This window comes from Phodopus roborovskii, unplaced genomic scaffold (assembly GCF_943737965.1).
Source record: "Phodopus roborovskii unplaced genomic scaffold, PHOROB, whole genome shotgun sequence".
In the NCBI taxonomy this organism is placed as follows: domain Eukaryota; kingdom Metazoa; phylum Chordata; class Mammalia; order Rodentia; family Cricetidae; genus Phodopus; species Phodopus roborovskii.
In genome coordinates, this window is record NW_026126575.1 from 4,249,565 (window position 1) to 4,392,199 (window position 142,635).

The following is a 142,635-nucleotide window of genomic DNA, read 5'->3' on the forward strand; positions in this document are numbered from 1 at the left end:
CAGGGGGTTATTCCAAAATGTTTGTGCCTATTGAGGTTTGCTATATTACAAGTATGTGGTCAGTTTTAGAGAAGGTTCCATGTGGTGCTGGGTGTTTGAGTGGAATGTTCTATAAATGTCTGTTAAACCCAACTGGGTCAAAACTTCTGTTAGTTCCTTTGTTTCTTTGTTAAGTTTCTTTCTGATAGACCTGTCTAGTGTTTAGAGTGGGGTGTTGAGGTCTCTCACTATAAGTGTGTGAGGTTTTATGTGCGATTTGAGTTTTAGTAATGTTTCTTTTACAAATGTGGGTGCCTTTGTATTTGGGACATAGATGTTCAGAATTGAGACTTCATCTTGATGGATTTCTCCTGTGATGAATAACAAATGACCTTCTTCATGTCTTTTGATTGATTTTAGTTTAAAGTTTAATTTGTTAGATATTAGGATTGCTATACCAGCTTGTTTTTGGGTCCATTTGATTAGAAAACCTTTTCCCAACTGTTAACTCTGAGGTGAAATCTGTCTTTGAAGTTGAAGTGTGTTTCTTGTATTCAGCAGAAGGATGGATTCTATCTTCATATCCATTCTGTTAGCCTTTGTCTTTTTATAGGCAAGTTAAGACTATTAATATTGAGGGATATTAATGACCATTGATTATTAATTCTTGTTTGGTTTGGATTTAGTAGTAGTGGTGGTGGTGGTATTATGTGTGGATTTCCCTCCATTTTTCTTTTGGCTGTTGGTAAAGTGGAATTATCTATTGCCTATGTTTTTGTGGGTGTAGTTACTTACTTGGGTTGGATTTTTCCTTCCAGAACTTTCTGTAGGGTTGGATTAGTTGATAAGTATTGTTTAAATCTGGTTTTGTCATGGAATATCTTGGTTTCTCCATCTATAGTGATTGAAAGTTTTGCTGGGTATAGTAGTCTGGGCTGGCATCCATGGTCTCTTAGTATTTGTAGAATATCTACCCAGGACCTTCTGGCCTTCAGAGTTTCCATAAAGAAGTCAGATGTAATTCTGATAGGTTTGTCTTTATATGTTACTTGGTTTTTTTCCTTTGCTGCTCTTAATATTCTTTCTTTATTCTGTATGTTTAGTGTTTTGATTATTATGTGGCAAGGGGATTTTTTGTGGTCCACTCTATTTTGTGTTCTGTAAGCTTCTTGTACTTTGATTGGCATGTCTTTCTTTAGGTTGGGAAAGTTTTCTTTTATGATTTTGTTGAATATATTTTTTGCACCTTTGAGTTGAGTTTCTTCATATTCTTCTATACCTATTAGGTTTGACCTTTTCATGGTGTCCCATGTTTCCTGGATATTTTGTGTTAGGGATTTGTTGGACTTAATATTTTCTTTGGTTAATGAATCTATTTATCCTGGTGTATCTTCAACACCTGAAATTCTCTCTTCCATTTCTTGTATTCTGTTGGTTATGCTTGCATCTATAGTTCTTGATCATTTACCTAGGATTTCTATTCCAGCATTCCCTCAGACTGTGTGGTTTATTTTTTTTAATTGTCTCTATTTCAGTTTTCAAACCTTGTATTGTTTGAATTGTTTCTTGCAATTTTTGGTTCGTCTTTTCTTCTATTTCATTAAAGGGTTTTCTCATTTTCTCTTTTAGGGTCTCTACCATCTTCCTGAAGTTGTTTTTAGGGTCATTCTCCTCTGCTTCATCTATGTTGTGATGTTCAGGTCTTGCTGGTCCCTAGACTCTGGGGGCATCATATTGATTTTTCTGTTGTTGATTGTGTTCTTACACTGTCATCTACCATCCCTTCTTCCAGTACTTATCAGTGGGGTCTCTCCCTCGCCTGGTGGATATGGGACCAAGGTTCTCTTCCAGTGGGTACAAGCAGGTCCAATACTTCAATGGCTCTCCTCTTCTAGTAGGTGTAGGAGGAACCAGGGTGCTGGCAGACTCTGGATAGGCCAGTCCTCAGAGACAGGCTCCCCTGCATGCAGTTCCCAGTCCTCAGGAGGTTCTGCAATTCTAGAGTTTATATACTATCTTTCTGTGGCCTTTGATGGAGTTGAAAACAGTTATGGTTATAGTTTTCATTAGTTATGATAAAAGATAGGTTATGTATAAGACTTCAGACTCTAAAAGATAGGATAGATGATAGAATACTTTCTTTGACTCTTGCTAAATGTTAATGAACTAAATTTTGTAGCTATAGTTCTTACTTGATAACTGTTTTGTTATGTATAATTTGACTATGTTAAAGTTAAAGCCTTTCTTTTTATTTAGACAGAAAAGAAGAGATGATGGGGAATGTATATGTTCTCTTATTGGTTAATGAATAAAACACTGATTGTCTGGTTGGCCAGACAAGAAGTGATGTAGCTGGGCAGAATCAGGATATATGCAAGGACAAACAGAAAATCACTCTCTTCTCTGTGGAGACACTGAGCACTCATCGTGTAGCAGGCAAAGGAGTTGCTGATCTGGCATTCCTCAGTAAGATAAGACCATGTGGAAATACATGGATTAATAGAAATGGGTTAAATATTAAGACAGAGCTAGCCAGTAAGAAACCTTTGCCAATGGCCAATAGCTTTATAACTAATATAGCATCCCTGTGTTTCTTTGGGACTGAGAAGGGAGATGAGATCTGCTGCACCAGAAACATTCATGTAACAGGGAGCTGATGGGGAAAAACATGCTCCCCTCATGAAATCCAGAAAGCAACAGAGGGACATGAAGGAGCTGAGGTCTTTCCTATTCTCTTCTCCAAGGCCTTGTCCCTGGTGACTTAATATCCTCCTCTGGGTCTTACCACTTGAAGGTCTAGTTACCTCCCAGCAGCACCACAAGCTGGGGGGCAAGTCTTCACATGGGCCTTTGGTGACAGCTAAGGTCCAAAGTAGCACCTTCTATTGTGGAATATTGCTTTAACTAAGCAAAGATGTATTACATTTGTTTCTCCTGCATCTGTTTAACTATGTAAAGATGTGTTTCTGTTTCACCTTGCCTGCCTAAGGCATCTGATTGATCTAATAAAGAGCTGAAGGGTCAGTAGATAAGCAGAAGGGGATAGGCAAGGCTGTCATTCAAAGAGAATAAAATAGGAGGAGAAATCTAGAATGAGAGAGAAGAAAGGAGGAGAGAATGAGGAGAAAAAGAGGATGTTCCCAGGGCCAGAAGCCAGGCAGATGCCAGAGAGAGAGAGAGAGAGAGAGAGAGAGAGAGAGAGAGAGAGAGAGAGAGCAGGAAAGTAAAATGTACAGAAAGAAAGAAATCTAAAGAGCCCTGAGGCAAAATGTAAATGAAGAGAAATGGGTTAACTTAAGTTAAAGAACAAAAGCTAGCTAGAAAAGAGCATAAGCTAAGGCCAAGCATTCATAACTAGTAAGTCTCCTTGTCATGATTTGGGAGCTGGTTGGTACCCCCCACCCCAAAAAAAAAAAAAGTCTGCTACAACCTTCTATCTGGTTAAGGGAAAAACAGCTCCCACCTCTGCTCTGTGAAACCATGGCAGTGCTATTGGGTAGAGAAGCCTGCTGCAGTCTAGGGTGAACTGCAGAAGGGACAGAAGTGGCTTGGGCACAGTTTCTTCCCATGCAGATGGTGCCAGAGAATGAGAGAAAGGAGAGGAGGCACTCAGTGCCCTCTTGGTCCTGATCTCTCCAACTCAGAAACAAGGCCTGACACACTAATGGTGAGTCTGCTTCTCCCCCAGAGTACTGTGTTTTTAGAATAGAAATGCTCAAGTCCCCAAGAGTGACACTTTAAAGTGTAGTGGGATATTCTCTTTGTCTCCTTCTGTGGCGCGTCACCCGTTGGGGGCAGAAGTGACCTGTGGAACTAGGTCTGAGGAGGAGCACTCTCTTGCTTGCCACACTGGGACAGGAGAACTTCGGGAGGCATCCTTAGGACCAGGAACCTACTGGTGTTCATCTGTCCAGCCACACCTCAGATTCAGGTCTGTTGTTATTTAGACTAAGATGGCTGAAACATCCTTCTGTAGCCACATCTTTGATCTTTAAGTCTTGTGACTTGCTGACAGCTTTGAACTCTGTCCTTGTGCCAAAATGGAGTGCAGCCATCTTTATGGGAACCGACACTCCACCCCTTTCCAGGATGATCCCTAAGCCTTAGGAGGAAGGGTGTGATATAGATGTCCCTTTAGGGCTAAGCAGTCACAAGACTCTTATTCTCTGTACCTTTACCAGTTGTATGTCTCTGTGTTAATCTCTGTTTACTTCAAAAAGATAGAGTTGAGAGATGCCCTAATCTAGGAGTATAGTGAGATGTCCTTAAGCATCTGTTTAATACTATGCCCCTCTATAAGAGTGATTGTAGTAGGTTCTCCCCTAAAGACTAGGACCTAAAGCCACAGGTCCTGATAAGGGTGCCAGGTATAGTTTTCAACTTGTGGAGAGGGTCTTAAATCCAAGCAGAAAGTGGCTGGCTACTCCCATGACATGCCACTACTGCACCTGTGGGCGTGTCTTGCCAGGCCTGTCATTGTTGTAGTCCACAGGGTTCACAGCTGAGTAAAAGTATCCTCCAAAATGTGCATAACCCTTTCCAACACTTTGAAAGCTAGCCAACAGGAGTGAAGTTTCCTGAGAGTGCTTGTTTCTCTACATTCTGTGACTCAAGTATATGGTCTCCTTAGCAATACGGTCTTAGCACTAAGTTTAGTGGGGGTAACCAAGAGCACTAGCAACAGCCTGTAATATTTGAGGGCCTGTAGGGTTCCACTGGCCAAGAACTTCAAAAGAGACCATCCATTCTTGGTCCAGAGTTTTTTATTGTTATACTGTATTATCTGGCAAGGATTCTGTTGCCATGTTACAGTAAAACTCCATTTAAATTGTGTGTGTGTGTGTGTGTGTGTGTGTGTGTGTGTGTGTGTGTGTGTGTGTGTGGTGTTAGGAAGCTTCTACAATAGTAGGTTTCCACATGTCATTTTCAAAATGTCTTTAATGTTAGCTCTCCCTCCACATCTCCCATCTCCCTCTCTACCCTCTCATCTTCCACATAATTTAGCCTTCCTGTTCCGCTATCCCCTTTAACCTTTTATACTACTGAATTTTTTCTACTGTTCCTCAAGATCCTCTCATGTCTCCCTACTAACATTCCAACATCGATGGGTATTCCAAGTGGAACACATATATCTGAAGATTCAAAGCAAACATCAAGATATGAGAGTAAACACACAATGTTTGTCTTTCTGGGTCTGGGTCACCTCATTCAGAATGGTTGTTCCCAGTTTCATCCATTACCTGCAAGCTTCAAAATTTTATTTTTCTTAACAGATTAATAATATTCCATTGTGCAAATGTGCCATGTTTTCATTATTCATCCCTCAGTGGTGGACATCTAGGATATTTACATTTCCTGCCTAGTATGATGAGAGGCAGTAGATGAATGAGGATGCGCAAATAACTTTACAGTATGAAATAGAATTTTGTATGTATATTCCAAGAGTAATGTATCCACGTCATATAGTATATCTATTTCTAGCCCTTTTTTTGAGACAGAGTTCCTAGATGGACTGAAACTTACTGTGTAAATCAGACTAGTCTCAAACTCACAGAGATCCACTAGCCTCTGAATCCACAGTGCATGACTCCATGCCCAGCTCTTTCTAGCTTGTTGAGAAGCCACCACACTGATTTTCATAGTAGTTGCCCCAGTTTGTACTCCCACCAGTAGTGAAGATGTGTTACCTTTGACCACATCCACAACTCACCTCACCATCAATGATAGAAATCACCTTGAGCTATAAGGATGTAAGAAGGTATTCTAAGTAAATGGAAGTAACAAACCAACAGGTGTATATGTTCTAATACCTAACAAAATAGACTTCAAGCCAACACTAGTCAGAAAAGATGGGGAAAGATCATTTCATAGCATTTAAAAAAATCACCAACAAGGTATTGCAATATACACACCAAACATCCTATACACACCAAAAGCAAGGGCAACCAATTTCACAAAGAACTAGTATATCTGTAACTACAGACTGCTCCCAACACAATGTTAGTGATGATGTCAATACCACACTTTCATAAATAGACAGCCCATTCAGAAAATAACAGAACAGAGAAGCTACAGAGTTAACAACACCATAAACCCAAAGACCTAACAGATATTCCACCCAAACACTAAAGAATACACTGTTTTTTTCAGCATGGAATTTTCTTCAAAACTGACCGCATAGGACACAAAGCAAATCCTGCAAATATAGACAAATGGAAATCACATTCTGCATTCTACCTAACCACAATGGAATAAAGTTGGAAATCAACATAAATAGAAGCTACAGAAAGTATGCAAACACACAAAAACTGAATAACACACTACTGAATAACAATTGGGTCATAGAAGAAATCAAGAAGGAAATTTAAAAATTCCTAAAATTGAATGAAAATGAAAACACAGCATACCAAAATCTACCAGGAAAAAAAATGAAGGGAGTGGAAGGAAATTAATAATTTACTGTGAACCTGAAGACCTTGGAAAAACAAAAACAAACACACCTCCCCACCCCCCCCAAAAAAAAAGTAGGAAGGGATAACCAAAATCAGGGTTGAAATTAATAAAATAGAAGCAACAACAAAAATAATACAAGGAGTCAATGAAACAAAGGGTTGATTCTTTGAAAAGATGAACAGGGCTAGCAAAATTGACTTTAAAAAGGGAGCTAGAGAGATAGCTCAACAGTTAAGAGCACTGGCTGCTCTTTTAGGTAGACCAGGGTTCAATTCCCAGCACCTGCATGGTGGCTCACAACTGTCTGTAACTCCAATTCCAAATAATCAAACACCCTTTTCTGGCTTTGTGGGTAACAGAAATGCACACTCTTCACTGACACACATGCAGGAAAAATAGTAATATACATTAAATAATATTTTAATTAAAATAAAGATGTAAACCACTATATGCCACCAAACTGGAAAATCTTGAGGAAAAAAAAGGATGAATTTCTAAATCTATATGGTTTACCAAAGCGAACGCAAGATGAAATATGTACTTTAAATAGACCCATGCCATCTGGTGAGATGGAAGCAGTATCTAAAAGTCTATTGGCTAAACAAAACTTAGGGCCAAGTGGATTCAGTGCAGAATTCTAGGTCTTCAAAGAACTCGCACCAGCACACCTCAGAATATCCCATAATAGTACACAGAGTGACATTTCCAACTAGTACCCTGATGCCAACCCCCCCAATTATATCTCAGTAAGATCCTTGTAAAACAAAATCAAGAACATATTAGAAAGTTTGTCCACCATGACCATGTCAGCTTCATACCAGAGGTACTGGGCTGGTTCAACATATGTAAATCAATAAATGTATCCAGAATGTAATTTGACTCAATGATAGAAACCACATAATCATCTCATTAATGCAGAGAAGTCCTTTGACAAAAGCCATCATCCCTTCATGATAAATGTCCTGAAGAACGTGGGGATACAGGGATACATTTCACAGTTTACATCTTGCTGAATGGAGAAAAACTCAAAGCATTTCCACTCAAGTCAGGAACAAGACAAGAATGTCTGCTCTGCCCCCTCCCATTCAGTACAGGACTGGCAGTTTACTAAAGCAATGAGGTAAGAGAAAGAAATCAGGGGATACAAATATGAAAGGAGTCAAAATATCCTCACATGAAGATGACATGATCCTATATATAACTTGAATTCTTTATAATTTCTCCTGGCATATTTATAAAACAATTCAACAAAATTTCCAGAAATTCTGTAATATCCACTTAGTAGGATGGGGACACTGAGTTGCTGGACCAGATAAGCACCTGACCTAGCACGACTTGCACAGTTCTGAGACAGCCCGGGGTCCTTTTCTGGTGATGCACAGGCTGTTCCTTCTATCTTAGAATGCCCTTCCCTCCTCAAGTTACCAAATCTCTGCTCCTTGTAGACCTAGCTCAATGTGACCCATTTCCTGACCCTTACACCAGCCAATCAGACCCTCTCTGGAACAGTGACAGATGGCAGAAGGCTTAGTGTGCACTCAACAGGAGGCAGTGTCCAGGGCCACTGACTGACTGTCCAGGGGGCTGGCACCCAGTCCACATGGTGCATCCCAGCGTCTGCTATTGAGCTTGGTCCTGGACCCTCCCCTATCCTGGGATCTCGAGTCAGTTTCCAGTACCCACCTGCTGCCCTGACTCCTAGTATTGAATTTGTGCTTCAAGAGAAATGTAGTTACTCAGGATCATTTGACTAGGTCATTCCCTTGAGAGCCAATCTTGGAGAAGATGGGTCATGGCCACATACATACCTATGCAGCCTACTTCTAAGGTGTAAGGGGTAGGAGGGAAGGCTAGCCCATATAGTTTTTGCTTGCTACAGAGTTTGCCCATCCTGTAGAGAAATGGGGAAGGATAAGGGGCTAAGGGACAAGTATAAGGCCATATGGCCAACAAAGACAGAGGCCTGGGCTTATTCTACATAGGCTTCTTCTATTGCTCAGTAGGACTTCCTTCAGGTGAGAGACCTTGCTGTGGTTCTCCCTGATTGGTATACTCAGGGCTCTCAGCGGCTGCTCACAGACTGCTAATCTGGTTCTGTCAGCAGCTGCACTTTGCAGATGGGACAGACTGGTCAGAGCCAAGAAGACAGCCCCACATTTTGGTGTGGGAGCCCAGCATTCCCCAGTACCCAGTTCTCTAAGCCATGACACCCATACTGTTTCTGGAAGGTCACAGGGAAGCTGGTGTGTGAACAGGTAAGGTGCACAGGGAAGCTGTTAGGTGACTGAAGAGATGGCAGCAGTCCTGGCTGAGCTTAGCTGTGCTCAGTGTGAACCTAACCGGGCCCATCAACACTGTGCGGAGGATGCCAATAACACATTCCAAATGATAACCCACATGGTGAGCTAGTGGACTGGGAGCTGAGTGGAAGAGGTGAGACAGTCCAGTCAGGCGATATAGACTTGAAGGGGTGGACAGGGCCTGAGGGCAGTTTAAGGCGACGGGTTAAGGGATGGGTGGGGCTGGTGTGGTTGAAGTGATGGGAGGTACAGGAAGAAGAAATAGGTGTAGGGAAAGGAGCCAGGGAAAGAAGAACACCCTGACCCTGACTTGACCCCAAGACCAGGGGCAAGGACTTGAAATCCCACCAATTCTTGATCTTTCCCCAAGATCAGACTGCCACACCCATGTGGCCAGAGTTCCCAGCTGGCAGAGGGTGTCAGGATTGAAACACTTAATAGACCACCACGAGAAGTGAAGAGGAAGCTGCTGCCTTTTATTACAGAGAGTAATGGGCTTATATACCCAAGCCAGAGGATGGGCTAAGCTTAGGAGGAAGTCGTGCACCACCCACACCTGGGGTCAAGGCACAGGCACTGCACACCGGAAAGTTATGAAGAACAACCTTGTTGTTTTACAGCTGGGTGGGGAGGAAGAGAGCTGTAAGGGACAAGTACTTAACTTTCCCAACAGTTCCTCCATTTTTATTTTTTAAATGGAGCGATACCTGACTTAGGTCCCCTGGGAAACAAATACCTCATGCGTCATGAGGAAATGCTCTCAGCACTCCCTGTCTTAGGCAGCATTGATCCTGCTAGGAGTTGCCCGTCATTGGCTATCGCTTCTACAGCATCTGTAGCCATACTTAGGCTGATTCAGGTTACACTGCCAACCAAGGCCGTGAGTGCCTGTTGGGTGACACTTGCCTGTCTATTGTACTGGTTGTGGAATCCAGATGCAGGCACCGATACCCAGGACCCCAAGTAGGGATAACGCAGTAGACCCGACCAGTGCTCCCCCATATGGGACATGAAATTTCACCAATCACTAGCTTTTACAGGATCCACACGAGTGGCATTAATCACCTTAATAGCGTGACTCAACTGGGTAGTGAAATTGACAAAAGTACATTCCATCAGAAGCATTAACAACATTTCCAGGAGCCACACAAACAGAATGACAGTAAGACAATTGTTGACCAATCCATAAATAATCAATTGTTGATTTAAAATCAATATTCCTAATTGAACATGAGTATTTAAACTATTTTGGAGGTCTAAAGCTTGGCTAACTTTCTCTGAGTGTTCATTTACAACAGCTGTGGTCTGGACATTTTGAGAAATGGCAGTGTTGACAGAAATGGCAATGGTGACCACAATTGCAGCAGTAATTCCAAAGCTCCCTTTTTGTTGATATAAAGTCATTGTAGTCCTTCCATCATCTAGAACAGACTATGGAGCCCCCAGGAACGCGTACCACCATGGTGTTATCTTCATGAGTCCAGCAATTTGTCAGGGAGCAGTTTCTGGAAGAACAATTAAGTGTCACCCCCCCCCCAGACCTGTTCCAAACAACAAAGAAAAAAGGGGGTAGGGAACAGGGAGAGGAGTTGATAGAGAAGTTTTTCCCAGCAGTATGGTTAATCTTAATAGATGCCTCAAACATGTCTGCCACAAATATACATTCCTGAAAAAAGGGGGACAACCCCAAACTGATTGGGATTCCTATAATAGCATTTCTCAGAGTACCTAGTGCTATTCTTAACCGGAGACCGATGTCAGGGCCACCAAACGTCTCTACGTCCTTTTAATAGCCATGGCGACTGAACCATGCAATCTCCCCCAAATTGGGGGAAGTCTACTAAGTATGTCCCATCATCTCCTTGAGGCAGGACCAAGGCACCTCTCCACTCCTGTGTCTAGGCTGAACAAGGTAATCTCTCTATATAGAATGGATTACACTAAGTCAGTTTGTGCATTAGAGTTAGATCTTGGACCCACTGCCAGTGGCCTCATATATTGTCCCAGTCACACCATTGTCACCTATATTAAGGGAGTCTATTTCAGTCTTACACAAATTCCCCATTTGTCAGACCAGAGTCAGTGATCTCTCTCTAGCTCGGGTCAGCTGATTGTGTGGGTTTCCCCATCATGGTCTTGACTCCTTTGTTCATACTATTGCTCCTCCCTCACTTTGATTGTACTCCAGGAGCTTGGCCCAATGGCTAGTTGTGTATTTCTGCATTTGCTTCCATCTGCTTCTGGAAGAGGATTCTAGCTTCTCTAGGGTTCTGAATTGTAAATTGTGTATATTTTGCTTTATGTCTGGTATCCACTTATGAGTGAACAAATACTATATTTGTCTTTCTGGGTCTGGGTTACCTCACTCAGTATGTTTTTTTCTAGTTCTGTCCATTTGCCTGCAAATTTTAGGATGCCATTGTTTCTTACTGCTGAGCAGTACTCCATTGTGTAGATGTACCACATTTTCTTTATCAGTTTTTCAGTTGAGGAGCATCTAGGTTGTTTCCAAGGTCTGGATATTATGAATAATGGTGCTATAAACATAGTTGAGCAAATGTCTTTGTGGTGTGACTGTGCCTCTTTTGGGTATATGCAGGGTCTTGGTGTAGGTTGATCAACAGAACAATCTCAAACAGTGGAAAGACACTTAAGGAAATGCTCAACACCATTAGTCATTAGGGAAATGCAAATCAAAACAACTCTGAGATTCCATCTTATACCGATCAGAATGGCTAAGTTCAAAACACCGATGGCAGCTTATGCTGGAGAGGATGTGGAGAAAGGGGTATGTTCCACCATTGCTGGTGGAAGTGCAAACTTGTACAGATGTGTGCTTTTAAGGCTTTGGCTAATGTTCCCTTGCATTTTGGCTTGCTGGTCACTGGTTTGGTTACAGGATTTTTTTAGAAAGCCCCTGACATGGGAAACTCTCCTCCACTGCTGGTGGGAGTGCAAACTTGTACAGCCATTTTGGAAATCAGTATGGGTGGTTTCTAAGAAAACTGGGAATCAATCTACCTCAAGACCCAGTGCTATCACTCTTGGGTATTTACCCAAAGGACACTCAACCATACTACAAGGACACTTGCTCAACAATGTTCATAACAGCATTATTCATAATAGCCAAAACCTGGAAACAACATGGATATCCCTCAACCAAAGAGTGGATAAGGAAAATGTAGTACATTTACACAATAGAGTACTGCTCAGCTGTAAAAATGATGACTTCATGAAATTTGCAGGCAAATGGATGGAACTAGAAAAATAAACATCCTGAGTGAGGTAACCCAGACTGAGAGAGACAAATAGTATGTATTCATTCATAAGTGCATATTAGATGTAAAGCAAAGGATAACCAGACTACAATCCACAGCTCCAGAGAAGCTAGGTAACAAGGAGGACCCTAAGAGTGACCTAAATCACCCTGGGAAGGGAAATTAGATGATATCTATAGGGTGAGCTGAGGGTAGGAGTGATAAAGGGGAGGGGAGGGGAGATGAGAACAGGAGGGGATGAGATAGCCAAGACGGGAGGGATGCAGTGGAAGAGCAATGAAAGAGATACCTTAATAGAGAGAGCCACTATGGGCTTAGGGAGAAACCTGATGCTAGGGTAACTTCCAAGAATCCACAAGGAAGACCCCAGAGAAGACTCCTAGCAATAGTGAAGAAAATGCCCCAACTGGCCTACCCCTCCAATCAGATTGATGACTACCCCAACTATCATCATAGAACCTTCATCCAATAATTGATGGAACAAAACACAGAGATCCAGAACCAAGAACTAGGCTGGGAATCCAGTTGAAGACAGGAAGGAGGGAATATGTGAGCAAGGGAGGTCAAGAGGGTGATGAAGAAATTTACAGAATCGGCTGAACCAAGCTCACGAAACTCATGAACTCTGAACCAACATCTATGAGACTCCAGGGGACCAAATTAGGCCCTCCATATGTGGGAGATAGTTTCGAAGCTTGAACTAACTGAGGGGTCCCTGGAAGTAGGATCATGATACAAACCTGGTCTATGAGCTAGCTTGTTGGAGCCCATTCCCTCAATTCATGGGAGAGGGGCCGGGCCCTGCCCCAACGTATTGTGCCAGACTATGTTGACTCTTCATGGGAGCCCTTACCCGTGAGGAGGAGTGGACTGGAGATGGCTGTGGGGGAGGTAAGGAGGGATGGGAGGAGACAAGGGCTCAGGAGGAGATGTGGGAAGGAGAAGTGTGGTTGGAATGTAAAATTAAATTAAAAATTTTTTAAATGGCAAAAAATAAAGCTCCTGACATTAATTTTATAAGCAGCCTACACTTATAGTGCAGCTGTCAATCAACACTGTATGGAATTAATTTTCCAGGTATGACAACTGAGGAATCATCAAGGAATTAAGTCCCCAGCATGTTTTAGTGCCCCAGAGACAACCACAGTTTCACTCAGAAGCCAGGTGAAGGTCTGAATTCACTTCTGACTTTTCTGTGGCTATTATTGCTGAGATGCTTGGGGAGCTCTCCTCGGGTGCAAGGTGTTAACTGTTCTTTCTATGGCTCTGGTTTTTATAATCCTTGAAACAGAATTCAGTCATTATTTCTCCACCAAAACTCCATTATATTCTACCCAAGGTACTATTAGGTAAAAATCAGATACTCTGTACTTGTTTCTCAGCAAACTTACTTATAGGTCATATTGTAAGGTTACATTTTCTCTCCATTCTTCATTATATTTTTCCTAGGTGTGTGTGTGTGTGTGTGTGTGTGTGTGTGTGTGTGTGTGTGTGTGTGTGTGTGTAATCTCCATGCTTCACAAGCTAGAAAAGAATGCCCATCATTGCCAGCTTGGAAGGCATGGTGGCTAAAGCACCAGGCTAGCCTAGCACATTGCATCAGATGTCTGGGAGCAGAGAGAGTGATTGTACACGTGCTTGCTCTCAGCTGCCCTCTCCTCTGTTCTGCAGATCAGAGTCCCTTCACACAGAGGGGGGGCTCTCTTAGCTCAATTAATGAATCAAGGTAAACTCCCACAGACAGGCCCACAGGCCATCCTGATCTAGACAGTTCCTCACTGAGACCCAATCCTACATGATTCTAGAGTGTGTCAAGTTGACAAAATAACCTCCTGCACTCTTTGTCAACATGACATAAAAACATGCCACCTACAGATATCAACCATCAGGCCCTTTCATCCAAAGTCTCATATTTATTTCATAATGTAAATTATAGTTCAACTTTAAAACTCACCACTGTCTTTAAACACTGGCATGCAGGACTGTGAGGGTGTAACCCTGGCATGCAGGACTGTGAGGGTGTGACCCTGGCATGCAGGACTGTGAGGGTGTAACACTAGCATGCAGGACTGTGAGGGTGTAACACTAGCATGCAGGACTGTGAGGGTGTAACACTAGCATGCAGGACTGTGAGGGTGTAACCCTGGCATGCAGGACTGTGAGGGTGTAACCCTGGCATGCAGGACTGTGAGGGTGTAACCCTGGCATGCAGGACTGTGAGGGTATAACCCTGGCATGCAGGACTGTGAGGGTGTGACCCTGGCATGCAGGACTGTGAGGGTGTGACCCTGGCATGCAGGACTGTGAGGGTGTGACCCTGGCATGCAGGACTGTGAGGGTGTGACCCTGGCATGCAGGACTGTGAGGGTGTGACCCTGGCATGCAGGACTGTGAGGGTGTGACCCTGGCATGCAGGACTGTGAGGGTGTGACCCTGGCATGCAGGACTGTGAGGGTGTGACCCTGGCATGCAGGACTGTGAGGGTGTGACCCTGGCATGCAGGACTGTGAGGGTGTGACCCTGGCATGCAGGACTGTGAGGGTGTGACCCTGGCATGCAGGACTGTGAGGGTGTGACCCTGGCATGCAGGACTGTGAGGGTGTGACCCTGGCATGCAGGACTGTGAGGGTGTGACCCTGGCATGCAGGACTGTGAGGGTGTGACCCTGGCATGCAGGACTGTGAGGGTGTGACCCTGGCATGCAGGACTGTGAGGGTGTGACCCTGGCATGCAGGACTGTGAGGGTGTGACCCTGGCATGCAGGACTGTGAGGGTGTGACCCTGGCATGCAGGACTGTGAGGGTGTGACCCTGGCATGCAGGACTGTGAGGGTGTGACCCTGGCATGCAGGACTGTGAGGGTGTGACCCTGGCATGCAGGACTGTGAGGGTGTGACCCTGGCATGCAGGACTGTGAGGGTGTGACCCTGGCATGCAGGACTGTGAGGGTGTGACCCTGGCATGCAGGACTGTGAGGGTGTGACCCTGGCATGCAGGACTGTGAGGGTGTAACCCTGGCATGCAGGACTGTGAGGGTGTAACCCTGGCATGCAGGACTGTGAGGGTGTGACCCTGGCATGCAGGACTGTGAGGGTGTAACACTAGCATGCAGGACTGTGAGGGTGTAACCCTGGCATGCAGGACTGTGAGGGTGTAACCCTGGCATGCAGGACTGTGAGGGTGTAACCCTGGCATGCAGGACTGTGAGGGTGTGACACTGGCATGCAGGACTGTGAGAGTGTGACACTGGCATGCAGGACTGTGAGGGTGTGACCCTGGCATGCAGGACTGTGAGGGTGTAACCCTAGCATGCAGGACTGTGAGGGTGTAACCCTGGCATGCAGGACTGTGAGGGTGCATGTTTTCATATGATTTATGTGGAACTGGGAGGGTGGTTGCTAGTTCATATGGTGAGTGTGTGATGGAGCAAGATATACACAGTTTTCTCAACATCTTCTGAGTTTGTCCTTCCCTCTGAGTCAGTAACTGATGCTGTTCTGATGACTGACAAGTATCTCATTGTGGCTTTAATATTATTCACCTAGTTCAACTAAATCTTCTCATGTGCCAATTTACTAATGTATGTCTTGGTTTTGAAGGGCCTGTCCATATCTTCCTTCTTTCTGAAACACGGTAGTGAATGTTGGAACAGAACTGACTATACAGCCATGATGGCCTTAAATTTGTGAGCCTTGTACTTCCCTGAATGCTAGGACAATAGACATGCACCCACATGTCTCGCCATCTTCTTGTCTTTTCTACCTGTATTAGTTGATCATTTCCTCCCATGTTATTGACCTCTTAATAGTTGTAAATATTCTGTCATGTCAACCAAATATGTAAAATTTTGTTAATATTTGGCTCAAAATGTAGAGAGTCAACATAACTTCATATTTTTCCAAATTGTCTATTTCCATCGCCCAGTATTTCTTGTTTTGTTTTTGCTTGTTTTTTTTGAGGCAGGGTCTCACTCTGTTTACTGACTGTTCTGGAACTCACTATATAGACCAGATTGGACTCGAACTCAAAGAAATCCATCTGCCTCTGCCTCTCAAGTGTTGGGATTAAAGGAGTGTACCACTGTAGCCAGCTCATAACCCCTTTTTAAAGTTATTTCTTTAAATAAAAATCCTAAAATCAGAATTATGAAATCAAACTATGTGTGTGGCTGTCACATAGTTAAGTGGTATTTAGTTTGTCACATATCCTTGAGTTGATCTTCTGAAATATTGAATGACACATAATTCTATCATGTGTATAAGATATAACTGAAGCAACATTTTGATGTTTTGTTTGGTTTTGTAATTAAACATGCATGATATGTCTGTTGTTTCCATGGCACTGACTGCTGTCATGCTGGGTGACTTTGCATGTCCTATTTATACTGAATTTCAGCACTGGAGCTAAGGGGAGGCTGAGAGCCTTTCCAGTTAAATTTTGTTGTTTCTGAAACAGATTATTATACCTCACTGTAGTCAAAACTGGAAGGGCTGAAGATCTCTTAAAGGCCAAGCAGCAAGCAATGGTGCCTCTGGAAACTCTAGGACAAACTTCTCTGCTTGCTCTGAGAAATGAGGCTAAGACTCAGATTGTTAGAAGATGATCATTGTTTGGGGGAAATCTTCCATGCTTTAAAACTTGTAAAATTACATTTTGTCACTTCAAGAGTCTTTTCACCTTTTTATTTCGGAAAGAATATACTTTGCATCTGGGCTGAGTTAACTGAACACATTTTTATTATGATAAAGCACATAGAATATAAGCATTTCCCATCTTAATCACATTGCTTGGTGTTATTTACATTTTTACCCATCATCTGTACCATTTATTTCTCCTCCACCCAGCCAGTTGCCCATGGCTGTCCCTCCCAAGCAGAGAATGACATTCTGCTTCTTTGTCCCCACCTGTGAAAGTTTCGCCTACCCTCCTGAGCAGAGAACGACACCCTACTTTGTCTCTGCCTGTGTAGGTCTCCTAGCTCTTCCTGCTCCTAGACTCCACCCAGAATCTGTTCTGCATGACCCTTTACTCAGGCAGTATGGTGGCTTCATGCTCATCTGTGTGGTACCATGTGCAGACTCCCCTTTTTCTTTTAAAGCTGAATAGAGTGTAGAGGCTGAAATTTGTTTATTCATCCTTAGGACTGCTTTTTATACGTAGATTCTCTCTTTCCTATAGTTTCAGTTATATGATGATTATAATAATAAGTGTTTACATACATCATTTGGCAAAACAGAGATAGCTGTGGAAGTTGAATGGCTGAAACCTATCACACCTGTCAGATATTTTTAAGTAGTGTGGGTAATCCAGGCCATGACACGTAAGATGCACTTTCTATGTCTCCCTTGAAGACACCCTGAAGGGTATAAAACACTTATGTTTTTGGCATATGGCTTTTCTTTTATGTCCGCCATCCACATATATCATAATAAATAGGTTTAGCAACAATAAAAAAGAATGACTCTGGGGGCTGGCGGGATGGCTCAGCAGTTAAGAGCATGGGCAGCTCTTCCATCAACTACATGGTGGCTCACAGCTATCTCTAAAGGGATCTGATGCCCTTTTCTGGCATGCAGGAATTCATTTAGATAGAGTACAATATACATAAAATAAATAAATATTGTAAAATTATGAAAATAGATAGAAGTAAAAGAAGAATAACTGTATCTTCATTTTAAATGAAGCCCCATATGAGCTACACCATGATGCATCGCTCTGATGCTCATCTTAAGGGAACTTTACCCATCCTTGAGCAATAACATGTTTACTACCCTCCCATACATAGATTTTAAAATGTTAATTATATTTTTTTCAGCACTGAGAATCAAAAAAGGACTGACTGTGGCATAACTGTGACCTATGAGAATTGACATACAATACACAATGGGATTATTATTTATTCTTAAGTAGGAAATGATGCTGTCCAAGGTGTACATCACAACAAAGAAACTCATGAGATACAGAATGGTCCGTGCGGCTCTTTGTTCTGGGGATGGTTTAAGGGAAAGGCTGGTACCGTGGAGAAGCTGAGACTGCCTCTTATGTCTACACAGGAAAGTCACCATGTACCCACTGGAGAGAGCCAAAAGACCTACAAGGATGATGTCTCTGACAGATAATAATATATAAAATGTATGCCAGACAGTGTAACTCATGACTACAAGAGAGCAAGATTCAGTTAGGTATACAAGACTAGATGAGGTCAAATTAGGGGTCGCAGTCACGTATGACATGAGGGGACTGCTAACGGATACATAGAGGACACTGAGGAAAAGGAGACAGCCTAGCATGTGGTATGCAGACTTACACTTGAACTTTGCTAGACAGGAGGTTCTGGGACTGAGGGTGATGGCCTGGAGGATGCTGAGCAGGCTAGAGGCACAGAGAGAGAGGCTCCTAAAATACCTGTACAAGAACATAATAAGTTTGCATGTGGAGTCACCCCACTTCCCCCACGGCATAAAAATGTCTGTAGCCACTAAACTCATGACTATCAGCATCAGTATGTGGATTAGGGCCAAGAGCCCAAAGGGCAGGTCGGTGAGTCTGAGCCTCTGCCCATGAATGAGCCTGAGGATATGGAAGAGAAGGAGGAAGCTGTTGCCAGAAATTCCAATTCCAGCTTCAAAATAAATGGTGTTTCTTACCTTAGTGTTATGGGACAGTTTATTGATTTGATTCATTTTATGGCTAAAAGAAGCAGGTAGAAACTATATGGGGAAAACAATAAGAAGATTCCATATCATAAATCTACCCTTGCTCATCAGCTTCAGTCAATGACAGCATCACTACCTCAAGAAGACTTGTTAGTGCTTCCCAGTTCAGCCTTATTCCATTTAATGTCGCCTCCACTCCAACTGTCCAGAAGCAATCTCTCTGTTGTTCCAACACTTATGCCGCTTCAGAGTATAAACTTTCTTCCATATTAAAAATCGTCATGTGTCACAGAAACATGTTTTCCTACCACATATAAGGTTTCCTGAGGCAAAAGCAGCTTGCCTTGAATCTGCTTCGTCTTGATGACCAGATGCATGACAGCTCTACAGTTTTTGATGAACTTCAGTGAGGATTGCAGGAAAGTAGGAGGCCCTGGGATGAAATAGTGTCTGTGGGTGGCCAGGGTTGTCTCTCTTGGTTCTGCACATTTACTGCAGACATAATGCTCTTTGTGTGGTTCTGCAGGGACCAGTAATAAGTGGAAACTCTGAATCTAGACTGTTTCACATTCTACCCACAATCTGAGGGTGTGAGATAGACCTCTGAGGGTGACCCCAAGCGCTCTGAGGATGAGCTGCAGTCATCTGCTAGAACATATGGACAGTCATGTGCCTGTGTTGGGAAACCCCCGGTGTGAAAGGAGATGGAGTCTACATACCAAGCATGGTGGTGTTTACTGCACAGGGTGAGCCGTGGAACTATCTGCTGCTGACTTTGTTCCCACGAGGTTCCTTGTTTGTGACTTGGGAGAGTTCATGCAATTTTCAAAATAAATGATCAGCTATGCCCTGCCTGAAACAGAGAAGATTAAATATGAAAGTCATTGAATGTCTGAGCACCCCCTTGCCAGAGCATCCTGATAGCATTTTAGGCCTTTTCTGTGAACCCCACTTTGTAACTGCATCTGAGATATATGTTCAAGTCACTGCAGAAAAAAAAGCCTGTACAAAAACCGTCCACTTTTCAGATACTGGCAGGAACATGGTCTGGGGTTTTTCTCCTCCACCATATGAAGCTAAATAAATAGAACAGAATTATAATTACAATAGATCTAGAGCCATTCCTATTGTTGGGTTTTAATGAGAGAAAAATTATCTAACCCATCCTGAAAGATGGGCTGCACAGGCATCTAGGATTCCATACCTCCTTGAGGAAGAAGGGATACTTCTCAGACTTAGGAGGCCCAAGCCTCAGATGTTCACCAGAAGATTTGATGAAGGGTCTTCTGGAAGATTCTTTTTCATGCAGTGCAAGCATTTAATTCAAATATCATACTCCTGAATTGTGAAATAATATAAAAATTTTCTAGTCATATAGTAAAAAATAATTATCATCAGAAACTCAAGGGGGTATTTTGATTTTTTTCTTGTTTAGACCATGGAACATATAAGATATGAAGGGAAAGCAGAGGTATCCAAGTTCCTGAACATGTAGCACCAGCTATGTGCTCAGAGCAGAAGGCCTGCAGGTAAGCCCAGTATGCAGATGGGATGACTGTCAATCATGGTGACATGAATTTGATTCCTGAGATTTATACCCTGGAAGGGAAGAATCAACTCCAAGGGCCCCATGGGGCATGAATAGCTTCTCCTCTCCCACAAAATGAATGAAATGAAAGAAATCAGAACTAAAGTAGATAGTCCATTTAAATAATTAGAAATAGTATCTAGAGAGGTGACTCCATGTTTCAGAGCATCTACTGCTCTTGTAGAGGACCCAGGTTCAGTTCCCAGTACCTACATGGCTGCACCAAACCACCTGTAACACCAGCTTCAAGGGATCCAAAAAACAATTCTGAAGTCCACAGGCATCAGGCATGTATGTAGTGAAAAATACATATATGCATGGGAAATACTTGTGCCCATAAGAGAAAATAAACTGTTTAAAAATGGATATTTCCTAAATAAAATTATATAGCCTCCTTAGGAAAAGTTAAACTTTTGTAAGATTAATAGTGATAATAATGTAAGAATGATAGTAATAATAGTACTAATAGAGTTTTAAATAAGTTTTACTCAATTATTCCCCTTGAATTATTATTTTCTTTATATAACATATGGACTGAATGGCCTAGTCTCAGTAAGCAGAGGTCAGAAACAAAACGAAGCAAAATGTAGGAGAGGGAGAGACAGACAGTCAAACAGACTGCAGCTGTAAATCCTGATTTAGGGAAATGGGAACAATCTAAAACCATGACTTCAGTGGATGAGGCCTTGGACCCACCGGGAAACCCAGAAGACAGACCAAGAAGGTGGCATGCCGTCTCGTCATGGGCGCCTCCTAACCAGGAGAGACAGACAGACATTTCTGCAGTCATCCTGCTGTCTCCCAATGCTGCACCACACTTTTATGAACCAGTCTTTAAATTATGTGTGATGTAAAGAAATGTATACAGCAACTTCTACACTAAGTGTGGGGAGCCATTATGGTGAAGATGAACCCCTCAGCAAACCATAGAAAAGGAATCCTCAAGACTGTCCCCTTCCAGGTAAACCTTACCAGCTCACACCAGCCTAGCAAAGCATGGCCTCTGAAGTCAGGGGACAGGACAGAAATGCTCCACCCTCAGCAGTATCATTAAAGACAAATTCCTCAATCAGACAAGTTAAGGGTAACTGTCCTGTGACTATTCTAGAATAACCTGTTGTATTGCGAACCCAAATTGCCTTTTGCATAATGAAAACACTGATTGATTCAGAGACACTTGACATCCTGTATATAAGGATGTCACAGGGAAAGTTACATGGGTTGGGGAAATTGTCCCACATGAAGAAAAGAAAAGGCTTAGTGAATAGGCCAGGAAAACAGAATACCCAAGATGGGAGAAGCAACCAAAAGAAACTTGATGCTCCCTCTGTTAGAGCCAGCTGTATGGATGTCCCCTGAAAGATGAGAGTTAGCTGCCCTGCACTGCGGAGTCAAAAACTCATGACTGCAGACACTGCCATCAGGGAGAGCCCTGTAGTACGTGACATCACCAAATGGGCCTCAGGACAAGCACTCAGGACAGTAACCTGAACTTGTGATCTGGTTGGAAGTGGAGAGTGGAATGAACGGGCGGAAGAAACCTCTCGGCAGATGCCACTGCAGGATGGCGTGCTTACACCCCCGGTAGAGGCACTCATCTAGGGAGAAGCATGTAGGAAGGACACATTTCCTCCTCAAATGGAGTCACCCCGCCCATCTCCTGGTATTGAGAAGATGGGTGAAGAGCATGGTTATGTCAGGACTGAATGGTACCTGTCCACTCTTATATTCATTGCATTTTTCATCCTCAGACTGCTCACCTTTACCATGTTGTCATCACTCTCATCCCCTCTGTGAGTTAATGTAAAATGGACAGAGAGATTTGCAAGGGGGAACTGGCTCTTCCATCTAAGAGTGGGGTTGGGATGAAGTGGAACTGAGCAGTGTGCTCTGTTTGTTGCACAATTCTAACTGGAAATCTAGGAAGACTAGGATGATGGCTGGTTCATCAAGGAAGCATCAGTGTTCTGTTTTGTGGGTCTATTGAAAAGGGGTCACTCTAGACTGTAATTTCAGGCTTAGCAAAAGCAGCAGGGGTGGGGGAAGGGAGGACCCAGCCTAAATGGACTGACTGCTCATGGCTTTGCAAAAGCCTCTAGCAAGTCCATTTCCAGTTGACTCTTATCTGGAGTTGTTTAAAGGAATCATTTGCCTAAGCAATTCTCAGCCATGAGACCTTCTATTTTGCCAGGTCCTCTCAGGACTAAGTTTTGCAAAGGCTCTAAAATTCCTTCAAGAATCACAGACTTTACTCCCTTAACCTAGAGACAGGAGAAAAGTCCTAGTCCCTACTCCAAATGACTTGACAGATTTAGATGACCCCTCCTGGAGGGCATCACGCTACATGTGGAGTGAGGGGGGGGATGGGATGGGAGGGTGGTGAGGAGCATGTGAGTGTGGGAGAGGGAAAAGAGGGAGGGAGGGAGGGAGGGAGAGGGGACTGGGATCAATATGTAAAATAAAAATAAGAATCACGGACTTTGGACTTTAAATAAAAGGTAGCTCGAAGCCGAGGAACAAAAGCCAGGCTCATTGGCTCTGGGGAGTCTCTCTTTACAGGGAAGGAAAGCCATCACCAAGCAGATGTTAGTTAGCTCTGTATCCAGAAAGGCCGTGAGTATAGGAACTACAGGAATGTCATGCAAATGCCTGGAGAATATCTGGGCTAAGGAAATGATGGCTACTTCTGAAAGGTAGCTTAAGAATTAATTCCTAAAATGAAAAGATGTGGATTCCTTCCAGACTAATGTGGTTTGATCACACCAGACCGCCTGAAACAGAGTACAAGCTGATCCTACATTCCAAACAGCTGGACAAAACAGCCCTACAGACTACAGCTAGGATATCTGAATCTTCTTCGAATCCCCCAAGACAGCGCCCCTTACCAGCAGGAAGTAGTTTGGAAAGAACGACGCCCAAATTCCCAAATATTGTGTATAAATGTTTGTTTTCATTTAATTGGACTTTGTTATATAAAATTAAATAAAAAATACTCTATATGCATAAAAAAAAAAAAAAAAAAGAAAGAAAAACACAGGTAGCCACTAGCTGAAACAAGTGTACTTCAGTAGGGGTGGGGCAGACATTTTTGGGTTTTGGTGTTTTTTTTTTTTTTAATAAAATAAAATTAATTATATGGAAAAAAAAAAAAGAATTAATTCCTGTCATCTTTTTAACTGAACCCAGTGTGAGTACTTCTCGGGTAGGATGTTGCCCACTATGTTTACTACACCCGGAAACAGCAGGAGAGGAAAGTGCTCTTTTGAAATACAGAAGCAGGAGGCTGCAGAGAAACCTCATCTCAGACCCCTCGACCTGACTCCTGCAGACTCCTGGACTTCACCCCAGGCGGAAATAATGGCACAGCTGTCTCTCCATTCCCCTCTGCGTCTCTGTGTGTTAGCAGTAAGAAAGACAGATGTTTATCTATTCCTGACATCCTGCATTCTTTTGTAAGCCGGAGACCCCAGTACCTCCACTGCCCCAGAGTTTGAAAGGGTACTTTCTCAGTGACTTCCTAGTCAGGGGACAGATTAATGGATACAAATGGTATTTCTCTCTTGGAATTTAGATTCTGGCTCTTTAGACACCAAAAGGGGAAATTACCACCGTGTTCACTGTGTACTTAATATCGAGTGTCCCAACCACCACGGTCTCTCCGAGGACATGTCTTCCTGTGCAGTGCACAGACAATGAGTCAAGAGCATTGGTGTGTGATTTTTGAAACTGAATCAGGATAAAATGACTTCAAGAGAAATGACTGGTGGGGACCTCTAAGTAATGTGGCACCCTCAACTAGATGATGTTGACACAGGAAGGACATTTCCTCCCAGACATCCTGAAGTCATTTAAATTTCTCAAAATATAGGTGACTTACATGATAAAAAGTTCTGTTTTAGTTAAGAATTAACAAAAGTAAAAGTATGGATTTTAATGAAGATATGAAGTAAAAAACATCAAATTTTTAATAATAGGCACACAAATAATTTAAAATCACTAAAGCATACTACATAAAAGGGAGAATTGATACAGTTCTTCATTGTGAGTCATTTAATTCAGACAAAAATGTAAATATAAAACACTGATGCTTCCAATGAAAACTTAATTTTAGGAATTTCAGGAAATATCCTAAGAAGAAAACACCCTTGTTACCAAGCAGCACACAGCCCCTGTGCCGAGGGGCTGTCAGAGCTCAGCGTCCCCTCTGCAGATGCTGAACACCTCCCTGAGCCACACTGCTCCTCCTCCCACAGCCTGCCTGGCCCTGACCACCTTCTGATTCTGCACTTGGGTGCAGAGCACTTACCCAGATGGACGTGGCAGGGGAGGACTCCGCCTGAGGAGACCTGCACAGGCTTAGGCGAGGGGGTTTTGATGCATCTCTGCAGTTTGTAATTTTAGTGTTCTGAGAAGGTGACAAGTTCCGGCTGGGGACATGGAAATGTGGCATCCCAGTGGAACTCCATACCTGCCTGTCACAGTACTTTGTCCTGGATAACAGCCACCTGGGGAGAGCTGAGCACAAACTATCTGAGCTCCCCTGCTGCAGGAAGGATCAAAAAGTTTGTCCCATAGACAACCCTAACTTTTCTCACTTTGCTCCTTAGACTTAATTCAAACCAATTTTATTCACTATGATGTCTCTATTCTGGGATGAAGATTCCTGGGTCTCCCATGACTCCCCATAGTTCCAAGGATTCTTTCCCTACACTGTGTGATGGGCAACCCTCTTCTTGGGTTGCTTATAATTCTCCCCCATGGGACATGTATTCATATCAGGGAGGATTAAGTTAAAGCTTTTTAATATGAAGTGAGAATAAGTTGTTGAACAAGTCTTTGAACACATATGATCAGATAGGGCTTATCTAGGAAGGAGGACACCCAGAGCTTGTTGTTACTAGGGCCACCACAGTCCAGCCTCATCCTGAACCCTGCACTTCTCTTCATTTTCGTGTGTGTGTGTGTGTCTGTGTATGTGTGTGCGCGCGTGCGTGCGCGCGCACGCGCGTGTGTGCATGCATGCACGCACACACCCATGCATGCACATGTGCGTGTGAAAGAGAGATGTAGGCATGTGTATGCTCATGTGCCTGGGAACTCTCCCTTGTGTGAATGTCAGAAGTCATCTTCAGACGTCATCTATTTTTCTCCACCTCATTTGTTGAGACCAGGTCTCTCACTGAACCTGAGAGTAATTGATTCAACTAGACTGGTGGGGCAGTCTTACAAGCATGTGCATACATGTCCTACCTTTACTTGTATGTTGGGGTTCTGACCTCTGAACCTCATGCATATATAATAATCATTTTATCCAGTGAGCCAACTCTCCCCCTGATGTTAATACTTGAAAACCATTCCATCTCCACTAACACCAGGGATTAAGTAAGATGGGTGGTATAGTATACTGATGCCCCTAGACCCTACCACCTCTGGACTAAATAAGATGCTTCATAGAATGTTTCTAAGAGGTCCTAGAGTGTAGCCATTAGTACTTGTTAATGGCCAGAGCTCTAGAGTCAGTCAGCATGGATATAAAGTCTCTGGTACATAATGATGGAGCCAGGAACAGATGTGCAACCTGTCAGAACCCCCATTATTCATATGTCCAATGAGGAAGCAATTCTCACTTCCAGGGTGTTGTGGGGTTAAGGGAGTAATAGATAGTAGGTGCTTCGCGTCTGGCAGGTGCTCTCTAAGTAATACTGGAGAGGTCTGACTTTGTGTATACTCATCAGGGGACACTGCAGGAAGCTGTGTTTGGTCCATGGCAGATGCTGTAAAAAATGTCTGAGAGAGTGTGTGTGGCTGTTACCACTGCAGACTAAGCTGTGGTGACAAAAATCCATTACTAAAATAATATAGATGCTCTCTAGCTTTAGACTGAGCATAAAACTACATTTCCCAATACCCTTTGCAGATCAGAAGAGGCATGAGATTCTGGCCAGTGCTAGCTAGGCTGAGGTCACTGGGTCTTGGATTCTCTTTATTCCCCAGCCCCCAGCATCACTCTTGACATTTTAGTACTTGTAGCTGTTAAACCCCAATTTCATTTTGTTGACATGTGATGTGTTGTCAGGCAACATGACTCATTAAACATAAAAAGCTTTAGGTTATTAAACATATTGTAGGTCTTTGAAGTGTTTGAAGACCATCTATCTATCTAAATGGATCTGTTTAACCTTGAAAACATACCTAATACAACTACAAGTTTGATTACCATAATTGACTAGCTACCAACCTTCATTTTTTAATTACACATTACATTTTTAAATGAGATGCATAAGCATAACACCCAAATAAGAGCAGAAACATAAATATAGTATAGGAAAAATAACTTACAGTTTGTATCAATAAACCAAAATCCATACCATTGTAAAATACTTTGAGATTAATAGTTGTTTTATAGATTAAAGTATATTTCATAATCCAATCTTTTTTCCTATCATTCCTATATCATAGCCACCTTTCTTCCTATAGAAACAGATCTTTGAATTTAACTCTTTTGTTTAGCTTTTTTCTTTCTGACTATGACCAATAACAACTTGTAACCACCACCCTACCACCCCTTAAATGACAAGAAATATCCACAATCCATCTTTTGGGAATGTGGGTATTGTTTTTTCTAGACTTATTTTTAATTTTATGGGGTGCTAGAATCTTTGTGGAAACCTTGAGAAAATCACGATAATGGTTAAGTTCTGGCTAGAGTAGTCTATGTGGCTGGACCATCTCAGCCAGCAGCCTTGAAGCTGTTCTGGATGCAGAACTCAGAGAAGACTGCAGCACAGGGTCTCTGAGATGTTGATTCATCTGGACCACCCATTTTTATTGGTGTCTGGTCCCCTTGCTTTGAAAAATAATAAAGTTTTAAAGGTAACATACATATTTGTATTAATACAAATAGAGACTGTGTGTTGGGCACAAGTTAGGCAAAGATGCTTGAACATGTATTTTCCTAGATTCATTTCTTTATGTCTGTAGCCAGAATTTTAAGGGGGGGTCTTCTCCAATCAAATCTGATCCATATCAACCTGGAATGAATCCACAGCCTCTCATTTCCTGTGGAAATTAAAGCAGAGCCTCTCACCTAAAGCAACACATCTTTTAACTTTATCTTGAAGTCAAGATATTTTTAAAATATATATGTTGGTTTAATCTAGCAGCTTTCATAAACCAATGTCTATTAGCAGACAAAAATTCAAAGACAACACAATAACATACAGGATTCAGACTCTCTGTGTATTTCTATCTTTATGTGGCTTATATATATATATATATATATTTTTTTTTTTTTTTTTTTTTTTTTTTGTCTGTATGAGCAAAACTGAAACCACTGTGCAACTTAACTCATGGCTTCTCCCAATTTGGTTCTGAGAGCTTAGCCTCGTGGTAGAGGAGACATGTTTACTACCCCATCTTTGGGAAGTTTTTGAGTACAAGCTGCCACCAAATAGCATGCCACATGCTGTTCATAAAAGCCCATATAAGTGTTCTGTAGCAGGGCTCTTAAAAGACTTGAGTCTCTGTTTGTTGCTACCTCCTAGCCTACCTGAGAGAAGGTGGTTACCAGGAAGCAGTGTTTGGTTCTGTTTTTGTGTTTTTAGAACCCTTTTTTTTTTAAAAGCTTTCTACATTGCCCCACATTGAAATGACATTTGTAGGCAGAGTTTTGCATGCAGACCACGAGTTCCCCAATAACCTCACAGAGATTTATAATTACTTATAAATGCTAGAATGATAGCTTAGGCTTGTTTTCAGCTAGCTCTTATAACTCAAATTAACCCATTTCTATTAATCAACATGCTGCTCCAAGGCTCGTTTACCTCACCTGTGTACTTCCCATGTTGTTTCTTCTGAATCTGGCTGGTGACTCCTGAGACCCTGCCCTTCTTCCCAGTGTTCTCTCTGCCCCAAAAATCCTACCTAGCCATCAGACAGCCAGCTTTTTGTTAACCCATGAAAGTAATACATATTTACAGTGTACAAAAAAGATTATTCCACAGCACCACTGGTCTTATCCAGGTCACTTTCTGGGCTCAATGTTTTGTCCCACTGACTCCCTGTCCTCTCTCCAATGTGCGGTGCCAGTAGTTACTGTCTATTACAGTGAGACTGGAGCCCAGGATGACTCAGCCTGAACCCCTCCTCTGAACTGAGATTGACTGCAGCAGAGCTTTTGCATTTCCCATGTGAACTTCGGAATGACCAAGTTGGAGAAGTGATATCACATGCATGTGAACTTCCCATCAGTATGTTGCACATGTCTTCAGACTGCACTGTGCAGGTATTTCTCGGAGCTGGACCTAAGTGTGTCTTTGTGATAATACAGGTGGTTTTTCAGTTTGCATCTCCAGTTCCAGTGTTCAGCTGAAGTGTAGAGAAGCACCTGGCTTTTCTTTGTTAGCCCTGATTCCACAGTCTTGTTTTAATTGTCTGTAACTGGGAGGAAGTTTATTAATCATCAGGGGTTCTCTTCATAAAAAAGTCACTTACAAATAGTAAGTTTTGTCTCTTTTCCCACCTGCAATCCTTTCATTTCCATTCAGTGTTTCTCCTAGTTAATGATATTACAGGGACAATGAGATGGCCATCAGGTAAAGCCTGACAAGTTGGGTTTGGTCCCAAGAAATGGTAGAACTGATTCTTACAAGTTGTCTTCTGATCTCCATGACAATGAAAGAAATGAAGGAAAGAAAACAGAAAATTAGTTATTGCACTAGACAAGAACCTAGCTTGTCGCTGAATGATGTAAGGAAGGACAGCTTACTATATTCATGACCTTCAGAGAAGGTTTGATAAAATTCATCAGAGAAATCATCTGGAGATTTTTTTTTTACATTATTCATTCATTCACTTTTTTTTCAGTGATGTGATTCTATTATAGTCTCTATTTCTCCTCTGGGATGTTTTGTCTCTGAAGGAATTAATTAGTTTCATCTAAGCTTTTAACACTCTGAGATGCTTCTCTGTGCTCCTTTTCATATTCCTAAAGCATTCATATTATCAACAGTGGTAGTCACTGTTTCATTTCTGGCTAAGAAAAGAATATTTGATTTTAATTCTTTTAGAAAACCAGAATTGATACTCATTTTCTTCCCTCTATGGATAACTATTTTCAGCTTTTAAATGATTTTCCTCTGTTTCTTTAAACAAATTCACACTTTGTTTTATAATTTACTCAAGTGAAGTTTAAATTACTATCACCAGCTTTTTCTTCTTTCCAGGATACACACCATGTTATATAGCTCCTACACTGTGGATCTTGGTTTACCACAGACCACAAAGTTAACAAATTGGTTCCATTTCATCCTCCTCATCTTTCTTCATTGTCCCTCTTATTTTTAGAAATAGAATCCAGAGCCTCACTATACACTTGCTAGACAAATACTCCATCATTGAGCTACATGCCTAGCCCCTTATTTCTATTTCAATTTTCCTGGTATTAAAGGTGTATCCCACCACATCTAGCTAATTTGACTTCTTTTAAACTCACATTTAGCTCTGACTTGCAACTCTAACACCAAGAAACTAAATGCTGCATGTGAAAATATATTAAGGAGGGCTCCTGTCACACACAGGGAGAGAACACTTGAGCTTTGTTATGCCCAAGTCACGAAGACTTGGCCACCGAGGCCACCAAAGGCCACCTAGGAGACAGACTCACCGAACTGCAAAAGCAAGATTTATTGCTCTATCTAACCACTGTAGGGAACTTGTTTAGCACACTGATGCAGCAGCCACCAGAGGAGGTGACTTTCTAGTCTCCTGCTGGGGTATTTAAAGGCAAAACCTGCAGGTTTACATCAGCGGGTGAGGAGAGGTATGGGTAGATTCCTGATTGGTTGACACTTAGGGAAGTTTTTCAAAGTCTTATTTTGGCATGAAATACTTGTTTACCAGTTATTCTTATTGATTGATCATTGCTGGGAGGGAAAATTCTGTGGTTTCTGTGGTTTTGTCTTTTTCTTGAAGGTGACCTGTTGCAGTTTCCAGTAATTAAGTATCCTGGAGACTAAAGTGGGAGGGTTTGGTCTGTCCTGGAGTTACTTTGTGTCCAGTTTTGGCCCTTCATGTAACTCCATCCTCTCTAGTTTACCTTGCTCTTAAAAGACTATGTTAATCTCATCAATCAAAAATAAAACGACTATCACAGTTTAAAACCAAATTTGAAGTAAGCTTTAATTATATACTGGCCAGGTGGATGGGTTCTGGCCAAGTTCATACCCAGGTTCCCAGGGAAACGTCCCTGAATCAGTTTGTATCTGCTTAAGAAGAAAAACACGGGCTGTGTGGTAGCAGCACACACCTTTAATCCTCTCGAGACAGAGGCAGGAAGATTACTGTGAGTTCAAGGCCAGCCTGGTCTACAAAGCTACACAGAGAAACCCTGTCTCAAAAAAAAAAAGGAGGAGGAAGAGGAAAAAGAATGAGGAGGAGAAGAGAGAAGAAGAAGAAGAAGAAGAAGAAGAAGAAGAAGGAAGAAGAAGAAGAAGCAGCCATAATTCATTGCATTTCCCATCAAGTCCAGGTTCAATCAGGGGCAAGCATATATTCTGGCATACCTCCAGCCTATGAACCTCCTGCCCACATGTGATCAAGGACATCTAGTGCAGATGGGTCAGACAAACTTGTTTAGGGGAGTGAAAAAAATTCATGGCTTATTATCTCCCATAAACAATAGCCTCCGACACTTCAAGAACTATCTGTCCTTGGACAACGGGCTTGCAGATCAGAGGCATTTTTGTTTCATTGGTCTGTTAGGCATAGTAATTAAAACTTAAAAGGTAACTTTGGCTCTCATGCCTACTGGGAACTCACAGGAAGTACCAGGAGTCCCACAGGACAGGAGAGGCTTTACTCACCATAAAATAGATTTCAGTTGATTATACCTTGGGACCAGTCATAGAGAATAGGTGTGTGCCACAGGGAGTCAGGGTCTGCGTGTATATGTCATGTTTTGTTTTTCCACTCATTCACTGATGGACAACCACACCGAGACCAGAACTTGACAAGTGCTATGGATGTTTGTGCAGGCATTTCTGTTCCTTCAGGAGTGGCAGTCCTTGGTGGGGCTATAAACGGAGACAGATCTGCAGGTGAGGTTTTCAGGAGAAGCTGCCAGCCCTACCAGCTATGCCCCCACCCCATGCATTTCCTCCACCCAGAGGATGGTTTCTGTGTAGCCCTATGAGGGAACTTTTTTCTTGGGGTACTTTTTCTTTTAATTCTGAGATCTATATAATTAGTTCATTTGTGTCATGAGAAATACTAGTTTCAGCTTGCTGTTTGTTTTTTAATAAAACAACTTAACTAGCTAGAGCAAACAGTACTCATTATCCTTGTTATTACTGATTTGAAATACTATGTGTTATAGTGTACATATTATCAGGGGAATTATGTCTTAATTCACAATAATATATTGCTTTCCTCTTTTTACTTTAGAGATAAAATAGGACAGTTGTTTATGTAAGTATCTTAAAGATCTTGAGGGAATTTAAAGAATGCTAAATGCTTGAGAATGGAGTGAAGTTCATGATGAATAGCTACTCTCATGGTGGATACTCAACCATTAACAATATGCCATGCCAGTTTTTAGCCAGGACAAATTCTTTTTTTTTTTTTTTTTTTTTTTTTTTTGGATTTTCGAGACAGGGTTTCTCTGTATTGTTTTGGAGCCTATCCTGGCACTCACTCTGTAGACCAGGATGGCCTCCAACTCACAGAGACCCGCCTGCCTCTGCCTCCCGAGTGCTGGAACTAAAGGCATGCGCCACCAACGTCCTGCCCCAGGACACATTCTTATCCAAAGTTTACTATCAAAATTACAAGGGAACAGCATTAGCTCTTGAACATACTAAAAGATGTAGCATAAATGTAAAACCAATCAATCTGGTTTTGAGTTCACATTTGCTTGGCTGATACAGTAAATGAATATTTTTCAGTATATGTATACAGTGTACACACACACACACACACACACACACACACACACACTGAAATCATTTGTCTATGAGTCCATCTAGTCCATTGATAGTCAACGCGGGAGACGGCTAGAATTCTTCCCTAGTAGGTAATCCTTCCATTTGAACTCACTAACAATTGTACAAGTTTTACAATGCATTTGACACAAGAGGAAGTAGTAGTTGGCAGTGTAAGGATTCGGGCATTACGCTGGCCTGCCCCTGTCACCTGGCAGAATGCACTCAGGCAGTCCCCTGGTCAGCCCAGGGTTCCATGAATACTAGTCTGTGGACAGGTGTAAAGGACCCCTTTAAAAGACAGACCCTCTTCGCCCACTTACTCTTCTCTCTTTGCTCTCCCCCCCCCCCCCCTACTCTTTTCTGTTCCTGGTGTCTCCATGTCTCTTTATCTTCCCTGTCACTCCCCCTTCTAAATAAACTTCTCATTCAAGCTCTGTCTGCCTGGCGTGTTATTCCCTCTGCACCCTCGTCTGCTATGGGACCTGCTATGCTCTCCCACGTGGTCCCTTACCTTGGTACCCCTACTCAGGACACCACCTCTTTCCAGCTTTTTCCTATAACTGTAACAAAAGAACAACAGGCAGTACTTTCTGTAACATGTGGTCATCTTTAATGCACATAAAAACTTAGTCCAGCAATGGATACACACCCCAGCCATAGCTGGGAAATCGTGGGGGCAGATGATCCAAGTGGTAAAAATCTCTTCCATTGTTTCTCAGGCATTTACTATGTTATGTGGTTCTTTGCTTCAAACATGAGAAAAACCAATAGAATGTGTTACTGCTAACTTAAGCCCCAGTCCTCTTCCACATCCTCCGGTTCTTTCTCTAGAAAGATGCTTATTCAGACTGGGCTGAGACAAATTCTCAACTTGGTTTCCATCTCTGTAATAGTTACTGATCAATCATTTTTATGTTTATTGGGCATTTGGAACCCATCTCTTGAAAACTATTCTCATATCCGTAGCCCATCATTTTATGAGTTCCTTTATATTCTACACATTAATCCTATCATGTTCAGCTATCAAGGTTCTGTAGTGTCTTGTTCCACCACGCTCCAAAAGCGCCCACCCCAGCTCCCAGCCTGTAACGACTTCCAGCGCTCAGTCTCCTCCCACAGACTATGCAAGAGATCGGCAGATCACTAACTCCCGGAACCAGAACCACCTGACTGGCTACAAACCTCCAACTAGACCTCCTAGGCAGAGGTACCGCCCCTTCCGGCAAGTGTGGCGCGTGCGCAGTGGAAAGAGGCGCGGATCTGGTTGGGTAAAGCTTCGAGGGCTATAGCAGCGACGGCGCAGGACATAAGCGTCATCAGCAGGCGCGGGTCAGTGTCGTCCTCAGAGTGCGTCCCTGCCTGGCCTTGGTCCCTTAGCAACGTCTTCGGGCCCTCCCCCTCCTTTTCAGACCCTTTCCGCGGCCTTGCCTACAGGGATGCTTCACCGAAATCTGCCTGAGATCCGGAGAAGGGAAACGGCCTAAAAATGAGTATGTGTGAAAAGTAACTTCCAAGCACCTCACATCCTGGTAATAGGTATCAAACGGAAAGGGGAAGCTCGGGGGGCGTGTTTCTGCCGTGACAGAAGCAGCCCTCACAGGCTCTGACACAGGCTCCCGGTGTTCATCTTCCTTCCGGTGCAGGAGGCTCGGTTTTCTTATTAGCATCACATATACACTGACAAGTCTCGTCCTTGCTGCTTATCACTAATCCTAAGGCTATCCGCAGACTCGTAGTTGGCTCTTCCTTTTTCTCACAGTGCTCAGAGCACGTTTACTAAAGGTGCTCTGAGACTTGTGGGAGGACTGTGGGAGTGTGCTAAGATGGAAATTATGTCAGTCACTGTGTGCGTGCAGAGAAAAGCTCCCTGATCTCCACAACTGTGCCCTGCAACAGCCTTTTCTCTTGTCAGGCAGGAGAGGAGGAGCAACCCCATTGGATACCAGACCAACTTGAATTCACCCTGGGTGGGCAGTCCTTCCACACCTTTCTGTGCTCTGTCTTCTGTATTCCATGAAGTGTGCTTTGTCTATCACATTCCGTTCATCTCAGGAAGGTCCTAGAACACGAAGCCACTCTTATGAGATTCTGCATCATTGCTTGTCCACACTCGTGGCCTGGAGAATGGTGTGGCTTCCAGTCTATCTCAAGCTGTGGTCCATTGCAAAGAGTGACATGTGCCTATGGCCTGATGGGCTCCAGCCACCCCTTCATTTACTGGTATAGAGATGTTGCTTTGGGTCCAAGGACAGCTCACAATCTCAGACTTGGGAGCCCTATCTCTGCTTGATCCCTCTCATTACAAAGGGAGCATCTGGGTGTCCATCCATCCCTAATCTTGCAAAGTCCCCAGAGTCACACCTGGGTTCATACTTCAGGCTCCCTTGTGACTGGGCCTGGGATGAGGCAGAACATGGTGGTGTGGTAAGTCAAGTGCCCCATCTTAAGGTGGCCAGGAAGCAGAGACCAGGAACAGGAAGGGACCCAGATCAAAACACACCCTACCTTTAATAGATCTGCCACTTACCAATAACCATTTGAAACATCATCCTTAACAGATGTGTCCAGCCTGTGACCCAGGGCCCACAGGCATCCCAGGAACTATGGCTGTAATCCAACACATGTGCATGAAGTCTATCACAATGTCAAAATGTGGATACCCTGGAAAATACAGATTATACCAGACACAGGTGTGCGAGTTTCTAAAGTTCCTGGCGTCTCTCAGTCCTCAAGCCCCTGGCAATGATACAGACCATCAGGAGGTCCTGGGAGCAGGAAGACAGAAAGGTCATGAGTTCAAGTGCAGCTTGGGCTAGAGTGAAACACCGTTTCAGGAAGGAAAAAGAAAAGAAAAGACCCCTCAACAGCTGAGGATGCAGCCCGGTGGAAGAGTTATGCCTCCCATAGTTTCTATGCCTCAGCCTGAGTGGGCTCCCTTCACATTGCTGGGGAGATGGTGTTCACAAGCTCATTTTCCCAGTCTGTGTTCATCATGAATTCAGTCCCTGCTCAGCACTATGCCCTGGAACGTAAAACATGAACCCTGAAGATCCAGCTCATCAGAGATCACCACGTGCACGAAGCCTTCCTCATGCCCCAGCCCTCTCCAGCCTTGACCTGGCAGTGTTGTAATATATCCATGACCTCTACACCTACACCTGGGAAGACACTGGGCCCAAAGCAGGAAACGGAAAGTGGGGGGGGGGACTGAATGTCAGAGCAGATCACCTCTGTGTTAAGTCATCAATGTTGTATATTATTCCCCAACTGACACCCTGTCTCCAGAGCCTACATTCCTCTGGACTTTCCCCAGGAGCCTGAGAACAGGTAACACCACAGCCTCACTGAGGCTCTGCTTGATTTTTATTCCAACTTTACCTTTTCATAACCCTAGCAGATATTCTACTAGAGCTGTTGGTATGGCAGTCACATTAAGGGCAGGAATCTACCTGTGACCTCTGAGCAATGACAGGGACACAGGATGGGAAGAGAGAACACCACTCAGGACTGGAGGAAGCAGGCTGTGGGACACAGATGGAGGCAGAGAGGCCTGAGGGGGCTCAGGGAGGAACTGGAGGAGGCTGGGAGTCTCCACACCAGGATGAGCCCATCCATCTCTCCTCTTCTTCCTGCTGCATGTTGCAAGTAGATCAAGAACAGAGAAGGTCAGGGGCAGCATCAGGAGAGGGAACACAGCACTCCAATGCCCAGATGAGGCTTTCCCAAGTTTTGTATGACATTGGTTTCCAGGATTGACACATGTGTACCCCACTTGGTCTTTGTGGACAGGACAGAGGGGGGCTGCTTTAGAGATAACCCACAGGGCTGTAACTGGGGGCTTGCATTCTCAGTTTTGTGAACTCAACCTTGCTATGAGTGGGCTAGCCTGACCTGTAATTATCTGGATGTGACATTCATCTCATCCTTTACTGAAGGCCACCTCCTCAACATAGACACTTCTGGGCTGGGCAGGGAATGGCAGGGGGCAGGGCAGGGCAGGGGGCAAGTCAGGCAGGGGGCAGGGGCAGGGAAGGCAAGGCAGGGGGCAGGGGCAGGGAAGGCAAGGCAGGACAATTCCTTGGGTCTTGACTTTTGTCTCCTTTCATCACCACTTCTCCCCCTGCTCCAGCCCTGGTTTCTTCCCTCTGATGTCCAAGGTCTACATGAATATATCCCGAGGACTTGTTCTCTTGAGATGACAGACAAGTTAAATCACACATCCCATGCGGGCACACAATTGTTAGCTGAAAAACACAGTGTAGATGAGGTCAATGCACAAATACATCTCAGTGCCTCCTCCTCACCTCCTGGCTTCGGGTGTCTTGCCATTCTTCCCTTTGATTGGAACTACTTTGTTCCTGGAGACCTGACCTTTCCTCTGGACTGGCATGCAGCAGCACAGTTTTACTGCACAGTTCACCACTCTCCTCATCACTCTCTTCCAGCCTGGGCAGTGTCTGTGAGTACAAGCTATCATCACACTGTCAGTCTGGTCATTGGACAAGGACACGGGTTCTGATGATAGATCCCCAGATGATGAGCCACTTTCTGTTGTATGAGCACCCTTGGTGGTCAGGGTCCAGAGTTCTTCCCTGGGAAGTGAGCTTTTTTCTGGAGGTGTGTCCTGAGAGCCCACATGACTCTCAGGCTCAGCACCACAGCTACTCCTGGAGTGGGTGCAGAGGGCAGTAGCATCATCATAATGGCAGGCTTCCCTGAAATAAGAGATGGTCCTCTTCAGCAGACAGCGCTGGGGATCAGTATACATGATGGCCCTCTTGATTCCCTTCATTCTTAAATGCGTCTCACCATTGGGAAGTTGACATTTATCGGGAAGGGTGTGAAGGGCAGGCTTGCTGGCTCTCCGGTTCAGGGGAAGAGGGGAGGTGGAAAGATTGGTAGGGGTCACACAAGGTGTATCACCTGGCTGCACAGGCGTCACTTGGTTCTCTTGGCTACTCTCCCAGCTGCTCTTGTGTTGTAACATCAGATACGTAGCCATTGTTTCATTGAAAGTTTGCACTTTTAAAGATTCCAGAACCTCATTAGGGTCATACCCCAAATTAGCCATGCTGATTAAGATAATGGGGTTTGGGAGACTGGGGAACTGCTCCAAGGAAAACTCAAGAGAAGGAATCTCACCTTGTGTGAGCCATGGGTGGTGCATGATGCAGTCTATAGTGGCCCTCTTGCTGGGGTCAAGGGTGAGTAACTGCCTGATTACATTTAGCACATTTGCAGAAAGATAAGATGGGCAGTAGTATTTCAAACACAGGATCTTCTGCTTTATCCCGGGATTGGTAGGTGCTTGAAAAGGGAGGCACCCTGTGGTCATAAAGTAGAGCAGGACTCCCAGGCTCCACATGTCGGCCGCAGGCCCATCATAGTCTTTCCCCTGCAGGAGCTCTGGGGCACAAAATGGGAGGCTGCAAAAGAAAGAGTGCAGCTTCTGCCCAGGGCTCACCTGAACACCCACCCCAAAGTCACTGAGTTTGATGTTGCCCTCGCCATCCACCAGGATATTTTCTGGCCTCAGGTCCCCATGCACCACACCTTTTGAATGACAGTAATGCACAGCACTCCCAATCTGCTGGAATAATCGGCGGGCCTCCTCTTCCTGCAGATGTCCATCCTCCTGGATCCTGTCCAGCAGCCCTCCCCCACTCGCATATTCCATCACGAGGTAGGTGTTGACAGTGGTGTTGATTATCTGATAAAGCTGGATGACATTGGGATGACTGAGGGATTTCATGATGTCAATTTCAGATGTGACAAAGGAGGAATTTCTTGGCAGGACTTTCATTGCCACCTGGGTCTTGGTTAGGAGGTGGCAGGCGAGCTTCACTTCACCAAAGCTGCCTTGGCAGATAGTGTTCAAGATCTTGTAACTATTTCTGAGGGGTGCCTCATCGAAGACTGTGACCTTGAGGTCCAGCACCACCATTATCACGCCAATTAACAGTGCTAGGTTAAAAATTAAAATAACCGAAATCAGTTCTCAGAGGGAAACATGACTCTAATTCCCACATTAGAAAGGCAGAGTGGGCAGTGCTCTTGCTACTTCCTGCCCAGCTTGCTGCACCTGCTGTGTGCCTGGGAAACGAGTTGCCCGAAACACATCTCAAATAGACAATTTAATGATGCTCCTCAAGGCCACAGAAAACCAAATCAAACCAAGCAGTAGACTTCAAAAGCAGAAAAAGCAGAGCAGGAGTGAAGGAGATGGAATGTAAAGGAATATGAAAGCTTGTAGAGATGGAGCATTAACTGAAAGCAGTGCTGCTGAAAGCCTGAACCCAGGTCACAGAGAACGTGAATAAAATAAGAGATAAAAAGGCTACATTATTATAGCCGATGCCACTGACATCCAGAGCACAGGTGGGGTATTTTGAAAACCTACATTCCATTGAACTGGAAACATCTGGAATAACAGCTATTTCTAGACTCACATAGCCCACCAACATCAAACCAAGAAGCGGAAAACACCAACAGGCAACAAGATCAAAATAGTGATTAAATAGTCCCCAGAAAAGAACCCCCAGGGCCAGATGGATTCACTGAGGACCTGAAGACCCTTTACAGAAGGACCACACCATACCAACATTCAGTTCCCTAAAGCAGAAAAGGAAAGAGCCCACCCTACAAAGCTGGAAGGATTCTGACATCAAAGCTAGAGAGAGGCACAAACAAAGGGAAAATTATAGGCAAATTTCCAGGACAGGTGTAGATGTGAAAATTCTTTATAAGAATACTTAATACTCTACACCAAATTAAATAACACATTAAGAAGGCCTTACTTCATGACTAAGATGAGATTGTTCACACAGAGAGAGACAGAGAAAAGAGAGAAGGAGGCAATGGAATCAAGGACGAGGAAAACACACTTAGCCATAAAGAATGACTGTCATTTTCAGGAAAATGGGTAGAACTAGAGATCATGTATTAAAAACTCTATAGAGCTGGCTAGGTGACTCAGGCAATAAAGGTGGAACCCACAGTGAAAGGAGAGAACTAACTTCTAAAAATTGTCCTCCTACCTCCACACGTGCTATAGAATATGCACAGATACAAAAATAAATTAAAAAACAAAAAACTCCCAATACCTATCTATAGTCTGAGCCCTAAATTCCTAAAGCCAAACCAAGAAGCCAGGAAACAAGTTCACTATGTCAAAGCCCAGCAGGTCAAATTCAACAAATCACCAATGTCCAAGTCCACAACCCACCAGCCAAGAGCTGTCCAAACTGTAAAACCCAGCTACAGCCTGTGCTTCTTATGGACAGGGACCTTGTATTGCTCATAATGGCTCCATGTGATGTCAAAGGAAGAAACAGATCAACCCCAGTTGGGCACACTCCACAGCAAGCACACCCCTACAGAGTGTTTCAGTTTTCCTTCACTGAGACTATACTAGGTTTCTCATCATTGTGAGCAAAACCCTAAAAAGAAGCAACTTAGAGGAGGAAGGGATTTCTTCGACTCTTACTTTGTGGGAGCAGTGGAGACATTGGGGTGGGAACCACTAGTTCTTGACACAGAAGCTATATGGCTGCTTGAGGTGGCTAGTCATACTGTGTTCCATCCCCCACCCCAGTGCCCGTCCGTCCACTTCTCTGAGCTAGAAGCCACCTCTCCAGGGTTCTATAATGTCCCCAGGCACCACCTTCTGGGATCAATTGTTCAAACACAGAAGACATCTCCAATCCAACCCATCGTGTCTGCTAGAATGCCAGCGGCTCCAGAGAGGAGGGTAAGTCTGATATATGGGGAGAGTTGGGTGAGTGAGAAAACCCACAAGCACTGGCAGGGGAGGGTTGCACTCACTGCTGGGTTGGGACATATTAACCAATTAACTGATTTGTTAGAAATCTAAGTTCTTTTAATAGCAGATTTAGAAGCCTTTGGTTAAAGTGTGCTCATTTCTCATCTGGGCTCACCAAATGGTCCTGCTAGAGCTTCTATAAAGGGACTGGTCCTGCAGAAAGATACCAGCAAGATCTCCAAGACACAGGATAGATATCCCAGAAAAGCTATGGTGAACATCAAGTGATGATAGTGTACCTACAACCAGAGGCCTTGAACCAGACCAATGACTCATTGCAGTGGACAGTTGCCAGTCAAGCTGATGGAACAAAAGTGTATACCATATGATACACTGAAGCCTCCAATGACATCAGGATGGATGGAGAAGCAGAAGAGGAGAGGCACAAATTTTGTTTTGAATATGGTATGTTCTTGTTATTGTTTTGTTTTCATGGTTTTTTTTTCTTTTTGTGTTCTTGCTTTTGTTCACTTGCTTGTTTACTTTGTTTTGTTTTCTTTCATGGGGGAATGCAACAGGGGTGAAGGAGAAATATGGTGGGCCAAAAAGAGACAAGAATCGGGGTGTGTGAAGTGAAACCCCCAAAAATTCAATTAAGAAGTTGAAAAACAAGGAAAGAAAAGAAAAACTGGTTCGAAACAAGTCAAACTAAGGCTGGGCACTTAAAAGTGATAATAAGATTTCATGTGGCTGGTTGGTGGTGGCACATGCCTTTAATCCCAACACTCAGGAGACAGAGGTAGGTGGATCTCTGTGAGTTCAAGGGCAGCCTGGTCTACTGAGTGAGTTCCAGGACAGACTCTAAAGCTACAGAGAAACCCTGTCTTGAAAAATGGAAGGAAAGAAGGAAGGAATGGAAGGAAGGAAGGAAATTAAAAAAAGAAAAAGACTGTGTGGATTTATCTGGGAGCTGGGTAACAGACCCCCAAAAGAGCTAAAGAGCAAAAGAGTAAAGCGACCAACAATACCAGGCTGGGACTTCCAACCCTAACCCTAACTCTAAGCCTGTGACTGCTCAGGCACCCAGCTTTGAGGACTGAGTAACTACTGAATTCCCAGACTCTCCAGTGTGTGAACAGCCATTTGGGGAGTACTCATCAGTTTTCACGGAAGCTGGTCTAACACGTTCATTGCAATATATAACTATTGTACCATGCCCTGGAGCCATACCCTGGAGCAGACACAGTGGAAATGTGCAGCTTTGGCCTAGGCATAAGCTCAGCCATGATCCCTGTAGGATGAGAAGGAGGGTGAGTTTGAAAGGATGGAAAATACAGCCTAACAGGCCCTTGAGTACATGATCCTGGCCTAGTAAGAGAACAGGAAATGAGCTGACTAACTGCTTATCTGACTTCGGTAAACTGCTTGTGAAACACCTGCCCCAGTGACCTATCCTAACTGCCATTTGTCAACCCACCCAGGAGCCCACGCAAATGCAGACCTCTGGGGCTATAGAAAACTGATTGGTCTATAAAGCGAGGGCTTGGATGATTTAAAATGATTGGTATAGAAACTATAGAATGGTTTAAATTGATTGGCCCACACCTCGCGGGCTCTTGATGCTATGGGATGATTGGTTTGCAATGTGTGGGCTTTGTTGTAAACCTTATAAAAGCTGTCTCGATTCTGCACTCAGGGTCCTCAGTCCTCTACCCCTGCGTGGCGTATGACTGTGGACCCGAGCGCACTTGGAATAAAAGTACTCTTGGTGTTTGCATCAAGACCGCTTCTCGTGTGTAATTTGGGGTGTTTCCTTTCCTGAGTCAGAGTGTGAAGGTCCTCGCTTTGAGGGTCTTTCAAGTTATGCCATTGACTCACTGGCCATGAGTAACATGAAGCTAGAGAAGAAATGAGAGAAAGAGGTTGGATGTGGTAACTCAAGACTACTAAGGGCTCCCAGAGGGGCTTGCCCTTCGTTCCAAAGTGAAAAGGGTAGAGGAAGGAAGAAAGGAGTAGGTTTCCTGGTAAGACAGGAGCTTGTTGAGAGGAAGGCTCACCAAATATGCTACCAGAGGAAGACTCAGGGTTGTCCCATGAAATTCAGGTTCTTTGTGTCTCAAAAGAATTGAGCAAGACAGAGTAGCTGTTATAATTTTTTAAAACAACAGAAGAGAGAGATGCTATCATGTAACAGGGCTCATATGGAGGGTTTTTTTCTTGGGGGAAGGACTGGGAAAGGGGAGAAGGGAGGGTAGAGACTGGCCTCTGGAGATAAAAGTGGCAGAGGAGAGAGAGAGAGGAGGTGGGTTGGGCTGCCTTTAGGAGGGGACATAGTATAGCTGATGACATTGTTGGGACCCTGAGAAGGTCAGAGTACTACCTGAGTACTGACAAGCACATCCTGCCAGGTGACAGAGGGCAGGCCAGGATAATGCCCGAATGGTAACAATAGTAACAATGAAAGTACAGATCTATTAAAAGAAAGTAAAGGCTGGAGAGGTGGCTCATTCATGAAAGTGCTTATCACACAAGCATGAGAACCAGAATTCATAAGTACTGCCATGTCACATGTTTGTAACCCAAGGCTGGGGACATTATGACATCTAAACAGGCTTAAAGGCCTTTGAAGATGGATTCCATCCTCACCCTCCATTTTGGACTCAATCCTGTGTTTTCTTGATAACACAAGAAAGGGAAGCATAATTCCTCCTTCTTAGGCCTTAAAATGATGTGTAAAAGTGAAGTTATAAGGGCCTTGTTGAGGCATTCTTGTGTATAGAAACTAGAGGCTGAAACATCAAGGTTACCCTCTGAAAGCCAGTTTGCAGAGGAAGAGTGGAGGCTTCATCTAATGAACAGAGCATAAGGAGAAAAGCCCAGGAAAAACAAGGTGATTTTGTAAATGTCTTATAGAAGGCCATATCCCTGGAGGCCCAACTGAGTGCTTCCCCCTCAGTTTACTAGCCCATTACTATTCTGGAAAGTTCCATTTTCTTAATAAATTGTCTCTATTTCTGTTTTTAACCCTGTATCCCTGTTGCAATATTTTATTCTGCAACACGACTCAGGAGCCTGCGATGGGGTACCTCTGAATTCAACCTGCAGACCTGCACAGGGCCTGCTTTCCCTTTTCTCTTTTTCAGATACCAGCCAAGAGCCTGTGCATACTTCCCCTAGTGTTCTGGGCTTCCTCGCTGATTCTCTGACCCCACATCTGACTTTAAAGGCACGACCTTTTCTGTGCCTCTACTCCTGTAGCTGCCTGGATTTTTTTACTTGCTTCTCCTGTTGTTTTCTCTCAAACTTTAACAAAATTGTTTGGGCGGGAAAGGTTCCTTCCGGTCCCATTTTAAAAGATTTGATTAATGAGAGGTCCAAAAAGAGACCTTGGTAACACTGTCACTGTAGTTCCTGCAAAAAAAAAAAAAAAAAAAAAAGTCCCTTTAAAGCACATTACTGGAACAAGCCATGGGGACTTCACTCTCTTCTACCTGTAAGCAAGCACTGGACATCAGTCATAAATAATACCACATGCCTTCATGCATGAGTCTCCCTGCCTTGATGACTTCCTGACACCAAAGTACAGGAACAGTTTTGAAGAGTCCATAAACAAATCCCCACACCGTTGCAGGATTTGTTTCTCTGTGAAGATGTGTCTCTCTCCTTCCTTGCCTGCCTAAGGCACCTTCTGTTTTATTTAATGAAGACCTGAATAGCCAATAGCTAGGCAGCAGAGGATAGGCAGGACTTCCAGGCAACGATAAGAACTATGATAAGAATTTGAGGTGGGGGATTTGCCAGCAAGGCATGGAGGAAGTCGGATATTCAGTACTGAGAAGAGGTAATAAGTCATGTGGCAGAACATGGATTAATATGAACAGGTTAAGTATGGGAACCAACTTGGGTCTTTGCAAGAGCAGTATCTGCTCTTAATTCCTAAGCCATTCCTCTAGCTCCTATAAATAAATTTTTAGTTCATAAATTTATTATGTTTTAAAACAAACAAACAAAAACTCTCTAGGGGCTGAAGATGGCTCAGAGGCTTCCAAAGAACCAGAGTTCAGTTGTCATGGAACTGACTACACTCTGTGACCCTTCAATACTTCCTTCCTTGTTGGCCTGACTTTGCTGAGGATTATATAGAACTACCTGCCTTTTAGGATCACCCCAAACTACCTCCTCTGAAACTTAACTTTTCTGGTCATGTCTGCCTGCCCTGTTTCATTTCCTACTTTTCAATAAATTCTCTTTAATCCTGGATACCAACCCCTTTCAAGACCTTTTTAGTAGTCAACAGGCCAAAAAAAAAAAAAAAAAAAAAAAAAAAAAAAAAGTCACCAAGATGAAAGCCCAGAGTTCTCACTCCCACATGCAAGGACCTCAAGTATCCCTGAGCTCAAAAGAAAAGCATAGGCAAATGTCTGGAGTGGCCTGTAAGCTGTCCCTACAATCTGGAGGATGGTTGGGAAGACTCCTCGATTTGGGTTAGAGGTCTTTTCAGGTTGAAGTGGAGGCAGACAGAGGCCATCTAGCAGATTTTCCCAGTTAGTAACTTGGATCTGCTAGGTGGTTTCTCTGAAGATGTCACACCTGGTAGCCTCAGCAGGCAAGGCTGCAGGAAAGATAGCTCACATACAGGGATTCTAACCATAAAACTGGGAAAGATCTGGAAACCATGGCTTTGACTTTTGTAGTTGAATAATGTAAGAAATCCTAAGAATCCAAGATCAAGTCAAAATTGCAAGTATATGATAACTGAAAGGCAGTGAGCTAGAATCTTCATGCACTACAGTTTCTTCTGTCTTTAGTTTCCCCAACTTATTTGTACGATCTTAAATAAAGTATAATAGTCACTGGCCATACAAGCTTTATTTTTTTTAAAGACTCCCACCACCACCTTAAGGTTTATCTGTACACACCCGGGAGGCAGAGGCCGTTCTTCATAATTCGAAGCCAACCTGGTCTACATAGAGGGTTCCAGGACAGATAGTGTTACATAATGCGACTGTCTCAAAACAAAAAAAAAAAAAAAAAAAAAAAAAAAAAACCAACTTATTTTTAATCATATATTGTGTGTGAGTGTAAACCATATTGCCCAGGTCAGAAGAGGACAACAGATCTCCTGGAACTGGAGCTGAAGTTACAAGTGATTTCCAGCTGCCTGCCATCAGTGCTGGGAACCAAACTCAAGACCTCTCCAAGGGTAGTATCCAAGAGTGGTATACATTTTAACCACTGAGTGTCTCTCCAGCCCCAACCCAGGCTTAAATAAAATCTGGCTTGCTGGAAGTTACAAGACTGTCAAGGGTCAAGGGAAGACTCCTGTCAGAGATGACTTGTAGAAACTTGGGTGAGTTTTCTGAAGCACTCCTACAGGCTGTTGGAAGGTGTCATCCTTTACTTACAAGACCAAGAACCTTAATATTAAGGAACAAGGCCAGTTTTCCAGGGCCACCTATTGACCTGTTTTCTTTTTTCAAAATAATTTATTTTATTTGCAGTGGTGCTTTGCTTACATGTGTGTATGTGTAAGGGTGCTCTTAACCACTGAGCCATCTCTCCAGCCCCTTGACCTGTTTTCTTTAAAACTTTCTGCTGACATTATATAGGACATTCCAGTTTGTGGTTTGAATGTGAAATGTCTCCAGACTCATGGGTTTCAACTTTGCTTAACAGCCAATTGTGCTAGTTTGTAAGGCTATAGAACTCTAGGGGGTAGTCTCACTGGAGGGAGTGTGCCTCTGTTTCATGTGCCTATCATAATGCCTTCCTTGCTACAATGATCTGTTTCCCTTCAAACTGTAAGCCAAAACAATCCCTCCCTGCCTCCAGTGTTGTTAAAAAGCCTTTCTAGGTATAGTGGTGTATACCTATAATCCCAGCACTTGAGGGGGAAATGCATCGAGTTTGAGGCCAGCCTGGGCTATATAGAAAGACCTCATTCCAAAACAAAAACAAAACCAAGCCTATGTGGACACTGGGTGCTGGCCATCATTGTTAACAGAACACTGTAAGCAGCTGCAACTCAAGTGAGTTGCTCTTGATTCAATTCTTTCCCCCACCCTCAAAGTCATATCCTTTAATAGATGCAGCTTAAAAAGATTTCCTCATAGACTGAGTTGGGTTTCCCAATATTTATATGCAGAGGGCCTAGGTCAGTCCTATGCAGGTTGTCAGTTCAGTCTCCATGATCGCCTGTGAGCCCATGTTAGTTGATTCTGTGGGTTTCTTGTGGTGCCCTTAAACCTTCTGGATCCTTCTCTTCAGCAGGGTTCCCTGACTTTGGTCTAATGTTTGACTGTGGGTCTCTACATCTGCTTCCACCAGTTGCTAGATGAAGCCTCTCTGATGACAATGGGGCTAGGCACCAATCTGGGGGTGAAGAAGCCTGGCCTCTAGGGGGTGGAATGCTTCTGCCAGAGGTGTGGGCTAGGATTGATTCAACTCTCCACTTATCTGTCGTTCTTTCTCATCTATTGTTTTTTGCTTATGAAGACACATGGCGGTTTAAATGTGAATTATTGGGGCTGGAGAGTTGGCTCAGGGATTAAGACCATGTACTGCATGAACTGCTTTTCCAGCAGACTAGAGTTCCATTCCTAGCACCTATGTCAGATGGCTTACATTCACTTGTCACCAGGTGTTGGTGGCACGTACCTTTAGTTCCAGCACCCTAAGGCTGAAGCAGCTGATCTACAGAGTGAGTTCCATGATAGCCAGGACTATACAGAGAAAAAAAAACCAAAACAGTCACTTGCTAACTCTAGTTCTAGGGAACCCGACACCTCTTATGGCCTCCACAGGCACATGAACAAACAGACACATAATTACAGATATAATTATTTGTAGAGCGTCTTAGCAGTACTGTGTAATATCCATCATTCTTTTCTGTTTTTTGGTGAGTGCACCACTCCTGCCTAGCCCTGACAGATGCCATGTGTCATGCTCTATATGGGTGTTCCAGTTTCTTGAGCCCATCAATGAGTAATTCCAGGCAGGTCTGTACATCATTAACACCTTATGATTGAAATTTTACCTGAAAGCATGTTTTGCTCTTGTTTTATATGTGAAGTTGTATCCAGTAAAATCTACAACACGGCCACAACTCCCAAATCTGGCCAGTTCCATGATTTGGGCTCTTTTTAAACACTTAAATAATTTAAAATTATTATTAATACTTATTTTGGGGGTTGGAGAGATAGCTCCATAGTTAAGGACACTGGCTGCTCTTCCAGAGGACCCAGTTTGATTTCTAGAACTATCATTGCAGCTCACTTCAACTCCGGCCCCATGGGATCTGACATCCTTTTCTGGCCTGTGAGCACCAGGTACGCATATTAGTCATACATGCAGGCAAAACACTTTCATACATATTTTTATGTATAAGTGCCTGCATGTATGAGTGCCATGTGCATGTAGCAACTGAAAAGAGCAAAAGATCCCTTAAGACCAGAGTTATAGGCATGGGTGCTAGAAACTGAACCTGGGGCCTTTGCAAGAGCAAGTGTTCTTAACCACTTGGCCATCTTACCAGCTGTTTTTGGCTCTGAACTAAGTAAGACTCAGCTCTCTACCTCTCCATATCTCAAGAGGCACAACTTTGTGTATGGGTGCTGTACTGGTAATTTTATGTAACTTGACACATTACAATCATCAGGGGAGAGCCTGAATTGAGAAAATACCCCATAAGATCAGGCTGTAAGAAGTATGTAAGATATTTTCTTAGGGGGAGGGCACAGTCCATTATGGATGGTACCATCCCTGGAATGGTGGTCCTGAGTACATAATAAAGTAGGCTGAGCAAGCCAGTAAGGAACACTCCTCCATGGTCTCTGTATCAGCTCCTGCCTGAGATCCTGTCCTGGCTCCCTTTGTTGATAAACTGTGTATGATGTGGACACCTAAGCCCAATAAACCTCTCCTCCCCAAGTTGCGTTGATCATGGTGTTTCATCACAGCAACCACAACCCTAAGAAAGGTATTTTGCTTGTACCTATGTCTGTACACAACATGCAGAACTCACACAGCTCAGTAGTTGTTGGATCCTTGGAACTGGAGCTACAGAAGTGAGCTACCATGTAGGTGCTGAGAACTGAACCTTGGTCCTCTAGAAGAGCAGCAAGCCCTCTAGCAAATGCTCTTTAACCACTGAGCCATCTCTCCAGCCCTAACCTCACAAGCTTACAGTGGTGGCACCTGCCCGGAGCGGCAAGGTGGCATCCTGATACTCAAGAGTGGAATGTGGGCTGGACCACTTCTCACAAAGAACTGTGGCAGAGGGGGGGACGGACGGACAATGCCACTCACTGACTGGGGGCTGTGGGGTAACTTGGTGAGTGTCCCTTGGTTTTTGAGATTAAATTACAAAAAGGCCGTGCCTATTATCTCAATCTTTCTTGCTAAGGTATGGCTCATATGGCAAGAAACTGAGAACCAGAAAGAACTGAAGCTTCAACCTGACAACCCACAGATTCAATTCACTTCAGTCCTGCCAAAAGTGGCTCTAGAGTTTGTGAGGAGCTAGCCAAGGCTGGTGATAATCCCAGTGAAGGGAGCACCTAGAAAAGCCATGCCTGAGCCCCACCTTGCAAGGAAATCCTTATTGCTTCAAGGTTACCGTTACACAACAGTAACTGATGCATTCAAGGTGTCTTAGGCTCTATCACAGTACAGCCTTTGAGCTAAGTTGTTACCTCAAGCCAAGGGATTTGCAGAGCCAGCCCTCCTAAAGGGAACAATCTGCCCTACTCCATGTTCAACTGCCTTGTCTGTAGAACAAACATATTTAGAAGAACGAGGAGCTTGCTCTGAACTCAACACTGGTTTGGTTTTATCTGAGACATGGTATTACTATGTAGCCTTGGTTTTCCTGAAACTCTGGCCCTAACTTACTATTTTCTTACAGAAAAATATTTGTAGCACCGAAGGCTATTTGGGAAGCTAATGCAGAAGAACAAGGCCATTCTGGCCAACTTTATGAGACCTTGTCTCAAAATTACAAAGAGCTGATATGTGGCTTCCTGGCAAACTTCCTGCCTGGCCACAAATCCTCACACATATTCAGTACCCACCGTCATAAGAGAGCCAACAACTTTCTAACTAGTAAAAAGCCACATTCAAAGTCAGACAGAAATTGTTTACTTCATTCAGGCGTTTCCTCTGTTGGCTTCTGCTCTGGAAGCAGCTAGGTCCCCACCTCAATATCACAACTGACTGGACTGAATGAACATGGGCCCCAAACCAGGGCTTTCAGAACAGCAAAACAAAACACCGAAAACCAAGCCTCTCCTTTCACTCAGGAGGGACTGGGAGTCACAGGGTCCAATCCCACCCTGCATCTGTAGACACCTGGGACTCTGAACTGCAAATACAGAAACATGGGTACCAGGCACAAGGCAGTAGCCCCGTGCACTCCAGCTCAAGTATCTGACCACCAGCCTCTTCTAATAGGAATGGACTCACTCTTGGAGTTTAGGCATCTACTTAATTTCCCAAAGAGATGTAAAATCTACCAAAAGGGATACAATGGGCTCAGCTTTCTCATGATAAACTTTCCTGAGTAACAACTTTTGGTTGCTGAGAAACCTCAGCACAGTATTTCAAAGTAGCAAAATCCAGGGCAACCACGGAGTACATCCAGCAGTAGCTTAACACTCAAGGACAGGTTTATGCAGGACAGGTGTATACACACCCCCTTTTCTTCAGTGTACATGGCAAGTAGCCAAGACCCCGATCATTAAAATAAGTTATTTTGTACATTACAGTGCAGAGAGGGAAAGAGCTTTCACAGAGGTGACCAAAAGGCATTGTGTAGAGAAAGTCCCATGGCGAGTGGCAGCTAGGGACTGTGGTCTTCAGGAGCTTGACCCCTGCTCTTTGGCTGCAGAGGCTTTAGTAGCAGCTGTTTCTTCCACCTGCTCTGCTGGCTTTGCCTCCTCTTCCTCCTCATCTTGGGGATAGAGGTCTGGGTATTTCTGCATGCATTCCTGCATGGCCCGGAACTGGTCTATACAGTCTGATCCCTTGATTTCCTCTCTGCTGTAGTGGAAGCAGGAAAAGGCAGACTTGAACTGTTCCCCACAGGGGCCACTTGCCATTCCCCCAAGACATGGGCAATTCCAGTTAATATCTCCATTGGGCAGTATCAAACCTGGAAGAGGAAGATGGACAAGGAAAAGGTGAGAGATATTCTCTATGATCTTGAACATGCAAAGCATGTTTGTTTGGTTCTTATTGCGTAAAAGGCATCTCCCATGACTTCTTTATGTGCCTTCCTGTCTACTGTCTAGTCACCTCTCAGAAATAGAATCAGAATGCTGAGACTTAAAATACCAGGAATCTCCTAAACCAAAGCAAATACTGACCCTCCAGGCCCTGCTTCCTCCCACAGCCCCTCACCATGCTTCTGCTCAGCCAGCCTAGAGAGTGGTGCAAGCATATAGATGTGAAAAGATCTTAAAACCTGTTGTACAATGCAAAGCAAGTACTTTTAGACTAGTGGGGCTGTATTCTTCCTATTCAAATCAAACATTAAGGTGGGGTATAGTACAGAGACAGAGCAAGGTTTGCCATCCAGAAGACCCCAGGCTCAATCCCCAACCTGTAAAAAAAATAAATCAAATTTTTAAGGTAAGTGATTTATTATAAATGAGCTGGAAAGTCAGGCTATTGATGGGTTTTTAGTGAATGCTACACTGACTTCCTTTTGAATTTGGCTTTTTCTATGAACTTTGTTCACATAAAAATAGAATTTTCTAGTTTTCCAAAATGACAGACAATTCTACTCTCAGCTTTGTGATGGACACCGAAGACAGTTTTACTGAAGCAGAGAGTGCAGACAGTGGAGCACTTGCCTCTGGTGTTGAGGAACCTTGGCACTGCAAAAAGCAAGAACAAAAAACAAAACAAAACAAAAACAAAAAACAAAAAACAAAACAAAAAAAAAAAAAAAAAAAAAAAAAAAAAAAGAAAGAAAAAGAAAGAAGAAAAAGAAAAAAGGCCAATACAATCTGAACTGCCACATGATCCTTTACTCCAGTGGCATGCCTTGGTGTGGCTGCAGAGCTAGTGTCCAAAGTCCTAGGCTGAACCCAGCCTCTGAATGCCAGCTTTGAAAGCTTCACTTATCAGCAAATCTGCCCCAACTGTCTTGGGGCAGCAAATGTCACTGGTGCTCTTCAGCAACACCACAGTTGCAGAGTAAGTTCCTGTACATGAAGCTGTGTGACACATGACTGTTTGCAGGTTTCTGGGCTTCAGAGCAAAGTCAGGACAGTAGCAGGGTCCTTGAGAGCTCTACAGCTCCATCCAACCCTAACTCCTTCACTTGCAACCTCTGAGGGACTGTCAATGCTGAACATAATGCTGGCACTGCAAAGTCCAATGTGCTAACCCACAGAACCGCTTTCAAAAGAAATAAATAAGATTGACATTAAAAAACTATAGCTCAGATGCTACCTGTGGCAAAACATACCTGAGACTCCAGCCTGAGCCATTGTTTTGGGACAGAGTCCTAGCTGTACTGGAACCTGCTTTGTAAAGCAGACTGGCTGGCCTTGAACTCTCAAGTACTCTTGTAGAGAACCCAGGTTCCATTTCCAGCACCCATATGGCAGCTCACAGCCATTTGTAACTCCAGTCCCAGGGGCTCTAACACCCTTTTCTGACATTAGCAGGCAATGGATGCATGTTCGAGCAAAACACCCATACACATAAAATAATAATTAAAAATAACAACAAAACCACAACTCAGGTCTACACAGTCCTTGTTTTATTCCTTCTAAGAGCCTAGCAGAGACAGGGTGTAATGTAAACTGGGACATACAACCCACATTCACAAGATGGTAGCTTTAGCAGAAGAACATTTAAAAACAACCAAACATAGCCTATCTGCTCACCTCCAGAGCTCTGTGACTATGTGCAGCTAATGTGGACTCAAAGTAAACAAAGGCCCAGAACTGATGGGAGTTCGTTCATACCTCTTCATTAAGAAAGGCTAACTCAGGTTGGCTACAGCTGCCACTCTCAAGACACTAATACTGTGTGTGACATCTGATTTGCCGATGTTCCCAACACAGTGCTAGGTATTCACCCTTACTTAGCAGAAGATGAACAGGTGAAGGCCCCACTCAGAACATGTATCTGCTTGAGATCAGGTCTGCAAATTCTAACTACAGCCTGTCCTCCAGGATTGCCTACTTTAAACTCAAATCTCTCAACAGCAATTCTCACCTGAAGCACTTATTACAGCGCTGAATTGAGTCTTGTTGATACTATATGGAACGGGAATGCTGCATATACCTACCACACAGCCTGGAGTACCTAGCCCAAAGCCTGTGTAGAGTGACAGACAACCCGTGTCCAAGGGGATACTGTTACATTCGGAGATGAGCCCAGGAGTGAGTGTGTCACAGTTCTGAGCAGAGCAGCTCTGCTGAGTTTTCCTGATTTAACAGGGAAGAAGGACCAGCTGCTTGTCTACTGCTTTCTTGCCTATAAATTAGCTGGTACACATGGCAGGGCTGACCTCAGTAACCTGACAGAGCAGACATCCCTGTCAGTCTTAACTTCAGTTAATCACTTTTGGTCAGTACAAACACGTAGAACCGGGACAGACTGCCTGTTTTAGAAAAAAACTGCTGTCTGCTGGCTTGGCACAGTCCCAATCCCTGGGAAGCAAACACATGCACCACAGAGCTGGCAATCTGTCCATGGCCAAGAGAGCCAGACAAAGTGGGAAAGCAGTGCTCAATACCAAGCCACCCTGGGGTGTGTCTGTGGGTTCCTCATCTCTCACCGTGCTCCTCATAGGGATCATTGGGGTCATCAGCCACCAGCTCTGCACTGCTAGGAGTTTCATGGTCTTCTTTAGTCACAAATATGATCCGATCCTTCCCTATGGTTTGGAGCAGAGGAAGATAGATTCATTGGAGGGAAGTGAAATACAAGACAGCCAATCTGAAGATAGTCCCCTGTATGTGTCCCCATCACTGACTAGACACCCCAGCAGCCGGTGAGCCAGCTGGAATCTACTCAGGTGGTGGGTGAGGAAGGTATAACACCCCACTCTTTAAAATGAGGGCGAAGGGAAGTGTTCCCACCATCCCCCTGTGGAGAGCTGTGGACAACTCAACCAGGAGGAAACTGGAGCACTGTGGCCTGGAGGTCCCCACTCACAGCCGATACAGCTATGAGGCTCTAGAACCAGCCTGGGGAAAATGGCCCAAGCACCAGCCTCTAAAAGTCAGAGCATAGTCAGGGCCAGACATGGTGAGAGGGAAGGAGCCAGGTAGGGTAGATTTGGAGCACTCCTTGGAGTGAGGTCCCTTCCCTCTTCTGTAACAACTCCCCAAAGGGCAGAGTTCAACCTTCTCAGACCCCCCCCCTTTTTTTTTTTGACTTAGGCCTGGCTAAGGTCTTGAGGCCTCCATGGAAAAACAGGAGACCGATGTTTGACATTAGAGTTTCTCCCAATGGTGTAGGGACAAGACAAGCCTATTTGATAGAAACCTTATAGTGATCCCGTAAGGAATCCTGATGATTCCAGCTACTCAGAAGGCTAAATCAGGATAGTGAGTTCAGGACTAGCCTGGGCTACATAGATCCTATTTCAAAAAGCAAAAACAAGTCTTTTTCTTTTTTGAGACAGGTTTCTCTGTGTAACAGCCCTGGCTGTCCTGGAATTCACAGGATCCACGTGCCTCTGCCTCCCAAGTGCTGGGATTAAAGGTGTGTGCCCACCAAAAATCAATTTTTTAAAAGGAAGAAAACAAAGGGCTAGAGTAGCTCTCCAGAACACCCTATGGCTCACCCTCTGACATATTTTGGCTATCAGTTAGTCCCTCCCACTCCCAGCAGCCACACACCAAACATTTCCATTGTGAAACCTTTCCTCAGCACCCACAATGCACAGGGTGTCATCTGTTTCCATGGTGGTTCAATTCTGGATCCTATGTGGCAGTGAGCCCTCTACCCACCACTCCTGAGGGATAGCAGTGCCTTCTATTCACAGGAATTTCTAAAGTCCCTCACACTCAAACTTTCCCAGTACCTACTGTCCTACCCAGCATACTGGGGTGCTGACCTCTGACCTGAGTATAACAATAAGGCAACAGAGACCCACCCTGCCCCAGTCCCAAACTGAGGGAGAGGGAAAGGTCAATGTCTGAAATCCCTAACCCTCCCAGGAACAGTGCAAGGACAATCCTGAGCCTGAGCCTTCTGATGGCCCATCCTGACCCCAGGGGACCTGCAGTCACTAGATCCTCACCCAGAAGGCACACTAGAAGACTTTTCAGGTCTGAGTAAACCTGCCCTTCATGAGTAGCACTGAGGGAGGTAGCAACTGTGAAAGCTGAGGCCAGGCTGCATACAGGTGGCTCTCTGAAAGCTGCCAGCACTGTGTGTATCCACTTTTCTCCCAACACTTTGAAAAGTTCAGGTCCAGGTATGTGAAGGAAAAGTAAGACAAAAGGCTGGAACACCCAAAGAAGAGGCCAGAGAAGGCAAATGTCAGAGAGGCTACCTCAGTGAAAAAGACAGCTTAGAACAGAGGTCTCACACACTGGCAGATAGTAGCAATGGGCAGGTCTCTGCACACAGAGCTAGCTCCAATACCCACCTGGGCTCTCTACCCAGAGGCAGTCTTGGCCTCAGCATCTTACGCACAACACAGCTGGATTGTTCTTTCCACTGTTGGAGAAAGGATATGAACAAGGCCACTGGGCCTTGTTGGGGTGCCTAATGACCCTGGAGATTCTGGCCAGTTTCTAAGAACCCCAAAATCCATTTGCATAACTGCTGAGTACTAAGCAAAAGCAGCTGACATAAGCTTTCACCTCAGCTGTGACAGTTGTTACCTCAGTAGAGCATAGGCCCAAAGGGGAGGGGACAAACCCGGCAATAAGTGATATAGAGACCAGACCTCACCCAGCAAAGCCCAATCAATCTCTGGCACATCCACATGGCCCTAAGCTCCCAGACAGGTTGGGATGAAGCAGCTTAGGGCTCCTTTACATCTGTGGCTTGTTAGCCCTCACATCAATGAACAGGCATACTTCTACTCTCCTTTCTTGAAAGGTGAAGCAGGCAAGACACTTCATGCAAAGAAAATAAAAAGAATTTACATGCATCAAGTGAAGACTGAATGGGGAAGGGGTTGGCTACATCAAGAAAATAAATCAAGTATTGGGATTCCATCTGGGGCTAGAATAAAGCGTTTAAAAGGGACTAGGGCCATCACTCAGGTGGAATGCTTGCTAAGTATTCGAACAAAGGGCCAGATTGATCCCTGCATGAAATAAAGGAGGCAGAGAGGCTTATACCTGCAATCTCATTGGAGATACAGAAGCTCAAGGCCATGGAGCCAGAAGGCAAGAGGTGGCTCTAAGAATTCAGTGTTCATTCTCAGTCTAAATAGTAAGGTTTTGAGGAAACAGCATCTGAAACGGTCTTCAAAGCCTTGGCAACCCCCTGCAGAGCCTTCAGTACACATCTCACCACTTTCCCTATTACTTAGCAGTAATGATCCATCCATCTCGGATTGTTTTAATGCCAACCTCTTCCTCAGTCTGTAGACACGAAACATGTCACCTTGCTCACTACCTCATGACCAACGGCTGGGACATCACTCTGCAATAAAAATGTTTGCATCCACTGTATACCAGGCCTTCTGCCAACCCAGTTTGGTGGGAGAAGACAACCAATTGAGTTTGCAAGACACAAAGTATCAGGGAATACCTGGTGACATTTGGCTGTTGGGCTGTTTTTTTGTTTGTTTCTGTTTAACAGTTCTGGCTGGGCTGGTACTCACTCTGTAGACCAGGCTGGCCTTGAACTCACAGAGACTTGCCTCCCAAGTGCTGGGATTAAAGGTGTATGCCACCACCGCCCAGCTTAGGCTGGTTCTTAAAAGATAAGAGCTGGAGACAACTGAGAAGCAAATGGGAAAACATGAGACCAGAAGAATACCAGTATGGTCACCTAAAGCCTAACACAGTACTTATTTCTAGTTGTTTTTGAGACAACTGAGTGCAACTGGCCTCGCACTCAGCTACCATGTGTAGGGGAATGTGACTTTAATCCCAGTATTTGGGAGGAAGAGGAGAATCTCTTAGTTTGTGGTACATAGTGAGACTGTCTCCAAAAACAATAGTAATAATAAAATAAAAATAGACCCTCCTTCCTGGATTAGCTAAGGTCTGTAAACCCTTCAAGAGGTAGCAGTGTTTACCTGCATAGCTTCCTCACTGTAAGGATTCAGACATGATGACCTGCCCATCACCTGGCAGGATGTAATCATGAAGTACTTTGGTCAGCCCAGGATTCCATGGTTGCATAGTCTGCACACAGGTGCAAAGGACTCCTTTAAAAGAAGGACCCCTGCCCATTTAAGCTCTTTCCCACTATTCCCATGGGGCAGACAGGACTTTTCCTGTCTCCATCTTCTCTTCTGTCCTCTGTTTCTGTGTCTCTTTACCCCTTTTCCCTTTCTAATAAAACTATTCACTAAGCTCTATCTGCCTGATGTGTTTGTTCTTTGCCTCTCAACCTCGCCTGCCATGGAATCCAAAGTTTCCCACAAGTTTAACACTCCAAAAACTTAACATCAACCTGCCAACTGATGGACTGCACTAGACTAGGAGGAAGCAAGAATCATGACGAGAATCTGCTGTCAAACAGTGCTTGGAGATGCAGACCTTTGTATAAGGGGCACCAAGTGCTAACCAGCAGACAGGATCTCAGGAGAGATGTCAATTATGATGCTGGGAAGGAGGGGTCCTAAGGTGGGAGAAAAAGCTGTGCGGTGTTCCTCCTTACCCCTCAGGGATTCCCATGACTACAGTAAAGAAGCTGGCCTACCTAAAATTCTGGGTGACCCAATCGGTAGCTTCGTATGAGTCCTCCAACATTTCTCCCCCGGGCATGTGCTATGTGAATACCAGAGTGAATGATGGCCGACCTCTCAATTTACAAGACTGGAAACTAGGGGCCTGGAAGCTCAGACACAAGGAGCCATTACTACCGGGAGGCCAAGGTGCAGACTAGTTTAAAGTCTTCTAGGCTGCTGCCCACAGGTAACAGAGAAAGTGAGCAGTCTTCAACGTGGCTGGAGACAGTTGAAAGGAAGACCTTTAACAGAGGGCTCCCCACTGGTACTGCGGCTTCATGAGCCCAGTAACCCGTCTTAGCTTACTGTTTGATAAAACATGAACAATAAAAGAATCCGACTTAGGCCGCTGCGTGAACTTTAAAGAGTGCCTGGTAACAGGAGGAGCTCAATAAATACCCTGCCAGAGGCACTTCACCACGCAACACAGCCTATTCCAGCCAAAGTGGTAATTTTCCGGGATAATTAAAAAGCCTATGCGGAGTACAAACACGTGGGGAGTGCTAAAGACGGTGGCTACTAATTCCTAACAGTCCCCAATTTCCAGGCAGATACGACATGCTCCGCACTCACAGGTCTCACCCACGTGAGACCTCCGAGGCCCGGGTTTGAGTGTCACGGTGACCTTGGACGAGCCTCGTTCCTCACGGATCCTCCACTTTTCTCATCTGGAAACCGCCGCGTGAAACCCACGAAGGGCCCACGTCGCCCTGTGGAAACCACCCAACCGCGTGTCTCTCTCAAGCCCGCGCCCGACCGGTCTCCATGGCAGCACCCGACCCACCTTCCTGCCGGCAGTAGGACATGGTTGTTCCCGACGCTCTCAGCTCTGGGAGGAATCCGGTGCGGCTGTAGCGGATACACCTTCACGCAGTGACCTCCCTTCTCCTTTCCTCAGGGTTGGCGGGAGGCACTAAGCCCGCGCGGACCCGCCCCCTCCAGGCCTGCCCACCGCGCGCCTGCCTCCGAGCCAACTAAGCACCAGCGCGTCTTCTCAGCCGAAAACTACATTGCCCAGCAGCCTGTGCGCCCCGCCAACGAAGCAGGTACTACATTTCCCAGAAATCTTGCAGTGCGCACGCGCAACACTAAAGTGCTGGGTGGGCCGAAATTTTGTGGCGGAAAGTGTCCGATAGCGGACTACATTTCCCAGCAGGCTTCGAGATGTGCACGCGCAGACGATTTGCGGGGCGCAGACAACTACTGGCGAGGCGGTAACTCTTGACCTGAGTCCTGCCAGGTCCTGGATTCCACGAGGAGTCTTGCAGCTCTGTAGCAGACAGGAGGTCACCGCATTCTGCATTCCGGTCGTCAACCTAATTCCTAGCAGAGCTGTGCTAGACCGCGGAGGCGAGTCGGGCCCACCATGGCCGCGAACGTGAGTACTTTATGATCCCCTGACCACACTGTCATTCGGGCTACTTCTTCCCCTGTTCCACGGTGGGTCTTTGGCGATGTCCAGTGGGTGCGGCGGCCCTGATCTCCATGCTCTCGTCCACCTCACACTCGGGCCGTGCGTTTGTAGAACGCTCCCCTCAGTCGAATCCGCTCGTGCGTGATTGCTCCTTTCACTCCTAGTTTCTGTCTGGGCCCCTGGGGGTATGAAGCTTGGGGAGAAGGGTCGCGAGGAAAGTGTTCCTCGGTGGGCTTATTGGTGAGGCGATCCCGCCCAGGTGGAGCTGTCCAGCAAAGGCTGCTCTGACCTCCACGCTATAGGGGGTGTGTACACCTAGGCAATGATGCTACTGTAGCAGGACCAGCCTGGCTAGATGACCAAGAGAGGGAGGCTTTTCTCTACCATCCGGTCCCTGATGCACTTATTTGGTAAGAGACATTGACTGAGGATAGTGCCCCCCCCACCGTCCCCCAATACTTCCAGGTCTCTGGCGTCTTCCTACTAGAATTAGTCTTTAAGAACTTTACTAGTGAATTCTAACATTCATTCAACAAGCAGAGCAGCACCACTTACTAGGGGACTGGGTGTGGGAGAAGCTGGTGACTCACCACTGCCTCTGAAGCCAGCTCAGAAATGCTGCCAACCCCAGGCACACCCTCTCTCCCTTCTTAGTAGAATGTCATTGCCGCCCTCTTCCCAGGCCTCTCCTCTGTCCGGCAACCCTCTTCTTGGCCTCCTACACCTCCCGAGAGGCCAGAGTTTGTGGGACCCACTGCCCAAGCAAAGGCTGCTTGGCACATTGTCAGGCCTGGAAGGGAGGAGAACCAGAAGTTAGGAAAGTTGCTTTGGAGCCAGAGGAGAAGGCAGCCTGTGGACCAGCCTAACAGGAGCAGGTGGGCTCCTGCTGGACTTGTTGTTGTTGTTGTCGTCGTCGTCATCATCATCATCATATTTTACAGTTCATCGTCATCATCATCATATTTTACAGTTCCCCAGCAGAAGACACCAGCTCAGGGGTGCTAGGCTAGCTTATGCCTCAGCACCAGCCTGGGAAGGTGACGAGGGCAGGCTCTGGAGTCAAGCCTAGAGGAAAATCCAAATTCTTCCACTCTAACTTCTCTGGGTTCTCTGTCTCGTGGGATCAGTTACTTTGAAGTTTGAGGAAGATTGCTAGGCACAGAGCCTGGTACATGGGAGGTACTTAACCCATGAAAAAGTCACTCTTACAGGCTAGTACCCACAGTTCTGGTAGGTAGAGACCATCTTGGGTATGTTGGAATCTGACTGTCATTACCAACAAACAGACACAATGGGATATTTTCAGTAGCCATGCTTTTGTCTACCCATTGTTACATTACTTTCCTGGAAAGACTTGAATGAACATCCATTCAGTCAGACAGGATAACCATAGACCAAAGGAACAATTCCACTAACTCCATCTTGATGAACCAAGGAAGTTACTGGCCATACTTGCAGGAGCATGGGTAACTCCCAAACAGCTACATCACCAAAGTCCCGCATCAACATAGGTGACCACCTCTGGAAAGCTGCATAAATGAAGTGTCATCCCCTTTGCTTCCAGGCCCCCTTCAGTTAGCCGTCTACCTCCTGTATACCCTAGCAATACTATATACTCCTGGGGGTGGGACATAGGAGGAAGTGAGTGGCTGGAATCGAAGCCACTCTTCCAGGGAACATGCCTGATCATGTGAGGGGCCCATGTGAATAATCCTTATTTCAAGATGGCAATGACTGTGTCATGCCTAGCAGACAGAGTACCAGAGCATCCATACTATAGCTGAACCACCAGACAGGGTAAGCAAGAAAATCTTAAGACAGTGGGTGGAGCAGAGGCACCTGATTTCAGAATAACAGCTGTCTTGTCAGGTAGGTATTATTACCAGCAAGTGAGGAACCAGGACCAGAGAGGTGGAACATGTTACCAGGCTCACACAGCAACAGAGCTGGGATCCTAACCATGATGTGCCAATTTCCAGGCCCAGTGTTCCCACCTATTGCTTTATTGCTTATTGATTCTGAGTCCAGAATATGTTACGGAGGATACGTAAGTGTATGAATACACATGCAAATACATACACCCATATAGGTGCCATTTCCCATCTCACCCCTCCCTAGCTGGAGGAATATCCTCCTGGCCTCTCTTCTTTCCTGGGCTTAGGAAGAGCAGGAAGAACACAGGTTTCCTTTTTCTGTTTCCAGTTGTTCAGATCACATTATAGCTAAGGTCACTTTAAGGGGCGAGGAAGGCAGTCTAGGACAGAGGGATCTGGCTGGATTTGAACACTCACTCACTACTTATGAGCTTGGTCTGGGCAGATATCCTAAGCAGTGAGTCCTAATTTCCTCATCTGTGAAATGGGGTAGTGCTAGCCTCTTCCACCTTGAGCTGGCTCATGACTGGCCTGGCTGATGGTCACCTTGTCTGAGTTTCTGGGTTCAGTGGGTGTCCTCAGCAGGCCTGAGCCAGCTATGGAGAGCAGCCACAAGTGGAATCAGCTGTGCTCATGGACTCTGATCCAAATCTATCCTCTGATTCTGGATAGGAAGGGGCCTGGCTCTCTGAGGTGCCTGCCTGGTGATCACTCTGTGTCTCTGTGACTTTCATTGACACCCACAGTCTGGGTGGCAGCCCCAGTTTCAGTTATGGAGAGATCTGATAATGTTCCTATTAGCTGTAACTCCTACACGTGCCTGGGCACCGAGCCACCACCCCAAGCATTGAATGGTCACCTCCACTTTATCCATGAAGAAATGGAGGGCCCACAACTAGTGGGTGGCAGAACCAGGATTCTGGTGCAGTCTCTGCTTTTGGTGATAACACTGGACATACTTCTGACTGCAGCAAGCAAGGCAAAGCCTGCTCCACTAACCTGTGGCTTGTGGCCTACTGGATGCTGCCCGGGCATGCCCACCTGCAGTCTCTCTAGCAGCTCTCCACAGCCAGAGCAGACAGGATGCCACTCCACATCAGTGCTCCACAGTCCCCTGCTGAGGGCACCTTTTCCTGAGGTCTGCCTGTATGCCCCTCCTCCACGTAGCCTGTCTTGATGCCTTAGCTGGAAGCTATACCCAGCTCGGGCCCAGCTCTCACTGGACACTCAGCACAGCCTCCTGGTAGTTCTTAGAACTGTGACCCAACTGCCCAAAAGGCCACCCTACCACTCTCCCAACCTCACAGAACAGCACAGTCCTCAGGAAACCCAGCCACTACTTCTCAAATTTAACTAAAAATACATTTTTAGCTGCTTTGTAAAATAGCTTGTTGGTGCCTTCAACACATTCTTAAACATTTGCTTGACATATGCTGAACTTAATGGCCTAGAAATTCTATTCCAAAGTAGAATTGACCCCAGTGTCTGTGGGGAAGAGGGGTTCTTCTGGGAACAAGAATAAATTATTTTGGACACAGAAATCATCTCTCAAAACTCTTCAAATGATCAATTTGCCCTCAGTATTCCAGTACTGGCAGTAGGAAGGAACATGTGAAAGTGACATCCGAGCCCCAGCCAGGCTTCCTGGAGCGCCTGAGTGAGACTTCTGGCGGGATGTTCGTGGGACTTATGACCTTCTTGCTCTCCTTCTACTTAATTTTCACCAATGAGGTAAGATGCCGAGTAAGGATCCAGTGGCTGGGCTCTGAGATAAAGGGCCTAGGTTTTACGGGCAGGAAAGGGTAATGCTTTGTGTGGTGTAAGCCAGAGCGGGCAGTGAGTCAGTTCACAAAGCTGAAAACCTGCTTCAGGCACAGCCGTGTTCAGCTCTCATGCCGGATCACTGGAATTCTGCCTCTTTGTTGTGACCGTTTTGGGGGCAGCCTCTTCCCTTGGGTAAATGTGGCCCCACCCAGTATTTTCATTCTCACCTCCAAGCAGCTTAGAATCCGAGAGAATAGGGGAACCATGCCTTTTAAAATCAGTTTAGCAGAAGTTACAGCTATCTCTCAAGTTCTTGGCTTAAGTCTCAGCCCCACCTGACTGCATGGCCTGCAAGGGAAGAGGAGTAATCAAGAAATGCTGAACCTGCCACCCTAGGTTCTCCCTGAGGCTCCTAGCGTCTTTGGGGGAAGACAGCTGAATTGTCAGCTAGGCTGAAAACACACCTGGTTGGCCAGTCCCAGATCACATGGTTTAGATAGTGGTTCAGATTGGCTTTCGTAAGCCACTTGGTTTGGGAGGAGGGAGAATGGAAGGCAGAGGCAAGCCTAGGCACCGGACTGGTACAGGGCAGGGAGACACAGAGCTATTCCCAACTTCAGGCAGTCTGAGATTGGTTGGGTCTGCCTGGTGAAGCAGAAGTCCTGGGTTCCAGTCTTAAGTCTGCAGTTGCTAGACCTCAACATCTCTGCTTGTCAAGGCCCATCCTTCTCTGTGCCCACAGCAAGGTGTCAAGCAGCATCTGAGCTGTTGAAATCCCTTCTTCTACCCTCTGACAGGGCCGCGCATTGAAGACAGCCACCTCTCTTGCAGAGGGGTTGTCACTTGTGGTGTCCCCAGACAGCATCCACAGTGTAGCTCCAGAGAATGAAGGGAGGCTGGTGCACATCATTGGGGCCCTGCGGACTTCCAAGGTAGGCTGGATGATTGGGTGGCAGTTCCTGACTGTGGGAGTCGGACCTCAGAAACAGACCCACGTGGGTGTGATGGTACCCTCTGTGGCTCTGTGGTCCTGTGGTCAAGTGACTTGTCAGTCGCAGTGTCCCTTGGGCTAACTACAACAGTCTCATAGTCATGTGGTGAGAGCATCTCAAATTACAGTCAGCATAGATAGTCTAATGATCAGAACTCTGCTGTTGTCTGAGCTCAGGGTCATGGGCATTGTGCTGAGAACTGAGGCTGGCAGCTTCATGCTAGTCTCCTTCACCTTCTTTTCCAATCCTGCCCATCTTTATCTCTCTTGCAGTTGGGCTGCTCTGGGCTGGGGACCTCCATGAGTCTGGCCTTTACACTTTTATTTGTTTGATTCTTTTTGAAGCTCTTGTCTGACCCAAACTATGGGGTCCATCTTCCAGCTGTGAAATTGCGGCGGCATGTGGAAATGTATCAGTGGGTAGAGACAGAAGAGTCCAGGTGAGGAGCCAGGCATTGGAGGGACTGCAGGGCATGAAGGGCTCAGGTGTTAGGCTTTCATGAAGACACCATTTAACCAGATTCAAAGTGTAGGGTCTGCCTATCAGAAAAGTGTCAAACCCCAGCATTACTGCATGGTGGTGACCTTTTATTTGAAGGTGACAGCAATCTAGTGCAGAATGGGCCAAAGCAGAAAGGGAGCTAGCTGCTCAGCTTATTTACCTGGACATCCCAGATGCACATCCCAAGGCATGACATTTCAGGCTCAAACGGTGCCACTAGGATTAGTGTGGTCTCCCACCACCAGTCCCCACTCAGCTTTTCCTGCATTGGGTCACCCTCTCACAGAGGGCACTGGTCACTTCCCAATTAACTCACAGCCTATCAGAAGGCCCAAGGAAGGCTCTCAGAGGCCAGGGCAGTCACCTGGAGCCAGAACCAGACTCAGTCCCACCTGAACGGCCAGACCTGTGAGGGGAAGGGAGTAATCAAGGAATACTAGAGAAGATCCCCTGCTACCCTCGCTTCTCCCAAAGGCTGCTACGATATCTCTTTGAGCCCAAGGCTAGATGCCTTTGGGTGAGCCAGCTGGAGTGTGTCAACTAAGCTGAGAAAGCATGTCGCTCCAGGCAGGCTGTCTAGAGATAGTGCCTGCTCCATGGTGGCTGGGGACTGTCTGTCCTGAGCCCACCAGGTTTCCATTCCCTGTGGGGAGCTGAGCCTTGAGGCCATCTCAGACACTTAGAGCAGATGGCTTTGGGTGCCTGAGCTGACTCCTGCTGCCTGTGCTTTCTCTGCAGTGAGTACACGGAGGACGGACAGGTGAAGAAGGAGACCAAGTACTCCTACAGTGAGTCCCAGATCCTCCAGGCCTCTGTGCATCCCCAGGACATGTGACTTCCACCCTAGCCCAGGCTGGCAGTGGTGGGCTGCACACTGTGGGTGGGTGTGGAAGGCCACAGCACCAGGCAGAGTTCCTGGGTGCCAGTCCTCAGAATCCTGCCTGTCCATCCAAGGAGGCCTGAGCCGCCAGCCACCCTGGTCCCCAAGGGTCATGGGTGCTAGGAAGAGGATGTGGAGACCAGTCTTAAACTGGTCTGAATTTCCCATTCTTTTTCTTCATGCAGACACAGAATGGAGGTCAGAAATTGTCAACAGTAAAAATTTTGACCGAGAGATTGGCCACAAAAACCCCAGGTGAGAGCTTGGCCCTCGGTCAGAGTCCAGTCTTGCTTACCCTTGCAGGATCCAGCCTCAGTTTCTTATCTGAGTGATGGGTTAACTGCCCCACGGGTTAGCAAACACAAGAGATGTAGTTGGCAACACCAAGCTATGTGTTGACATCAGGAGCACAGATCAAGACCTGGTCTTTGCTCACACTCAGGTTAACACAGGCCTAGTGAAGGACTTAGAGGTCCCTCTGTGCATTGAAAGGCCTTGTTACTGTTAGCCAGGTAGGGGGCTCTGCGGGTAATATTAAGATTCCTCAGTGGGAAATCACTCCATGGCATGGGGTGATGTAGTACTTGGGCATGGCTAGATTATATGAAGCCATGGTCCAGGTTGAGCCAGGAAGATAGTCAGTACTTGGAGACTGCCCAAACTGGAAGCGGGATATGGTCCAGAAAGGCTCCATTTCATGGCTAATTGTAGCAGGCCTTCAGGGGCCACCATCCCCTAAATCATGACCTGGAGACCTAGTTATGAATGCATAGCCTTATCTTATGCTTGCCTCACTAGCTCTTTTTTGGTTTTTCGAGACAGGATTTCTCTGTGTATCTCTGGCTGTCCTGGCACTCACTAGCTCTGTAGACCAGGCTGGCCTCGACTCACAGAGCTCCGCCTGCCTCTGCCTCCCCTGTGCTGGGACTGAAGGCGTGCTTCCTACTTTCACTGCCTTTTCTGTGTCTGGCTGGCTGGCAGCCTTTCTCCCTCATTCTCTTCTTCTCCTCTCTCCCTCCACCACCCCCATCCCTCCCTGCCCAGCTATTGGCCATTCAGCTTTTTATTAGACCAATCAGATACCTTAGGCAGGCAAGGTAAAACAGCAACACATGTTTACATAATTAAACAAATACAGCATAAACTAATGTAACACATCTTTGCCTAGTTAAACAAATACAGCACAAACAAATGCAACACATTTTTACCTGGTTAAAGTAATATTCCACAACTAAGGACATGTAACACATCTGTACCTAGTTAAAGTAATATTCCACAACAGTTGATAGGATGGGACAGGCTGGGTAAGAGAATGTGCAGCTCCGGGTGATGAGACAGAATGGGGGTGCTCAGCCCAGACTGGGAAACAGGAGTCCTGGTGGTCACACTATGCCTAGACTTGCAGGATTTACTTCCTGGGTAAGGACTGTCTTCAGCATATTACAACCAAAAGGTGACTGGACAGCTCTACCCTGGTGCCCCATTATTGGCTGCCCCCTCTCTCTTACAGTGCCATGGCAGTGGAGTCTTTCACAGCGACAGCCCCCTTTGTCCAAATTGGCAGGTTTTTCCTCTCAGCAGGTGAGTCTCTGGCCTTCTGTGGCGGTGCCCACCCAAAGGCCTTTCTATCTCCTTGACCTCTTCCAGGTTTGGGACCCCAGCACCAAGCAGGCCCATACTCAGTATCAGGGTCTAGCTGGCCTCCATCTCAGAATCATTTTCTGGGCTGGGGTCAGAGGGAGGTGAGTCCTCAAGGGGTGAACCCCCACTCTAGGCAGTTCCTTTGGATTGTTCTAGAAATTGCCCTCGGTGCTACACCCTTGTCACATTTCTGTGCATGTCTGTTCTGAGCAGACATTGCACCAGAGATCTGCCTCAGGCGGCCCTCAGCCAAGAGTTCAGACAAGGCCCTCCCTCCCTCTGACCTTTGCTTTCTCCTGTGTGAGCCCTACCTGGCAACCAGGGTTCCCACAAGGAGGTGCATCACTGCCTCCTCTGTGACTCTAAGGAGAAACCCTCAAGGTTTAAGGTGGTACCATGAGTCATAGTAATGCTCAGATTCTATCTCTGGGCCGAACCTGGGGAGGTGAGAAAGGAGACGCTTGAGACCCAGATAGCCAAGCTTAGCATGGTTGTCCCAACTGGTGCCTGTGGTAGAAGGACCTCCAGCCTAGATGTGGATGAGTATTTCTGAGGACAGATAGTCACTCTCAGAACTGTGGCTGGGCTGGCTTAGCAGGAGAGGGCATGGGAAAGTCTTCCTGGAAGAGTTAATAATTGAGTTGGGCACAGGGAAGTTCTGGAGATGGAGTTGGGAAGGGGCATTGCAGCTGGTGTGGTGGCAGGTGCCTATCATCCCGGCTGTCAGGGAGCTGAGGCAAGATTAACAAGTTTAAGGCTAACTTGGGCTACATAGTGAAAACCATGTCATGGAACAAAAATGAAAACATGCATGACAATGTAGGCTTGTCATCCCAGCACTTGAGTGAAGACAATAAACTCAAGAAGTCAAGGTCGCCTTCATCTCTGAGTTTGAGGCCACCATGGGCTGCATGAGAGCCACTACCTAAAAAAAAAAAAATGTTCACTTCATTTGGGAGCTAGCCAAAAGCCAGAGGCTGGGTAATAATATGTGACCCTGCTGTCTAAAGACACCAAGAACAGGGTGTCAGACTACTGGGTTAGCAGAGCAGGGGTTCTCAGTGGAGTCCATGGTTTCTGAGCCTTCTGCTTCCTTCAGGCCTTATTGACAAGATTGACAACTTCAAGTCCCTGAGCCTGTCCAAGCTGGAGGACCCCCATGTGGACATCATTCGCCGAGGAGACTTTTTCTACCACAGTGAAAACCCTAAGTACCCAGAGGTACGTGGACACGAGGGCTGCTCACACAGCAGAGTCCAGGGCTTTTGGGTAACACAGAGGGTAGCACACAGCAGCTGAACCCAGGCTGCACTTGGCCAGTGAGACTGGAGATGGGCAGGCCTCTAGGGAACAGGACAGACTGGGTGAAAGAGTAAACCCAGCCAGGTGCTGGACCGCCATGCACTAACTCTCCTGCTTTTCTTTCATCCTCAGGTTGGTGATGTTCGAGTCTCCTTTTCTTACGCAGGACTGAGCAGCGATGACCCTGACCTGGGCCCCGCTCATGTGGTAATCTGCTTCCCAGGAGCTGACCCCAGTCATGAGTCCCTGGGCCCAAACACCTTGGGATATGTCCTGACCCCTTTACACATTTATTTACACAACCAGCAGGCATGCTCTTAGGCAGGTCTGTGTTCACCACAGTGGCTCCTGGACTCCAGCGTGGGAGCCACAGACCTCATGGCGCTAGTCCAATCATGACAGCCCCTTCACCCAGCCATAGTACTTGGTCTTGGTTCTTCATAGTACACAGTCAGAATGCCACCCCAGGGCCTGACCAGCTAGGAGGCAGAGGGAAGACTCTCAGGGCTCAGGCAGCCATGGTGCCTGAGTACAGATGATCCAGGCATGGTCTGGTTGCTTGGTATGCATATGCATCTTCATTCATCTGGTGCCCACTGTGACCACCAGTCCAATCCATAAGTAGCTCTCAGTCTAGAAGGACAGTAGACCAGTTCCCTGCTGGAACCTCCTTCTGCAGGGGTTCAGGTCCCAAAGAGAATGTGTGGGAGGCTGGGGGTGGGGGATGGACATGATCTGAGAGTCAATCAGGATGGCTGCCAATGGCATTTATTGAAAAAAAGAATACACCTTTTATACTCTATAGTTGCACATAGAATGAAAGGGGAGAAAGGGAGCATGTGGCTTGAGACCAGAAGTTGAGGAATCTAGCATTGACCTTGACAGTAGGCACCAGCCTTATGTTAATGAAGGGCCACATGTTCCTTTTGCCAGAGATAAGAAGAGTAACTTCCTTTATAGCAAACAGGAACTTTCTTCAAGTCCCTGAGGGAATGGGAAACCTTATCGAAACATCTGACCTTGGGAAAAGAACTTTCTAGAACTAGACACTCAACAGGGTTTCGCTATAGCTTTGGAGCCTGTGGCTGACCTTGAACTCACAGAGATCCACTTGCCTCTGGGATTAAAGGTGTATACCACCACTGCCTGGCTCCTCTACAATTTTTAAGAACAATTTTCATACCTGAAGGGGATAAGCACTGAGCTGTTCCCTAATTGGGTCCCTTTGTGTCTTAGTCTTACTATTTGGGCCTGTTCCCCTCATGGGCTCCAAAAGGAAAGAAGTCTTGTTCTTTCCTTCTGACTCCTCTACACTTATTAACTGAACTCTTGCCCTTAATGGCCTCAGGCTCTGGATCTGAATTTTATCCTTGGGGTCAGGTATGTCTAGTAAATCTCTAACTTCCCTGTTCTTGGTGTAATTAGGAGGGTACAATGGAATTCCTGTTTCTAGTGGGATTTTCTTTCCAAAGAACTATTTTGGTTAGAGAGGCTAACATTTTCATCCTTTACCAAGGCCTGCACAAAATTTCCCAAAGGGAAAGGCATTAATAATGAGAATCATTAAAAGTGACAGTAAGAAAGTGCTACACACGCGTGGTCTGCAATGTCGAAATGCTGGAACTTTGTCAAGCAGCAACAGTCACCATGCAGTCCATGCCATTTGCCTGTGTAGGCTGCCCCAACTTCTGCTCTGCCCCAGCACGAGTCTGAGGGGCAGGCTGTGGGTCTCATCCTGTGCCTCTGTCCCTCAGAGCACCCCACTCAGCTCTAATACTGACTTTTCTGATCAGGTTACTGTCATTGCCCGGCAGCGAGGTGACCAGCTAATCCCGTACTCCACCAAGTCTGGGGACACATTGCTGCTCCTGCACCATGGGGACTTCTCAGCTGAGGTGAGTTAATGCTGCCCTGCCTGTGTGTTGGGGACAGACACGTCCCACCCTTCTTCCCAGTGCTATTTAAAACACTCTGCTACTAGAGGTCATGGCCCATGCAGTGTGGCAAGAAAAGGAGATAGGGCAGCGGCCTCCTGTGTGAGCAGGCACTGAGGACTGACACTGCCTCCTCAGTTTGTCAGTCTTGTGGGGCGAGAATGGTGAGTGGCCAGGAAGTGAGGACAGGAGTGTGGGCAGCCTTATTCCAGCATGGTGGGTCTCTAATAGACAATCAGTTTCTATGGCCAGGGCCTCTGTGACAAGCCATTTTTGTAGAAGTCCTCAAAATGAATGGGTCTATCCTAGAATAATTAAATCAGGCAGGAAAGGGTTCACTTTGTCAGTGGGTACCAAGAGAAGAAAGGACAGTGTGGCTGCAAGGTTGTCATAAGGCAGAGGCCACTCTGAGTTGCTTCTTCCTTCAGGCATGTCAATGGAGGATTTGGAGCTGCAGTATCAGGGCCATGTGCGTGAGGCCCACAGTCCCCTGGGTATACCTTTCCCAGTGCTGATTGCTCAGTTCTGTGTCTTTAGAATAGAGCAGCGTGGATTCTGGCTCTTGCTGGTCAACCCAGTGGATCTCTACTGGGCCTTCCTGTGTCTCTTAAGCAGATTTGTGGATTTCACCCAGAACAACCAGAAAAGGCCAAGTACAAGCTGGCCTCAGAGAATAGCTGTGGCCCTTCTGCTACTGAGTCCTCAGCTGCCCTCTGTCCTCCCTCCCAGCCACAGCAGTGGGACATGATGTTTGGGCCCCACCTGATCCTTTTACCTGGCCAAGATAGGGTGTGGTCAGTCTGTTATTGGGGAGCCTGGTTACCAGGCTCAGGGTGGAGCTGCCACCTCCCAGCCTGGGCTATGAGTCATCCCAGGAACCGCTCTAAAATTAGGAAACCCTGTCCTTTCTCCCAGGGCTTTGCCCAGCCCCTGGTTTCCAGCCTTCTCAGGCAGAGTCTCAGGTCTCTGGGGGTCCCCAGAGGGTGGTGGGTGGGATGTATGGTTAAGGAGGCCTGGGAGGGAAGGTTTGGCTAGTACAGGCAAGCAGGCAGACCAGAACTGAGAAGAAGGCTGGTCCCTAAAGTCAGAACTCCGGAGTCTGGAGAGTTCAGAAGCCTAGATCACGGCACTACCCACGGATCCCTGTCAACCTCCTGTCTAGTTCTGGCTCTGCCTCTCACCAACCACAGACCTTGAGCCCATTTCCTCATCTGTGAAACGAAACATTTTTAAAAACCCATCTCATGTGGTAGCTGTTCATGCGGTTCACACCTGCTCACTGTGCACAGGCATATCAGAAGGGCTTTCCTGTTAACTGGCTATGGTGGAGCCATGGGGTTGTAACCCCACACAGCCTCTGCTTCCTGTCTTGGTAAAACAGAGAAGATCTGATTAGGCGATTTTAAGTCAGGTCAGTGTGCTTGTAAACCACAGGTGTCCATCTTTGCATGTTGTGTTAGAGATTAGATAGGAGTACTGTTCAATCATCCCGGGAAAGCCTGTCAGAAGAAACCACATCTTATCCAAGACTGGAGGATAGTGCAGAGCTGCTGGGCAGCTGTGAGCAGTCTGTACATGGCAGTACACTTGACCTGGTCTCACTGTAGGTGGCCCAGGCCCAGATAGAGGGTCAGAGGTGGGAGGGCCAGGGCAGTTGCTGTGTGAGAATGAGGTGGGGTGAGGAAGCAGGGAGCCCTGTGAGGAACAGTGATGATGTGGCTCACAGTAGACAGAGGAGAAATGGCTGACAGAGCTTGCATATATGGTGAGGGGCCATCACACCACACCTGACCCCAGGTTTTGGCTTGTGCAGGTGGGTGGGTGGGTGGTGGGGTTATGTGCTGCCTGCCATGGGGCAGACAGAGAATCAGACTAGGGTGGGGCTCTGAGTTGATGCTCAGCATGCCAGGAGGCTGGGACAATGTGTAGGAGTCAGTGGGGGCCAGAGGCAGTCCAGCCCTAAAACAGAGTTGGGAATGTTAAGTTTGAGTACAGGCACATGGAACCATGGGATACATGGGGGGACCTGGACAGAGTAGATGAAGCAGCCAAAGGATATCAGCATTTATAGCCAGGAAGATAAAAATAAAAAAACAGGGACAGCAATGGGGTCAGAACGGCAGAGTAGGAGGGAGACTGTTGGTGCCAAGGGTCCTGAAGCTGCAAGCAGTATCCTGGGGTTGAGGGCTAATGCTTCACCCAGATCAGCATGGACTTTCAAACTATCCACCCAGAAGGGTGGGAGCTGCCCCCGTATGGACAGCTGCAGTGGGAAGGGTGGTGGCCATCTTCCAGGTGAGACCGTGTCTAAGGCCACAGATCTCTTATTCCGTGTTGAGCCAGGCAGGCAGGGACTTTAGACACTGGTGAGAGGTTTGCCTGTCTTCCTGTGTCCTGTAAGGAACAACCCACTCCCCACAGGACCCACACTGCTGGTCAGTGACTCCCTGGGTCCTGACACCAAGCCACCTTGTCTTACAGGAGGTGTTTCGTAGAGAACAGAAGAGCAATTCCATGAAGACATGGGGCCTGCGGGTGGCTGGCTGGATGGCCATGTTTATGGGCCTCAACCTCATGACACGGATCCTGTACACCCTGGGTAAGTGAGAAAGGTACAGGAACCATCCTTCCCTCCGGAGGTCCTGTGTTTGTCATACTCCATTGGTCATCCTTTCAGCCTGATGGGACCCTTGAGAAAGACACCAAACATCTGGCCTGTCTCTATGTGTGCCCCCCCCCAGACAACCCGCTCCCCTCCGCTTGAAGACAAATATCAAGGAGAAAGGCAGGTGTGAGGGACAGGATGTTCACACCTGCTGAAGGCTGGAAGGCTGGTCCAGTTTCCATGACTTGGCCTGCTCTGCTCATCCTTAACTTCATAACTGGACAGCTATAGGAAAGAGGCCTGCCAGCCTGTGCTATGAACTGGATCTGTGCCTGAAGCCCCTCAATTCAGAGTCATGGATACCCTTGCCTAGGAGTGTTCTGTATGGATACACCCTCCAAACCCAGGCCAGATTTGCAGCAGCTAACACATCTGGACCCTGAGGAGGGGCTGCTCACTTGCCCTAAGTCTGGCATCAGAGAGCTCAAGTTTTAAGTGTTCAGGACCTGGTGCCCAGGACATGGAGTGTGCCAGGCTGACATTGTCCATGCAGGATGAGCACCAGCTCAGGGAGACTCAGTACCCAGGTCTCTGCTCCAGTATGTCCCCATCCAGCTTTCTTGTGATGCCAGCAGAAATCCTTCCCCTACTTAGGTCTATGGAATGGGGAGAGGTGTGGCTGGAGCACATCCCAGATTGACAGCAAGTATTGGGGGTTCAGAGGGATTTCCTCATTTACAGATGGGAAACTAAGGTCATTCCCTCAGACTTCCCTTCGTCAGCCACATTGTGGGCATGACAAAGAATGGTCAGAATTTAAACAGAACTACCTTGGCCATGTGACTGAGGACAGGGCGATCCCTCTGAGTCTCAGCCCCACCATGTTTGAGAAGCCCTGTCTGTTTCTTCCACTGATGGCAGGTAGGGCTGATTTAGAGTGGAGGGATAATGGGAGCTGTGGCAGGGCTGATGTAGTCCTGTCCATCAGTCAAGGTGACCTACTGAACACCAGGTACTTCCTCTGCAGGCTGGCACAGTGGCTCACAGCTCAAAATCTGAGTGGTGTAGAGCAGCAGCATTGGCTCTGTGGGAGAGAGGGTGTTATGGGTGACTTTTCAATGGCCTCAGTGTGGACTTTGAAAGTCCAAGGCACCGAGGAGCCATCTAGGGCAGGGAGCAGAGTGTCCTCAGGGACTTATGGCATTTTTCTTTTCCCACAGTGGACTGGTTTCCCGTCTTCCGAGACCTGGTCAACATTGGCCTGAAAGCCTTTGCCTTCTGTGTAGCCACCTCACTGACCCTGTTGACTGTGGCTGCTGGCTGGCTCTTCTACCGACCACTGTGGGCTGCTCTAATCGGCTGCCTGGCTCTGGTGCCCATAATCATTGCACGGACCCGGGTGCCAGCCAAGAAGCTGGAGTGAAGGGTTTGGTGTTCACCAGCTCACATCGTCTCCACCCACTTCTTGTCAAAATGCAGCTTTGGTGGCCAAAATGCAGCTTTTCTGGGCAGAAGCAGCCTGAGGATGGTGACCCAGTGAGTACTGTCCTGCTTAATGCCTTCCCCTCTCAGAGCTCTATTCCACTCAGCTGTCAGCTGACCTGCTGGTGAAGGACTCGGCCTGCTTACTGCCCATCCCTCACTGCTGAAACCAAGTGCCTGGACTGCCACAACCTCCAGCTACAACTGGAACCCCAGAATGCAGCCATCACCCACAACTTCTGGCCACATCTCATGAGTATGACACACCATACCCAAGCCTGGAGAAGGTCCACCCCAAACCAAGTCTCTGGGTAGAACCTGAGGTGGCCTAAAGAAACACTGACGACCTGTCTTAGCCCAAAGGTCACTGTCACTGTGGCTGGACAGTGTTCTGGTGTAAGCACTCAGACCTCTGGTTCTTACTCCACTTCTGCAGTGTTCTTTCTGTCCCAAGGGGCTGAGACTTAAAACTCCTGTGAGTGGCTCCCATTTGACAGTTGTTGCCACTGAGATTAAAATCTCAGCGGGATGATGTCTCAGTGGGTGTGGCTTGACTGGTTTTAGTTCCTGAGGCCTTGAGGAAGGAAGCTTTAGCTTTGCGATGCTTTTCGATCAGTTTTAGTGGATTCTTTCATGCTGGGTTGGGACTGTGGAGGAAGCACCCACCCTGGTATCCTCTGCCATTACAGACATCTGTTCACTTGAAGGTGATTCTGAGTTTGTAGTCAGTGTTACAGAAAAGGGCTGGAAGCTGTCCTACTAAGAGGGCTTATTCACTGTGACCTCCAGTTAACTGAAGCCAAGGGTTGTTGGAGGAGACCCACATCTGACCTGGTGCAGCCTTTTTCCCTGGGAATGCTTTTGACCTTGACACTCCAGCCTCAAGTAGGTGCAGCATAGTAGTTCTTTTTGCATTTAATGCCCATCACGTTCCTTATCCCAAATAAAATTCACCCATACTAATGGACATAATTTCTAAGTTTCTTCTCTACTATTACACCTTTGAAGGGATACTTAGCCATGTTGTCATAGATCCTTGGTTTATCCCGTAACTCAATTCTATTTGCAAACTGCCCTAGCAGTTGCTGTAGCCAACAGTTGTGTTTGGTAGATGACTAAGGTGTCAGAACCCTTGACTCTAGTGATATGACAGTCCCTTTCATGTCCTGTGGTATCTGTGCTTTCAGCTGGGGTTCTTGGTATAAGTGCAGCCACAGATGGCTTGCTGGATTTAGGACGGAGACAATATTTACTACTGCTCAGTACAGTCTCATCTAAACTCCAAAAGATGGTTTGGGAAAACATGGTATAATTAGTGATAGTTAAATACACAATCCTTGGGATTCAGTCTGTGTAACCTTTTCTTATATGGGGTTTTATTTGCCAGCTTAAAAGTACTCTTAAGAGCAAATTATGGAAGAATAATTTGATGTCTTTGAAAAACTGAAGTTTGTATTCTTTGTATTAAAATCTGAAATGAATTTCTACCTATCTTTTGGTATAGGATCTTGCCAGTAGTCTGTTTTGGTGGGAATTTGGTTGTGCTTTCTTTTAAGGAAATCAGCCATCAGACTCATTTCAATCAACTCAGCTCTTTGTTGCTCTAAGTGGTTTCAGTTCTTTCCAGAAGGGCAGCCTGATATTCCTTACCTTGAAGCTTGCTTTGTCTTGGCTCTATTTAAAGTAAACGACTCATGCTTCACAAACCTTGAGAATGTGCTGCAAGTACGAAGCAGTGCTGAGAACACTGGTTTTGAGTGTCACACAGATCAAGTCTGTCCTGGCTCCCGGTGTTAGGCCAATCCGTTACATCTGTAAGATGGGGACAGAGCCTGTCACCATACAGGGCTGTAATGAGTAAGTTGAAGCCTAAGTGCCCGGCATACAACATCTCTTCATTGTTTTCTTGTCTGAAGCACTGCCATGATACCTAGCAGGCAAACTCCAAACCTAACATGTCATTACCATCATGTCTTCTCATAGCTGACACCTGCCAGAACAGGTTCCATTTCCAGAAACATGGCCATGCCTAACCAAAATCCCCAAAATGAAATCATTTTTAGGAACCCTGTCGGGCTCTGGTGCAGGAAGTGTGAGAATAGTTTCCATGGTGACACTAGTCTGTTTCTCTACCAGAGTGTCTAATATGAGTCATACTCCAAGTGTTTTGTTTGTTTGCCTTGGTAAGAGTGACTCAACATTTTTTTTTTTTTTTTTTTTTTTTATTCCGAGACAGGGTTTCTCTGTGTGGCTTTGGAGCCTGGAACTCACTCTGTCATTCTGTAGACCAGGCTGGCCTTGAACTCACAGAGATATACCTCTGCATCCTGAGTGCTGGGATTAAGGGCATGCATCACCACCTTCCCAGCAGTGACCCAACATTCTAAAGACTCAAAATGAAGTAATATTGAATACAGTCATACACACAAAGCTTCCTTGGTGTGTAAGGGATTCCCAGCATCCATGAAAAGAATCCTGAGCTTTCTCCACGTCTCACCACATATAGAAGTCTGTTTACCTGGATTCTCTTAGCTGGTTTAAGACCTGAAAGAAAATGTACAGTCAAGTGCTTTTAGGTAAATGCTTTATTTTCTGTCAGATTTTATAAAAGGGCTTTCTCCTGAGTAGCTGGCATACAGCAGCTAAGTAAATGTATCCAGAACTAAAAATATGTAGTCTAAGTAGTCTTTCACTATTTTCATAATTCTCCATTTGTTTTCCCTTTATTGATTTTAGCTCTTTGTTCTAGTCTTCTGCCACTGTAAAATCAATCCCAAAAGTGCCTTGACAAGAGATGGCCTGCGTCTCTGACAAAAGAGCACCGGGCAGTATTGGAAACCTGACTCAGGAAAAGTAAGGCCTGAAAGGCAAATGCCCTGGGACCTGCAGGAGAGGAGAGCAAAGCATCCCAGGTGCGAAGAGCACTAAAGAAGAGGGTGTGTCCTCAATGCTCCAATACCCAGAATTTTCCAGTGATTTCCATAAAAACAAAAGAAAAAACAGGCAAGGCATGGTGGCATATGCCTGTAATATCAGCCCTCGGTTTAAGACGGGTATTTTGAATTAGAAGCCAGTTGGGGCAACAGATAAGACTGTAAAACAAAATCACTTTTCCAAAGATGGGAATACCAAGATCCAGGGGTCAAAATACATCTCTTAGGAAAGTGTTCCAAACCCCAGAGTGGGTTCTGGGCAGCTTCCAGGACCATCCTATGGGGATCTGGCTGGGCTGGCATCAGATCACCTGCAGTATAACTTCCATTTGGCCTGTAGTCCCCAGGCCATCAGGTGTCTGCCTTCTCAGCAGACAAGAACTGCCACTTGGCCTGGTGGACACTCACTTCACAGCTTCTCAAATGGGAAGAGATGGGAGGCCTCTGCGGCCCGCCTCTTGCGGGTCATCTTAGAGTACTCAGGCTTCTCCTCTTCCTTAGCTTCTCGGTTTTGCGGCCAGGAGGCAGCCAGGACTCTTGCTGCTTCTGCTTGTGAGCTGGTCCCTTCCTCTTCATCAGAAGAGAGTCCACCTCCTGCATTTGCATGGGGAGCTACTGCCTCACTCTGAGGGGAGACAGTGGAGGGGGCACAATTAATGGCTAGCTGACTTTAAAAGGCAGCAAAGTTCCCCAGAAGAACCCAGTCTTGGGTCTGAGCCCTTTGGAAGACAAGGGTTCTGGGTGGTGCTGGGAGAGTCCAGGCAGCCTTACTGGCCTTCCCCAGTCTAGCTTACCCATGCACATACTTAAATGAGAACTGCTGGTAGAAAGAGGGTGCCCAGGTGGGCAGCTCAGTTGAGTCCAGGGGCAAACAGCTGCTGCTGTGCATATCCCCTCACTCTGACACACATGCATGCTATTTTCAACTGTTCAGTGCTCAGGACCAAACTTCAGCACTAAGGGATCTGAGGCGGTATCCCTGGAGGCTGGCTAGGCTAGCTGGGGGGGAGGGGTCCTGGATAGAAAGGAAGGCAGTGTATGGGTAGCCAGGAGCCAGTGAGAACAAGTCAGATGAAGGGGTCCCTAACAGGATTCAAATGAGCACATGACTAAGGTGTCTTTAGCAGGCATATAGGCAATGGGAAGAGAGGTAGATCATAAAGGGAAAAGAACATTCAGGCTATTGCCTGATGACTCTGACTTAGTACCATCACACAACTACACTAGGTTCTGCCTGTATGGAGATAAAAAACCCTCCCACAACCCAGCACTGCAGGTGTGTGGAGTATGCAGGCCCAAAGCTGGTCACAGTACTGGGAATTCTGGAAGTCAAGAGTTAGACACAGAAGGCCCAACACACCTAAACTGCCTACATGGACCTCTGCATCGAACTAGACCAAGCACAGGTGTCCAGGTTAACAGGGCACAGGCAGGGCAGGAACCGCTAGCTGAGGTCAACAGGTAGGCTTCCTAATATAAAGGCACCAATTCTGTGATGTCACAGAATCTGGGCCAGTGACTGAGTTGTAAGCAGGCTGTTTCATCTACAAAGGTCCGGTGCTGACCTTGGCCCCATATCGCAGTTGCAGCCTCTCTCTGATGAGTAGTCCTCTGACCAGTAGCTTCCAATTCCCCAGTGCCCGCTTCTCCTTTTTCTGCAGGCAGAAATAAAGGGAGGAAAGGCCGAAGCCATGGCATCATCAGAAAAATGTTAAGGCAGAGCCTGACATTCTGATATCTATCCGTAGTTCAGGTTGGAAGAGTCTTCCTGCCTGGGGAGATGCCCAGTGGTTAAAGCATTTGCTGCATGAGTATAAGGACAGAGTTTGGGTTCCTAGAACTCACACATATGTTGTTGTGTCTGGCAGGCCTGCCAGAATTCCAGCCTCAGAGGGTAGAGACAGGAGCCCCACAGCAAGATGGCTAGTTATCAGTGGCTAACTCTTCCTCAATGAATAAGGTGGTAGAATGACTGAGGAGGGTTCCAGATACTAACCTTGGGCCTTCACATGCATCAGTGTGATCCACAAGCATGCATATACACCCCACCCCCACCCCACCCTAACACATGAAACACACATACACCACACACACACACACACACACAAAACACAGGGTCTCCCATCACACCCATCTTGCTTCCAAACCACAAGTCAGATTAGTAAGTGACAAATGTAAAAGCCATCAGTAACAAAGTCTTTTATAACCAACACTGACTAGAAGGCAGTGACCAGGTCTAGGACCTGGGCCTTCCAAGTCAGGGCCCAAAGTCCCTGAGCCTGCATGCAGGCAAGTAGGGGATAAGACAGTGGGCATGGAGTGTGGGAGGAAGCTGTTTTACTCAGCACTAACCCCTGGAATGCCCTCCACCAAGTCAGAGCACCAGAAGAGCTAACACTCAGACTTTCCCATCTTCTTCCATGGTGCAGGAGTGGCCTGGACAGGGGATCCCAGCTGGAACTTGCTGCTCTCCTCTAAGACCCCATTCACACTACTCACCTCCTTCTCCTTCTTTTCAATGATGGCTTGTTCATTCTCCCAAGCAGCCAGCAGCACATCTTTGAATTCCTCACAGACAATGTAACCATCAGTTCTGTTGGGACGGTAATACAGGTGAGCTCCTATCCTACCCCTTCTTGTTCAGAAGCCAGTGGCCTTTTCTGAGTACTTGGGGCCCTGATGGACATTCCTGGCCAGCCAGTGGTAGATGACACTCATGCAAGAGGAAGGCTTGTGGGAACCTGTACCTCTTCCTCCACAGCCTCTGCCTGAGTGCTAGAGTAAGAGCCCTCAACCCTAGTCCCCACTTCACACAGGAGCACTCAGGAACCAAGGACACTGATCATGATTTGGTCCCAGCCTGTGACCAGCACTAGGAGGCAGTGCTTCAGTTTAGAAGTACCAGGACACCGCACTGAGTCTGCTACTTCTTAGAAGCTGGGACTGATTAGGAGATAAGGCTGACTTTAAACCCAGAGACAAATCTGGAAAATAAGTGCCACCAGCCTCAACCTCCCCACCTGCCACCGAAGGTCCCTCACGCACACTGGATGGCAGTAGCCTCCATGGAAATCGAAGCCAGTGATGGCCTGCACACAGTCGATGCCCAGCTTGCGGGCCACACGGTGCAGGTTGGGCAGGTTCATCTGGACACAGCCGATAGGCATCATGCTGGGCAGGAAGAGATACACGTTCCCAAACTCATTCCGAGGTACCTGCGGAGATGAGCATGACAGGAAGTGGTTGGATGGAAAACAGGGCAGCCTACTCTGACTCCCCAGAGTTGTCCTTACCTTCCCATCTACGGCCACAGGGGGCTGATACTCTTCTGTCTGCCAGTGACCATAGAGGGCCAAGTCATTGTAGTCATGCAGCTGGGGCTCCGAAAGCCGGGCTTTCCGGGCGCGGTTGGAGAAGCCTTTCACCATCTACTCCAGAGGAAATGGCCAGCTTGTAAGAAAGGCTTTCTGCCCTGGGAACTCAGCTCACACCAGGCACTGAGCACTGCCATTCCGACACAAGTGGGCCTTCACTAGCTAGCCCCTGCAGGGAGCACACGTTCTCGGTGCTGCCTCTTTTCTTTAGTGAGGGGAGGCTGAAACAGAGCTTCACTCTGTACCCCAGGCTGCTCTCCAACTCCTGCTCCTCCTGCCTCTGCTTGAGTCTGGAATTACAGGAGTGTCATTATGTCTGACCTCCGTGCTTCAGATTACCAACCTCAGTGAGCTCAAGAGGTGTGGCCTACCCACTATTCTTTCAACTTCCCAGATGTACAATACAGGCCCAAGTGATATGCCTAAAGCCACAACTCATGAAGGCTTTTAAATTCTGTTCTAAGTGCTGACTTACAGACAAAGTGACTTCAGGTACCATGGCTTATAGGTAACAAGAGAGCCAGGACTTAACCCAGATAACTCCCCATCTCTCTGTAGAGTAACCAACAGCTATCTACCCTATGGAAATCAGTGTCTGTTCAAGGACATCAGTGCACAACAAATGCCTAGGAGCCAAGACCTAGATTCTTCCTAGAGAGTTAAGGGGTGAAAGGAGAGGAGTGGGAAAAAGGAGGCAAGGGCAGCACAGACAACATGGGCTAAGGATTGGTTCCTGGGCCTGGACACATAGGCTGTCCTAGTGTAGGAGTCAGGTTAACAAGCTTTACATGTGGCCTCTCTCATCCTTTAATTCTTTTCTTTTTAAAAACCTTTGAGTTTTGGCACCATATCTGGGTAGGTAGGTCTGGGCTGTATAAGAAAGCTAGCTAGCTGAGCAAGCAAATAAGGAGTTTCTCCATGGTTCCTGCCTTGAATTCCCTCAGTGACAGACTGTGATATGGAAGTGTAGGCCAAATAAGCCCTTCCCTCCCGCAACCTGCTTCTGATCATGGTATTTACCACAGTATCAGAAAGCAAACTAGACCACTGTGCATCTAGCAGTTTTTTAATCCCAGAACTCAGGGAGCAGAGGCAGGAAGATCTCTGTGAGTTCAAGGCCAGCTGTTCTACAGAGTGAGTTCCAGGACAGCCAGAGCTAAGAAAGGTGGTGGGGGAGGGTGCTTTGTTTTTTCAAGACAAGGTTTCTCTATGTAATAGCTCTGGCTGTCCTGGAGCTCACTTTGTAGACCAGGTTGCCCTCAAATTCCGAGATCTGGCCTGCCTCTGCCTCCCAGGTGCTGGGGTTAAAGGCAGGGCCACTATGCCCAGCATTGGCTACTAAAAACTGTAAATGCCTAACTCTTAACTATAATTCCACTAGTCTAGGAGGGAAAAGGTGGAAGGCAGATCCCAGCAGGCCTCTGAGTCCAGCAGGCAGCTCCATGCACTCAAGCCACTACTGGTAGCAGCCATTATTAAATCCTGCCACCACTTCCCACCAAGCTGAGGGCCCACCACCAGCTCCACCGTTACAGCCCCAGCTGTGCTCTGATTCACCAGGACTCTGCTGTACTCTGACAAAGAGTAAATGGGCATATAATGGCCTCTGTGCTCTGCTATCGTGATTAAGCCAATGCCCAGAGGAAATGTCTATAACACCTTGCTGAGTTCATGGCCCTCACAGGTAACTAACCTAAAGATGTCACAGAGTCAGAGGCAAGTGCGAAGAGCAGGGCCCATGAGTCCTGCTGAGCCCAGGATGTTACTAATTGCAAGGCCTACTGGCAAATCATATCCTGTCTCAACTTTACCTTTCTCATCTGTAAAATTGACATCATGGTTTTGACTCCTAGGGTCACTGAAATGCAAGAGATCACATATAAGCAGAATGCTTGGTAAACTGTCATGCAGGGCAACCTCTCCATGAAGCAAAGCTTGGACCTCAGAATAACCCAGCAACCCAGCTCTAATCTGCTGGCCTTCAAGCTCATAAAATGAGTCTCCAGGCTACTTTCTGGCCTACAGCTCTTACTCAGAAAACCGATTTCCTAAAAATGCCTTATTAATAATTTAAACATTTACCTCCTCAAACCCTGCTCAAGGCAAAGAACAGGCTATTTCTTCTGCCTATCTGGGGATGCCTATCTAGCAGCACTTCCTCACTACCTCTCCTCCCCAACTCTTGCTGCCAGCAAGATCTCTCTCCCTGCTCCCTGCAGGCAGCTCACTGTTACCTTGTAGGGTGCTTCTCCAAGCCGCACCACTCTTGCTTGCTTCAGCCATGTGTCCCTGGAGTGCAGAGTATGCACACAATCCCTAAAGGAAGACAAAGGACACACTCAGTGCACACTGTAAGTGAAAGGCCTCTCTGGGCCTCACCTGAACTTGTATGTAGCTGATGTGGGCACAGCCCTGCTAATTCTCCTCCCAGGTTTTACCTCTCACCTGGAGCAGTGCAGTATACAGTGCAAACAGCCTCATTTCAGACTGCCTGTGCCCACCTGCAACCCTTACCCAGCTGGAGCTTTCTCCTGAGGCTTTGTACCTAGCTTTGGCTGCCCTTTTCCCAGAACTGCCATTCAGATCCTATAAGTTCAGCTCTCTCTGTGGCCTGTGGGATGAGGTAAAAGTCAGCACAAGCAGGTGGCAGCACTTACCAAGAAATAACTGCTGAGGGTCTGACCACTGCTCAACAACATGGGGACATGTGAATGTTGTGGTAAACTCAGAAGAGGACTATGGGAAACTACCTGAAGAAGCTAACAGACTGGTGGAGGAAAAAGCATATGCAAGCAACAAATGACTCAAGGCCTGTGCTTAGGACAGAGCCTCTGTTTCACCATCCCTGAGCTCACAGCCATACCACAGGCCTACAACCCTCCATTGCCAAGCCTTTTTCTACAGACATGCCCAGCACCTCTTCAGCTTGCATCAGGTCTGTAGACATTAGGAACCTGCTCCACGACCTGAGCTTTGTTCATGTGCTTTCTTCTGCTGTCTATCAAACCTGCAGCAAAGTGCAGCCCAGCACAGCATGGGGACTCAACTGAGAGCTAGGAGGCCTGCACCAGCTCCCTTTACACCTTCAGAAGCCTCAGCAGCCTTATTCATCAGCCAGGATAAGCAGTTCATCTTCTACCTCACAGGGTTATGCCAAGGTAGCACTTTTCTGTTAGGACAGAGGCTCACCCTGCACCCCCACTGGAGCCAGATCATCTTTGACAGCCCAAAGGACTCAGAAAGGGACAGACAAGGCAGCAGCCAGAGGCTCGGCGTCCTGAGGCTACTCCTAAGAAACATAGCCAGGAAGTGCACACAGCACTCTCAAATTGAATGGCAGTTTCTAACCATTGGAATAGCTATCACCAGTGACTTCTGGTGAGGACAGTGACTGGCACCATTGTGCTTGGGGCGGGGTGGAGTGAATGGTGTGGCCACTGAGGAAACAGTTCAATCATTCCCCCCAAATTTCTGTAGTATGCAAAGCATGGACTCAACTAACAACATAGCAGCATTGCTCCCAACAGCCTAAAGGAGGGGCCTGAGCATCCACTGACATGAATAAACAAAAATGTGGCCTCTTGGGCAGAGAATACACTCAGTTTTAAGGAAGGAGAGGTCAGCAAAATGACTTAAAGGTAAAGGTCTGGTGTAACAGGACCTGTTCCCTGTCAGAGGACTCATTCACATGCTGGGTCTCTACATTCCTTTTCTGTGCCTCTTGTTTCCCATTTATTTAAAGGAGCCTCTATGCTTTGGTCCTTGCACTTCGGTGTTTTTAAAAATCTCTGCTTCTATCTTTTCCCCTTAGCTCTAAATTCTATTCATCTTTCTTCAGTTTTCACTTTGTAAATATCGTACATCTGTTTTTTTTTTTTATTTAAAGTACTTTTCTGGCAGCTTCTTATGCCTGCAGTACTCAAGCATAAACAGAGCACAACTTTTCAGCCACTCTTGAAGACACACTTCAGCAGCAACAGCCACACTTACTGTTGTGTGGCCACCGCCAGTATCCATTTCCCAACTTGTTTATTACGGACAGGGCTTGGCACATCTGTGAGTGTGCCCTCGACTCCTTCCTTTCTCTGCTTTGATGTGCATTAGCTAAGGAAACTCTTATGGCCTTATATTTTAACTGCCCCACATTTACATAAATCTCTGCTCTTGGTCTTTTGGTCCATGTTTTGATCTGTGAGCACTATTCTTCAGAGAACACACATACCGTGGCTCACCCCTGAGAATACTGTTAATGACAGAGCTTATGCAACAGGTGCTAGTCTCAGGACACCAGGCAGACAAGGAGGATGCTTCACACACCTGGAGTAGACAGCTTCTCCCCGACAATACCCAAGGACTGCAGCTGTCTCAGGGTAGATGGCCTGGAATTTCAAGAGGTGGCGCTTCAGGGCATAGAGAGGGTGGTTCTTGTATGTGCTGATGGAGGTAGGCAAAGGCTGGTCCAGGTGCTTCGCCTGAAACTGCAAAGGCCAGACAGACATTGATGAGCATGCTCCTAGACAAGGAAGGGGATATGAGTGAGCTACTATACATGAACCTGTTCTAACAACAAACTGTGGAGTCCAGACCCATCAGTGACTTGGTGATATTGCCAGTCACTATGGCTGTGAGGTGCACCAATGATCAATCCAAAGCCAGGAAGCACTAGTAGGTGTGATGTGTACAAGCATCAGGAAAACACCTGTCTTCAATTCTTAGACACCTTAAGCCTTAGCAGACCAAGCCCACACTACTACATATCTTCATGGGAGAAAGTGCCAACTTCTGTACCTTAAGGCCTGACCTCAGTGACATCATCTTATAGCAAAAGCAGGTTTGAAGGCTTACAACCACTGCTCTGCAGCTTTCCTGAGATCCACACAAGTCTTATACTTCACTAAGAATTCTCATTATTAGTAGGAAATCCCACTGCTATGAAGCAAATCCTGTTTCTCAAGCTGGCTTAAGCTTTCTCTTGGCATCCCTTCAAAACACCAGGGAGCGCCTATAGACTGGCACCATGTTGTTGGTTGTTTCTTCTCGGGTTTTTGTTTTGTTTTGTTTTGGGCAACTTGACACAAACGTAGACATATCTGGGAAGAGGGGCCTTAATTGAGGAATCACCTCTATCAGATTGGCCTATGGGCATGTCCATGGGACATTTTCTTGATTGCCGATTGATGTAGGAGGCCTAGGCCACTACAGAGGTGCACCCCCTGAGTGGGTGGTCCTAGAAGGTATAAAGGTAGCTAAATGTGAGCAAGGAGCAAGACAGTAAGCAGCTTCCCTTCATGGTTCCTGTCTCTGCTCCTGCTTAAGTTCCTGGCCTCAAGGATGGACTGTGATAAGGGCAGTTAAGGCAAATAAACCCTTTTCTGCCCACTTTGGTTTTGGTCAGTGTTTTATCATAGTAACAAAAAGCAAACTGGAACAACCATGGAGCAACTAAGGGAGACCACTGCCTGCACATCCTGACACTTCAGTTAGGTATAATGCTACCTGCAGGATTCCCATTAAGGCTGTTAGCATGCAACATGCAACTCAACCTGGGCTGCAACATACCCCCTAAGACAACACTATACAAGCCCATGCTCTTCCTATCCCGAGTGGACGCAAATCAACCTCTGTCCAATGTGGGTAAGTTCTCATGCAGAAATGTAGAGTTCTACCCAACTCAGGGACTGCTGTACATGAGCACTTTGGACCCTTTCCTTGTTGCTAGAGTTCATGCTTACATTTTAGAAGCCTCTGCTTCTGGAAGGCATCTTTTGGCCTGGCTTCTTGGTTGGCTAAAGAGAGTTCTGGGATTCAAATCCCTCCCTTCCTAGGAGCCATGTTTACTGGTATGAGAGGATCTGTGAGCTGTGCGTGTACATGGAAGATGGGTGGACACACAAATAAGTTATCCTCTCTCCCACAGTGAGGTCACAGAGCTTGTAAAGCACCTTCAAGCTCCAATCTACTAATAGGGCAATAACTAAAGAATGCAGACTTCATAAGGCCCTGGGTTCAAAGCCTAGCCACTTGATTACTTGGCTCTTGAAGCCTTTTACCAATAAAACGATGGCAACAATATCATAGCAGTGTGAGCATAGAGAGCAAGTCAGTAAGCGCCTTTCCATGGTTCCCATCTCTACTCCTACTTGAGTTCCTGCCCTCAAGGACAGACTATGATGGGAATGTGTAAGCCAAATGTTGCTATGATAATTACATATAATCAATAAATAGAAAAGTACAAGTTTCTATGGCTAATATAAATATATTCAGAAATATATAATTAAACCACACTAAAATATCAGTATATTACTGGCATATTTGTGAGCAGAAAAGGATGGCTTGATTGATGCCCAGTGTTGAGCCTGGGCGGCCAGTATCTTACCTCCAGGTCTTCCTTCTTCTCCCTCTCCTTAAGTGGGCTCTGATAGGGTCTCAAGGTCTCAGCCCACCATTCAGCATCAACCCGGCTTTTGCGGGTTGCTGTCATCCAGGCTGGGTCATACCTCTGAGTGACATCTCGGACCCAGCCATCATTGTCAATGCCTACAACATAGGTCATGGGTTTGGTGGCATATTTGTAACAGGTCAGAGGCTGGGCCACCACACCATGCACACAGTCCACACACACCCACTTTGCCTGTGGCTCACAGAACACCTCCAGCCACTGGTCAGCACCAGCAGCATTTCTATCTCCTATCTCTTCACCACGACTGGAAACCTTCTTGCCTCCCTTACTGCCTGAAGAGCTTGAGGATGCTGCTGGAAAGCTTGGTGGCTTATGCTGGGTCTTGGAGGCACTCTTGGACCTGGCCTTTGTCCTCTGAGGAACTGGGATCCTCTTCTGCTTTCGAGGGCTGGGCTCATGATCCTCGTCAGAGAAATGCTGGCTTTCACTGCTGGAGAGTTCAAAATCAGAGCCACTGCCTTCCTCATCGCTGCCGCTCTCCTCTTTGTAAGACACCTTGGCAGCCACCCGCCGCTTGGCGTGTGCACGGCTCTGGGTTTTTGGCTTGGTTTCCTCTCCCTCACCACAGGAGGGCTTTCTCTTCTGCTTGCTGCCTGTAGCCTTGCTTCTCTTCCCTCTGGCATTTGCCTTGTCACTGTCCTCAGAAAAGGTTTCCTCTTGTTTCATTCTTTTGCTGGTCTTGGGTCTGTGGTGGCTTTCTGGAACTTGACTGGAAGGTTCTGAAGAACCTCTAGGGCTCTCTAAGGATGTCTCCTTGGAAGATTTCTTCCCCTGAAACAGTAAGAAATTTTGGTATTCCTGGACATCATGCTGTATGCCTGTAATTCCAGTACTTGGGAGATGATCAGGAGTTCAAAGTCATCCTCAACTACAGTGAGTCTGAGGCAAATCTGAGCTATATGAAACTTTCTCTCAAAAAGAAGAAGAAAAAGAAAAAAAGCAGGAAAAGAGAGGAAGGAGAGATATATTAATTCTGTGTCTTGTCTTATTTTCTATAATTTAGCTAACTTATGATAACCAAACTCCATTATTGCAGGCATCAGATGACATGACACACCAGTTGGCAGTATTGACATCCTTCTTCACATACTTCAGAAGGCAGAGTCATTTACCCATCAAACCTTCACTATGCTAGTGAGGATAGGTGACTCTCTACTTGGTTCACAGGCTAGAAACAGCAGCTCAGAAACCAGCCCTCTCTCAGATGACTCCGTGCACACTGAACTTAGGGTGCTAAACATTCACTGTGTATCCATCTCCTCTAACACAAGAGATGTGCAAAGCAGGCTCAAAGGAGCCCAGGCTGCATGAATACTGACTCCTGAAAATATGACATAGTTAGGCTGGCAAAATAGTTCAGTGGGCAGCACCTGCTGCCAAGCCTGGCAACCTGAGTTCAATCCCTGGGACTCACACATTGGAAGAACCAACATCCACAAGTTGTCCTCTGACCTCCACAGGTATCAAGATACACACACAAATATAAGATAAATATAATAAAAAATGCTAACGGCCAATTTTAAACATGCAATTACCTCACTGTTTTCTGGTGGCAACTCCTTTTCTTTAGCTGCCCAAGAACCTCACCTTTGTTACAGATGACTTCAGTGGAATGGGCTGTAGAGACAACACCAGTCGGGTGAGCAGCTGCAGGGCCCGAAGAATCAGAAGAAATATCTACAATGACAAGACAGGATATATGTAACTGGATAGTGTAAGGAAGCTAACCTAATGCACTCTGCTGCTTAGATAGGAGAGAGTGGAAGCTACCCCAGGACAGAGCACCAGCCTTCGGGACACTGTTATGTAAATGACACTGCAGATCCAGCTCACAGGAAAAGTCACTATATTTTCTAAGAAGGATTACACATAAATATAAAGACTATCTGTACACTTGATAGTACCTATCACTGGCTACGTGTTGTCAGAATCTCTTCACGCTTACCTATCTTTTGATTGACCTATAGTCAGTAAGTGTTATACGTGTGCTTAAATAGTCAGGGAAAATGTGGAAATACAGATGTTGCCACTTCATATGTCTTCTTTCTCTTTTCTACTCCCCACTCTGAATCTTTCATCTGGAGGCCACAGCTCTGACCTATGAGGATGGGAACTGCTCCCTCAGGGATAAGTTTCATGGTGACATCCAAAATACATTGCAACAAAGTCTCCCCAAGACCTCCACACTAGCTCCTGACCACTCATCAGTTATTATAACACCCTTGTGAGAAAGTCAGAGGTGAAGACCAGAAATAGGAAGGCAGGCCATCTCAGAAGCCATGTGACCATAGAAAAGCTATTACCTGTGACTTCCTTTATCTGGATTTTAAAAAGCACCATGAAAAGCAGCAGTCATGTGGTGGTAGCACACATCCCTAACCCAGCACCCAGGAGGCTAAGGCAGAAGTCATGATTCTGGGCCAGCTTGAGCTACATAAGAGCCCCTGTCTGAATTAAGCAAGAGCTGAGGGAAGCAGCTCAATGGGAGAGCATACTTGGCACCCTCAAGTCCCTGGCTCTAATCCCTATAAACTTGTGAAGATCACCACAGACAGACCATGAAACCATCCAATCAAGAAGAAATGAAGGGACTCAACAACTCAGTGCAGTGGAGTGTCCTGGCAAAGGAAAAGGCAAGGCCGGGTACTGTCTGTAGTCCAGCTGGCAACAATGCCCAAAGGTTGCTTTTTAGTTCCTTGGAGATAGGGCAGGATTGAACTAGCATGGGCCACTGGCTGAGTGGCATCCCCATACAGCCTTCTTCACCTGAGGCAACCCCTGCTTCTCCTTTCCCATCTAATGAGCTGATGAGATAGTTGGTAATGACGATGACAGTACCTGACATATTACATTCTTCAAAACCAAATCGCAAGAGGTCTAAAGAAGCCAGACATTTGGCCAGACATGCAAATGCAAAGTCCGGTCTCTGTGCAGGTAACAGGCATCTTCCAAGGATGACTTCATAGTTCATTCCTATTAATGAGCAGTCCCACTACAGGAACCACTTACATGAACCAACTCCTCCTCATCCCTCGCAGAGTAAATGGCGATTCTCCTCTCCAAGGTTGTCTGCAGGCTGTCCTGCTCACTTGCTGAAAGGTCCTCATTGACTGTGAAGGTTCCAATGAACCTGGGAAGAAACCAGGTACTTCTCTATACAGGGGTCAAGGTAAAGGAGAATTTCCAGACTTTTACAGTCAACAAAATCAACGGCAAGCCAGGGGTAGGGGGGTGGCACACGCCTTTAATCCCAACACTCAGGAAACAGAGGTGGGCAGATTTCTGTCAGTTTGAGGTCAACCTGGTCTACAGAACGAGTTCCAGGTCAGGCTCCAAAGCTACAGAGAAATCCTGTCTCAAAAAAACCAAAATAAAAACAAAACAAAACAAAACAAAAAAAAAAAAAAAAAAAAAAAAAAAATCAAATGACTCTTAGACTCACCTACCTGCATTGCCTTTTTTCAGCCCACCTAGCTAAAGCTGACCATCACTAAAGACCCAACTCAGTTGCAGCACCCTTTCTAGACTGCCCACCTGAGGGAAGCGCCCTGTTTCCTGCATTCCTTTGCCTCAGAACTCCTCAACTACCCTAAGTATGCAGTGCATATGGGTCCCCTGCCAGCCCAGGTTGTCTTCTAGGCCAAGGTCATCCCACTGCTTTCTTCTCCTCAATGTCATGCACCTTCCTGTTGCCAACTGAGCACTACAGAACTGGCCTGAGCCAGCCCAAGAGAAACCCAACTCTACATCCCAGCTCTGGAGGGCAATAGATGGCCTTACCACTTCACCAGGTTTGAGAGGAAGCAGATGTCCCTGTCTTGAAGTGGCACCTTGGTAAAGCGAGTTGGGATGATGGAGAGGCCAATGGCCAACAGATCTGGCTGGCGGCAGATGCTATTTCGATAGAAGCCACTGGCCAGTAGGCACAACAGGTGAACCTGTGGAGTAGGGAGGAAGAAGCCAGCATGGAGGGAGAGCTGAAGTTAGCAGGGATATTACTGCCAAGTTCAGAAGTTATGTGGACAGGAAACATTGGCTGTGGTTCTACACACAGCAAGTACAAAGGCTGGCGTCAACCATATCTCTCGAAGAATGCATCAGTTCAAAATAAGAACTTTTCCTCTCAGCAACAATCCCTTTTACAGGCACACTACAGGATTTTCAGATGGAGCGTCACCTCACCTGGGTCTGCTGCAGTGAGATCAGCACGGAAAGTGAGTAGAGACACGCTGCTCAGAGCACCAACTGGGGGCCAGGCATGAATCACCCTGCTCATCTGAACCCACCCTCCACTGCTAGGCACCCCAACTTAACTCCTGCCCTCCAACCTCAAGCTCACCCCTCACCAACCTACTGCAATGACAGCAAGGGCTGTCAACTCTCCCACCTCCTGCCTTCAGCACATCTTTCTTCTCCACACCAAGGTGAAAGGAGCTCCACTTAGCCACCTCCTGTAAGCCTGGCCTCCGGGGTGGTACCTAACTCCATGCAGGCCTATCACCTCTGGACCCACTCTTCCTGGCCTTCCTTGCCATCACCTTGTGCATGTTCTCCTGAACTTCCTTATTGAAGCGCTTCATCATCCTCCGCAGATACATCTCAAGCTCCATCTTTATCTTCTCACTGAAACACAGTGAGAAACCCAAGATTGAAGCAGGAAACCACAACTCCTCACTGTGGCATGGGAATTACTTGCCCCATTGCCACCCAGCCAAATCAGCAAGTGGCCACCATCTGCTCCTTCTCTATGGGGAGAAGAGGACACCCTGAGTGAGTGCTGTCCTGAGTGAATGTGTGTTGTTGATATGGCCAGGGAAAATGGCAAAGCCACCTCTTGCCCATGAGACTCAAAGAAATGGCAAAGGCTTCACCTTCCCTGGAGTGTTATATAACGTCCACCTTTCTATGGATGTTAATGGTGTATACAGGAAATGTCCACCTAGCTCCCCATCATGTTTACTGCTGTCCTATAGAAACTGTCCCTACTGAGATGACCCAAAGCTGCTTCCTTGATGTAGCTGTACACCATAACCCTGCCTCCTTGCTTGTGCTTATGTAATAACTGCCTCCCTGTTCAACTCTACATAATAAACACACTGAACTTCTGAAGGACTGAGCTTTCTCTGTCCAAGATCCTAGGCCACCTGACCAGCTTGTGGTGATATGTGGAAGGAAAAGTGTGAGTGCTGATTCAGCCAATAGGGATTCAGATCTTAGGCCCTCCACTCTGGCTAAGTGGCTCCTGGTCTGTCACTTAAGCTCTCTGAGCCTCTCATTTATAATTCTGCTCTGAGGGTCAGGTAAACTAAGAGATAAAGAAAGTGCTCAGTCCTTGGCATGCACTTCCATCTCCCACCCAGATAGGACACCCAGCTGTCTCCTTTCAGGAGACCTAGGCTTCCCTGTGGCATAGCCACTCTGACACGCAAAGGCTTTCTCCGTGTATCTCCTGCCTGTTTTCAGGACTAGAGCACAGAAGCAGGGCCCAGCATACCTTCTCTTCCGTGACTTCTCCTGCTCCGGTGTTTCAATTTCTATCTCCACTGCCTTTACAGGAAGGACAGACTGTGAAGGGGCAGGATTTTCTCCCATGTCCAGGATAGGCTCAGTAAGTTCTAGCAACAGTAAATTTAAAATTTAATGATAATAACTGGGGGGTGGGGGGGAGTGGAAAGATGGCTCAGTAGTTTAGAGCACTGACTGTAGAGGACCTGGGTTCAATTCCTAGCAACCACATGGTGGCTCACACCATTTGTAACTACAGTTTCAGGGAATTCAACACCCTCTTCTGGCCTCCACAAGCAGTAGGCATATAGTGCACAGAAATATATGCAGGCAAAACACTTACACACATAAATTACACAGAATAATATCAGGCTTCTGTTGGGAAAAACAAAGTGAGGAATAGCCAGGGCAGCCCCTGAGACGCCCAATTGTTTATCTGACAAAACCAGAATATTCTAAAAAACACGAAGCTAGGAATTTTAAAAGTAGGCATTGTTCTACAAAGCCAAAGGAGAAAGAAAGAAAAAGGAAATGCCAAGAATGGTGACACACATTCTTAATCCAAGCACTCATCAGGCTGAAACCAGAGGTCCTATATCCCAGGTCAGCCTGGACTGCATAGCAAGTTCAATAGTAGAAACCTCACCTGAAAAAAACAAGGGCTAGGGCCTGGCAAGATGGCATGCATCCTGATGACCTGACTTTGGGCTGGATCCCACAAGGTGGCAGCAAAGAACTCTTCAGAGCTATCCTCTGATCTACACACATCATACACACAAATCACACACGCTCACTTTTTAAAATCAAAACACCCCCAAAAACAAGGGATAGGAGTAGTAGTACTATGGCAGAACTCCTTCCTAATATTCCTAAGGCCATGGGTTTAATCCCTACTACCACAAGTAATTAATAAAGGTTCACAGTGGGAGCTTTAGATTAAAAAAAAAATTGCATAATTTCTAATATGGGCCTGAATTAGAAAAAAAGAAAACAACAGAGCTGTAAAGGCATTTTTGTAACAACTGAGGGTTGTTTTTCACGTTTTTTGGGGTGTGATGAGGTTGCTCTGCCAGATAAGATAGAGCTATCATGTTAGGCAAGAAATGCTGCTGGGCCGCTGAAACCCATTTTTAAATAGCTACAGAAAGACACATTAAGTCAAGCGGTGGTGTTACATGCCTTTAATCCCAGCACCCAGAGGCAGAGGCAGAGGCAGGCTGATCTTGGTAAATTGGAGGCCAACCTGGTCTACAAAGCAAGTTCCAGGACAGGCTCCAAAGCTACAGAGAAACCCTGTCTGGAAAAACAAAACAAAACAAAAAACAAACAAACAAAAAAATGAGAGAAGAAAGACACACTAATATAAAGGACAAGGTACGCAAACTACTCTCAGTTCTTGGTAGATTTTGAACTTTGTCAAAATAAAATGTTGAGGGACAGGCATGCCCCACAGAAGGAATCAGGGATTAACATTAGCTATCACTCTCATGGTGTGGACTCGGGGCTCAGGCCTACTGCACCTGCAGACTTCCTCCCCAAACCCTGCAGCCTGACTGGGCACAGTTCACAGTCACACACAGTTTGCAGAAGGCCACCAGTGAAGAAACCTGCCTCAGACAAGCAAAGAACTTGCTTACACAGCTATGTGGATAGTGCTGGGCGGGGGTAAGGGTTAGGAAACTCTTCCAGCTGCACTTCCTTCAGCATTGCCTCTGCTCACAGCTTCCCTACCAAAAGCCACTGGAGGAAGAGAGCATACAAGCTTCTCTGTAACCCATGGAACTGTGTCACTTAAAAGAAGTCCCCACTGCAACTGTATCTTGTCTTTGTTTCAAAGAAAAACAAGATTACAGCATGTAACTTGGCTCCAAACAGCAAACAGAATCAGTTTGAAAAACAAGACACTTTACCTTCCACCTCCTCCCAGTCATCCTCACTGTCCTCATCTTCATCACTGCCTTCAGCCACCACCTCTATCTTTGGAAGCTTCTTTGACTTCTTGCAGTCACCTGGAGAGTCCCTGTATACAGGTCAAAGATGCAGAAGGCTCACATATCCTAGTGTCACATTCAGGCTAAGTAGAGCCTACAAGATCTCTTCTCTGTTGACTATTGCAATCATATCCATGAAGGTGATAGACAGCTGGCTCTCAAAGTCTTTAAGATGTGAGGTGGGAAAGAGCTCAAGTATAAGGTTACCCTGCTACAAAACAAAACAAATCCAGAACTTATTAACTCATAATCCATGTGTGTGTGTGTGGGGGGGGGGGAGTCAGGTTGTGATGGTGCATGTCTTTAATCCCAGCACTCTGGAAGCAGAGACAGGAGGATCTCTGTGAGTTCAAGGCCAGCCTGGTCTCAAAGAGAGTTCCAGGACAGCCAGGGATGTTACACAGAGAAACCCTGTCTTGAAAAACAAGGCTGTACCTTGAAATGATGAGAGCAAAATTAAAGAGGCCACACAGTCACAGGAGTCTCAGAAAGCGGAGGTAACTGTGCACAATTGTACATAGCTGGAGGCCAGAGAAAAAGAGTTCCACATCAGCCAAGCTGCCTATGAACCAACGCAGAACATGCTTTTTTCCCATTAGGAAATGTAGCCCAAAGGCACATTGTACCAGCTTCATGGCACAACCCAAACAGGACAAGTCAAGTGTAATCACGCATAGAATCAAAACTGGGACTATGCTGGGCAGCTGTTAGTAGGGGAAACCCATGCAGATAAGCAGCTGGCTGGACAGCTGTTTACATGCAAGGTAAACAGTTGCCAGAATGTTGACATATTTCTGAAGATTCACATATAAATACCATCTACAGTTCTGGGTTACTTTTGGCTTGTATAAACATTATGATACTTGGTATCAAGAGGAAACAAACAAGGTTTTAGCACAGACATTTAAAATTATCTCAGTCTTAAGTTCCAATAACATTTTGGTTTTGTTTGCTTACTTTTTCTCAATGTCATGGCAACAACGTTTCCTCCAAGTCAAATAGTAGAAATGGTTCTAAACTACAGGTTGGACCAGTCAAACCTCAGGTGAGAGGAAAGGGGATCCAGAGCCTTCCTTGGCAGCTTTTGCTCTAACTTTGTATGGATATCCCCAGAGATAGAATTCAACAACTAAGTGGGGCAACCAGCAAGCAATATGAACCACCCATGGTGAAGCTGCCTGTTTTCCCTGGCTCTTCCCCTGGCCTACTATTGCCCTCTGCTGGACTGTTCTCCCATCATCGACAGTAGGTCGCATTTATGAGAAGCAAAACAACCCTTACCAGCTTTCCTCTATTCACCTATCCTCAAGCTTGCTTAGGCTTAGGATGGTCTGTCCCTCATACTGAAATAAAAGTATTCACCTAGCACAAGGCTTCAGCAAACTACTGGCCCAGCCCTAGATGCCACAGGCCCTGTGAACCCAAATGAAGCTCACAGTTCTATCTAAGCCCCAAGAGGTATGATCACCCTAGAGGGTAGCAAGCCTGGGAACACTGCATTATTATAAGCAACTGCCATTTGGCAGACAAGTCACACTCTTCAGCAGCAGCAGAACATGGGAGCAGAAAAGACCAAGAACTTGTGAAAACTAGAGGTGACGGTTTCAGAAGCATCAGAAGATGGAGGGAACAAGAATGCAACATGGGGGAAGAAGGGAGCTGGAAGTGGAGCTCAGTGATCAGTACTTGCTTACAGCACAGGAGGACTCCGGTTTGATCCCCCAAACTATGAAAAGATAATAAACAAACAAACAAACAAATAAAACTAAAAAGGGCAGCAGGGGACAAGAATGTGCCCAATGAATGCTCAAAGTCCAGCTGGACAGCAGTTGCTAGTGCCAAACACCAAGGTGGCAGGAAGTTGCCTCTCTGTTGAGGATCTGTGAAGTTGAAAAAGCACTGGACCAAGAATCAGGAACCCTGAATTCTGCTCCCGAGTGTGCTACAGCTAGCTGTGTAACCAGGAATAAATCACTATCTGTGAACTGTTGTGCAATAATCCTTCTGTACATTGAATGAACAGGTAGCCTTTATGAAGCCCCAATTCAATTAAAACCTAAAGCTGGAGTATAGCTTCCTCCTTCTCTAGATCCAAGCATATTTGTTAAAAGAAAATTCAAAGTCTCTGTCTCATATCAGAAGAGCCATCTGGTATGGAACAAAAGAAAATCAAAATCTAGGAACTATTATATTATCACTAATCTCATATTCTTCAGATTTATTTTGACTATTTAAAATTTTTTTTTAGAGCTGGGCGTTGGTGGCACATACATTTAATCCCAGCACTCGGGAGACAGAGGCAGGTGGATCTCTGTGAGTTTTAGCCCCACCTGGTCTACAGCACTAGTTCCAGGACAGGCTCCAAAGCAATACAGAGAAACCCTTTCTCGAAAAACCAAAAATTAAAAACCAAAAACAAAAACTTTTTTTTAGGTATATGTACTATCTCAAAATTTAAACTTTCTGTTTTGATATTAATAATATTATAAAGTACTAATGTTAACCTTAGGTTTCATGTAGCTTCCTATATGTGATTTTAGGCTTGAGTTAAAACAGATATTTAGGAATTAAGCCTGGATATCCCAGATGTATTTAAGAGATCATGGTCCTTTAATCTCCCTAAAATTTACAGTACATGACAATATGTTTAAGTTTTCTGCACTGAACAATAAACATTCCTAACAAAAGATCAATGAAGTTTCCAAAAGGGTGATGGGGCCCCACAATAACAATTCTACCTGAATTGTGATAATGCCAGTAGGCCGATAAATACCACCCAAAGTTCAGCTCTGGACTCAAACTGCTCAGGACAACTCCAAGGGTCTCCTAGAGAAGCAGCTGTCCCCCAGACATCAGGAAATAATTTTAAAAATACAACACCCATGTTCCCAAGAGATGGGATGTATGGTTTTTGGTCTTTCACTGGGTTATGGATATTTGTCTTCAAGTAGGGGGCACTGGTTACAATTATTGGGTATGGTCAAAACAACAGCAGGGGAATAGATACAATAGGATAAAAAGTTGATTATTAAATCTTTCAAACCAAAAAAGCAGCTACTAATTTTAAAACATTTACATTGATATGTATTTTGGCTTATAGATACAAATTTAAAGTTACTTTTGTTATGCTGTATGTATTTTCCTACTCTTGTTTAAGGTATTGTGTTTATGCAACTCATTTAAAAATGTAATATATGGCTATAATCATCTATAATATCCAAACTTACAGTCATGTTTTCAAGGTCATACACAAATATATTTATATAGATAGTCTTCAAACATTTCAAAGACCTACAGAATAAAAGACCTAAAGCTTTCATGAAAGTAAGACACATCTGCTCCTGGCAGTACCAATCTACTTCAGAAAAAATAATGGGCATCAAAGAAACTCCATATGGAGTTTATTTTCTTTATGGCAAAAGCTAGCCACATGGGCAAAGAAACTGTTCATGCCTCAATTGCTGACAACACACTATTCAAACTGGGCTAGCAAGGACACAAGAAAGGTGACTGTCAAACTTTGCCAAGACAAGGTAAGACAGTCCTCCATATCTTTCAGAAATGCTAGGCATATAGGCTAGAGTGGGATGCCCCAACGTTACAGAGGAACTTTGGGTGACTATCTAGGCAGCCTGATGTTCCTATCATTACGTAACAGTAACATTTCATCCTTCTGTGGTCCTTGATGGTGTTAAAGCCTAAATAGTTAAACTTACAGCTTTCCTTAATTACGATTTAAAAAAAAAAAAATTAGGAGCCAGGTGTTGGTGGTGCACACCTTTAATCCCAGCACTGGGGAGGCAGAGGCAGGCAGATCTCTGTGAATTCGAGACCAGCTTGGTCTACAAGAGCTAGTTCCAGGACAGGCTCCAAAGCCTCAGATAAAGCCTGTCTGGAAAAACAAAAAACAAACAAAAAAAAATAGGTGTAAAACTTTAGATTCACCAAAGATAATAGAGTATTTTCTCTAATTCTGTCAAATACAAATAGACAGGGTACTGCAACTGTAATTCTTACTTGAGAACTGTTTTTGTTGTATATAATTTTCCTGTATTAAAGTTAAAGCCTTTCTTCTTAATTAGACAAAAAGGGAGAAGTGCTGTTGAATAATCCTTCTGTACACTGTGTGAATATACGTCGCTATGATTGGTTTAATAAACGAGCTGACTGGCCAATAGTTGAACAAAACAAAGTTAGGTGGGAAAGCCAAACTGAGAACCATGGGAGGAAGAAGGGTGGGGTCAGGGGAATCACCAGCAAGATACAGAGGGAGCAGGAGAATATGCCATGCTAATAAAGGTGCTCCTATGTGGCAGAGCATAAATAAAGAATATGGGTCAGTTTAAAATGTAAGAGCTAATTAGTAATAAGCCTGAGCTAATTAGTAATAAACATGAGCTACTGTCCAAGCATTTGTAATTAATATTAAGACTCTGAGTGATTATTTGAGAGCAGCTGTGGGACACAAAAACTCTGCCTACAGTAAGGTGCCATGGAACTCACCAGAAAACTCTGAGGTCTCCAGCTCCTGGTGGCCTGGCTCTATCTGGAAATGCTTAAAGACTCTCCTTCTTCCCATATCCCCTTAGAGAGCAAAGAATGACTGCCATCATACTAGCTTCTCTGACAGGAACAACAGTCACTGGGTTCCTTTTTGGTCATCTCACCTGAAATCATCCCCAGTGCTGAGGGCTTCCTCCTTCGGAGCCTTGAGAGTCTCAGATTTAGCAGTGGCTTTGGCCACTTTCTTTTTTGCTGGACCCTTTGTGGGGCCTCTTAGATGACTGCAGCCTCTCTTCCTTTTTCTTTGTGAAACTTTGGAGAGAAAGCACTTCTTTGATGGTTTCTGTTTTTCATCTTCAAAGTCATCTAGGTAACAACAAAGAGCAAGAGGTGACAGGTGGTCGGGAAAGTGAAAGCAGTGTGACTTTTGGGCAAGGGTCCCCAAACATGTCACCAACCCCCGGGAGGCAGAGTCAGGCAGATCTCTGTGAGTTTGAGGCCAGCCTGGTCTACAGAGTGAATTACAGAACAGCCAGGGTTACACAGAGAAACCCTATCTTGATGAAAAAAGAAAAAGAAAAGACTCTAGAAAGGGAGTGCAGAATTAAGCTAGAATATCAAAATAACCCATTCATGGTTTGTCTTGCTGACTCACAGGGCATGTATTCATATTCTCAGAAAATGCGTTTTTACATGTGGGTTGGGGAAGCAAAGACTCTTCTGTTAGATCTACATGGGTTGGTAATTTAACTAAAATTCACATGAAACAAACATTTGTTTTATGCTAGGGAAATCACTAATTCTTGTCTCTTTTCTTCATTCAAAGAAAAGATCTATTCAAAGATCTAAAACTTGTGATGATTCTTCTGCCTTATCAATTCCATGTTTTAAACTCTTTGATTACTGTGACAAACAAAACACTAACAAATAGTTCCTAGATAAACTTATCATTTATTTGAAAGGCACAGAGGTAGCTTCTGTGTTTTGGAAAGGTGGAATATGTAACGAGAATTAGATGATGCTTATTGTCTTAGTTAGGGTTTCTATTTCTTTGACAAACCACATGGCCAAAGCAACGTGGGGAGGAAAGGGTTTATTGGGCTTACACTTCTACAGCACTGTTCATCATAGAAGGAAATCAGGACAGGAACTCAAATAGGGCAGGAACCTAGAGGCAGGAGCTGATGTAAAGGCCATGGACGGTGCTGCTTACTGGTTTGCTCCTCATGGCTTGAACAGCCTGCTTTCCTATGAAAAGACCACTGGCCCAGGGATGACACCACTCATAATGGGCTGGGCCCGCCTACATCAATCACTAATTAAGAAAATTCCTTACAGGTCTGCCTACAACTGGATCTAAAGGAGACTTTTTCTTTTTCTTTAAATCTCTACTCTCTGATGACTTTAGCTTGTGTCTATCTGACAAAAACTATACAGCACAATTACAGTATCAAATGTTCCCCAAACTGACTATCTAGGGGAGCATGGTAGTATTTACCTGTGATCCAAGCACTAGGAGAATAAAGAAAGATGATTGCCAAAAGTCATAGTCTAGCCTTCGCTACAAAGCCTGCCTCAAAAAAAATTAATCAACCAAACCAAAACACCTTGAATATCCTACCATGAAATGATCAACTCACCCTATGAAATATAACGTTGTTGCTAAGACAGGGTCTTGCTATACAGCCTTCACTGGTCTCAAACTCACTATGTAAACCAGGTTAGCCTCAAACTCACAGAGATCCACCTCCACCTACCTCTGCCTCCTGAGTGCTGTGATTAAAGGTGCACCACCACACCTGGTTTAATTAAGTCATTAAGACAAAGGAAAAGCCGGCAGTTGGTGGTACAGGCCTTTAATCCCAGCACATGGGAGGCAAGGCAGGAGGATCTTTGTGAGTTCGAGACCATCCTGATTTACAGAGCAAGGTCCAGGACTGCCTCCAAAGCAATACAAAGAAACCCTGTCTCAAAAAAAAAAAAAAAAAAAAAAAAAAAAAAAAAAAAAAAAAAAAAAAAAGACAAAGTAAAAATGACATGATGATCAGTATGAAATGTTCTGGCTGAGTGTGAAAAAGCACAGGTGAAAATGGACCTCTATTCTACAATGGTAATCTCTAGATGTCAGAAACAGGTGGCTTTTGAGTATTCTTTGCTATTCATTTTCTCTCAACACATCTCCAGAATAGTTTCCAAAACTAAAAACTATCTAGCATACTTAATCAGTTGCCTTGAGCTCAGTCATTTCAGCAGTTCAAGAATTATCACTGTGGTTTCCTTATAGAGCTGCAGTGACTTAAGGGGAGGCACATACATGTTCTTAGAACTCCCCAAGGCACTTAGGATGAATTCATATTCCTTAGTCTGATATTCAGGCTGAGGTTCCTGTCCTGCAATCACCTCAATTTCCACTGTTCATCTCTTCATACTGTGTGTGCATAGCCAAGAGTCTTTAAGCATCTTGTTCTCTTTGCACAGGACCGGTCCCCTCACACCACTGAACTTCCTATGCAGAGCCCAAAATTACACACAGGAACTGACTACAGCACTTGGACACTAACACTGCCTCTTCCCCAGATCTGTAGCAGTCTGATTCGAGCAACTGGATTTACTCATCACCATGTAAATTTGCCCTTCTTCCTTTCTTTTTTTTTCTTTTTAAATCTCATTATGTGAACCTTATTAGCCTCCCCCAAAGAATATCAGCATCCTAATAGCAAGAACATTGCCTGCTTCATCTACTAGTATACTCCCAGTACTTAGAGCAGTGGTTGGAAGTCACTGAATTGAGAAACTAATTAATTTCCCAATGAAGACATTAACACAGAGGGGGGAAAACCATATGAAGAGGAGCCTGCTATCAAAAGGAGCCAAACCTCATCTTCATTTACATGCACAGGAATGCTCCTCAACTCTTTTGTGTAGAAATTACCTAACTGGCAGACACCACATAGCAGACACTCAAGAAATGTCTTAGATGAGTAAATGAAGACGATGAAGCTTCTTTGGTGTAGAGTAAGCTAAGGCCTCTAATGTTTAGGAAATATTACTATTTCCTAGTAGACAATGAATTTACAATCTGTACATAATCCAATTCAAGGGTAGTAGGAGCCATGGGATGGGTATGGGAGGGGGGGTCCCTAAATTAGTCAAATTTTCTATCTAGTTACTGTAGAAGGTCAAGATATCCCTTCTCTAGCAGCATGCATTTTGCATATTTAAAAATGTTTTTGCAGGACAAAAGAGATGGCTCAAGCATTAACAGCACTTGCTTCCCCTCCGAGAGAACTCAAGTTCAATTCCTAACACCAAAATGGTAGCTCACAACCTTTTGTAACTACAGTTCCAGGGAATCCAATACCTTCATCTATCAAGCTTTTGCAGGCACAGCCTACACACTGTGCACAGACATGCATGCAGGCAAACACACATGTACATAAAATAAAAAAAAAAAAAGTAAAGTGTTTTTTCAGGAATGAAAACAAGAACAAAATAGGATAAGGAGGGAAACTAGCTTTGTTTTTCTGAAGCTTACATTTTATTCAAGCAATCAGAAATTAAGAGAACTGTAGAATGAGTTGGACAGGGAAGTCACTGTGATTCTGTGGTAGAGGGTACCAAGGAATGACTACTTTAAGATGACCATGGAATGTCTTAGATATCAAGTAGAGAAGAAACCAGACCCAGCAACAGCTATGGAGAACATTCTATGGTGAAGAAACGCCAAAGGCCAAGTCTCCAGATAAATAAACAGTATATTCAAAGAACAGAAAGGTGGTCACTGAGAGGCAGGTTGGTGGCATCTGTAATATCTGTGATCAGGAGAATGAGATGGAAAGATCTAGCTCTAGGCAAGGCTGCTGCTTAAAATAATATCTGCAAGAGAGACATGCTGTTAGACATGGAGAGCATACTAAGTGAGGTAGATGCCATACATGGACAGCATAAATCTAAAGTTTTAGGTAAGAAGACCGAGGCATATGAGGTTTTGTTGTTGTTGTACATCACTTGGCTGCTGGATGGAGATCTGATGTAGAGTGGAAGCCAGAAAAGAGGCAACTTCTCTCGCTCAACTAGAAAACGACATGGACAGGATACCAGCTATGAAATTAAGAGAATTAAGTATATATTTCAGTGATTCCAAAGCTAAACTGAACCTCCTGATGAACTGGCAGTTAAGAAAAGGTATGTTTTAACAGGTGGGTGAATTGGAGCTTTTCCTTGGTTCAAGACCAAGGTAAGAAGCGCATCCTAAATCTGGGGCCGGAATTACAGTGGATGCAAGTTGGAGAGATTCTCGCACTACAAGGTCTCCCTCTGTCCTAGTTTTGGTGTCTGGAGACACCGGGCAACTGCGAAACTCTTTCCTGCTCGGACCTCAACACTTGCCAAGAGGTTGGACTTGGCTCTAGGAGTTACGGTGGGGTCAGGGCTGATGGTAGAGGCCCTCCGGGAGCCGCGCATCCGGCCGTGGAGATCTTCCGCCCCGCCGCCCGCCCCAGCCTCCGCCACCATCGCCTTGCGTGCCGCAGACTCGTTCTCTCACCCGCCTCGCTCTCCTCAGGCCGGGCTGCTTTGTTGTTCTCGGCTTCTTGGCCGCGCCCCCGCCGCCTTCCACCTGCAGGGCGCTTTGGAGCCATGCTGCCCCGCAGCGTCACTGACCGCCGCAGCCAGCAGCAGCGAATCTCCGCGTGCTCACTCCGCCCCGAGGCCGGCCATGCCTGGCCGCGCCCCCTGACCAGTTGGAACCACGCCCTCCGAAGAACCCCGCCCCCATGTAAACTACAGAGGCGCAAAGGGACAAAAATAATGTAGCTCTACTTTCCGAGAGCGGAAACCTTGCGTTTCTGACTGCCTGTTCTCGCGAGAGGTGGAAAGGGCGCAGCGTTTGAAACATGGCGGACGACGTAGATCAGGTAAGTTTGTCCTGAGGCGCTCGTAGAGGAATTGTTTGCGCTTCCCGGTTCGGTTCGCCTTTTCCATGCTCACCGAGAAACGGCCCGTTTCTTTTTCCGAGTAACCACGGCCTTCCTTAGCCACGCCTGCTCTCCTAAAACTTCCGCAGGCCCAGGGTCTTCCCATCACTCCCGTCGTCGGCTTTTATCTGTAAAATAGAAACGGCTGTCGATACCAGACAGAAAACCTGATGTAGTAGTGGACACCAGCTTGGTAATGCGTGTAAGCACCAGGTGCACAGGCAGTGACTCACGTGGCGTCAGATAAAAGGTGCGGTTACACGAGGCAGAGAAACTGGTAGAGATGTAGTATGAAGAAGGCAAGCCAAAATCGGGTACACAGGATAACAGAAGGGGCTACAGCCCTCTTCACCTACTCTTTCCTATTCCATAGGTGTCTGGGGAGTTCCGAAATGGCTTGCGCTCCCTCTCACGCAGACACCCAAACACGGACGACCCTACTGTTTCTCTTCAGAGCATGTTATTTTAAATATGTATTTCTTTATCTAATAAGTTTTTTCCATAACTAGAACGTAAGTTCCTTAGTGGGGACATTATGGGGGGCTGGAGAGATGGTTTAGGGGTTAAGAGCACTTCATTGCTTTTGTAGAGACCCTGGTTGGGTACCAGCACCACAACGCATCTTAACTCCAGTTGCAGGGGAACAGTGCCCCTTTTTGGCCTCTGATACAGAGCACTTTGTGCATGTGGTGCACATACGTACAGGCAAAATGCTCACAATATAGGATAAAAATGAACCTTTAAAGGGGGGATTTTCTGTGTTTGCTTTTCTTTCCTAGGTTAGGATCTTGCTGCAAGCATTCAGCAGGTATTAATTGAGGGAATGAACCCAATGTTCAGAGGAAGCTTCTTTGAAAAGGCAGGATGTAAAGCTACAGTTTCATTGTTTTACAGCTATGTATTTATATGCTCTTCTCCATACTAAAGAGAGCTTCATTGAGAGGATGTGACATCAGTATCTCTGTAATCCAGTGGTTGGTTGTCTGATTCTTAACAAAAACCTGCCGAGCTAAGGTGGGAGGAGTAAAGCACCACTTGAGGTCCTAGAGATGGGGAGGGGGTTGCTTGTTTTCTGTCATCAACCTCACATCTACACAGCCTATAATTTTCAGTCAGCTTTCACTGACGCAAACTACTCACTGGAGAAGCTTACTGCTCTTGATGTCTGGAACCACCTTTTCCATATAGCTGACTCCAAGTCATCCTGGCTCTAACCTTTAAAGTCTGTCTTGAAGAATAATTCTGATTTATCATTCCTTTGAAATGACTGACCAAGAAAAATAGCATTCTTAAATCTTGAAGCAAACAGAGATTATATTAAATATCAGACTTACAGGTGCTGGGAGTGGGGTTGGTTAGATAGCAGGTAAAAATGCTTGCAGTTTGCAAGCATGACAATCTGAGTTCAATCCCCGGGACCCACAGAAGAGAGAACTTTAGAAAGTTGTCTTTTGACCACTACTTGAACTCCATCTCTCTCTCTCTCTCTCTCTCTCTCTCTCTCTCTCTCTCCCTCTCTCCCTCCCTGTTCTCTCTCTCTCTCTCTCTCTCTCTCTCTCTCTCTCTCTCTCTCTCTCTCTCTCTCTCTCTCTGTGTGTGTATGTGTCTGTGTCTGTGTGTGTGTCTTAAAAGCTCTGTAAGCAGTTCATACTTATAATCCCAGCATTTTGGCACATCAAAGGCTGTTATGTTGTGGGCATGCCTCTTTAAAAAAAGAAAAGTAATGATTTATAAGTATTTCCTTTTAACTTTGATAGACCCTTTAGCCTTTTAAGATCTCTGAAGCAAAGATGTGGGTTCCCCAATTTGCAAATGAGGAGTCTGAAACAAGAGATGACATGATATTTAATCCCAGTTCAGAAGAGCCAGACTCAATTCTTTCAACTACTCGGTAGGTAGGTTCGTCTTGCCAGCCAATTAGCACCCTAAACTCAACCTGTGCTGTACTGGCTTCAAACTCTGTAAGATCTTTTTATTACTGTGTGAATGGGTATTGGGGTATGTTTTTCAGATGATTGAATTATATAAAAGATAAAGCTAAAGTAATTGAAACACCACTGTGCCTTGGTAATCCATTACTAAGTTTGCTTCTTTCATCAGCAACAGACTACCAACACCGTAGAGGAACCCCTGGATCTCATCAGGCTCAGTTTGGATGAGCGGATTTATGTGAAGATGAGAAACGACCGAGAGCTTCGAGGCAGATTACATGTAAGTCTGTTAAATTATCTCAAAACCAGATATTCCCCTGTCATTCCTTCCTACCTCCTTACAGATTTAAGAACTGCGACATAAGAATACTGTTTTGAATTATGCAGTTTCTTTTGGGAGTTGGAAAATCTTAGACAATATGAATATTCTTTATTTTTAAAACATTTTTTCCTTAACCAGAAGATTTATGAGAAAAAGAATGTGTGCGTGGATGTATGGTGTACCCATGCTTACAGAGTCCAGAACTGGGCATCAGATCCCCTGAAGCTGGAGTTACAGACATGATAAGGGTGATATGCAAGCCAAACTCAGATACTCTGCAAGAGCAGCCAGTGCTCTTAACCTGAGCATCTCTCCAACCCTATAGAACATTTTTTATCTCCTTCAATCTTACCTTTTGTTTACTTATGAATAAACTTATTTGTCTTTTAGACAAGGGCTTGCTGTGCAGCCCAACTAGTTTTAAAGTCAAGACCCTCCTGCCTCCTTCTCCTTAGAGCTGGGATTATAGACATGCACTACCACTCTTGGCTTTGTCCTCTATTCTTAAAGGTTATTGGGCAAGGTGTTCTGTCTTTAGTTATTGAAAACAGGCTATAGTTCACTAGTAAGAGTGCTAGCCTAGCATGGGGCAAAGCCCTTAGCACTACAAAAAGTGTTAAATAGCATAGAGATCTGTAGGATTAAAAGTGAAGTCCCATCACTATGGGTGACCACTATTCAGAGTTGGTTACATAGTCTTCCAGATCTTTTATGCATGTGTATAGATGGTGTTTAAAGGGAGATCCTAGTGAGGTATGGTGTGACATTTACCCATAATTCCAGTATCTAGATGACTGAGGCAAGAAGATCATATGTTTGAGGCTGGTCTGGACTACCTAGTGAAACCCTGTCTTGAAAGGTAGTGGTATTATTATTACTATTACTACTACTACTACTACTACTACTACTACTACTACTACTACTACTGTTACTATTATTATTATTTGCAGAATGATTACTGCGCAGGATTTTATATAAGACAGCATCACATTTTTCTTTTTTTCCGTAGCTATAAAACTGTATTGTGCACTTTTATATAGTGTTGCTTATGCACATTTATGACTTCTGTGGAATTGGTCCTGTTAAATGACATCTCTGTGTACTTATGGTTTTGTCTCTTCTTAACTTTTACTTTCCTTAGGACTATTGGTTTACAACACCGAATTGAACCAAGCCTCAGTTCAGGGTTAGAAACAGCCCTGTCCTGCCAGTGACAGAGCCACTAGTCAGTTGCGCTTCAGTCTCCCTCTCAGAAACTGTGATAGTGCCTTCCATGATTCCTGAGGACAGGGAGCCTCTGGGGCTGGGAAGGAAATCAGGTCGCTGGTCTACAAGCTAGTCTTTGTAAACAGCAGAGTCCATTGGACAAGAAAAGTGAGGTGGAGCTAAATGACATGGGTCTTTGGCACATGAAATGACATCCCAGGCCAGACAGTGTCTTTAGCTCTTACCTCTGTACGAAGTGGCCCAACTTTCTGTTTGTTTCCTGCTCTCCAGCTGAACATTTGCTCATTTGTGTGGCTGCCAAGCAGTTCCTTCCCAATGTGGCTGTTAGGTTATTTTTATCTTGATACAAGCAGGCAAACCACTTAGCACTTTGTTAGAAGAACATGTAAATGGGTTCTGAACAGGCCCCAGGAGGTTTGCCAGTTAGTAAAAGGAATGAACTTTGGAGGTTGCACTGAATACTATGGTCTCAATCCTTCCTGACTGAGCCTACAGAGGTCAAAGCTCTGGACAGAGATTAAAATCTGGACAGGTTACAAATGGACAAAGTAGAGGTAGGAAAGATGACCACTGGGTAAAATGTGAGGGCTGGAGTTTAGATCCTCAACACCCATGGCAATACCTTACCTGTAACCCCAGCCTCTAGAGGCAAAGATAGGATCCCTGAGCAAGCTGGCTAGCTAGACAATCCACAAGATCTGTGTTAAGGGAGAGACACTACTTGAATATATAAGGTCGAGAGCAACTGAGGAAGTTCTTGGTGCACACACACACATGTATACCACAGATATATGCATAACCACAAAAAATGGGCCAAATTTTACTCTGCCTGTATCATTTTTGTGAGGGTCAAATGACATTGTCCTTGCTTGAGAACCACAGTGACAGGACTTTATGTTGCTTACTATCCTTGAAAGAAGTCTAACAAACAAAGAATTTGCTGTTTTTCATAATAAATTGTTGTAAATGGTGGGACTTTCTCTAACAAGTAAAGTAGGTACTTAAGAAGTAATTTCAGGCTGGGCCATGATGGCACACGCCTTTAGTCCCAGCACTCAGAGGCAGAGGCAGGCCGATCTCTGTGAGTTTGAGGCCAGCCTGGTATACAAGAGCTAGTTCCAGGATAGCTTCCAAAGCCACAGAGAAACCCTATTTCAAAAAACTAAAACCAAAAAAAAAAAAAAAAAAAAAAAAAAAAAAAAAAGAAGAAGAAGAAATAATTTCAGGTTATTTTTGAGTGAATTCATTTTTGGTCATAAGCAGTATTGTCATTGGGAATGGCTTGTGAAGACATGATAGACTAGCACAGAGGGAGTGTTTGTTTTTCATTTTTAGCTGTAAGTATTGAACATGTTGCTTATAATCCACTTGCATCTTTTGAGCCCTCTTCTTTGTTTCTCAAATCTCACTCTCCTGCTTCAGGCTTATGATCAACATTTAAATATGATCCTGGGAGACGTAGAAGAAACTGTGACGACGATAGAGATTGACGAAGAGACATATGAAGAGATATATAAAGTAAGTCCTGCCGGTTTTCTCTTTGACAGTGTCAGATTTCATCATGCAGCAGCTTAGCAAATATTTGTGGGAAGATGTTATGTTTGGGCATGTACTTAGGGACTATTAATAGAGTTTAATAATTAAATGCAAGGGTTTGGACAATTGATAGAGTGTAGAGTAATTAAATTGCAAGGATTTTGGAGTCATACAACCCATTTTTAACACTGATCTTAAAGACAGCCTTATCACCAAAGCTCACCCCAGTGTGGATGACAGCTTACAAAGCTGGGAACCTGGAGCATACTGCACAGCTTGCAGGCAGCTCAGCAGTTTGTAGAGTGTTCTTTTCCCATCAACTGAGTTGGTCTGAGCCTTGCCTCAGAGTACTAGGATAAAAAGCTTGTGCCATCACACCCAACCCACAAACACAATAATTTTTTCTTTCTTTCTTTTTTAAAATTCATTTTATGATGCTGGGTGGTGGTGGTGCACACCTTTAATCCCAGAATTCAGGAGGGGAAGGCAGGCATGATTTCTGTGAATTTGAGGCCAGCCTGGTCTATAGAGCAAGTTCTAGGATAGCCAGGACTACAGAGAGAAACCCTGTCTCGGGGAGAAAGCAAAAGTTTGTGTATGTATATGGATGTCTACATATATGTCTGTGTACTATGTGTCTGTTGTCTGAGGAGGCCAGAAGAGGGCTTCAGATCCCTTGGCACTGGAGTTACAGTTGTGAGCTACCATGTGGGTGCTGGGAATTGAATGAACCCACGTACTCTGGAAGAACAGCTAATGCTCTAAACCACTCCATCCCTTCATCACCTATAATAGTTATTGTAGTGTGTTGTGTATGTTTACTACAGGCACAGACAAGACAGGGTGGTGTTGTGGTAGTATCTTCAGTCCCATTTCATGCAGCATTGGGGAACAGTGCCTTGTTGTCTTGTATGTTCTCATTACCTTTGAAGTAGGAAACCAAACAGCAGCCTCCCCTTACCCATTGCATGTTTTGACCTCCCTCAGTTGACATAACTAATGAATAACAACATTCCCAAAACAGGAAGAACCGCAGACCACTGGGATTCCTTGAGCTTTTCCCACAAAATGCATAATTATCTCCTAAATGACAGGATTGATACCAGGTGGCCAAAAGGAAGGCAGACAGCAGTCTTCTTTGGGTTCTCCATCCACCACAGAGTATTGCTTTTGTTTTTTGCTAAAGTTCTGTTATTTGGCACTGCCCACTTTTTCTGCTATCCATCATGTTTACCACCTTCTGTTACCAAACAGCCCACAGTATGGCTCACTGCCTGGCCTCTCTTGGTGATAGTGTGCTCCTTGTATCAGAACCTTCTTGCTCCTCATCCTGAAGCACCAGTCCTCACGGAATTACAGACCTGCTGGGAAATTAGGAGACAGCAACTCTGTCAGACCACCCTCTTCTGGGCTTTAGCAGGCTGCATAGTCTTTGCTTAAGGACAAAGTATTTTTAACGGAAAAGTTTTACGGGCCTTGTCTGCCTTTTTTTTTTTTTTTTTTTTTTTTTTTGGTGCTTACGTAGTTGGGCTTAAAAGCACCTGGCATTGTTTCTTTTTGTTTGCCTGATAACGAGCCAGTTCTTGCCTGCTCTCATCCTTGTACTTTCCTGCTGAATGCATCTGTTATACCATGGCACTTATTAACATTTGGCTTTTTCCAGCCTTTGTCCCCAGAATCTGTGGGTTTGGGAGGTGTTTGGACTACTCCCAAGTTCTCCCCAACATTTTTGCCAAGGCATAATAATGCCTCCAGGTTATGCCATGTTTGCTGACTGCCCTAAGCTGATCACTAAGCTGAGACCTTGAGGGTTGCATCCCCATTTGTGCTCACAGAAATTCATAGAGGCAGGTGTGATGGCTGGGCACACTGGAGGCTGAGTCCCTGCCTAGAGGTCAACACAGTGGCTTTCTTCCAGGTGCTAAGTTGGAGCATAGACTTCTGCTATCCTGACCTTGAGATCCAAGAGTTCAGGGTCCATCCATTGGTAAAATGATGACTACCCATTGGCTTTCAGAGGAAGTCACTCTTGAAACCGATGGCTAAAATCCAGTTATAGCTGAAGATGTAACTCAGTAGTAAAGCATTTACTTAGAATGAGCAAGAATATCATGATGGCACACACCTTTAATCCCAGCACTCAGGAGGCAGAGGCAGGCAGATCTCTCTGAATTTGAGGCCAGCCAGGTCTACAGAGTGAGTTCCAGGACAGCCTGAGTGACACAGAGAAGCCTTGTCTTGAAAACACTACCAACAAAATATATGCAAGAGTTCAGTCCCCAGCACCTGCTTCCCCAAAATCAATCCGAAACCAGATTTAGTGGCATACTCCTGCAATCCCAGCGCCTGGGCTGGAGAGATGGCTCAGATGCCGAGAGCACTTGCTTCTTCCCCTTTTTCCCTTTCAGTACTTTTTGGTTTTTCAAGATAGGGTGTCTCTGTGGCTTTGGAACTAGCTCTTATAGACCAGGCTGGTCTCCAATTGGTACTTATTTTTGACACCGTCTTACTCTGTAACTCAGGCTCAGGCTGTTTGACCTTATCATGCTTTCCCCTTTTGTTCTCTTTCAGTCAACAAAACGGAACATCCCCATGCTCTTCGTCCGGGGAGATGGTGTTGTTCTAGTTGCCCCTCCATTGAGAGTGGGCTGAGACAGAAGATGGTCCTGTGTAGGAAAATGGAGACTTTGCTTCTTGAGATGTGCAGAACCCTCACAGAGAGAAGTTCATGTGCATTCTGATAGTCAGAAATGACCCCAGGATCCCTCCACCCTCAAAGCAGTTCATTTGCGAGTAACTTATAACCTCTCCAGCTAAAATGACATGTTCCTTTTTCTCCAGCCCTCCTGTCAGCGTAGCCATCTTGCTATTTTCAGAGTTGGTTTGCCCATTGTTCTTGCAGTTACTTTCAGGTTGTTTTCTTCAAATTAAATTTGATGTCCCTTTTCTATTTTTAATGTGTCTTGTGGATTCTCAAACTTTTACTTGGTATGTGCAACATTCTTTCCTAGGGCACCAAATTGAGTGTGAGAAAGTTTAGTCATCCTGCCCCTTGCCCTCATCTGAGGAAGATCTATACCAGCAGGTGCAGGGCAAGGAGGTCATTGCTGATAGCCTCTCCTGTTGCACCCAAGAGCTCAGCTGTGCATTCCAATGAGAACCAGGCCAGGGGGGAGTGGTGAGTAGTGGCTTCAGACCTGCCAGGAGGACACAAAGCATGACTTCTGTGACTGAAAAACTTACCTTCCACTCATGGCTCACAGGCTGCCAGCAACAAGGCGAACAAGATGAGCTAAAAGCAAAGCTACTTCCCATTCTGGCTTCAGCCAGCCAGGACTTCATGTGAAATCACAAAAACACTTGGAGCCAACACCTTCCACTAAGTAGTTATCCATTGTGAAATGTAGACAATTGAGCTAGGGCTGTAGCTCTTGGGTTGGCTACTTGTCCTGTATGCATTAGGGCCTTAGTGCCCATCATCACAAGAAGAAAAGACAGTCTGCACTCTGGAGAACATGTCTGTAAATGTGTCTGAGTTTGCTAATCTGCTGTCAAATGCAGTTTGTTCATATGCTCTGAGCCAAAGTCATGTTGAAGAGGCTTTGTTTCCATTATTAATTATACCTGTCCCTACAAGTTAAGAGAGAGAAAAGCAAGTGTGACTGAGCTGATAGAAGTTTGGTTTTCATTAAGTAGGCAGGGCAGAACCCTCCTGACCACCCCCACACTGTCCTTAGGCTTTTGCTGTGCTAGATGATGTCCTGTTCGATGTGGGAACTTGAAATCTGGGCTGTGCCAAGTGGTTCCTTGTGGTTCCCCTTCCTGAGTAGACAGCTTAACCAAATGCTTATAACAATGGCTGTAGGTATTAAACCAGTGTCTACTGCAGCTGTGGTGTGTCTCCCCTCCTCAGGCATGGAGTGTTGTGTGATAACTTCTTCAGTTCTCTGCTTGGCCAGCTCCCTGATAGACTGACTGCACTAGAACTTTAAGGTGTGAAGACTCATTTTACACACATTTCTGAAAACTAGGAATGTTAAAGTTTGATAGACCCTACTACACCCAACACAAACGACCTATCTAGCTGCTGAGATATGGCAACAAATAAACAAGTATAGAGTAACTATATGTATTACCAAGTTGAGGAATGGGAGGCAGTGTGATGTTGGTAGCCCCTTTAGGTCTGGAACTCAGTCCTCCTACCCTGACAATACAAGCATAGCCCTACTACTGTCCCCTACACCAGAGCTACCTCTACTGATCTGCAGTGTACTATTGGCTTTATGACAAGGGGCTTCTAGCAACTATGCCTTAGACTTGTGACCAGAGAGAGAGAGAGCACTGGGCAAATATCTTATGCAGACTTCTGTAACAGTATTTGTCATATTCCAATATGGACTATCCTCTACAGGCTTGGGTATTTGAATACTTGTCCCCTACTGATGCTGCTGTTTGGGAAAGCTGTGGAACCTTTACCTGGTAATTGATTGAGAAGTGACATTAAGGTTTTATAGTCCAGCCCAGCTTCCTATTGTGTCTGCTTCCTGAACCACCCAGATGTGAACACGCAACTTGGTGCTCCTGCCATCATGGCTGAAGTACTTGCACCACAGTGCCTTCCTTGCCAGGGATATACCCTCAAAGTGTCAATCAAACCTTCCTGGAAGTTGCTTCTTGTCAAACGTGGGCACAGCAGATGCCTGGGTTGGTTATTTTATGTTAAGAATGGTTGTTGCTTCTCACAAAGACAGAAAATACAGAGCTGTCATTGGAAACCAGAGTGAGACTTTGCTAGAGGCAAAGACAACACTTAGTCATTTGTAAGTTACTAAAAAATAATTTGGGTACTTTATTAGCAGTGACAGATTTCTTGGACACACCTCAGCACCGTTGTGTTAAGCGAATGCTTTAGAACCTCATTGGAAGCTCTGGAGCCTCTCAGGGAACCAAAGTGGGCAGAGCTTCGGCTTATTCACTAGTGCACTGGGCCCCATGGCAGGACCCTGGAGGGGCGGGGGTGGGGGTGGAGTGCCTGTAGAGTCCTGCTGTAGCATTGGGTGGGGTTGCTAAGCTGAGGTAGGTATTGGCTTCCTCTCCTTCTGGGAAGGGTAGGATATTTAAGAGTTGAACACAGTCCCACCAGACAAGTGACTGCTTGTACTCACAACCCCAGGCTTGAGACCTGGCCAACAACTGTCTTCCAGCAATGCTGAGTGGGTGAAGTTCAAACAACACCAGGCCTGCAATGCTGTGTGACTGGCCTTGCACACAGAAAGGACCAATAGTACTTTGGAGAGACAAGCTGTGCACACCATTCCCCAATACTGGGGTCCCCACAGCTCAGCAAGGCTTACCTCCCTTTCACCCCTTGGCCATCTTCTGTTCCCATGTGCCTGGGACTCCCAGCAGGCGCCAGCTACAGGCATCTAGCCAGGCATCCGTTTACATGGAAAACACCAAGAATGAAGACTACAAGGCCCAGTGTTTTCAACTCATGTCGGCCTGTTTCTCCACTCAGAGCATGTTGATTCTTATTTTCTTGGCTGATGTTTAAGTTTCATGGGTGTGGACACCGCATGCCCCACTGTGGTTTCTGATATTGATTACCCCTGAGAGATTCTTTTCTTGTATTCTTCCCACCCACTACTCTGCCATGGAGATCCAGGGAGGTGTTGACAGGAGCCACAGTTGTCCGTGGGTTTGGAAAGTTCCCATAGAGGATCTTGCAGTCAGATAACAGCTTCAGTGTGTGGCTGTGCCATGTACCGGCTGGACAGATGGAGTATCCTAAGGCCAGTTGTAAAGACTAAAACACAGCTAAATGAGCAGCCCATATAACCCTGGAATTTTACAGGTCAGGCACCATCCCTAAGTTGGAAGCAGCACTGAGCCACAGTGAGCTGGGGTCACTCCTTTATCTGCCTTAGGCTAGCTGTTCTCCACTCTGTCTCCCTGAGGAGTTTTTAGGAAAATCTGGCTTTGAAATAATTTATTCAATTAAAACTTACTTTGCAAAGGCTGAGAAAATGGCTCAGCGCTTCCCAAGTGCACATGAGGATCTAAGGTCAGACACCAACACCCAAGTGAAAAGACAGGTGTGGTGGCACATACCTGCAAAAGCAGCCCTGGAAGATCCCCAGAGCTTACTGGCCAGCTTATCTTGCTCAGTTAGTAAGCCCCAAGTTCAGTGAGACACCCTGTCGCAAAAAATGAGGTGGAGAATGATAAAACAGATCTCTAGTCTCCCCAAGCATATACGTGCACACAGACACTTGGACACACATGAACACACATGAACACATACTCCACACCAGAGAGGAAGAGAAATGCCTAACATGTGCCAGAATCTGTCAGAGGACTGACATGACCCACTATGGACCTAAGATAAATGCTATTAAGGAAGGACGGGGACAAGGTGGGAGAAGACAGCATCCTTGTGGAGTCTGTTGGGAGGGTGTAGGCTCTGTAGGGTTTTGCAGAGCAGTGAGAATGGATTTTTTTTGTAATTAAAGTTCAGCAAGGAGGCTACTGGCTGGAGAAGTCTGAGTCAGGTTGGGCATTCTGGGATGGAGTGAGAAAGCCTGGTGTCACTCACTACTCTCACCTCATAGGGGAATACAAAGACGGGGGGAGCAAAAGAGACCTGCCTAGGTCATAGCATCCAACTAAACAAATTCCAAAACGGCATCAGGACACCGTGTGGCTCAGCTCCAGCAGAGCTGTTCACACAGATAAGCAGTCCCTGGAGTCAATAGTGTATAGGTCTGAAGACTGTGGTCCCTTCAGATCACATGCCACCATCTCACCTCCTGCTCTTTGGAAGGATTCTGAGTGAGCAGCTGCCATTCAGGCTGAGACCTGATCTTCCATCCATGCTCACTACAGAGTAAGTGAACAGGAGAGAAATGGGTGGGCAGCAAGCTTCCCAGACCTTGCTCTGTCACCCATATGCTTTGTATATTTGGGTGCATCTCTTCCCCCTTCTTGGGGTTCACTTGCTCAAATGAGGGGAAACATTGAGCTTGGCATCATGTTGCACATTTGTAGTCTCATCATTCAGTGGGCTGAGGCAGGAGGATCACATGTTCCAGGCCAGCCAGAGGCTGTGAATCAAAATCATGTCTCAAAAGACAAGAGCAAAAAATACACAAGTAGAAATAAATGGGTTCTGCTTGGCCCTAGAATGTGTTTGCACTGGGTGGGATCTAAATCGGCACAAATGTTTATCTCCACAAACATGTATTTTAAAATAATTAAATTTACATTGTTTATTTGTGGTGCAAACTTGAAGATTTTTGTTGTCTGTTTTGAAATGCGCAGCCATCACCACAGCCTGCTGTCTACCACTTCCGTTGCTCCTCTCCAGTTCTAAGTTCCCAGATCAGTCAAGTGCTCAGAGCATGTTTTGACACCAGGGGGTGCTATACTCTTACCTAGTCAGCTCCAACTGTCAGTATCAGACTACAAACTCTGCCATTTATTTCCTTAAATCCAAACAGTATGTGAAACTCCAACTGCACTTCCAGAAGCACAGGACAGGCAACATCACATGCACCACAGGCCTAAGGAAACAGTTTCCAGGCAAATACCCTAACAGTGCCTCCTACAATGCTGATCTGGAACCACCTATAAGGACACACATAGTCTAGGCAAGACGATTTTCACCAGTACACTAGCCCTGGGTGTAGTTGGGTGGTTAACTGAGCTGTTGTCAAGGTTGAAGGCCAGACTCTGCCACCCCACTGAGCAGATCTTCATGTCTTCATTTGGGCTGTGTTCTCTAAGCCAAAGAGCACTCTGTTACTGATTCAACAAGTTTGGAGAGGTTGGAAGGCACTTGAGAGCCATCATTTGTGTGTTATAAGGTAAGGACACATGAGGAGTCAAGAAGCCTTGCTTTTGCAACTAGATGAACACTAGACACAGTCACCACAATCCTCTTTCTCCATAGGATAGGAGCTAGCCAAGTGCTATGCCATTGATCTGCACTCCGGCCCTCATCGTTAGCTTTTATTCTTTGTCCTTTATGGATTTTCCGGACTGAGAACTGCTAGAAACCAGGTTGGATCAAAGGTAGTTAAGCTTAGGGTAGATGGGGGTTCTCCTTGGCAGGTTTCCCTGTCCTTCCCTCCTTGGTTCATAACAACGGTTTTCTCAGCTCAGCTCTCAGGCATGAGAGAAATGAGCAGAACCAGCTTCATGAACAAGGTCACCCAACAACATCACAAGACGATGACATCACTGTCAGCTCTGGCCCTGCAAAAACCCAGAGCTCGAATAACCAAGGGAAAGGGCAGGTCATCCTCACAGCAGAGTGACAGAGCTGATGCCAGGCCTCTGCCAACTATCAGGGCCTGGGAGTGTTGCTGAAAGTTACCCAGGAGCTGCTCATACCTGTCTGTGCCCAGCCAGAGCTCTCACAAGCTCAGAACAGTAAAGTCTCACCAACAGGAATCCCCACCCCCACCTTTTCCTAGAAGAAAGGTTAGCAACTGCCAGAATCAAAATAGATATGGATAGAATCGTGTGGCAAGACTCATGTTTAATTCAAGCACACTCGAGTGCACGATGCCCTGTGGAAGACAGCTGAGAAGCAAAACTTTTTCAAGTTATTGGCACTTTGTTGGAGCTGCCATTGCAGGAGGCCTCAAGCCAGCCAGCTTTTCCCTCTGGGCTGATGTTTCTGCCATGCTGCTTGTCAAGCAATCATGTCTTTAGAGCCCAGATGCTATCCTGCTTTATAGGAGAGCCAAATGCAGAACCTCACATAATGAATCCCTCTGTTAAAGCAAATGGTTGTCTGGACTTTATCTATTCCATGTGCTCTGGTAGCATGCATGCTCACAAGCTACCCCCAGGCTCCCCATCCCACTGGAGCAGTATCCGGATTCATGGCCCACCTCACCCACCTCCTACCCCACCTGGCTTTCTCACTCTCCTCCTTCAGCCCAAATGCACTGGCTGCTTTGTTATTCCTCAAAAAGGCCAGATTCAGTCCCTCCTAAAGCCCTTTCCACTGGATCCCACCTTCTTCTAGAATCTTCTTCAGTCGTTTGAGCAGTAGCACCACTTGCCAGGCTCATAAAACTCTTAATGAACAGACTATCCTACACCAACTAAATCAGTTTCTGGAGCCTTCCAGAAACTCAAGCCAAAAAAAAAAAAAAAAAAAGCAAAGCATCCCCCTTTTGAGAGCCAATGTTCTGGATGAGAGTTCCTCAAAACAATCCCAGATCAGCAGCAGCAGTACCTGGGGATGTTTAGAAACAAACATAAACAAACATTCTTGACTAGCTGGTAAAGCATTTGTCTAGCACAGGTAAAGTCCTTAGAACAATAGCAAATCAGATTCTCCCCATTCCAAAGTTACCAAATGAGCAACTATGTACAGGGCCAGGAGTACACATATGAACAAGCCCTGGGGTAATATGCATACCAGGTTCTGAGAAGTGCTGGCTTCCATTCTTGGTACTCAGCCTGCCCCTGAGCTTGTCAGAGTGCAGATCGACAGTGCCATCCCAGCTTGTAAACACGGCCTATCAGATCAGAACCTGTCCTCAGTGACTCACATGTGCTAGGAATTAAGGAATCTCCCACCCCTGTCCTGAGGGACTCAGAAGCCATGAAAACTGGTAGCTAAGCCTGGCCTGCCTGGGTTGTACATCTTAATTACTGTAAAGATCAGGCTTGCTAGAGAAAAAGGCTCAGACTAGAGCTGAAGCAAGCAAAGAACCAGATGATCCAAAACACACTATATCAGAGAGCAGGGAGATGGGCCTGGTATGTAGCTCAGTAATTAAAATGCATACCCCTGCAAACACGAAGACTTAAATTTGACACACACACACACCCCACACTCCAAAAAGCTGGGCAGGGTAGCAAGAGCTTGTAATCCTAGTGATGGGTAGATGGAGATGGGTGAATCCCTAGGGCTCACTGGTGAGCCAGCATAGCCCATTGGCCTGTGAGGGAATGTCCCAAAAGTAGGTGGGTAGTCAGAGCCTGAGGATATCATGTAAGGTTGTTCTCTGGCCTCTCCACATCCACCCACATGTACCTATTCACTTGCACGCACAAACACAGAGCAAGGAAACACTTCAAGAATGAGTGTGTTGTCAGAGAGATACCTAACATTTTTATTTTATCTTTAATTATGTGTGTATTCATTTGTATGTACAATGTCCACAGAGGCCAAGAAGAGGGCATTTGGGCACCCTAGAACTGAAGTTACAGATGTTTGTGAGCTGCCATGTGGATACTGGTAATCCAACCCTGATCCTCCAGAAAAGCAACCTGTGCTCTTAACTGCTGAGCTATCTCTCCAGCCCCGGAAGCCAGTTTAAAGGGTTCTCATTGGCCTGATTTGAGATGAGTCTGCTTGTAGGGATATAAACTATTAATAAGGTTTTAATCTGTGGTTTTGTAGTTATATGATTACAGAAATAAGTGTAATAGCAGGGTGTTGGTGGCACACACCTTTAATCCCAGCATTCAGGAGACAGAGGCAGGCAGATCTCTGTGACTTTGAGGCCAGCTGGTCTACAAAACTTCACAGAGAAACTCTGTCTTGAAAAACAAACAAAAAAGAAGAAAGGAAAGAAGGAAGGAAGGAAGGAAGAGAAATAAGAAAAGCCTCTTCCCACAGTGTAGATTTGATTCAGTGAGCTTTAGAGACCAGAAACCTGTGTGGGTGGACTTGGCTCTCAGACTGGTGCCACTGGGCAGCAGTGAGACCTTTAGGAGTCAAGGCCTCATGGAAAGAACCTGTAAATTGAGGGCATGGTGTTGGAACCTGGCCCATCACTCTGTCTTCCTTCCACCGTGAGGCAAACAGTCTTTCTGTGCCACATGCTTCTTCCTTGAGATCATGTCTTATGATGGGCCCAAAGCAATGGGGCCAAGTGACCATGGACTATTAATTTGGAAGCCATGAGCTAAAATTAACCTTTCTTCTCAGATATTTTATCACATGACAGAAAGCTGACTAACTACAAGTAGTGAGGAGAAGCAAAGATAAAGGAAATTGCCCATGAATGGTACAATGAAATAGAGTCCAAATATGTGTATGATAAAAATGTCACCTTTTCTCCCAACAAATGACATAGTCCTTGCCAAAAGGAAACATTCATTGATTTTATAGTGGATCAGTCAAGGAGAGTCCTCCCTAACCACACAAAGTTATCACCATGTGTCTCCTGCTACTTCACACAGAAAGTTCATGTCACTTTGGTGTCTTCCTTCCAAAGCAGGCATAATCTGAACTGAATCCTTAGGAACTGTCAGTCAAACACAAGTGGGAAGGCTTCCCGTAAGAGGGATGGATATGCTGTGTGATCCTGGACCTGGAAAAGGATGTAACTTTAAAAGGCTATTGAGGCAATTGACAAAAGGTGGGCATAGGTTGTAGATTAGACATGGACTGGTCATGAGAGGAAAGGTTCTTATTTCCAGGAGACACAGTGAAGTATGGGGGCAGAGCAGAATGTTTGCACTATATACTTACAGGGGTCCTGAGGAAAGGGGTGTACATATACCAGACATAATGTACATGATAGAGAGAGGAACAAGAACAAGGAAAAACACAAACCCCTGGGGAAATCGAGACAAGGTGATGCCTGGCTTACTTTCTCTGTTGCTGTGGTTGATTCTGGCTCGCAGCATCAGGTTCTGGTGCATGACTGTAGGGAAGTCATAGCTGCAGGAGGCAGCTAGTCACATCATATCCATAACCAGGAAGCTTCGAGCTCCCAGTGTGCTCAGCTCACCCTCTCCATTTTATACAGAAGGATCTCAGTCCAGGGGTAGTGCCATCCACAGTTCAAGGGCCTTCCAAGTTTGAAAAGCCTTGCAGTCTGCCCAGAGACCTGCTTCCCGGGTGACTCTAGATCTCAAATTGACAATTGAGAAGAACCATCACTTCGCTCTGTAAGTTTGTGATTATATAAAAATGTGTTCTCTTCTTGCCAAAACAAAAGAGAACAAACACCAAGGACAGACCTTGGAGAAACAGGCTTTGAGTGCTAGCTTCCAACTTATGTCTGGCTCTGTTTGCAACCACGTGGATGTCTACCTTGTGACACCTCCAGCCAGAGAGGCCCTACCTGGTCACCCATCCAGTCCAGCACCACTCCCCACCACTCCCAGATCCTACCACCTATTTCCTTTTCACTGTATTTAATTCTCACTCTTCCTCCTCCCCACCGTGTGTGTGTGTGTGTGTGTGTGTGTGTGTGTGTGTGTGTGTGTGTGTGCAACTCACAGGCTCGGTCTTCTCTTTCCACCATGTCACCATGTGTGTTCCAGGGATCAAAGTCAGGTCCTCAGGCTTGGCAGCAAGCACCTTTACCAATGAGCCATGTCACCAGCCCACATCACCTGTTTTCTTACTCTGCCAGCACTCTGTGTTGTAAACCATCTCTGTTTATATATATCTGCTCCTTGTTTAGGGTCTCGTCCTGCCAGAATGTAAACTTGCTAATCGTGGAGAATGTTTCTGTCTGATGCATCCTTTAGACCACAGGCGCCTTGTGGGTACATGTGAAAAGGATGAATGAAGAACCTGTTTCCCCATCTGTAGGACAAACAGTTCAGCAGTCCTGGTCTGACAATGAACTGAGGAATCTGAGGATGTGGATGTTTCAGTGGAGCCATGGGGACCTCCCTAGGCTTCCCAGACCTGACTTTTGAACTCAGTAGATCATCTTGACTCAGCCTCCAAACACATGTAGGCACATGCCACTGTGCTCTGCATGTGTCTCAGCTTTATTTATTCCTTTCTTGTGTAGTTCTCTCCCTGATCCTACAACCCTGCTGACAACGTTGAATTCAGTTCATTTGATGAGCTGATAACTACTGAGCACCTGTTACCTGCTGGGCACCCAGAAATCAGTGTCTGGCCCCTAAGGAGCTTGCCAGGTTAGCAGGAACTTGGCTGAGAAAAGCTAGGATTTAGAATACTTGTTTAACTGGCCAGTTGAGCTGGGAAGCTCCCCTGGCTCTCTGCACTGCAAGTGACATGGTACCCCAAGGTTTCAGAGCAGAACACTGCTCCAGTCCCAGGTTCCACTTCAGGGCTTCCACACCCACCAGAGTTTTATGACCTCAGCCTTCATCTTCCATGTACCCTTCCGGCAGAGAGACAGAATGTGCCAGATCTCAGCCCTTACTGGTTGTGTTTCTCATTATTCCAAAGCCTGTAGGTCCCACTTCCTTTAGATAAACCAGGGGCTGCACTGCTTCAGTGAATAAAGGTCAAGTTCAACTCAAGAAGTAATCTAAATTGGAGATGTGATCAAATAACCTTGTCAGGAAAACAACAACAACAAAGAAAAACAAAGTAACAAAACAAAAACCCACTTCAAAAAATGTCTCTTGAAGACACTGAGCATGAGGAATTGAAACGATGTAAGGGAACAGGACATTTCTTTAAAAGATGTTTTGTTTCTCTTCAGCTCATTGATCCTGTCCCTCCCTGGAATCTTGAAAGCTTTCTCTGCCAATTAATCGCTATACTCTTTACCAGCCCCCATCCCTTTTATATTTTTCAGCCTCCAAAGCAAAGACCACAGTTAGCAAGACAAATGTTTGTCTTGGAAGATCAATTACCGCACTGGGAGGTCTGAGATTCCTGGGGTTTAGTGCATGCCTTGCCTTGGACTTGCTGAGTGACCTTCAGCTCTCTGTGCAGGGGTGTCTGAGACTGCACAATGAGCCATGTCCTGAGATTGCCCTGAGTCTCCCGATAGAAAGTTGAAGAGGGTACTTGGCCAAGGATCTGATTTATCTATGCCCATAAATGCTTCTCTCCCTCCTTCTGGAAGCCAGCTAATTATGTTAAGAATTGAAAATGCATTCTCTGTGGGCATCTGAAGAATGGTCTTTATAGGAATGTGTGGCATCGGGTGTGTGAATAAAACAGACACATTAACAAAGTTTTGCTATTCTAGAGGGGGAAAATGTCATAACTCCATTTGTTTAATGGCCACAGAGCTGAGAAGGGGAGAGAACATGACATTATTGTTGGAAGTACTGTTCACAGATGGCTCCCCAGGGGGAGCAGCTTTTCTGGTGGTATGGAGTTCCAGCATTTTCCAAATGAGCCAGCATAGTGGCTGACAGGAAGACCCACCTTTCCACAGTAACTGAGACTGTGAGAGAGTAAACTGGCAGGAGATGCTATAAAGTTCAAGTAGGTAAGATTCTCCAACCTTAGCTGGGCAGTGGTGGCACATGCCTTTAATCCCAGCACTTGGGAGGCAGAGGCAGGTGGGTCTCCCTGAGTTTGAGGCCAGCCTGGTCTACAGAGTGAGTGCCAAGAGAGGCCCCAAAGCTACACAGAGAAACCCTGTATTAAAAAAAAAATTCTTCAATCTTGGCTCACAGATCCTAATCTCTTGATGCCATACATTATAGAAAGACACCACACCTCCCTGCTGTGGTGCATGAGGACAGAGGACTTGGGTGGCTGGAAATTCAGACACTGAGATTCAAATCACAGGGAAAAAATCACACACACACACACACACACACACACACACACACACACACACACGGTCTGGACTGAAGATCACAGAGATGTTTCAGTCCACTTTCTGCTGCTGTTACAGAATGCCACAGACTGGATAAAGTATAAACCAGAAGTTTGTCTCCAGGTTCCAAACTGGAAAATTCCAAACCATGAAGGCAGCATCTGACAAGGAGCTTCTTGCTGCATTATCACAAGGTAGACTGACAGTGAGCATGCCCAAGATAGAAGAGCAAGAGAACCCGCCTCTAATGGGTCCATCCTGTGTGAACTAACCCTAACCCAGCCATTATTTCATCTGTAGCCCCTGCCATCTTTTAAAGTTCCCGGGTCTTAATCTCTTACAGTGGCTAATTGCCATGAGTGAGTTTTCCATAGACACTCAGACCACAGCAGAAGGCTACCCTCTATGCATTTGAGCAGATATCTCTAATCGGGCAGGACCGTGTGCACCAATGACTCAAAAATCTGAAAGGAACTCTGACGATAGCTTTCAGCCACAGAAAGCTCCATGACAGATGAGCAATGGATGAACCCAGTATGAGAACCCAAGAGAGGGTGAGCACAGTGGTACACACTGGGGATGGTGGGATGCAAATAGTAACGTCTGTAATCTCAGCCCTCAGGAGGCTGCTGAGGCAGGAGGTTGCCATGAGTGTGAGGCTAGCCTGGACTACATGGTAAGACACTGTCTGAGAAGAGAGAGAGAGAATTTATAAATTCTTTGTCTGTGGGGATTTTTAATAGTCACCAAAATAAAACGGTACAGAAGGTGCCCTGTACAGTTGTCAATCACATTTTTTTATAATTAGTCATGAGGGTTGCCAAGGAATTAGTTTTCTCCCTGGCACATGCGAGGAGATGCCTGTTAGTTCATGTTGCTTTTTTCCTTTCCCAGGGACAGTGTGCACCACACCAGCAGGCATCAGTTTTCTGCATCTGCTTCTCCCTCCAAGTTCAAGGTCTTCTTGATGTTATAACATAGTGTGTCTGAAGCATTTTGTTGTTGATTATTTGCACATTGGTGCTGCCAGACAGGAAACATACAGAGTTTAAAAAGGGGGAGTGGGCTACAGCCAGCCCAGTCGCACTGTACAGCCTGGCCAGGGCAGGCCCGTTACAGCGCAGGACTGCCCAAGTGTGACTCAGGTTCATTGACTGGCCTGTTGACAACACTTGCTATTCTTGCAGAGAATCCAGATTCAGTCCTCAACACCTTTGTGGAGTATCACAACTGTCTGTAATATCAGTTCCAGGGGTTCCAAGACTTTCTTCTGTCCTTGGGCGCTGTATGCACATGACACCTATACATAAATGCTTACAAACATTCATACATATAAACTAAAAGAAAACAAATATAAGCAAGCAAACAACAATAAAAACCAGATATTATGAATGAAAATTTCTTATGGGGTGGTTAAGAACACTTATTGCTCTTCCAGAGGACCTGAGTTTGGTTCCCAGAACCTTTATCAGGCAGCTCATAACAACCTGCAATTCCAGCTCCAGGGAATCCAGTGCCCTCTTCTGGCCTTTGAGGATACACACACACACACACACACACACACACACACACACACACACACACACACACCAAAGAAAGAAGTTCTCCAAGTTGATAAAAACCCCTTCAGATCCTGAACCTAATATTCCCCAAAGCCTATTTTACAAATACTTCCCAAGACACATTACTGGGCAGGTTTCCTTTGTGTGAAGTGTGGGAACTGCAATGTGCTGCAACTTCCTACTTGAGTTATGGCCACGGAAATAAGAACCCAAGGCCCACAATGAGGAACCTGTGTTCACTGGATTGGTGGATGTGGAAGGGAGTCCCCTTTGCCTTTTAAAATTTTGTCTAAAAGCTATATGCCCACTGGAAAATAACGGGAAATACCGCTCTATTCAGACTCTCCCACTAATGTGGTAAGTGACACTCAGATATGGGAGGTGAGGACATGAAGTTGTCCATAGTTAATGGCCAACCTAGGCTTGGAACTCCATGTTTTCAAACTCTTGGGTTCACTGCTCTTATCAGCAGCCCCTCCTTGCTAAGGTTGGCAAAGAGCTATTGGAAAGACAGCCAGGCAATGAAGTGCCTGATGACCCAGGTTTTACTGTACTAGGCAAACTGATTCTGAAGTTTATTGTGCTGAAAAGATAACTGTGAAGCAGGTGACTTTGGTTCCTCCCAAGTGAACTTCCCTATCCACTGGGGAAGACAAGGAACAGCTCTGGCTTCTTTCCCACAGGGCATCTTTGAAGAGTAGGGGAGCAGAAGTCGGTGTGGGGGGACATAGCTGAGGTGCAACCTTGAGTTTGAATCCAGATCTACCAGTAGCTCTTGACAGCAAAGCATGGTCTCACAGAATGCCACTGTCCCAGTGTATGAAAAAGGAATGATAACAGTAATATATATCCCTGGCATTGAATACTTCAAGGGCTTAATGTCATGATCCATTCATGGGCAACACTGGGGAGAAAATACAGTGCTCTCTGGCTTAGAGAAAGTCTTTCCAGTGATGCAGTGAGGCTCCAGGGATGCAGTGAGGTTCCAGTGAGGCAGTGAGGTTCCAGTGAGGCAGTGAGGCCCCAGTGATGCAGTGAAGCTCGTTCTCACAGCCCTGGGCAGGTCTGAGCAGATAATCCAGTGTGGAGTAGCACACAGCAGAGAGGAAGGTGATAGCCTGGGCAATGATATGTCACAAGATGCTGGAGGCTCCACTGAGAAGGTGAAGGGCTCTGTGTGTGTGTGGGGGGGATGTTCCTCCTGCCCCAGTCTTTTGAGCACTAAGGAAGACATAACTTTAGAATTAAGGCCAAGAGCAGGTATAGAGATGAACAGATTATTATTTTTTTCAAGACAGGGTTTCTCTGTGTAGCACTGGAGCCTGTCCTGGAACTTGCTCTGTAAACCATAATGGCCTGGAACTGACAGAGATCCACCTGCCTCTGATTCCTGGGTACTGGAATTAAAGGTGTGTACCCAGCTGAGCTTATTATTTTAACCAGGACTTTTTCATTAACACTCAAGAGCAACAACAAAGGCCCCCCTCTCTCTCCCTATTTATCATCCATCTATCTATCTTCCTTTTTTTTTTTTTTATCATCTATCTATCTGACACAGAGTCTTACTATGTCTGACTGTCCTGGAATTCACTATATAGACCAGGCTGGCCTGGAACTCACAGAGATCCACCTGCCTTGCTGGAATTAAAGGCATGCACCATTCACTACCCCCGACCCCCACCCTCCAACTTAAAAAATAATAATAATGTTTTCATTTCAGGTGTGGCTGGATGTATCAAGGCACCCAAGTAACTTGCTCCTCCCTCACTGAGATCATGCTGTTGCTGACACCACCAAGACAGGTTTTCTGCCCCCTAATGGTAAAATATCTGCAACAGCAAGATAGGGCATCCTTCAGCTTAGCCTGAAGCCCTTTCCCTGACTGGCTCTGGATTGAGGGGCCACTAGAGATGAAGTTACAAGCAGTTGTGAGACACCCACCAAGGCTCCTGGGAGCTGAACTCAGATCTCAGATACTCTGCAAGAGCAGTGAGGACTCTAAACCACTGAGCCTTCTCTCTAGTCATCCCTCCACCTTACCCCCACTTTTTATTTTTTAAACAAAAGTCTCATGTATCCTAGGCTGGTCTCAACCATACTGTGCATCTGAGAAATAACTTCTGATTCTCCTATGTCCACTTCCACAGAGCTGGGATTACAGGCATGTACCACCACACTTTTGAGACACTATCTCAAGTATTAATGGCTGGGTCTGGGCTCCCTGCGTAGCCTGAAAGGATTGTGAATGGGTGATCCTCTGCCTTCCACCACCCAAGTGCTGGTACAGGAGCATTCACCACACTTGGTTTATTCTTAGCTCATTGTTAGAGTTGGGTTTATTTGTTTGTTTGTTTCAGTGCTTTACACATTCCAGACATCAATCCTTTACATGGAATGTGAGCTGCCTACGATTTCTCCTAGCTAAAGGTTACCTTTTTGCTTTTTTAAATGCACAAACGTTTTAATGATGAAGTCCAGCTTGCCTACAATTCTTTCACTGTCCTCACTTTGTTGTGGTATCAGAAACTATGGCCAAACCCAGGATGGCACCTTTGTTTACTTGTGTGAGAGTTTCAGTTTCAGCCCTTAGGCTGAGGTGTCTGGCTCTTGCTGAGTGCAGTCCCTAATACTACATGATGCATGCATCCAACTTCATTCTTTCACATGGACTCATGTTCTTTTCAGTTAAAAAGCTGGGCATTGGTGGCGCATGCCTTTAGTCCCAATATTTGGGAGGCAGAGGCAGGCGGATCTCTGTGAGTTGGAGGCCAGCCTGGTCTACAGAGTGAGTTCCAGGGCAGGCTCCAAAACAATACAGAGAAACCCTGTCTCGGACCCCCCCAAAAAAAATCATGACCAGGGTTGGAAAGTTGGCTCGGTGGCTAAGAGCAAAGGACCTGGGTTCATTTTCCAGCACCCACATAGTGGCTCACAACCATCTGTAACTCCAGTTCCAGGGAATTCAGTATTCTCTTCTACCTCCACAGGCATGTGGTACATATAGGGAAACATTCATACTTATGAATAAAAATTAACACAATCTTTAAAGAAAACAAAAGTCTTGACACCCTTGCTGAAAACCAGTTAATCACAGATTCTGGATTTGTTACTGGTGTCTTGATTCCATTCCCTTGACTTATCCATCCACCCTTACACCAGTCACATTGTGATTACTGTAACATTGCGTTGGTTTGACGCTTGGAAACACAAGCCCTCCAGCTTCATTTATCCTTTTCAACAATTCTTTTGCTACTCAGGATCTCTTGTAATCCCACATGAATTTTAGGATCCATTCATGTGCTTCTGCAAAAGCAGGTCCTTGGCAGGGACTGTACTGGATCACTTTGGGAAGTACCAACACTTTAGGGTACTTTAAAATTCCTTTTTCTTGCCTAACTGCCCAAGGTGGAATTTGTGGTACAATGCTGAATAGAAGCAATAAAGGAAAAGATTCTTGGGTCATGACCTCAGGGGGACAGATCAGTTTTTCACCACTGCACAGCGTGCTAACCCTGGACCAGTCTTGTGGGCAACATATCATATTTGAAGAATTTCCCTTTCGTTATTAGTCTGTCAAGTGCCTTTGTTTTCTAATATGAAAAGGGAGTATGCTTTGTCAAGTCCTTTTTCTCAAAAATTGAGATGACTACAGTTTTTAAATTTTCAATTTAAAACTATCTTAAAATATTAACTAAAATAAATGTGACTATATTAATATCAGGAAGTTCAGAGTATAGGGAAAAGGAAACTACCAGATTCAGGAAGAGATACTGTGAATGGATTGATGTAATGATATAACAATAATTCCATAAAATGCTTTAAATATGGGATAGCTGGGCATGGTGGCACATACCTTTAATCCCAGCACTCAGGAAGCAGGTGGATCTCTATAAGTTCAAGGCCAGCCTGGTCTACAAAGTGAGTTCCAGGACAGGCTTCACTGCTACACAAAGAAACCCTGTCTCAGAAAAAACAAAACAAAACAAAATAAAAACAGGATAGATGGTGTTTATCTGTTTACATGGCCTATTATATTGACTAACTTTTGTGTATTGAACCATCCTTGTATTCCTAAAGGAACTTCTCCATGGTTATGATTCCTTTATGAATAATGTGGAAGATGTTATTACATTTTACCAGTAAGGACATCCCAGTCTGCAGTTTCCTTGTGATGCCTGAATCTGACTTTGGTATCACATCAGTTCCTGCCTTGGAGAAGTACCATTCTCAGCTTTTGAATGTAAGCTGACTTATAGTCTTGTTTACTAAGTTCAGATGTCTTGTTTTCCTCATGACTTAAAAAAAAAGTGACATATTTTAGCTGGGCATGGTAGCGTATGCCTTTGATCCCCACACTTGAGAGGCAGAGGCAGGCAGACTGCAAAGCAAGTTCCAGGACAGCCAGGGCTATTACTTAAAGAAACCCTATCTCAAGAAATTAAAAAAAAAAAGACTTATTTTAATGTTTAATTATGTATGTATGAGTGCATGTCTGTGTTTGGGTATGTGCATGAATGCCGAGTCCACAGAGGCCAGAAGAGGACGCTGGATCTCTAGAGCTGAAGTTACTGGTGATTGTGAGCCGTCAAACATGGGTTCTGGGAAACAAACTAGGCCTCTGCAAGAATAGTACATCTTAACCCCCAAACCATCTCTCCAGCTCTCCTACATGCATTTTTTTAGATGCATCTTGTTGAGTAGACCACCCTCACTATTTTCAAATCTCAAACCCTTGATCCTCCAGTCTCACCTCCCAAATGCTGAGGGGGCTCCACCATCTCACTGGGCTCCACACAGGCCATTACTATTAATGTGTGTGTGTGTGTGTGTGTGTGTGTGTGTGTGTGTGTGTGTGTGTGTGTGTGTGCGCGCGCGCGCATGTGTGTCTGTAGGTCTCTCTATTTAGCTCTGATTGGCTTGGAACTCAGTATATATAGAAAAGGCTGGCCTAAAACTCACCTGCCTCTGTCTCCCAAATGCTGGAGTTGAAGGGCTGTGTTACCATGACTGGCTGAAAACTTTTATGATTCTAATATTACAACTCTGAAAATCATATCTGCCCATCCTCACCAGAGCTGTCCATTGCTGCTTGCTGGGACCATTCTGTTGCTTGTGTTGGTGTTGGTCCCCTTTTCTGAATTAATCTGTGAACATTGTGTTCTTTGATATGTACAGCCTCCGAGGAGCTCATTCTGTCAGCCTGGCAGGTAGCCAGTGATTGGTTTCTCTCTCTCTCTCTCTCTCTCTCTCTCTCTCTCTCTCTCTCTCTCTCTCTCTCTCTTAATTTAATTTTGTGGGGATGGGGATGTTTTGCCTGCATGCTGCATGTGTGTGTGTGTGTGCACTACATACATGCAATATCCAGAGGTCAGAAGAAGATATCAGATCCCCTAGAACTGGAGTTACAGATGGCTGACAACTGCCATCAAACCCAGGTTCTTCACAGGAGCAGCCAATGCTCTTAACCACTGAGCCATCCCTCCAGCCACAGCCAGTGATATTAACCCATACTTAAACACTTCGCCTGAAACAAACAAACAAAAAATTCCCCAGTGTTTGCAAGTGAACTATATACATGTTGGGACATGCCTTTAATTCTTAGCCAGATATTTTACAACTCTACCTTCGCCTTTGCTTCCTGTTTATAGAAGGCCACGAGGTCAGCCAGAAGTGAGACTGTTTGTTGAGCCTTCTGGAGCCCTGAGAATGCCGATGGGTTTCCATATCCCCAGGATGAGACTTCATCCCTCCCATATGTGTCAAGTCCCCACCTTTCTTCTGAGAAGTTTGGTCTGTCTACAGTTTGCTCCAGGCATTTCTGCTGGCCCTATAAAGGCAACCAATACATTTGCCTTTCACTGTTTTTAAGACAAGGCATCTGGGAAGCTGACTCAGCATTGGCCTTGAGAAAGCTCAATAGGGAGCCAGTCCTGGAGGGAATCAACTGTGGGTCAGAGCAGAATGTCAGGGTCCTCTGACCCGCAGGTTTCCTGCCCTGTACACTAGGCTCCTGCACCAGGGGTGTGAGTGGTTGACAGCTGTGGGAATTCAGATCTAGTGTTAAGGTTCTATAGTTTTCATTTTTTGGTTGTGCTTGATTATGCATTCTTGTGATTCTTGTGACCTTTTAGCTTTCCAGTTCTAATAAAGATGAAGACATGGTATGCACATCACAACTGGTGCTGGGACTGTGAAGAAGCAAAGAGAGGGAGAAGAGGTGGACCTGTCATCGCTCATGGCAGGAGTCCTGTGACCTTAGGCTCTGACCTACTGGTCACTGCACAGCTCGCTCATGGTGTGTGTGTCAAGGGGTGTGGGGGATTCAGAACCTAACCTTGTTAGGGTAGACCCATGATGCTGACATAGCAGTGGGGACAATGGAGTCTTACCACCATGAGGAAATCAGCTGGTGTGGGATGACAGAGCCAGAAAAAGCATGCTCAGAATTCAAAGGCCACAGTGGGGCTCATCTAGATGCTTCCCTGGCCAGTGATGACAACTCTGGACAACAAAATAACTGTTGTCCAACCAGAGTGGTGACTGGGAGCTCAGGCCTGTATGTACAGAGGCCAGCTGTTTCTCCAGAGCAGCAGCTGCCATGAGCAGTGTGTTCAACTGTGAACACCAAGAATTGCCCGAGTGCTCAGAAAACTCAGCAGCAGGTGGCAGCCAGGTCCAAGGCTGGGTCTCATGCAGCCAAGGCTGATCTTTAAACTTGATCCTTCTGCCTCTACTTCCTAAATCCTGAGTGTGTACCACCACATCAACATTCCAGAGGTACGCTTATGTTCTTTGTATTAACTGTCAGCAGCCATCTCCTAGAGGAATCTGTAGCAGGAAGGAGAGGAAGTAGCACAGGGGACCCCAGTGTCTCTCCCATACCTCCTAGGTAGGACTCTCTTACTGGGACCCCAGTGTCTCTCCCATACCTCCTAGGTAGGACTCTCTTACTGGGACCCCAGTGTCTCTCCCATACCTCCTAGGTAGGACTCTCTTACTGGGACCCCAGTGTCTCTCCCATACCTCCTAGGTAGGTCTCTCTTACTGGGACTCCAGTGTCTCTCCCATACCTCCTAGGTAGGACTCTCTTACTGGGACTCCAGTGTCTCTCCCATACCTCCTAGGTAGGTCTCTCTTACTAATTTTTTTTTTTTTTTGCAAGCCTGCCCACCCTGACTGCTAGTAACTCCTTGCCAGAGAGCCTCCTCTCTGGCTGCTGGGACCTGCTTTCCCAACAAGCATGACAATCTTGTGCCAGAATGCCTATCCCAACAACAACCCTCATTGCCTGCCTCAGGAGGAATACCAGGGTGTTCCATACTGGCTCTCGAAGCTCACTGAGGTAACTTGTGTGTTCACACATGTTTTCTCTGTTCCTTTTCTTCTTTATCTCAGCTCCATTCATCTACGAGTATGTCTTGGCATGAAATAAACTATGCAGTGAAATCCCTGGCTGGAAGTCTGCCTCTTGCGAAGCCCAAGCTGAAGAGCATTGTGTCTTGCGTCCCTTCCTCTGAGAGTTCTCCATCCTTTTCAACCAGAGGGAGTAGGCATTTGAAAGGCTGCATGCTGTAAAACAGCTACCATCTCCTTCCTGTAGTCTGTGATTCTCCACAGTTCCTGACCTCATCTTCCTCCCATCTCCATCCTTGTACCCCAGAGGGCCCACTACTTGAGCATTTTCTGCGTATATTCCTGGTGTGTACTGGTTATCTTTCTGTTAATTAAGCTACAGAGAAATGCTGAAACAGGCCTTGAAGATGTCTGAGGCCAATGGGTGGAGGTGTTGAAAGGCAGAAGGCACTGTAGACTCAGCAGTTTAGTCTTGTGAAGGCTGAACTGGGAGATAGCGCTGTCCCCCAGGACTCCAGCCATTTCTTGATCTGTCAGCTCTCAGCTTCTTCCTTTCTGAAGCACTGCCTGCTCTTCCAAAGATGAATCCCCTGGGCTTATCGGTCCTCACTGAGCGTGTCTGTCCCCTTCATTTGAGTCTCCTTGCTGCCCTGATCTCTGAATATTGGGAGGGCTCCAATATTCAGTCCTGGTCATCCTTCTGTCTGGCACAGAAAGTTTAGGTGCTTCTTGTTGGCTGACCACTCCCAGACCAGCAACCCTCCCACACCTGAACCTTTTTTTGTGGGGCATCAAATATCTGTCTGGTTCAACCTGTCCCAAGGGCCACTATGGCCCACACATCTGAGACAACTTAAGGGAAAGTTGCACCGTTTCTGAGGTTTTGAACTGTGATGTGTTGGTGTTGCTGCTCCAGGTCCTATGATGGGTCAAAAAAAATCACAGCAAGAGGTACATGATGGGATGGGTCAAGGCCACTCATAGCATGGCTCCTGGGAAGCTAAAAGAGACAGAAAAGGAGCAGGATCCCAGTAGCTCCTTCCAGGACACTTCCCCAATGACCTACCTTCTTTCTACCAGGCTCTATATCCTAAAGTTTCCCACCATACCCTGCAGCACCACAGATGGGGAACCAAACCTTTAGTACATGGTCCAGAGGGGTCATTCCATATTCCAGCTATCACACAAACCGAAGTTCTGATTATCTCTCACCCCTGCCAATTCCCCTGGCTCAGCAAATGAGAACTCTATCCACAAGCTTGGGCAAAACTCTTGATGTCCTCTGGCTCTCCTTATCCAGTCCACCAGCATGGCAGGCTGAGGTCTGTTTCTGCCTGCTCCCTCCTTATCTCGACCTCATAGCTCATGTGTCCTTTCAAAAGGTCAATCAGTTTTCCCCAAATCACCCCACTTCTCTCTCTCCTCATCTATAGGCAAATAGTTGAATTCAAATGACACCACAGTTCACCTTACTTTCTCCTCAGGAAACACTGGCGATTTCCATCATGTATGCTAAACAAATCCAAGGCCTCAGCATGGATGTGCACAACCCTGCTCTACCATTCTGGATTCCCTTTCCTCTTCCCTTCTCCACCTCTCCTCCTCTCTCCTTAGCTCCAGCTCCCCTGGATTCTGAGAAGGTCCCTCAATATATTCCAAGTTCCCTGTACACCTGGGCCTTTTCACCGATGCATTTCCTGCCCATGGTACTTCAGGAAGTAGCTGATTCACAACAACTCTCTTGAGCCCTTTTATCCTGGGCAATCTTGGGTCCTCAGAACACTGTGGCATCTATCCCCCATCTGATATCTCTATTCACTTTTTCATTCTGCACCTCCCCATTCAGAATAAGGGTTCCATAAAAGTTGAACTAACTATAAATGCTCTGTGGTTCCTAAGGCTGAAACAAGCCCGCGGAAAGAGGGAATGTGGGTATGCTCAATGAAAACTGATGAATGAAGTCTAGATTTACATCACATGGACCTCGGGGATATGTTCACAGCTCCACCCAACAATTGGAGGTTTGAACTGGGGTTCTGAAGCACGACTCCCCACTGCATCCTTCCTGGCCATTTCATGTGCTTTTGTGAAGATCTTGTCCTGGTTTTATTCTTTGCTGTGATAAAATGCTCTGATCAAAAATGACTTAGAGGAGGAAAAAGTTCATATTTAGCTTGTACTTCCAGATCACAGTTCATCATTGCTGAAAGTTGGGGCAGGAACTCAGGGAGTAACTTGAAGCAGAAACCACAGAGGAATGCTGCTTATTATTGCTCTCAGGCTCATGCTCAGCTAGCTTTCTCTTACAACCCAGGACCACATGTGAGGAATGGTGTTACCCACAGTAGGATGGGCTGTTATACATTAATTAAAAATCAGGACCACCCCCCACAGACATGCCCATGGGTCAAGCTGATTCGGGCAATCCCTCACTCAAGGCTCCCTTCTCATGTGATGCTACGCTTTATCAAACAGGACAAATCCCAAACACCCTTTTTTTCTTCATAAAGTCCAGCGTAGCTTGCAAAGGGCATGGGGCCTTTCTCTTTTTTGGAAATCAGAGCTTTTGCCTTGGTCTCCCTACATGACCTCTGCCATGATCCCCTATGTGACCTCTACTATGATCTCCCTACATATGACCTCTGTCATGATTTCCCCTACATGATCTCTGCCATGGTCTCCTACATATGACCTTTGTCCAGTCTGAATCTCTCATGGTCTCTTCCTCACTTATAAATCATTTACCATCTTTCAGGCTAGGCATTAATAGTTTGTCTCCACCTGGAATGATCATGCATTGACGCTTGACAAACGTGTCAGATAAGCAGTCAGTGCTATCTCAGGGGACGTCATCTTCACTTTCATTCCCTCGTGCAAAGCCCAGTGCCAGTGTCCCTGGGCCTGCCTCCCTCATTGATAAAGTGTCCAGTAACTTTTCAATGAGCCCATGCACTGTAGCTTTGGTGATAATGGGCTATATCTGGTCACCCTGGAAAGCTGCCCGTGTTCCAAGCATGGCTATGGCTATCACTTATCTGTTGAGCATGAATGACCAGAGGCTGGAAAAGCACAAGGAACTATGGTGGTGAAAAGTGGGAGAGATTAATTTCTGTTGAGGGTTGAGGCTTTGCTCTCAGCAAGTGACAGGGAGAGGGCATGGTGACAGCTGCCTTGGAGTTTATGCCACACATCAGCACTCTGCAGGAAATAGAAGACTGCAGGGCTCTCAGGCTTGTTGACAACTTGTGCTTTCTGATAAAGTTGTTAGAAAAAAAAAAAACAGAAAAGACAGTCCCGGGAAGTTAGGAGTTTCCTGTCCTTGTAAGTACTTGGGAAAGGCAGTGAGTGATGGTTGAGAGGGTGTAGAAGAAACTACATATGCCCAGAGAAGAGACCAAGTCGCCAATCTCTCCAGTGTTATTGTAACCTGGCACTTGTGTTTGCTCCCTAATTGAGGGGGACAAAAGTCATGGTTGATTTCTGCTTGAACATCAGTAGGATCATGGGAAATAACAAAAGAAAGCAAGTGACCTTTTCACAGGGTCACCTAAGACCATCAGAAAACACAGATATTTACATTACAATTCATAACAGCAAAATTATAGTTATGAAGTAGCAGTGAAAATAACTTTATGATATGGGGTCACCACAACACGAGGGATTGTATTAAAGAGTTGCAGTGTTAGGAAGGTTGAGAACCATTGCCTTAGAGGGAGAGCAGGGATGTGAGTGTCAGGGAGTAATTGAACCCGAAGGTAATCAGAGAGATGGAGAAATTCAAAGATGCAAGAGCTAGCAGCAGAAGAGGCGCTTAAGCACAAACAAGTCAAGATTGACTAGGATCAGAGGATACGTGGTACCCAAACATCCTCTTTAAATGTCAGAAAGGGTATGTTGCCTTGTCCCTCTGCCTGGCTTTTAACATGACCAAAATCTGGGTCTGATAGCACACTTCTATAATCCCAGCACTTGGGAGGCAGAAGTTGCCTGCATTCAAGGCTAGCACAGGCTAGCACATAGCAAAAACCTGTCTCAAAGAGAAAAAAATGACCAGAAGTGGGGTGCATGTGCTGCTCTTGCTGACACCACCACAAGGCAGAACAGTTAGCTTATTGCTATTGTTTGGGGGTTACGTTTGTTTTGTTTTGCTTTGTGTTTTTGAGACAGGGGTCTCACTATATAGTCCTGGCTGTCCTGGAACTCACTATGTAGACCAGGCAGGCCTCAAACAGAGATCTGCCTGCCTTGGCCTCCCAAGTTCTGGGATGAAAGGTGGGCACCACCACACCTGGCTCAGCAGTTAGCATTTTATATTAGACCAGTTAAGAAAAAGAAAGAAAGAAAGAAAGGAAGGAAGGAAGAAAGAAAGAAAAGAAATCCTGATGCACCATGTTCCTTCCCACCTAGAATTAAAATATTTTTGTTAATGCCCATGGTGGGGGAAATGTATTCTCTTGCAATCTCAAGCACACACTTTATGTCATGTCATTTAGAAGAGTGGTAATTCTTTTAGCCACTTTGATGTCAATTCATGAGCCTTCTTTGACATGAAGACAAAAGATAGCCACTTTTAAATCTTCCTTCTTTATATAGCTCAAACAATATGGATCTCAGACTCATATGAATTGTCTGGACTGCCTCAGCTCTGTTGTAGGACAGTGAGTGGCTTCTCAGTCATGGAGAAAGCAGTAAATGGTACACAGTACACAGGGACTCCATGACTCTAAGAACTTTCACTGCTGACAGCCCTGTGTCATATCTTTTCCTCCTTTGTTTGTAGTGTTTTCAGGTCAGAAAACACAGACGCTCCCAGCCCTGTGATTCTCACAGTCTGTGCAGCTTCAGCCCAGTTGGTCTTTGACATCAATGTACAACAATCAAGTTCTCTATTTCTACCCTGACTATGTCAATCGAGAGAGCCTGTCCTGGGTGAGGTGAGATGAGGAAACTGGACACCTTCCCAGACACTCATGAGTCAGGTGTCTGTGGCCTCATTCTTTTGTTTGAAGAGAATTCCTGGAACATCACCCGTTGTCTGTTATCAATGCAACAACACATCCATTGCCAAGTGGTGTCCTTTGGGGCCACACCAGTAGGCCTACAGGCAACCTCCTCTTCAGGATGGTCTGTCGGCAGGAGGCAGGGGGTCCTCTTCGCAGCATCTCTGGGACAATGGAGGGAGTCTGAATGTTACTCTATAAGCACTCAGTGTAGAAATGGGCCGAGGTCAGGTCCCCATTTTTGAAAGACACATCTATCAGCAACATGGCTAAGAGAATAGAGGGACTGTGCCAGAGGCACCAGAGACAGAGTTTGCTGTCCTCCTAGAGCTAATGGGGGTGAAGAATATAATCAGAACCACAGGAGAGCTTTTCCTACAGTGGTAAATAAAATAAAACATGGTAACTCCTGACCAGAGAGAGAGGGGCCACAGTCACGTGTTCTAATGTGTTACAGGAATGGTCTTTCTGAGGAAATGGCATTTGTGCTGAGCCCCAGAGAGTAGGGATATATGAATAGTATAAAGGGGAAGTGGGGACAAGGGGCCTGCAGTACTTAAGGAAGCAGCTGTGCACAGGCCTTGCGGAAGGAATGGACTGGTCATGGGGCTGGGGAGCCCTAAACAAGGGTAGAGGGGCAAGCAAAGTCAGCCCTACAGGTCATCCTGTCCTCACCCGGGAGTTCGGTTTCATACTGGGGGAGTGAGAAACCACATGGGGTTTGAGCAGAGAGGCCAATGAAGAAGCCAGAAGCCAACAAAATAAATGTTGTGGACCCTAACCAGCCCCTCATATTTCTGTAAATAGATGATCCCAGTCATTTGCATGTTATCTGAGAGCACCACTGAGCACTTACACCAAAACCCATCTTCTCTATGCCGCATCAATTCTTTCCTTTCTTCCTGGCCCTTCATAAGAAACTCTTTGGTCCCTAATCTCAATGGTGTCCTCTGAAGTTGACTGTGCTTGCTGTTTGGGGTCATGTCATGTCACAGCATCATGGAGGAGAGTGAGCAGGTCACTGCAGGACAAGACCTTGGGATGAGTGGTCCAGAGCATCATTGCCTGCTAGGGATGTCCTCCCAGCATTAGAGAGATGGAGGCCAGGCTGGGCCTGTCAGGCTCATCTTTCTGGGTATGAACTCACTGCTTCTATTGCCAGAGGCTGCCCAGGCGGGCAGACTTTGCTTCACTCCATCAGAGTTGAAATGCTGTTCACAGAGCCCCCTTCTAAGCCATCACTGCCTGTCCTTTGTCTGTAGCACCTCATCACCAATTTGGGGCTCGGGAGCCAACATGGGCCAAGCAGCTGTTTCCCATTACCTGTCTGTCCCACATGCCCACACCACTCCCAGCAGGGAGCAGGAGGCTCCAAGAGAATCGGATCCTATTTCCAAATCCCAGGGCAGACTGGTTTTGTTTTGTTTCTTAAGGGAAAAAAAAAAACATTAAATAAGTAAAATAGTTGAACACTGTGTTAGAAAACTAACCCCAAACATCTGGGATTTTTGTGCTATGGCAGCTTATTTTCATTCCATTTGGTTCTAACTGATAAATACAGAATAATTGAATTAGTCTATTTTGGTACACGGGAGACCACTGGTGTTATGTAAAGAAATAGTGAAGGCAGGGGCATGGAGAGTTGGGGTGACACAGCAGCTATCTGAGCGGCTCACCAGAGTGAGGGAGTCAGAATGTGCTTCAAATTACTCTCCTAAGTATTAGTATGGTGGTTACTGCTGCGTGCTGTAAAACAAGGGCCTTGCCCTCCAGGGTCTCGTGATCTGCTAACAGTAAATGCAATGCCAGGACAATGCAATAAAGCCAAGCACTGCAGAGGTCATGACCGCGCCAGTCTCCTGACATAGGTACTGTCCCCCCCACCCCAGTTTTAGACTTGGACACGAAGAGTAAACACACAATTGGGGTTTGAAGTCAAATGTATCTATCTTTAGATGGCAGGACCATTGATCCAGTCCTGGCAAGCTCCAGGCAGGTAGGCTTCAGCCCCAGGAAAAACTTGATCTCTCCTTGCTCTCTGACTTTTGTCTCACCATGAGATCTCTCAGTTTTATAAGCCAAGATGCCACCACACCATGACACCAGAAGTATAGCTGTTGGGTCTTGGGTTTTCAACCTCCAAAACTGTGAGCTTATAAAATAGCCAGCATTAGGCTTGTTGTCACAACTACAGAAAATGGGGACACGCGCGCACGCACACACACACACACACACACACACACACACACACACACACACACACACAGCCTTGTCTCCTGAGTCTCCCTTATGAGACTCCCTCTCTTAACAATACAAAGGAAATGGGAGGGGGCTGCTGGAGAGATTGCTCAGTGGCTAAGAATACTTTGTGCTTTTGCAAAAAGACCTAGGTTTAATCCCCAGTACCCATGAGGCTGCTCATAACTATCTGTAACTCCAGTCCCAGGGAATTGCTTGCCCTCTTCTGACCTTCCTGGACACCAGGTATGCAGGTGATGCACATACACACGTACATACATACATACATAATACATACATGAAGGCAAAACACTTTTGCACATAAATTAAAAAAAAAAAAAGAAAGTCAGTAATGATGAACCAGGTCAGTAATCCTAACATCTGGGAGCCTGGAGCAGGAAGATTGCCAAGGGTTTAAGGTCAACTTAGGTTATATTGTTTTCCAGCACTCCTGAACTGCAGAGTGAGACCCTACCCAGTGGGAGTGAATAGTCATATGAAGAGAAAGATGTGGAGGTGAGTAAAAGAAGAGATAAAGGGCCCCAGAGATGGCTCAACAGTTAAGAGCACTGGCTGCTCTTCCAGAGGATCTGAGTTCATTTCCCAGCACCACATGACAGCTCACAACTGTCTATAACTCTAGTTCCAGGGTACCTGACACCCTCATGCAGACATACATGCAAGCAAAACACCAGTATACAGAAATAAAACAAAATTTTACAAAAAGAAGAACTAGGAAATCAGACCAAAGCCAAAGGAGCTGAACTCTTTGAGGTCTTTGGTGGGGAGTTCACAGGATTCTGCATGATGGAAAAGAGGGCCATCTGTACCCCTACAGGCTTGGCCAGTCACTATGATATGTTCAGTAAATACGCTCCTCTGAGTCACATCTGTGGACTGGACCTCACAGCGTCTTTCTCACTGGCTTTGGGGATGATTACACCATGCCTGGTTCAGGAAAAGATGTTCAATATACATAGGACAGCACTGGATAAGAGGGGTATGAGAGAGCTAGGGCTGACTCCAGGATCAGGAATTGATGGGTAAGATGCCGTGGGTGGCCGGTGATTCAACTGGAATGACAGCCATGAGGCAGGCCAGGGCTGGCTTTGCATGTAGATGCTGAGTTTCTGAACCATGCTCCTGGGATGGGGCCCACTTGGACAAGGTGCTGTTTGGAAAGACCTGGCCAGCACTGTTACCCTCTCCAATTTCTCCTGCTTCAGCCAGCTCCCCGGCTCCCCAGAGCAGTGTTCCCAGAACAAACTGGCTCCTGTCCTTACAGAGAGGCTGCCAGAGAGAATAGTTCAAGACCAACCCCTGGCTTTAAGGGTCTGGATTAGACAAAGCCAAAAGGGAGGAACGGCTTTTTGTGGCCCAGATGGAAGATAGGACCATGTGGGGACAAGCTGGAGTCCCAAATGCTGGGCTCAGATGTTTAAATCCTAGCTCTGCCAATCACCAGCGTGATTTGGGCTGGCTCTTGCTCTTTGACTGACAATATCAACTGTGTATGTACAGAAAGTTTATTGGAAAGACTAGACAAGTCAGGCCGGACATAGTGGGACATGCTATAATCCCAGCATTTAGGAGGTGGAGGCAGGAGGTTCAGGATTCAAAAGGATAAAGATTGTGCCTAGCTACAGAATGAGTTCAAGGCCAGTGTGGGTACCAAAACAATAACAGACCCAGTTTCTTGTAATTTGCTATGTTGTCCTTTGCACCAGAAAGAGAATAGCCAGGCACACATGTGGAATCCAAGGACAGACCAGGAAGGACATGTACATTACAGGAACCAACAATGACTGGTCTTCAGGTTCTTTCTTCTTCACCTAGGGACTCGGGACACTCAAGCTTACAATTCCATAAGATCTTGAGAGAAAAATATGAATATCCTTTTGGGGAAATGCACCTATATCACAGAATCTGATGGGTGTTTTTAATCTTTTAATTAGTTGTTTGTATGGGGGGTGGACATGAGTGCAGTGCCAGGGGAGGCCAGAAGACGATATCAGATATCCTGGAACTACAGAGCCAACTTCCTTACATGAGTGCTTGGAATTAACCTTGGGCCCCCTGCAAACACAACACATGCTCCTAACTAACTGCTAAGCCATCTCTCCAGTACCAACACAAGGTCTCATTGTGTAGCCCTGGCTGACCAGGGATTTGTGTAGATCAGGCCCGTGTCTTATAGAGATCCACCTGCCTCTGCCTCCCCGAAGCTGGGATCAAAGGTTCTCGCCACCACACCTAGTTGAGAGAAGCTGCCTTATAAAACACTGCAAGAAGAAGCTAGAGAAACAGCTCGGTAGTAAGAGAAGTTTGTTGCATGGTGATTTCAAGTTCCAGCTTGTGGTCCACAGGTATCTGAAACTTCAGCTCCAAAGAACTGAACAACTGATCTTTCTCTCTCTCTCTCTCTCTCTCTCTTTCTCTCTCTCTCTCTCTCTCTCTCTCTCTCTCTCTCTCTCTCTCTCTCACACACACACACACACACACACACACACACAACCCCCTCCCCAAAGAAGGTGATTTTGAAGTCTAATGCTAACATACACGCCTGGTCCCAGTCAGACACGTTGCGTTATATCACTTGTGGGTAACTGGCCAGAAAGTGATGGTAAGGCATTGTGGTGACTGGGGAGAAAGCATCCTGGGTCTTGGAGATCTGTGTGTTTATGGGACAGAAGTTCTGGTAGGAAAACTGCTTGTCCACAGCATGTGTCTGCCTGTGAGTCTACTGTTCACAGCTTCACGGTGATCTCACTCATGGGTTTACGAGGGCAAGCACCAACATGGATGACTGGAGTACACCTACAGTTTGAAGATTTTGTAAATCACCACTCAGGCTCTTTAGAAAATGTTGTGTGTTCAATGGTGATATTTTTAAGATTTATACTACTATTTTTTAAATTATGTGTCTGTGTGTGGCTATGTACACATGAGAGCAGGTGCTTGTAAGGTCAGAAGAGGGTAAAAGATCTCCTGGAACTGAAATTACAGGTAGTTGTGAGCCACTTGACATGGGTGTTGGGAACTGGACCTGTATCCTCTGTAAGAGAAGCCAGTGCTCTTAACACCTGACCATGTCTCTAGTCTTCAATGGTGATATTTAAGGGACAGTTGCATTGCCATGCCTGGTCTATGAGCCAAAAGAGTTATACACAAACCAATCTCAGATCACAAATCTTTTTTGGATGGTTGGGAGTGAGGGGCTGTCTAGGATCTGCAAGTCTTATAGTTGTGTCTATGGTGGGAAACAGCTTCTCTAGAGAAACACAGAAGGAAATCTGAATGTTTGCAAAAATGACTTATTAGTTAAGAGACAGAGTGCTAAAATAGACAGTTACTGGGAATCATTTACTTGCTTTCCACTCCTGCTGGACTCATGATACTGCAAAGGAAGAGAGCAGCCTGGGAAAGCTGGTACACTCAGAGAGGGGCAGTGTATGTCTGCCCAGGGCAGATCATGTGGGCCATTGTCACTCTGAGATAGGCAAACCAAGTCAAAGAAATGATGGGCAACATTTCTAGGTGTGGCTTTAGCTATTCTGATGGTTGCTGGTAATTGTCAGCTTGACAGCATCTGGAGTTAACTGGGTGAGGGGACTCCGGGCATGCCTGTGGTAGATCATTTTGATTGTGTTGATAGTGATGGGAGATCCATCCACTGAGTGCAACACCATTCCCTGGCTGGAATCCTGGACTATGTAAGTAAAGAAAGTGAGCTGAGCTGCTTGGATGCACTTATGGCTTTCTGCTTCCTGGTTATGTATGAAATGTAATCAGATGCTTCAAGCTCCCAACACCCAACTTTCCTGCCACAGTGGACTGTGAGCCGGAATAAGCCCTTTCTCACTTAAATTGCCTTTGTCAGTATATTCTATCATAGCCACAGAAAAGCAAGAATGCTAGTCTCT

The 142,635-nt window shown here is 45.6% G+C and overlaps 6 protein-coding genes across 7 annotated transcripts; 2 read left to right on the forward strand and 4 right to left on the reverse strand.

Annotated features, from left to right (window-relative positions):
- Positions 1–17,735: 17,735 nt before the first annotated feature.
- Positions 17,736–18,692, reverse strand: LOC127236025 (vomeronasal type-1 receptor 54). Its single transcript, XM_051203434.1, has one exon. It carries the CDS (start codon positions 18,690–18,692, stop codon positions 17,748–17,750), a length of 945 nt encoding a protein of 314 aa, XP_051059391.1. The 3' UTR covers positions 17,736–17,747.
- A 17,842-nt stretch (positions 18,693–36,534) lies between these two features.
- On the reverse strand, positions 36,535–38,178 carry LOC127236001 (sperm motility kinase X-like). Its single transcript, XM_051203391.1, has one exon. It carries the CDS (start codon positions 38,176–38,178, stop codon positions 36,535–36,537), a length of 1,644 nt encoding a protein of 547 aa, XP_051059348.1.
- A 10,933-nt stretch (positions 38,179–49,111) lies between these two features.
- Chchd4 (coiled-coil-helix-coiled-coil-helix domain containing 4) lies at positions 49,112–57,887 on the reverse strand. The gene is made up of 3 exons (XM_051203400.1): positions 57,669–57,887; positions 52,793–52,891; positions 49,112–50,146 (listed from the first exon to the last, which is right to left on the reverse strand). Exons 1-3 carry the CDS (start codon positions 57,688–57,690, stop codon positions 49,851–49,853), a joined length of 417 nt encoding a protein of 138 aa, XP_051059357.1. The 5' UTR covers positions 57,691–57,887; the 3' UTR covers positions 49,112–49,850.
- Positions 57,888–58,054: 167 nt separating this feature from the next.
- Tmem43 (transmembrane protein 43) lies at positions 58,055–74,774 on the forward strand. The gene is made up of 12 exons (XM_051203399.1): positions 58,055–58,262; positions 61,754–61,903; positions 62,734–62,868; positions 63,273–63,367; positions 64,168–64,217; positions 64,495–64,564; positions 65,820–65,890; positions 67,050–67,171; positions 67,385–67,459; positions 69,046–69,147; positions 71,668–71,785; positions 73,012–74,774. Exons 1-12 carry the CDS (start codon positions 58,251–58,253, stop codon positions 73,212–73,214), a joined length of 1,203 nt encoding a protein of 400 aa, XP_051059356.1. The 5' UTR covers positions 58,055–58,250; the 3' UTR covers positions 73,215–74,774.
- Positions 74,775–75,840: 1,066 nt separating this feature from the next.
- Xpc (XPC complex subunit, DNA damage recognition and repair factor) lies at positions 75,841–102,705 on the reverse strand. 2 transcript variants are annotated; one of them, XM_051203396.1, is made up of 16 exons: positions 102,586–102,697; positions 98,204–98,405; positions 93,456–93,565; positions 91,535–91,655; positions 90,579–90,663; positions 89,821–89,978; positions 89,050–89,170; positions 87,628–87,717; positions 85,957–86,811; positions 83,898–84,058; positions 81,815–81,896; positions 79,500–79,634; positions 79,252–79,421; positions 78,706–78,799; positions 77,772–77,861; positions 75,841–76,831 (listed from the first exon to the last, which is right to left on the reverse strand). In XM_051203396.1, the coding sequence occupies exons 1-16, from the start codon at positions 102,677–102,679 to the stop codon at positions 76,616–76,618; spliced, it is 2,784 nt and encodes a 927-aa protein (XP_051059353.1). In that variant the 5' UTR covers positions 102,680–102,697; the 3' UTR covers positions 75,841–76,615. The 2 variants fall into 2 exon arrangements, with proteins under 2 accessions (XP_051059353.1, XP_051059354.1); XM_051203397.1 differs by lacking the exon at positions 98,204–98,405 and having other exon boundaries at positions 102,586–102,705.
- Positions 102,706–102,817: 112 nt separating this feature from the next.
- On the forward strand, positions 102,818–110,988 carry Lsm3 (LSM3 homolog, U6 small nuclear RNA and mRNA degradation associated). Its single transcript, XM_051203422.1, has 4 exons — positions 102,818–102,955; positions 105,116–105,226; positions 107,918–108,013; positions 110,603–110,988. Exons 1-4 carry the CDS (start codon positions 102,935–102,937, stop codon positions 110,681–110,683), a joined length of 309 nt encoding a protein of 102 aa, XP_051059379.1. The 5' UTR covers positions 102,818–102,934; the 3' UTR covers positions 110,684–110,988.
- The last annotated feature ends 31,647 nt before the right edge of the window (positions 110,989–142,635 follow it).

What these genes read in the sequence shown, in the direction of transcription:
- Tmem43 (XM_051203399.1), top strand. An exon ending in GGGCCCTGCGGACTTCCAAG is followed by an intron (nt 62,869 to 63,272) that starts GTAGGCTGGATG and finishes TTCTTTTTGAAG; the next exon opens with CTCTTGTCTGACCCAAACTA. An exon ending in ATGGGGACTTCTCAGCTGAG is followed by an intron (nt 69,148 to 71,667) that starts GTGAGTTAATGC and finishes CTTGTCTTACAG; the next exon opens with GAGGTGTTTCGTAGAGAACA.
- LOC127236001 (XM_051203391.1), bottom strand. Translation starts at nt 38,178, where the DNA reads ATGGTGGTGCTGGACCTCAAGGTCACAGTCTTCGATGAGGCACCCCTC.
- Xpc (XM_051203396.1), bottom strand. Translation starts at nt 102,679, where the DNA reads ATGGCTCCAAAGCGCCCTGCAGGTGGAAGGCGGCGGGGGCGCGGCCAA. An exon ending in TGACTGGGAGGAGGTGGAAG is followed by an intron (nt 91,656 to 93,455) that starts GTAAAGTGTCTT and finishes TACTGTTGCTAG; the next exon opens with AACTTACTGAGCCTATCCTG. An exon ending in CTCTCAAACCTGGTGAAGTG is followed by an intron (nt 89,171 to 89,820) that starts GTAAGGCCATCT and finishes GTTTCTTCCCAG; the next exon opens with GTTCATTGGAACCTTCACAG.
- LOC127236025 (XM_051203434.1), bottom strand. Translation starts at nt 18,692, where the DNA reads ATGAATCAAATCAATAAACTGTCCCATAACACTAAGGTAAGAAACACC.
- Lsm3 (XM_051203422.1), top strand. Translation starts at nt 102,935, where the DNA reads ATGGCGGACGACGTAGATCAG. An exon ending in TGGCGGACGACGTAGATCAG is followed by an intron (nt 102,956 to 105,115) that starts GTAAGTTTGTCC and finishes TTCTTTCATCAG; the next exon opens with CAACAGACTACCAACACCGT. An exon ending in AGCTTCGAGGCAGATTACAT is followed by an intron (nt 105,227 to 107,917) that starts GTAAGTCTGTTA and finishes CTCCTGCTTCAG; the next exon opens with GCTTATGATCAACATTTAAA.
- Chchd4 (XM_051203400.1), bottom strand. Translation starts at nt 57,690, where the DNA reads ATGTCCTACTGCCGGCAGGAAG. An exon ending in GTCCTACTGCCGGCAGGAAG is followed by an intron (nt 52,892 to 57,668) that starts GTGGGTCGGGTG and finishes TCCAAACCATAG; the next exon opens with GGAAGGATCGGATCATATTT. An exon ending in TGATCCCTATGAGGAGCACG is followed by an intron (nt 50,147 to 52,792) that starts GTGAGAGATGAG and finishes TTCCTCTTCCAG; the next exon opens with GTTTGATACTGCCCAATGGA.